The following is a 131,469-nucleotide window of genomic DNA, read 5'->3' on the forward strand; positions in this document are numbered from 1 at the left end:
AAGCCCTGGATATTGATTTCATTTTCATCCTATTAACTGCCTTGCCCTACATGGGTTTGCAACACTCTGTAGGATTCCCCTTGCCCCCACTCTGTGTAGACACAAATTGCCAAGATAAAAAAAGCTTCATTAATCCCATCTACGCTTGAAGCACCCATTTCTTTTTTTTTTTTTTTTTTTTTTTTTTTGCTTTCAAGTGCTCATAAAAGAGGCTCCTTGACAGCTTCCAGACCTGCATCTCTCCAGCAGAGAGAAGATTCATGAACCAACATCAAGAGCTCAGCTACTTTGCAAAGAGAAGGAGGGAAAAAAGCCTCTGCAGAACCCCTGAAGAAATCCAAGTTCTGGGTTCCCTCACATGTGGGGAGCTGGAGGTCTCAGAACAGCAAAACCCCCAAGCTAAGGGCACTTGTTGATCTTTTTTTGTTGCTAAACAGTAGCAATAATTTGTTTTTAAGCCCTGATCCCCAGCAGAGCCTGAGCAGCTCAGGGCTGGGTCACCCTCGGTGGGAGCTGCCTTTGCTGCTCAGAGAAAATCCAAGATTTTTGAGTTTTCCCCCACAGACCCAGAGAGGGGAGAAGCCTCAGGAGGGAGAGAGAAATATCAAATTAGAGAATGAAAACGCGAAGAATGGAAAAGAGGAGAAGATGACAAATCAAACAGAAAACCATTGTTTTCCACGATGCTCAAAACCAAGGACACCAAAAGATTTGGGATTTTACCCTCAGAGGTTTTTGAATCAGCGACCATAAACCTCATGAACTTACACAGATACAGGGGCTGTGACCCAAAGAATTTATAATCAAAATTAAGATTTTTCAACCAGGAAGGAAAACAACAAGAGGGAAGATGTTGTCCAACAAGAGGCATGGGGAGCTATTAAAACATTTGGGGGAGAGAAAAAAAAAAAAAAAAACCCACAACAATTTTTGAGTCTTTATTGTCACTTTTTTGGGGATGTCACAGGAGGGGACTGAAGGAATGAGAATGGTTTAGAAACTCTGGGAAGATGTTCCCTGCAGGAACATGGATTTGTGGGGCTACTCTGTGCAGGGCCAGGAGTTGGACTTTGCTGATCCTTGTGGGTCCCTTCCTCAGGATATTCTGTGATTCTGGCAGAGATTTGGGGAGGGTAAAACCCAGACAGGCTGGTCAGAGCTGCAAAGCACTTCCCAAACCTCCACGTGTTTGAGCTTCCTTTGATTTTGAGCTGAAATCTCAGGAATTTTTAGCACTCAGTGATGAGTAAATATTCCTGTCATCCAAACCTGGGCATTGCCCTGAAATGCAGCTGGAGAAAGAGAAGAGCCTGGCACTTGTTGGTCTCAATACCAGGGGCAACTACTTAGAAAGTCAAAGAAGAATAATCAATAACCTGAAGAGTGAAATTAAGTTTCTCTACCACAAATGTCTGGCTTTAAAGCACAGGGCTGAACTCCAGCCTTCTGGTAAAGCTTGACATTGGGATCTGGGCTGTTTTTTCCACAGCAGAGCTGAGCTGGATCATTTGCCCCGTTCCAGGCACTGCTTTGATGTTTACACTGATTTAGGAATTAGCCTGGAAATCATTTCATGTGCCAAGGGTAGTGGCTGCAGGAGAGGTACCCAAGCTCTGCTTCACAGTCCAGATCCTTCCTTCTCTGTTCTGTTTCAAGCAGTAAAGCTCAATGACATCAAACCAGGCTCTCCTCAGGTCCAGTCCAGCCCTCAGCATCCCAGACATTCCCTGGAGCTGTGGGAGGATCTCAGCCCTGCAGATCCCTACACCAGGCAACACTTACTCCAACTGAATTAGCCAGAAAGGTCTGGAATGGTTAATTGGAATTATTTAGCCATAATGTTTTGCCCTTCTCCTCCTCCTCTGCCTGGTGTGGTGTTCTCTAAATTGAATTCCTTTAACAGAATCCAATATACAGCAAAGCTGTTGGTCCGGAGAAATGCTTCATTTGGGGTGTGGCAGGGGGGGCTCCCACGGACCCCTTTTGTGTCCCCCTCCTCTGCCCAGCACCAGCAGGAGCCAGGAATGGCAGGGGGCGTTTGCTTCAGTCCAGGGCTGCGGGATGAGATGGGATCACTCAGGGAGCACAGCTGGGGGAGGATCAGCACCAGCAGCTCCCTGGGCAGCTGCACCTCCCTTCCCACTGCACATCCAGGAACATCTGAGCTGGCAGAAACATGGAATACCCTGAGCTGGAGGTACCCCAAGGATCGCCCAGCCCAGCCCCTGGCCCTGCCCAGACCCCCCAACAACCCCACCCTGGGCATCCCTGGCAGCGCTGGCCAAACGCTCCTGGAGCTCTGGCAGCCTCGGGGCCGTGCCCATTCCCTGGGGAGCCTGGGCAGTGCCAGCACCCTCTGGGGGAAGAACCTTTCCTGATCTCCAGCTTGTGAGGTTTAATCAACCTACACAGCCTTTGTGTGGCGTTTTTTGTGCACATAATTTGTGAAGAATAATGCAAGCCCTGAAAATACCCGGGGAAAGCTGATTTTGCGTAGGCCAGTGGACCTTGAGCTCCAGACAACACCCAAACCACGGTGGATTTTTCCCTCGGGGCATGTTCCCACTCAAAGGACAAACACAGAGGCAGCAAACAGCCCCTTCCTGCAACAGCAGAGGGTTGGCAAAGAGCAGAGGTGCACTGCCAGCAACAGGGGCTGTCACCTCCCAGGGGTGTGGACACAACCCTCAGTGTGAGGGGCTCCAGATGCTTAAAGGCAAAGCTTTGCACAGAGAAACCCTGAAAACATCGGGCAGAGGCAGAGGATGCTGTTTGAGGAGATGGCTCACCTCTGACTTTTGAGAACATGGCTCACCTCTGACCCCCCTCTCCTGGGGGCCCTGCTCCAGAAGAGCTGAACTGGGGGGGGGGTCTGTGGTGCAGGAGGGTCCAGCACAGCAGCTGGGAGGGCATTGAGCATCCCAGGTCCATCCCAGGTCCATCCCAGGTACGCCCAGGTACACCCAGGTCCATCCCAGGTACATCCAGGTCCACCCAGGTATGCCCAGGTCCATCCAGGTCCATCCCAGGTACATCCAGGTCCATCCACGTCCATCCAGGTCCATCCCAGGCACACCCAGGTACACCCAGGTCCATCCCAGGTACATCCAGGTCCATCCCAGGCACACCCAGGTCCATCCAGGTCCATCCCAGGTACATCCAGGTCCATCCACGTCCATCCAGGTCCATCCCAGGCACACCCAGGTACACCCAGGTCCATCCCAGGTACACCCAGGTACACCCAGGTCCATCCCAGGCACACCCAGGTCCACCCAGGTCCATCCCAGGCACACCCAGGTATATCCAGGTCCATCCCAGGTACACCCAGGTCCATCCCAGGCACACCCAGGTCCATCCAGGTCCATCCCAGGTCCATCCAGGTCCATCCCAGGTACATCCAGGTCCATCCAGGTCCATCCCAGGTACACCCAGGTCCATCCAGGTCCATCCCAGGTCCATCCAGGTCCATCCCAGGCACACCCAGGTACATCCAGGTCCATCCAGGTCCATCCCAGGCACACCCAGGTCCATCCAGGTCCATCCCAGGTCCATCCAGGTCCATCCCAGGCACACCCAGGTACATCCAGGTCCATCTCAGGTCCATCCAGGTCCATCCCAGGCACACCCAGGTCCATCCAGGTCCATCCCAGGTACACCCAGGTACACCCAGGTCCATCCAGGTCCATCCAGGTCCATCCAGGTCCATCCCAGGTACATCCAGGTCCATCCAGGTCCATCCAGGCACACCCAGGTCCATCCCAGGTCCATCCAGGTACACCCAGAGCCCTAAAGCCCAGCCAGCCCTGGGTTTAACAGTCCCTTCACCAGCCCCTCACTGCACAGAGACACAAGGATGGGAAGTTCCCAGCTACTCTGGTCTTTTCCCTCAGTACAACAGCACTTCCATAAAAATATCAACTGAAAATGAATATCTGTTGAAACAGTCGAGGATGTTTTCCAAGGTAGTTTTACAGCAGCAGCTTGGTCCTCTCACAAACTAATATTAAAGCAGGCTTGCTCTTTATCTCCCCCCGTATCTTTCCAAGTTTTTCTCCCAAATCCCTGATTTTCTACGGTCTCCATGTGTAGTGGGGAAGTTCTTCTCTCCCAAGCACATCCAGGACCCAGCACATCGTTAATTGTTAACGATTTGGTGAGGGTTTCCAAGCCAGAAGCCCAAAGCACCACACAACCCAAGGGGAAGCTTATATTTATATTATTTATATTTATATTTATATTTATATTTATATCTATATTTAGATCTATATTTAGACCTATATTTGGATCTATATTTAGATCTATATTTAGATCTATATTTATAATATTGATATTTCTAGAATTAATGTTTATATTATTAAATTTGTAATTTATATTTCTCTAGTGAAACTGAGGCAGAGAGAGATCTCCCAGCTACTGAGATCTGCTGTGTAGAGCGTGACTAGGAGGATACACAGCACTAATTAGAGCTCTCCAAGAACACTTAAAACATCCCAAACCTTCCTGGGGTGAGTGAGGAGCCAGGGAGGGAATTGCTGATCCACCACCGACCCCAGCCAGCCCCGGGGCAGGGCGGGGCACATCCGTGTCTCACAGTGAACAATTTAACACCATTTCTGTGTTTCACCCAAGTGAAAGGCGGGGAGAGCTCAGGCGCAGCCTGCACCAGCACAAAGCTGCCTGAATTCAGTTTTGCCTCCCACTGAAATCCATCATTTTGGCGTTTCCCCCCGGTCCCTGGGCACGCTTGAAATCCCTCAGCTCCTGCTCCTTGCCCAGCCCGGGCGGCTCCAGCGTCCCGCGGGCTCCTGAGCCGTCCTGCTCCCCGCGGGAGCTCCGGGGATTTGCTCCGGGGCAGAAAAGCAAGCAGGAGGGAAGCGCAGGCATCGGGAGAATAAAATGCCACAGAAGTTCCTCAACTTCTTCCAGCTCAAGCCTGTGTCAAAGGGATTTTCACGATCTAAATGAGAATATTCTCCCCATTCCCCTTTTATTCATTTATAAAGTCACTTTGCTAATGGTGCAGGCCGTGTTTGCTGCTCACAAACTCACAAGCAATTTATTCCAGCTATTTTCCCCCAACAGCTGCACAACCAGAGAAAAATTCTCTTCCCAGCAGAGGCAGGAGAAAAGGATATTTGTCTTATTATGTCTGGGTAAAGCTTATCTGCTTATTTGCTGCTCAGAATTGTATTTACAGAGCACAACAAAGGCAAAGCCAAGTGCACTAATTGCTGCTGCTCAGGTAGAATATTTTCTGCTCACCCTGAGCCCTACATCAGTGAGGCTTTATACTTTATCTAGCACAAGTGAGCTCCACAGAAGAGTTTTATTATTCACCCATCACTGCTGTTTCATTGCCTCTGTGTCTTCTGAAAGGAGGGAGAAAAACCTCAATGATTTCTTGCTTTTCAAACCAGGATTGCTGAGGTTTTTTTCCGAGCTTATTGCACATTGCAGACAAATAAATCACCATTTAAATCAGCCTCATTCTGAGCACACAGATGGAGGCTCCTCCAGAGGGGAAGCTCTCCACATCCAGGTGCTTTCCATCCTCCTCACAGTGGGCTCCACATTCCCAGGCTCCCAAGGGATGAGCACAGAGCAAAAAGCAAACCTGCAGAAGGGAAAAATTCCAGCCCCAAAACCGTTTTGTTTTCTATCTGATCAACACCACAAATCCTCATTTTACCTCTGCTCCAGCTTACTTGGTTACAGAGCATCTCCCCAAGCCTTTGTTCACACAGCAGAGCCCAGGTCAGGCCCCAGCCCCCAGCAGTGGGGGGTTATGGCCTGGAAGGGGGGCTGGAAATTGGGTAAATTGGTCTGAAAATAGGATCAGGGGTGGCACTTCCCCTGTCCCCCCTTTCCTTGGGGAAGGAAAAAGCATCCCAAACGCAGAATGCAACATTTGCCATGCCCACAGCTCCCTGCCACCTCTTGGACATTAGCTCATCCCAAAGGCTCTGCTGGGCTCCGAGGAATTTTGTAGCTTTTGCAAACCCCTGTCAGAGGGGCAGGGAGGATCCACATGTGCAGCACTGTCTATTCCTGCAGGGTTGCAGACCTGCAGCCAGCAAAGCTGGCAAATGCATCCCTGTTAAACACCAGCCCTTTCTAATGTAATCTCTTGTCATCCTTGGTAGAGAGCAGAGCTCCAAGTGTTTAAACAAAGCCTGGCTTTGCCCTGCTCCCAGCAGGTCAGCTGGGACACTGTGCAATGGGGAATTTAATCCCAGCTCAACACCAGGCTCTGGTGGCTTTGCTGGCACCCCCAGGGCAGGTCTGGGACCTTGATCCCTCCAGGGCCTCCAGGAGCAAGGAGGGAGAGGAGCTGCTTCACAAACCCCACCTTTGCTGGGTGTGATGTGCTGGGGACCCTCCTCATGCCTGAACTCCCTTCCTTCCACTCCCCCACCCATCCCAGAGGGCTGGAGAGTACTTATGGATTAAAAACTTCCTGGGCACGGGAGCATTTCATGCTGTGGGAGCTGCTGGGTCCCTCTGATGCTGCAGGGAGAGCAGAGGTGCCCCAGGTGCCACGCCCTGGCCGGGTGCTGTCCCCTCTGGGGCACACAGGTACCTCCAGCAAGACCTTGGGTGTGTCCCCAGTGCCACCAGCAAAGAGGGAGCCCCAGCAGATCCTTAACCCAGTCCTGAGGGGCTGAGCCCTCTTTAATGGCTCTCACATTGGTTAAACAGAGATTAAAAGGCAGAGATGAGCAAAAACTCAGGGGTGGGGCTGAGCTTGTCCAGCCTCCTCTTCCCAGGTGAAGCACACTTTTCCCCACAGGCAGCACCCAGCAATATTTGCTTTTTCTGGGCATTCAGGCCATTTCTGGGCCTGAGGAAAGGACAGGGAGGCTGAGCCTGACCTCCCCTGGCACCAGCTCCTGTCTTCTCATCACTGCCATCCCTCCTGCAGCCTTCAACTTGAACCTCAGGCTGGTTCTCTCTCTCACAGCCAGGACGTCGAGGCCCTGCCCTTCCTCCAGTGACAGCAGCAGAGACTTTTCATCCTGCTTGGAGCAGCAGAAAGGAAATTAAAAGGGTGATAAGGGAGCTCCTTCAGCAGACAAGGGAATATTCTGTGCTAGCAGCGAGATAAAGTAATATTTCTTCCAGCTCTGGCAAAGGCTCAGAAATGAGATGTGGGGTGAAATTCCACATTTATAGGGATTTTATAACTCTTACCTGGGCTGCAGGATAACCATCAGCCTCGCTCATATTTCCTCGTCAGAGGAGGTCACAGCAGCACAAAGAGAGGGAAGGAGTCTATAAAGAGAAGCCAGATTAGCTCCAGTATCCAGGATCATTTCATGGCTTTGCTCGCCCAGGTCAGCCCAGGGCGATGGATGCTGCCTTTGGGTGCTTTTCTAACAGCCCCCGTCCACCATGAGCCAGGACAACTCCTCAGCTCGGTGTGCAGAGGGTTTGCAGTGCCCTGTGACCCCACAGAGCTGGATCTGACCCCTCCATGTTCCATCCCGGGGAGCCCTGGAGCAGGAGACCCTCAAAGAGCAGGGGCCAGACCCCGTGTGCTGCCCCCCTGTAGCTCTAGTGGGGTGCAGGGGGCAGGGAGCCGTGCCTGGAGGAGCCTGACCCCAACAAGGCCCCCCAAACCATCAGCTGCCACTCCTGCAGTGAGTGACCCCATCCCTCGGTGCCCCCCGGGCTGTGAGGGTGGGGCAGAACCCCAAAAAAGGGCCCTCACACCCCATCCTGCAGCTCAGTGCAGACCCACGGGGGCCCCACATTGACCTGGGGGTTCCTGACCTTCACTGGGGGGGTTTGGTGGGAGAAGGAAAGGGAGCAGGAATGTCCCAGGGAGAAGGAAAGAGAGCAGGGATGTCCCAGAGAAGGAAAGGAGCAGGGATGTCCCAGAGAGAAGGAAAGGAGCAGGGATATCCCATGGGGAAGGAAGGAGAGTGGCTTCTCCTCCAGCCCTCTGGAACGAGGGGTTTGCCCTGGAACCCTCCCTGCAGCCACAGGGATGAGTGGGGGATGCTGTGGGATGTTCCCCCACAGGCCATCCAGATCCAGCTCCCTGGAATGGCTGCAAGACCATGGGGACATCCCAAAGATGCCAAAATCTCCAGGAAAAAGCCAAGGAGTGATTGAAGGATCTTTGCATCTTCAGCAGAGCTGAGAAGAGGCAGCTCAAAAGGAAAAGCAAAGTCTGGAGCCACGAGCAAAGCGAGTCCTGCTGCCCCAGAGCCTGCAGCAGCTGCTGCCAATGTGATAAAAGGAAAAAAAAAAAAAAAAAAGCCAGCTTGGGCAGCCAGACTGAGCTCAGAGCAATCAGGGCAAAGTATTCATGTTAAATTGATTATTCACATTAAAATTGGTGCATCCTTCAAATGAGGTGTCCCAACAAGCCACTGCCACCAGTTGAGTGTGGTCAGCAGCGTGGCTGAGGTGGCTTTGCCCACATTTCTTGGCTCCTGACCCCTCAAATCCACAGCAGATTTTTTAGGGGGAACCTTTTGGCCTCCCCTGTCCCTGTGGGGCCTGCTGGCATTGCAGAAATGCCTGTTAAAATAAACACCCCCTTGCCAGCTCATCCTTAATGCTGGAGAAGTGCTGGGATACAAACAGTGTTTATTTAATTTTTTGCAATTATTTGCACAGAAAAGCAAAGGAATTCCCCCAGAAGTGCTGGGGGTCACTGGGGCTGTGTGTGACTTCTACCACGTCCCACCCTCGTGTGACCCCAAAACCTTGTGCGCGTCCCACCCTCCACCTCAGGGAAACGCTGACTTTGGGGAAGTCAGGCCCAGAAATCAGATTTCTCTGGGGGTTTTCCACTTCTCCCCTTCAATTAAAGCACATTCTTTTAATGACAATGATTAATTATGCAGTATTGAACTGTATTATTGTAATTAACCCGTGGTTAAAGGGTCTGGAGCTGTGAGGGGACAGGGGTGTCTTTGAGGGCCCTCGGGTGCCTTTGAGGGCCCTCATGTCCCCACAGCTCTGGGGCGGAATTTTTCACAATTCCAGCACCAAAATCCATCATTTCTCACCAACCCAACCCAGCCCAGCCCAGCCCAGCCCACAGCCAGCAGAATTTATTCACCACCTGCCCAGTTTGGGAGGGTGAGGAGGTCCCTCCGTGTCCCCCCATCCCGGCTGGTACCAGGCCGGGCCTTGAGGAGTAATTGAACCCTTCAGGAATAATTTAACCCTTTAGGAATATTTTAACCCTTTAGGACTATTTGAACCCTTTAGGAATATTTTAGCCCTTTAGGCATATTTTAACCCTCTAGGAATAATTTAATCCTTTAGGAATAATTTCACCTTTTAGGAATATTTTAACCTTTTAGGAATAATTTAACCCTTTAGGAATATTTTAACCTTTTAGGAATAATTTAACCCTTTAGGAATATTTTAGTCCTTTAGGATTATTTGAACCCTTTAGGAATATTTTAACCCTTTAGGACTATTTGAACCCTTTAGGAATATTTCTATGGGATTTTGGCCGGCAGTGCCTCAGAGCTGTTCTGTCCCCAGTGCCATGGAGGGCTCTGCTCAGCCACAGCAGCCCCCACCCACCCTGGCACCCCCAAACCCAGCCCCTGGCAGAGCCAACCCCCCCCGAGCTCCATGCTGGGAACATCCCCAGGGATTGCTCCAGGCAGATTCTCCCCCTCACCTCCTTCCTTGCTATTTTTTATTTCATTTTATTTTATTTCCCCACTGGCAAGGGGTGGGGAGACATCCCAGGAGTCCCAAACTTCAGTGCTGCCCATCCAGTGACTGGAATTCAGGCTCCCAAACTTTTAAAACGAAATTTTAAAAACCAACCCCAAACGCCCAGAATAAATGGCAGTCACTCACTCAGGCTACTTTTCTTTGTAGAAATGGGTTTTTTTTGTTGCTTTCTTCATTTTCAAGCCCACCAAGGAGCAGTTCAGCCCCACCCTGAACTATCCCTACCCCAAAGCAGACAAAAAAAGCCAAACTCTTTTTAAAGAACTTTTTTTTTCTTTTTTTTTTATTGATTTCATTGAAAACAGAACAAGAAAATGATCAGAGCCAAAAGGCTGCCCCTTTAAAACTGTCAAAAACATTAACAGAAAAAAAAAATAATAATAAACATGATGGCATTATGAATGTTCTAGAAGAGATGAACAAAAAAAAAAAAAAAAAACTTGTTACTGCACTAATTACAGTATTTAAAGATATATGCAAAAAAAAAAAAAAAAATTAAGATAATGACCTGCCCGGCCACCACACAAAAGGTGATGGCAAATTTATTCACACTACAATACTAACAATTTAAAAAAAGTTTTGTTTTTTTCCTGCATTTTTATACTAAAATCACTTTGTTCTTTTTATACAATTGATAAGTTTATATTCACGTGGTGAGCAAAAATCACACCAGAATCAGCACCGTTTTGTTTTGTGGTTTCTTTTTGTTGTCGTTTTGGTTTTTTTGGTTTTTTTGTGGGTTTTGTTGTTTTTTGTGGGTTTTTTTTTTTAAGCTTTTTTTTTTTTTTCCTCATGTTTTTAATGCTTGTCCCCGATGTTTCAATAATGGTAAAAAATAAATCAGTTTATTGAAACCTCATAGCGTGTGGCTTAAAAATCAATCCAAGGTGCCCAGCGTGGAGCAAAGGGATGGGAATAGACGAGCTGGTGGCATCTGGGATCTTCTCACCGTGACACGTCTGTCCACCCCAGCCAGTCCAGGTCCTCTATAATATATATATCATTCACTTTATCTTTAAAAAAAGGGGGGGGAAACTGGTTTTCTTTAGGAATTAGTGTCTTGTAAAATCCTCTTCAGCCTTCTTTCTCTAAAACCACTCATGGGATGGGGTGAGGGGAATTCCTTCACGGAGGAACCCAACACTGAGACAGGAGCAGGGCGTGGACCACAGCTGGTCTGAATGGAGAAAATCCAGGAGGGAGAGAGCCAGGGATCACAGGGACTGGAAAGATTCTGGGATTCTTCTCATCAGATGAGGAAAAAGCCGTGGGGTTTGGAGAGAATTGAGGGTATTTGTAGGGCCCCACCACAACGTCCTGCGAGATGGGGGAGAATTATTCATTCATATATTAAAAAAAAAAAAAAAAAACAAACAAAAAACCAACCAACCAACCAAAAAACCAACCAAACCAACAAAAAACCAACCAGCACAACCTGCCCCGGGGCTGTGCCAAGCAAACCCAGAGCCAGCTCCCTCCCAGAAAGGAAGTCCCATCAAGTATCCAGAGTTTATTGTGGCTGAACTGGAGGTGAGTGGGCAGGAGGGATCCAGCACACAGCGACGTTCCCAGGACGGGCGGCTCTCCCTGCCTCTGACAACACTCAGCACGTTCAGAGAGGAGGCCAGGACAGCTCGGGTGGCAAAAAAAAATGCAACAGCCACCCCTGCACACACAGCTGTGAAACCCAGCAGCTTTCCAGGAGCAGGGAGGGGAGAACAACATCACGGAGGTGGGATTTGCTTTCACTCCTTCCTCAAGTAACAGTCGGTGGCACAGCCCTAAGTGTCACAAACCCTTGGCTTTCCTTGAGCGGGGGTTTTTCTTTTTTTCTTTTTTTTTTTTTTTTTCCTTTTTTTTTCTTTTTTAAATTTTCCGTGTGGTTTTGTGTCATTTATTTTCTCTCTCTTCTTGCTCTGTAAATGGGAATTGCGACAGTACGTGAATCTCTGGGGATGGGAGGAGTCAGTCTCAGAAGGGGCCGGCGGCGGCGGCGGAGCTGGTGTCGGGGAGCCCGTTCTCCTGCGTGTCCTGGGCCGAGGTGCTCGCCTGCCGCTGGGCCAGCGCCGAGCTCGAGTGTTTGCACTTGGGTGAACCACACTGACAGCTGAAGAACTTGCCTTTGATGTCCCAGAACCTGTCCCCGTAGTCGAAGCTGCAAGAGAGAAACAGGAGGGGTCAGTGAGCGGGGACATCGGTGCTGCCACAGCTAAAGAGAGCCTCGGGATGGTTTGGGTTGGAGCAGCCTCAAAGATTTTCCTATTCCATGGGCAGGGACCCCCTCCATTAGAGCCACACCCAGCCTGGCCTTGGACAGCTCCAGGGATCCAGGGGCAGCCACAGCTTCTCTGGGCACCCTGTGCCTGGACCTCACTGCCCTCATTGTAGAAGACTTCTTCCTTTATCTAATACAATCCATCCCTGCCCTCTGGCAGTGGGAGCCATTCCCTGTGTCCTGTCCCTCCATGCCTTGTCCCCAGTCCCTCTCCAGCTCTCCTGGAGCCCCTTTAGGCTCTGAGCTCTCCCTGGAGCCCTCTCTTCTCCAGGTGAGCACCCCCAGCACTCCCAGCCTGGCCCCAGCCCTGGGAGCAGCTTTGTGGCCTCCTCTGGACTCTCTCCAGCAGCTCCAGGTCCTCCTGATGCTGTCCCCAGGGCTGGGGCAGCTCTGCAGGTGGGGTCTCACCTGAGCACAGGGGCAGGATCCCCCCTGCCCTGCTGCCCACGCTGGGCTCAGCCCAGGGCAGGGGGTTCAGGGCTATGAGTGGACACGGCCAGGTTGATCCCGGAGCTCTGCAAACTCCAGAGGGAGCCCGAGGGACCCTGGGCACAAAGCCCCGGAGGAAAGGGATGGAGTGGCCCAGCTGGGGAGCAGCAGAGCTCTCGGTGTCCCTGGCAGAGGCAGGGTGGCACGTACCCGATCTCTTCTCCAGCCTCTATGTGCCTGGTGCTGAAGAAGGCAATGCGGGGGAAGCGCAGGTCCTGGTGGGACATGAACACCCGCACCGGGATGAGGTTGGGCTCGCACAGGTGGTTGATGAAGCGGCTGATGTTGCCATAGAAACGGGCATCGATGCAGTAAACCTCTCCATCCTGGGGAGAAACGGGGCAGCGCTCGTTAGGGCACGCCGGGCTTGCGGTTTATTGCCTTAAATAAATGAGCAGGCTGCTGGTCTCTGCATCAATACTGCAGAGAGCTCCAGGAACAGCCAGGGCAGAGCACTCGCTGTGGGCTTGAAAGGACTGAAAACACACACACACACACACACTTTTATATGCAATTTCTATTCAACAGTACCCTGACACCAGAGTTTACTGCACAGCACTCTGACCCCACACACCCCAAGAGCTGTTTTTAACACTCTGGCACACCAGTTCTCCCAGTCCAAGCACCAGTTTGGCACAATGGGATTGATGCTCAGTGCAGGCACCTCACAGGGACCAGCCCCTGGATAGGGAAACAGGCATCTGTTCTGTCCTCTGATTGAACATGACAGCTTGGAAAGACAAAGCCAGAGCCTTGAGAAAACACAGGGGTTTTGCAGATAAGAGTGAAAGTGAGAACACAAAAATTCCCTTTCCAGAGAGCAGTAATACTTTGTTTTCCTTGAAAATAAAAGAACCCCCCTCAGGGCTTTTTTATTCCAGCAGAGAATGACTGTGCAAAGCAGAGGCTTTAATTACAGAAGCTAATTTCAGTTGCAAAGAGGCCAAAAGCAAAAGGATCCATTAGTGGTGCTCCAAGTCCCTTTTGGACAAGCACCTCGGATCGTTAATGGATGTGCTGTGCCAGGTCACACTCGGGAGTGCAGGAGCCCAGGAAAACATCCCCAGAACTGGGGGAGGCATCACCCCAATGGGCCGTGAGCACACACGGTGTCACCAGCTCTGATTTCATAAATCAGTGATTTCACTCCCTCAGTTTCATCCACAGAAATGCCACGGTGGGGCAGGATGACAGCACCCACATCCACAGCAGGACCTGGAACACTCCAGGATCACCTCACACGGGGCTGGGAGCGACAATTTAAGAGACAGGGACAACAGAAACCAAAACCCAGACAAGAGAAATGACAACCCAGACAAGAGAAATGACAACCCAACCACTCTCACCACAGCACAAGTCCATTCAAGCCATTCCTCCAAGACACACCAGGACCTCGAGGCCGCCCAGGTTGGGATTCACACCCTTGCAATGCCCCATCACTCTGGAGGACACAGAACCTGCTGCCTCTGCCCTGCCCCTCTCTGCCCAGCCTGATGGGCAGCTTTAACCAGCCCCCAGTGATTTGGTGCCTGCTTTTCTCCAGATGCTCCACCTTGGTCTCCCTTCCTGCTTCCCTGAGGGATTCCCAGGAGCCAGCACAGAGGCTCTCCCTCAGGGCTGCCAGTCAGGGCTAAGCAAGAGGCAGGGCAGGGCCCAGGTGGGCTCTGGCTGATAAACCAGGCTAAAATCCTTTTCAACTTCTAATTCCAGTCTGACCCCCTGTTTGCACACCAGACTCATTATTTATCTTTTCTCAGCTCTTGAAATGTGTGTTGCTTTAAAAAAAAAAAAAAGAGGAAAAAAAATAAAGCAAAGCTTCTTTGTCACAAGCTGATGACAGAAACAAGGCACAGAGTGTTTTACAGCCTTCCTTGGAAGCCTCCCCACTCCTGTGAGTCCCCAGCTCACCTTTTCTCACTTCTCCTTTCCCAGGCAGAGCCTGAAGTCAGGCCCTTGCTGAAAACTTTGAGATTGTACTTTGCAAATCAAAATTTCTGCCCTGAGAGCCCTCAGAGAGCAGAGCAGGGGAACAAACAGCAGAACAAGCCCCTGCCAGGGTACCTGATGGATCCTTTCTGAGTGAACAGGGTTTGTTGGTTTTTTTTTTTTAAATCTTTCAGCTCATCATCACTTCATGAAGAACTCACAGAGCTGCCAATCACACAGGTGCCAGGTTGGGAGTCCCAAAACCTGGACAACTGACCTCAGGATGCTCCAAGGGGTTTGACAGAAGAGCATCTTGCTCAAAAGTGGTGTGGGCAGCACATGTTGGTTCTGCTGCCCTTTTAACCAGCCCTAACTCTCACCTCAACCACCTTTCCACTTAAAGCACAGCATCTGTGCTCTCTGCAGGATTTTGCTGCTCATCAAGATGGAGACAATCATTCTCTGGGCTCTTCTGGGGAGTCAGGACCTGGGGTTTGTCTGGTGGACTCTGCAGACACAGTACCTTGTTGTCCAGGTCGAAGAGGTAGGAGTCCTCCTCACGGACATCGGCCTCGGAGTCAGAGATCAGCTCCCCAACGTACCTGTGGGACAGGGACAGGCAGGAATGTGATCACAGGCTCCAACACCTCTTTCTGGGGAGAGAGAAACACCCCAAACAGCAGCCCAGCCACAATGGGCAGGCACAGCCACAGTGCTGGCCAGCTCCAAGCCACCAAACTGAGCTCTGTTAACTTCCAGCAGTGAAAATTTGGCTCCAAACTCCACCTCTTCAGAGCAACATTTAAATAATATTAAAAATTACATTAATGATATTAAAACTACTTTAATATTAAAAATCTATTTATTTTTTCCTGAGGACTATGTTTCCTTTTGCAAATCTCTCTGTTGGCCAAGATCAACACATGAATCCAAGTCTCCTGAAGTTCCTGGTCAGACTCAGGCTATCCCACAACCACTGCAGTGCTCGTGCTGTTCACACTCCAAAACAAAACATTTGGGTCTGCCCCTCATGTATTTCCCAGGATATTTTGAGCAATTATAGGCTACACAACTTCAAAAGTTTTGGTTTAAAAGTCTTAGGTCTAAGCTAACGTGGCAGGATCCCTGGATCCCTTCTAAATCCCTCCTGAACCAGGATAAATGTGAGCTGTGGTCCCAGATACAGCCACCCTGTTGTAAAACCAGGTGACAGGCAGGTCCTCCAAGGAGAATGAAGCAGGTGCTGCTTGGCCTGGGCTTGCTGAGAAGGACCACACAGCCAGAGAGGTCTGGGTTTGATGCAAACCCCCTTGGTTGCAGGAATCCCCACAGCACTGGTGTTCCCACCTCTGTCTCCCTGTTTCCATTTTAAACAGTTTTGGACTGTCAAGGTTCAACACTTCCTGCCCTGAGCTGCTTTAGTCGAAGGAAGAGACTCAGAGTGGAGGGACTGAGGGAGGGTGTGAGAAAGAAGCAGCAGCACAGCAGCTTGTCAAGCGTCCAAGGCCAGGGTTTGGAGCAATCTGGGATGGTGGAAAGATGGGATTTAAGGTACCTCCCAACCCACCCCAGTCTGTGTTTCTGTGATTTTGGTATGTAAGTGTTCCCAGCCTGCAATGAAACAGGGATTATTTCAAGCAAAGGATTCACCACATGGATAAATATTCTTTGCAGCATCAACAGAACCTCCATGATGGCCAGCAGTTGCTCTCACAGCACTCCTGCAGCCCTCAGGCATATTCCAAGTGTTAAACAACTGCCTCCAATCCCCCAGGGCTCAAGGCAGCATTTAACTCCCAGGCTGGGGAGGAGGAGAGCCAGGAAACATGAACCTGGAGAGGATCCCTGCGCTCTGTGACCAGGGATTTTTGGCTGTACTTCCCAACTGGGAGCCTCCTGTTTGCCCTCACTGCTCCACTACTGGAAATCACCCACTCCATGGAGGCCTAAAGCATAGAAAGGTGGCCAGAGAGGGAGAGAAATTGCTGTGGAAAGGCCCAGCAGGCAGCAGCAGCTGAGAACAGCTGCATAATTCTGCTCAGAGAGGCCCCATGCCCAGGGACAGCCACTGCAGGTTTATAATTCCATGAAATAAAATACCACAATCAAATTAAAAATCGTTGGTTTAATGCTCCTTTAAAGCTTATTCCTGTAACTCATTTCCTTTCCAAGGCTGTTCAAAGATACTAACAGGTCCCTGATTTTCCAGGCCCAAAGTTAGGGAAGGGTGTGCAAGAGGTGCATGTTCCTCCCAAAAACCAGCAGGAGCCCCTTCATTTAAGAACTCCTGTGGTCGAGGCAGTGTCTTTCCCCCCAGCAGGATGTTCAGCACACTGATGGCAAATAACTCCATCCCAGAGCTTCTCAGGGCTGCTCATCACTGCTCAAACAGCCTGGACTCGAGTGAGCTTGGAACACATGATCTTGGAGAGCTTTTCCAACCTTAATGATTCTGTGATCAGAGGGGACATTGTGCAGAAAGCAAGAGCAACGAGCAGTCCCCAGCACAGGTTCCAGTGTTTGCCACAGGATGTGGGAGACAGCAGGCCTGGGGCTTGTCTGCCTGAAGGTGTGGCTGAAACACCTCGCTTGATGCACCTTCCTAAAGTACCACTGGAACAGAAAGCAAATATTCAAAAACCATAAATGGATGCAAAAGGAACAGACCAGATCCTCTGGTTTCTGCATCCCACTAATTCCCAGCCTCTCCAACAAAAGTCAGCAGCAGCTGTGCTGTTTCCAGAAGGAGCAGCTCCACCACCTACCAACCAAGCATGAACAGAACAGATTCAACCCAGCCCACAGCAGCAGCAGCAGCAGCACAGGGTGAGCAACAGCAGCTTCTGAACAGCACCCAATTCTGAGGCCAGGGAGAAACCTGCCCATGAGCACAGCCCTGAGGGGCTGCAGAGCCTGAAGGCTCCATGGGAGCCCTGTGGGACAGGAGGGTGACATTGCCACACCTCCCCTAGATGCCTTGTGAGGGCTGCCCTAGAGCAGAGGCTGAGCAGAGCTGAAGAATAAAGCAGGGATTTATTCAAAGGCCTCCATGGATCCACCTTGGGCAGCACCAGAGCCCAGCCAGGGCTGCACCCAAGAGGAACCAAAATGGTCCCAAAATGCACGAGCGCTCCCGGGGGCTCTCACTGGGATCAGCTCTGCTCCATTTGCACCTTGCAGTTCATTGTCCCATTCCAGCTTTAGCCCAGGCACTCCCATCCTGCTTGTTTTTCTCTCTCCAGCCCACGCTGTTTGTGCTCCTGGGCCTGAGATTTGGATCATTTGTCCTTGGTGCCCAGCTGGAGCAGGAATTGTTTTGTGTCCCTGCTCTGTGCACAGAGCTCACCATCCCCTCATGTGAAGCCCAGACCCACAGACTAAAGCAGCAGAGAATGTGAAAAATTGAAAAGCTAAACCCTGAGGCATCACCCTCGCCAAGCTGCTGCTTCCAGGGCTGTGCAGAAGGGACAGGAGGCAGTTACAGAGTCACAGAATCATCAAGGCTGGGAGAGACCTTCAGGATCACTGAGTCCAGTCATGAACCCAGCACCACCACCATCACCCCAGACCATGTCCCAGCTGCCACATCCAGATGTCTTTTGAATACTTCCAGAGGTGGTGACTCCAACACCTCCCTGGGTGACTCATTCCAACGCCTGACCACTCCTTCAGCAAAAGCCATTTTCACATCTCTGATCTGAAGCTCCCCTGGTGCAACTTGAGGCCATTTTTCCTTGTCCTTTCACTGATTCCCTGGGAGCAGAGCCCGACCCCCCCGGCTGTCCCCTCCTGTCAGGAGCTGTGCAGAGCCACAAAGTCCCCCCTGAGCCTCCTTTGCTCCAGGCTGAGCCCCTTCCCAGCTCCCTCAGCCTCTCCTGGTGCCTGTGAACAGTTACAGGATAAAGGTCACACAAATACAATCATCCTTCCAAAGCAGAGCAATAACCACTGGACTAAGCAACTGCCCACCCAGGGCTCTAATTCAGATGTTTAACACAAAATGCTCTTCCAGAGCAGCTGATCCTGGGATCTGCTGTGTCCTGGCAGCCCCAAGCACTGCCAGCACTGGGGCTGCTTTCCAGAGAGGAGGAAAAGCAGGAAGCAGATCTATGGGATGCTCATAGAGAATCACAGGAAGGACTCACGGAGCCAAGGGCTGGGATTTGGTGAGTGAGAAAATGAGTGTGTGACAGAGGAGGAAATGTGCATGGGCACGATATTAATTAGCTCAGCTGTTTAGTAAGCAGCTCATTTAGCTAATGAAGATAGTACCCAGCAGTGAAGCAGTGCCAGCAGCTCCTGGCAAGGCTGGGGGCAGTCAGGCTGTGGGATCTGCACCCCATCAGCCCCACGTGCTCTGCAATGTCTGTGTTCATCACACCTTCCCTGGGCTGCCCCCTCACTGCCTGCTCCTCCTGTGTGCTGGCATTCCAGCAGGACTTGGTGAAGTCACTGCCTTTTTTCCTTGGGAGCAGTTTAGTCCCAGGCTCTGCTGTTCCTGGGCACTGCACCACGATTCTGGGACCTTTGGTACTGGGACAGCCCTGAGACACCCCCACAGACAGCAGCTTTTGGCTTTATCTCTAAAAAAATATTTTAGCAGCTGGCAGCTCCTGACACAGAAGAAATACTTGGCCAATTCACTGCAGAATTATCTTTTCCTTCATTTTTTCTTTTAAATACTGCAATAATCTTCCTCAATCCCCCACCCAATTCCATAACACATCAATAACTAGTTCTAAAAACCACCAGCACCTATTTCCACAATGGACATGAGTCCAGCCTTATTTACAAGATCCTCAGTCACTGTAGTATTGCAATGAAGGAAACAATTTCCAAACTATTTAGTAAAGTACATATACCACTTGAAAGCCTCAAACTGTGGGGTCTGATGACAGGTTTTTCACTTGACATAAATCTGAACATTTCTGTGCCTAAGTATTTTATTGAGTCAGGGCCAAAACATGTGCTTAACCCCAAGTGCTTCCTTGTTTGGCTGAATCAGACTAGAGCCAGAGCTGTGACACTGGAAAACCTCTGGAGAAGTCAGGATTGAAGCAGAGAAAGTTGCTCCACACTGCCCTGGCCTGCAGTGTCCCATATCTGTGGCAAACACAGGAGTTCAGCACATTTTGCAGCAAAACCCAAAAGTGCTTTTCCCCCACCACTTGTGTTTCAAAGGGGGAAGAGCTGAGCACAGATCCCAACAAAACAGAGGGCAATGGAGAAAGCTCCACACTATGAAAAGAAGGACAGACAGCAGGAATTGGAGTCAGGAAACCTCTGGCTGAGGGCAGGCAGCTGAGCTCAATGCCAGCTTGATTTGCATGAAAACCTCTCCTTGAAGGGGAGCAAACCACGTGTGCCCTGGGGAAGTGCTGGGGTTGCTGGGATGATAGAAACTGCACAACTTACTCCTGGATTTGGGAAGTGCTGGGGTTTTTGGGATGATGGAAGCTGCACAGCTCACTCAGGGCTGGATTTGGGAAGTGCTGGGGTGCTGGGATGGTGAAAGCTGAACACCTTAGTCCTGGATTTGGGAAAGGACGATGGAAGCTGCACAACTCAGTGCTGGATTTGGGAAGTGCTGGGGTTGCTGGGTTGGTGAAAGCTGCACAGCTCACTCAGGGCTGGATTTGGGAAGTGCTGGGGTGCTGGGCTGGTGAAAGCTGCACAACTTACTCGCACACAAAGGTTCCCAGAGGAATGTCCTGCATCGTCCGCACTCCCCAGCCCATCTTTTGTGTCCGGTAAAGCTGCAACCGAGTCCTGGAAAAGGGGAAAAGAGGAAATGAAGCCGTACTGATGGCAGCACTCCATGGAAAGAATGAATTCTCATGGACAGATGAGCAAAAAGCCAGCACCTTCCATCAGCACACACTCCCAGAGGATTTTAATATTCACCCTCCTGTTCTCACCCTGCAGGGATGCTCCACTCCCACAGCTCCCAGCTGTGGGCAGATGCTGGCATGGAAACAGCCCAGGGATAAGGGACAGGTGCCAGTCAGCCCCTTCTGCCTGCCCAGGTGCACACCAAGGAGCTGGGGAAGAGGGGACAGGGCTGGATGCTCTGTGTGATGATGATTTACAGAGGATATCAGGATCCCACCAGCAGCATTTCCTTCCCCTCTACACAGCCCTGGGGGAAGCAGGGAAGGTGGAAGGGGATTTACAGCAGTGGAGTGGTGCTGAGGGGGAAGGCAGGGATCTCCCAGGGACTAAAGAACACCCTGAGCTAAGTGCTCTGACCCCTCTGCCCTCTGCCAAAGCCAGGCCATTCAGCAATTCCATCATATCCAGCTGCCTGAAAGACAAGAAAGAAAAGCTGCAACTTGAGACTTCTTGGTGTAATAGCTGCTCTGTGGAATTTTACTGATGGGGTTTATAGGCAGAGAAACAATCCTGTAAGTCATTCTGCCTCATGCTCAGCCAGAACCTGAGTTAAGTGCAGGATGAACAGTCTCCAGGGCTAGGAAAAGCTTGCTCTATCCCTGAGGGAACCAAAACCCACTCTCAGCAACGCTGTTATTGGAATTAAGTGAAATCTGATGCTCACCTTAACTTCACCCTGTTGCTTTTCCCAGTACTTCTCTTCCCCCCACCCACTCCCTCCTGCACTGTCAGCTCAAACCAAGGGATGTGAATGTTATCCTGTTTGCCCACAGCTTCACCAGGACAATCCATGACCTCAGGGGAGTGATTGCTCTCAGAGAAGCAGGGTCTAACACTGGGTTTGGGGCTTGGGGAAGCTCCCCCAGCTTTTGGCTTGTCCATCAGAGCAGAGCAGAGCCCAGCTCAGATCTGGGCTCTGCTCTAGAGCCGGCACTGGTGGCAGTGGGGTCGTGGCTAAGAGCTGAGCCTGCCAGCTGAGCTGGGCCAGGCTGCCAGCTGGATACGTGTGCTCTGCCAGGCAGAGTTAATTTGGAGCCAATCTGATAAAGGAAGCACTGAAAACGGAGCAGCAGCACCCCTGTGGCAGCTGCACCCCCAAGGCAGGAGCCTTCCCCACTGCTTCCCCAGGGAGTGTGAGCTCTGCCCAGCACCTGACCCTCCTTCCCAGCAGAGCTGCTCTCCCCGGATCATGTTGGGTTCCCAGCCCTTCCCATCTTTCAGAAAAAAAAAACTTCAGCAAGGCAAAAAATGCAAAAGCAACAGCTCTAGCTGTACAGCTCCTGAAGAAACACCCACGGAGGCACCGGAGCTCGGGAGCTTGGCAGGGAAAACCAGAGAGGTAAAGTTCTGAGGAAACACATCAAGTTCCTTCCTTGCTTATTTTTAACAGTGCAAAATGTCATTGCAACTACAAAGCTTGCAAAAAGAGTGCTGTCAGCACTACAAAGAAATTCTAAAAAGTTGGGGTTTTTTTCCAGTGGGATCCCTTTGAACTTAGTGTAGTGGCAAACTCCTCCATAGCAGAGGTCCAAACCAAAACATTGACATTTTTAGCCAGGCACCAAAATCCCAGCAGTCTAACCTGGAGCAGCAAAGCCAACAGGCATTCAGGTATTCAATTCAGTGGGAATCATGCCAAGAACTTGTAAATTTGAAGCAGCCAAGTCTGGGCACGCTGGCCTGTATTTCTAATCTGGAGTACTGGCTTACAAGATCTGAATTCAGACTCTGCAGCTCTGTTGCTGTCACGTCCTTCTCAGCTCTCCCCCTGAGACACACTTGGGCTGTGCATGCAAACCCACAAGCCATTTGTATGTTTTATGGTCAGCTGATGAAAGAACACTGCAGTTCCCACCTGATGGTGCCATGGGCAGGCTGCAGATATTAACTGAGATGTTAATTGAGCTCATCAACCCACTGCTGCTCCATTCCCACTGGCAGCAGGCAGGAACCCACTTCCATCCCACCAGCCCCAGCTTGCATGCTGGGTTTTGTGGGATTATGGGCAAGCTGAGAGCCAGAAGGCTCATGGGTTTGGGGTTGGTCCTGCCCAGAGCAGCTGTGTTTGCCCCTCCTGCTCACCTGAGGCCGTTCTGCACCACCCGGTTCCTGCAGGTTCTCCAGCACGAGCACGCGTGGTTGCACTCGAAGATCAGGGGGGGCTCAGCCATGTTGAACTCAGGCAGGAGTCGGCCATCCTGAAGGAGAGAACCACCCCAGACTGGGTTATTTGTCTGCTCCTGGGATCCCCAAAACCACAGGCAGAAATTCCCCCCAGGGTAAAAACAGGCCAGAGAACCCCAGGTGAAGTCATGCCCCAAGCTCCCCAAACCCAGCACCAGAGCTCAGGTTCTGCAGTGGTTTTGCTCTACCCTGACAGCAGCACAGTCACCACTGTCACCCACAGCTGGCAAACAGACAGAGAATTTAGATTTTTGCTGCCTGCCATCACCCTACACAGCATTTAAAAAAACCCTCCCAGTGCTGTGCAGAAAACTGGTGTGCATCATCATTATTATTGCCATTTGCTGTGCTGGAGGGGAGAGTGGATGCTTAGTCTGCCTCTGGAATAAAGCCTGAACTTGCAGCGTCCAAGGCCAGCACACCCAAATTCTCTGAATCACACTACCTTCCCAAATAACACTCCCAAAAAAAACCCTACAATTCAATTATTTACCAACATACAGGATTAAGGAAGTGATGGATGTAATTTATCATATTTAACAAATTTGGCTTTTAAGGCTTGAGAGGTGTAATCACCTATTAATGTGTAAATAAAATGGCTACAAAGCCAAGAAAGATGCCAACACTCCCCCTGGGAGAAACCAGCAGAGATTCACAGAACTTCTCATCTTTGTAGCACCTGTCCAAAGATGAATCTCAAAACCTCCCTGGAGGGTTGAAGCATTTACCCAAAACAAACCTGACTTCTGCCAATGTGGCAGTGAAAACATCTTTACTCTGCCTTCATCCAGAAGAATCACAATAAATAAAAGCAGATAAAAAAAATTCTCTTTCTACTCCCCTCCCTTTGTTTACATCTTACAGCACTTTCCACATTGCTCTGAAATGGAAGCTGATTTCATGCTTGGATTATTAAATGCTCCCTATCACATGGGTGTAATTAATGGCTCAGTTGGCACGAGAGGAACACAAATAAATAACACAAGAAGAGCTGCCCTGAGCAGGCAGTTTGGATTATCACATGTCTCAGAGCTGAGACTATAACTTCAGGCATTTTAAGTCAAGAAGAAATGAGCTGGAATTACAGAAGCAGGGAATGGTTTGGGGTGGAAGGGGCCTTAAAGCTCAGCTCATCCCAACCCATTCCATGGGCATGGACATCTCCCACTAGAGCAGGGTTGCTCCAAGCCCTGTCCAAGCTGGCTTTGAGTTGTGCAAGGAACTGAATTAGGTAAAATTCAGCTCCCAGGCCCTGGTGTGAGCCAGGAGGGGGCTGTGTGTCCTCACCTTGTCGTACCAGCAGCGCATGCTGAGCTGGCCACACATGCAGTTACTGGAGGAGCAGTCGTCTATACAGACACAATACTGCAAGAGAAGCAAAGGGTTAATTCCACACCACTCACACAACTGAGACTGCAACTGGTGACTGGGGCAGGAAACCACATGTCCTCCTCTTGCTGCAGCTCCTCGGCCAGAGGGATCACCAGCTTCACCAGTCAGTGGCAGTTCTAGTCCGTTGTTTATTTCTGTGTGCAATGAGCACCCAAGGACTCTGCCTTGCAAGGAAGGATCTCATTCTGAGCCAGCCCCACTGCTCAGGGGAGGGTGTTCCCCTGTTGGAACCCTCCCCCATGCCCTGTGAGCTGTTCTCCACACCTGAGGACAAGGAAAGCTCCAAGGAGGGACCAGAGCTGGGAGATGATGCAGCTGTGCTGTCTCAGTCCTCCCCTGCAGCTTCCCACTCCAGCTGGCTGCTTCCCCAGCATCCCCAAGCCAGCACAGCCCTGCCACCAGGCTGCTGCACAACAGGGACTGGCCCAGGGAAGGTCACTTCAGCCACCTCAGAGCTGTGGCCTCACCCTCACCCTGAACCTCCCCATCTCTGCTTTCCCACCCAGCCCTTCCAGGACTGCAGGATCACAGCCTGGCTCGGCCTGGCTGCTGCAGTCCATGGGAAGGCAGCATGAGGAAGGTCTCACAACAAATCCCTGACTCTGCAGCCTCAGGAGAGAGGACGAGGATAAATGGGAGCCACATCAGCCAGCACCAGATGGCCAATGCTACAGCTGAACACAGAGCTCAGCTTAAGCCTCAAAACTGAAGAAAATCAAAATCCCATCTCCTACAACAAGAGCTGGAGGTGAGGCACTCAGCCTTAGCTGGAATCTGATGGCAATATCAGGACTCAACATTCCCATCTGGAATGCCAAATCTGTTCTGAGGAGCAGTGCAGAGCCCAGAACAGGAAGAAAGCACGATCCCTCACCTGTAAATGAGTGATGTTCCTGTCGATGTCCATCGGGGAGGTGACACAGTTCTGGGACACGTATTTGTAATTGCTGGGACAGGGCTCACTGTCCACGGAATTGACACAGGGAATGGGGATCCTCTCGTAACCCCGGGCAATGTCTCTGTCAGGAGAAAGAATTGTCACAGAAGGAAAGCTCCCCCAGACAAGGGGCCATTCAAATGCCATCCTGGGGCAGAATCACTGCCTTGGAGCACTGAGCACTCAAAGCCATTCAGACTAGAACAGAGCTCATGTTTTCCCACCCTGCCTTACAGATGGCTCTTTGTGCTTGTGAGTATTTCCATTTGGAGGATAAATTTGCAAAGCATGGACTGAATCATGGGCTTAGTTCTTGCTAAGCTCACACTGACCTTCATAGCAGTTTAAGAAGGTATACAATTCTTTCTTAAACCAGGCCCCCAGCTTCCCTGTGCAAGGGCTCCATTTCATGACCCACAAGCAAAGCCAGCCCTATTCTCACCTGCTCACCACCTTCTCTATCTGGGCAGGCTTCTCAGAAGATGATTCTTTGAGAGTCTTGTTCATCTGTAGGGCCACCCAGACCTGAGAGTTAAGGCTGGAGCACTGGAGCGGGGTCTCACCCTCCTTGTTCTTTAAAGTGACATCCGAGCCACGGGAAAGAAAGAGACTGCAAAACAGCAAGGAAGGATAAGGATTCCCCAGGAGAAACCAGGCAAGGGGAAAACAAGCTGAATCACATCCTCCAGCCAGCTCTCGAGGGACGAGGAAGAACCTGTAGTAGTAAATAATCACCTGAGTTTTCTTTATTAAGCATGGTTCAGTGAATCCTTCTGACAGAAGCTCTGGGCACCCATGAGAGCTCTGGGCAAACCTTGCCTTGCTTCAGGTACCTTGTTGGTACCAGCCTAAACTTCAGACAGGCTTGAAACTCTCTCTGGCAGGGAAAGATATGGGGTGGGAAGAGTAGGCTGGAAATGGAAGAGCCCTACAGGAAACTGGTGGTGGACTTGGCCCTTGTTTATACTCACCAGCTTTTGGTGAGAACATGATGGCTTTATTCAGAGCAGGGATGAAGCAAAGGAACAAAGGTAACAGGGCACCTTTTTACCATGCTAGTGGTGGGGAAAAAAAAGCTTTAATCAAGGAAGCCTGACACCTTCCTGCTGGGAAGCCCAGGCTGAGCCCCTCAGACTCCAAAATACACCACATTTTCTGAGCAGCTCTGGCAGCAGCTGGTTCTTCATACCCCCCACCCTGGGAGAAAAACAAGCCCTCCATCCCAATCCTGGGCTGTGTGTAAAGACCAAAGGCATTTCAGAGGCTCTCCTGAGCCTGCCAGGCAGCAGCCAGGGGGGCAGGGAGGGGGGAGCAGAGCACTTACACCACACACTCGTAGCGGTTCTCTCGCGCCGCGATGTGCAGGGGCGAGTCCCCGTGGATGTTCACGGCGTGCAGGTCACACTTGGCTGCCAGCAGGATCTCAGCTATGTCAACACAGCCAGAAAAAGCAGCCCAGTGCAAACAAATGTTTTCCTCCTGGAGGGAAAGAAAACAGAGAGGAGATTGTTTAAAACCCTGTGGCTTTGGGGGCTCCTTCCTCAGCTCTGCACCTGCAGCGTTCAGCGTGTGGCTGCCATCCCCACCCTGCTCTGCCTGGGAATGCCAGGCTGGACAGGGAAACCTCAGAGCAGCCAACCAGGGAGCTCTCACTCCCTCCACCTCTGCACACCAAGGATGGGGAGGCTGAACACAAGGCAATCCATCACCTTCCCTACACACACACAGACAGCTCGTCAGTCTCTGAGCCACAAACCAATCTAGATCAATCCAGGAAAGAGGTGACAGACATGAACAAACATGCTGGAAAAGGCTGGACGCTGAGTTTCCCCAGCCCCAACAGCCAGGAAAGCCACTGTGCTTCCCAGGGCTGCAAAATTAAGGAGAAAAAGAGCACAGCACAAAATTAAGGAGAAAAAGAGCACACAGGGTACGTGAAAGTGCCCAAAAGAGAACCAGGAGCCATGGGGTAGCAATCAATCTGACTCCAGGCATCCCTTAAATACTGTATGTACCCATCTCTCACTAGCAGCACTGGAAATAGCTGAACACTCATCTTTCTGATGGAGATATTTTAAGGGATGATCCCGTTTTCTGTTACACTGCAATTTGCAGCACACGTCGATCCCTTCCCCATGACAGGCTCTAAAGACATCGATGACAACAGTGAAATGATAGTAATGATCACCCAGCTATTCCCTTTTTTCTTCTTTTTAAAGCAAAAACAAAGCTGCTGCTGGAGTGTTTGAGCTGTTACCATGTAACTTAAGGTCCTGCTTTAAATAGGGAGCTGTTGCCACACATGAGGGAGAGGGAGACACTTTTCTACCCAGCTCCTGCTTCCCTTTACAGTATCATCTAGCAAAACCCCATACAATCTACAGAAAACATCCATCCTGTGGGTTGCACCCACATGCTGCAGCTCAGACAGGTCACAGACACCTGGACTGGTCTCTGCCTTGCATTGCTCCTGCCTAAAAAGCAGCATCAGCACAATCAAAGCATTTCTCCCAAAGCAGGATGTTTCCCAGCACGAGTGACATTTGTCCTTAACCACATCCACCAGGACACCCCAGCTGCAGGTCCAGGAAAGATGTGTCACACACACAGCTGTTAAGAGCACAGTTTTCTTTCAAGTAAATTGTTGACTGAGTTGATTTGATGTTCATCATTAATGTGTGATCTTGAAGCTGTGACAGATCAGAGTCTGTTTTGTTCAGAGTCAGCAAGCAGATGTAACAGCCCAAAAAAGCCCCCTCTCACCTTGCCTTGTGTTTTTAGGAACAGGACTGGATCCAGACCTGCCTGGGAACTGGCAACCATCTAAGTGTGCTGTGTTTGGCTGGGATAGAGTTAATATTTCTCCCAGTGGCTGGTGTGGGGCTGTGCTGAACACAGCGGTGGGGACACAGAGATGTCACCTGCTGAGCAGGGCTGACACAGAGCCTGCTCTGCTCCTCGTGCTGCCTCACTGGGGAGGAGACTGGGGGACATGGAAAGCTGGGAAGACACAGCAGGACAGGTGACCATGACCAAAGGGATATTCCAGACCACCTGACATCAGTTCAGGATATAAAGTGGGGAAAGAAGGAGGAAGGGGGATGTTTGGAGTGATGGTTTTTGTCTTCCCAGGTCACTGTTCCATGGGTGGGGCCGTGCTCTCCTGCAGGTGCTGAACACCTGCCCAACCAGGGGAAGCAGGGAATGAATTCCCTGTTTTGTTCTGCTTGTGTGCCTTTGGCTTTTCCATTCAACTGTATCTCAACCCACGAGTCTTTTTCTACCTTTTACCCTTCTGATTCTCTCCCCACTGGTGGGGGAGTGAGCAAGGGGCTGTGAGGGGCTTGGTGCCTGGCTGGGGTTAGACCACACAATCACAGAAACACATAGGGGTTTGATTTGGTTTGGTTTGGAAGAGACCTCAAAGCTCATCCAGTGCCACCCCCTGCCAGGGACAGGGACACCTTCCACTATTCCCAGGTTGCTCTAAACCTTGTCCAACCTGGCCCTGGACACTTCCAGGAATGGGGTGAGACTCCTCACTTCAAAATCCTTAAAGACTTCAAGAAAAAAAAAGAGAAACATAGTATAAGGAAAATGGGAGCAGTGCTGATACAATGACTCCCCTGAAGAAGGCTGGGAAAAAAGCAGAGAGTATCTCTTTGTATCTTCTCTATTTCCCTGAAATCCCTGGGAAAGCACCTGGCACAGCCCCACAGGCAGCGCTGGGGGTCCCACGGAGCTCCCAGGGACTCAAGCACTGAGTTCATCCCACTGGAGCAGGATTTAGGGAGGTGAAGGGCAGCTGCAGCCTGAGCTGCCAGCCTGGCCATGCTCTGGACACATCAGAGCTTTGTACCAGTGATGCCCAGGAAAAGCCAGGCTTTGATAGCTGCTGGTAGAGTGCTCAGCCCATCCAGAAACACAAATACGAGCTCATTCCCCTCAGAAGGCACACACGGTGCCCCTAACCCACACCCAGAGTCACTGGCCTGGGACAAACACAGAGCTGGTAAGTCTGGACTGAAGGGGATCTGCCTGGTGCAGTGTCCAGTGGCAGCACAGTGGGATGGGAACCAGGGAGGCTCAGCTGAGTCCAACCTGAGGATTCCACACATTCCTTATAGGCTGTGACAGAGCAGCTGGAGGGACTGCACATCCCACAAGCTGCCAAACTTCTGCTCAGAATGCAGGAAAACCCTCTCACCAGACACTTCTCACTCACACTGTGGCAAGGGACTGAGCCCAAAACCTGTCACTTGGCACGTCTGGGGTATAACAGAGACTGCAGTTTCTGCAGGAGGATCCAGGGGAGCCTTACGTTGTCACGGATGTTGATGTCCGAGCCCTTGGCCAGCAGCAGCTTCACCAGCTCGATGTGCTTGTACTCCGTGGCCCAGATCATCGGTGTCCAGCCACCATCATCCTGGGCAGGGACAGCAGAAAACATCCATCATCCAGGGTGACACACAGCACACACACAGCCTCCTGCTGGCCCCCACACAGCCCTGCCCTCCCCCTGTCTGCCTGCACTGCTGCAGGTCCCTCAGGTGCTGCGGAGCCCAGCGTGGCCGGGAGCAGCACACCTGAGCCTGGAGCTTACTCCAGCTCAGCAGGCTGGCACTGCATCTCCAGCTTGTTCAAGAGCACTGACTGTCCAGAAGGCACAAGGAACACCCAGGGAGTGTAAGAGATCCTACAGAAACCCCCTGAGAAGCCTGGGGGACCTGCCCTTGCCCCAGGTGCTATCTCACCCCACAGCAATGGGCAAACCCCACAGTGACAAGTGCCAGGCTCAGCCCATCCCACACCATGGTCCATGATCCCCCCAGCAGGAAAAGCTCAGAGATACCCTGGAGCAACAGGCTCCACAGCAAATTCAAGGCCAAGGAGAGACTGCAAATCAAGGGGAGCTTCCCTGAGGTCAGTGAGGGATCACCCTCCCTGGCAGACAGGGAATTGTCACCCTGTGGTGATTTGGGGGTGCCCCCCAGCAGCAGGACTGTACCTGAGTGAGCACTGGGCAGACAGCACAGTGCTGAGGGAGTCCCTGACCTGGGCAAGCAGCTCCTGCCCCAGGGAAGGCCTCACCTGGCAGTTGACATCCATCTTCCCGTTGGAGAGCAGGTACTGCACCACGTCGTAGTGCCCCTTCTTGGCTGCCAAGTGCAGACACGTGGAGCCCTCAGCATCCTGCACACAACCACAGAACAAACCCTCAGGGATGCTCAGGAGCAGCAGAGAAGTTCCCAGATGGAGCAGAGAACTCCAAAAGTCTCCATCCCACTGCCAGGAGGGCAGAGAGCAGGAGCCAGAGCCAGCACTAAGCAGAGTTTGGGAGCTTTACACCAAAGAGGTGCCACCCTGCAGAGAAGGAAAGGGCTTTGCAAAGCCTGGGGAAGGTACCAGCCCCATACCTTGGCAGTGATGCCCATCTTCTCCAACAGCCCCTTTCCCACTCCTCTCCATTTGCTGGAGAGCCAAAGGGAAGCAAAAATCCCTTACACAGGCAAAGTTTGCACTTTACATCAGAAAATCACTTTGTCTCAAGTTGAAATGCTCCATTTCTCCAGGGTTTTTACTGGGTTTTGTTAGCCCAAGACCTTATCCCAGCACCTGGCAGCAGGTCCAGGGCTGTGGTGTCTCTATCCAGAGAAACCAGGTCCCCAACCTGCCCACAGCTATCTGCACAGACAGGAGATAAAAAAACAACCCCAAAGGTTGAAAGGAAAAATGCCTCTGGGAGCTGGGAATGCAAGGCCTGGAGGAGATGGGCAGGCTGTGAGTCATGATGGAGAGGAGATGCTCCCACCCTCACACCAAAGATCTCTCTGGCAGCAACCTGACTTTTATCAGACATTTATATCCCAAGAGCTTAGCACAGAGCAAGGCCCAGAGAGCAGGAAATAAGGAGGAGGAAATGAAAGACTGAAAATGAAATGACTCCCTCCAGCTAAATCCCTAGGAGCAACGCTGGAGGTGAGAGCTTTGGGGTGGAGCTGATGAGATGCAGGGTGAGAGAGCAACTCTCTGAGCAAGGAGGGGACATCTCAGGTCAGGGATTGCACCATGAGGGCTCCTTGGGACACAGAAAGAGCTTCTGCACCCCCATATGTGCCTGCTCCAGCTGAATAATTCCACAGCTTTCCCCTTGGATGGGCAAGAACCAAGTGCAGCTCCTCAGCCCTGGGAGAGCAGGCAAATTTTACTGAAAAGTTTCTTCAGGTTTTGAGTGGGGCTTTTCCATGCTGCTAACAGGACCAACAGCTTCACCCTGGGGGCTGGGGAGCCTCCACCCAGCTCCCTGCCCTGCAGTCCCAGGGCTCTGCACACACCTGCCCCAGCTAAGGGCTGGAGCAGCTTCCAAACCAAAGCTGCTGCTTTCAGAGGCCTGAGCTGCTGCAAGAAACTAATTAGCATCATAAACTAGCCTAGACCTCAGATGTGATCTGAGGCTTCTAATTTGCTTTTGCAAGCTCAGAATTTATCTCCTTCCCTTGACCTGCAGAAACACAAACTCCCCTCTTTTCTCTCCCACAAGAATAAATCAGGTGAGAGATGTCTGGGCTGCTCCAGGGTACCTGGGACAGTGGCCAGCAGAAGCCACATGTGCCTGTCCTGTCCTTTCCCCTTCCCAGCTCAGAACCAGCCTCCCAAGGATCCATTTAGGGCCTGGATTGGGCAGCACCTGATACCTTGTGCACTGCTGCCAGTTCCTTCCCAAACCCAGCCAGGAGCAGCACGTTGTGACAATCATGGGGAGGCTTCCTGTGCTCCAAACAGCATCTGATTTATGGCACTAATAAATGATCTGTGTATTTTCCAAGATTGCAAAGCAACCAGAGCATGCTAAAGGCAAAGAGACAGCTGCATTTCATTGTTTTGGCTTAAATTAAGGGGTAGAGTTTAAAGATGGGGTTCAATTTTGCCACTGCAGCATGACTGCAAGAATCCACACATCAGTCCTTTGGAAAGGGAAGCTTCCTCTGTCATTTTTCCTGGCTTGGCAAGCACCTAATTACCAGCCTATTTTAAAACATCACCCTAAAACTCTCATTATTAGAGTCTACAGAGAAGGGAACTCTGAAATCCAGCTCCACTGCAGTGGATTTGTGACATTAAGATCTATGAAATCAAATCCCCATGACATTTGGTGCCACAAACTAGAGGGACAAGTGGCAACACTTGCCCCAAACAGCTCATGGCCAGCAGAAAAACGAGATTATGACAGCTCCAGCCTTCATTCCAGACAAACCAGTTCATTTCTCCTCAGCCCGGGCACCTCCACCCAAAACTTCATGGAAGAAATGTTGGACAGAGGCTTCCTCAGGAGAAAAAAGGAAGGAATAAACTGCTACCTTGGGATCTACTAGTGCTCCAGCCTTGATCAGGTATTTCACAGTTTCCAGGTGGTTGTTTTCTGCTGCTTCCATCAGCGGGGTCCTCTGGTCCTCAGAGCAGGTGTCAATGTTAGCACCAGCCTGTGGGGAGGCCAGGGCAAGGACAAGGACAATTAGCAGAGGAAGGATGTGGGAGTAGAGATTCAATAACCAGATCTTCTCCTGAAATTCAGCCATATTAAGCAGGAGGAAAAAAGAATAAAAAAGAAGAAAGAGAATGAGGAAAGAAGGCAGTGCAAGTCCACCTGCTCTGGAAACAGCACACACTGCCTGCCCCCTCTCCTGCCTTCCCCAGCCAGGAAGGAACTGTAAGGAAGCCAACAGCTGGTATTAAGTAACTCCTGTTATTACCAGATTTTGTACTCCTACTTTCTAGATATTGTTTGTGTAACAATTTGGAAAAGTCAGCCTCCTCCTTTTTCCAGCAGCTTTGTTTTCCCTGGTCTATCATTTAGCCTACAACAACCAGCTCTTCTCAATGTCACAAGCAGTAGGAACAACTTGCTGATGGCAACAGAGGCAGGAGCTGTTAAAAATATCCTGGGGATTGGCTAAATATTCCTGTGGAAGTCAATGGCACCACTTCCACAGAGGTCTCTGAGCATCTGTTCAGTTCTACCCAGAGTGCCTCCAACCAACACCTCACGCCTTTCCAAACCGTGGCTATGTCCGGTTTGGGCTGAGCTCAGGAACCACCCAAAACTTAAACCCAAAACGTCTCAGACACGCAGCTCTTGGCAGGGGAGTGTGTGTGAGGCTCACACCTGTTCACAGCAGCTGACTCAGGTTCACCTGGCACAAGGAGCTGTTTTCAGGTGCCTCCCACTGAATTCCTTTGGTTTGACTCTTCCCCCCAGCCAGAGCTATTTGAACCAGGGCAGAGGAGGCATTTCAAGTGGAACAAGCTGGGGCCATTCCCAGCCAAACACTGGGCTGCTGCAGAAGCCAGACCTCAGGGAGAGACAAGATGAAGCACTTTGGAAACAAACCAACCCTACTGATAATTAAATTGTTTGTGATATCTCACAAGTTTTGCTCCTTTTCCTCATTCCACTGTCTTCACAGGCAGTAATTTCAGTGAGAGCAGCCAGGAAGGTCCATTGCTGCCTTCAAACAGTACCTGAAAGCCTCCAATTCCAGGTGCTGAAATGCACCAGCCCAGCAAGATCATTTCCAAGGGCCAGTCACTGCTGCCTTCTCAGCAGCCCTTTAAGGTTTCCCAATCCCACAGCATAAACAAAACACACTTCCAGACCAGGTACACCAGTACTAAAAAAAAAAAAAAAAAACCAAAAAAAAAAACAAAACAAAACAAAAAAAAACCCACCTAGAACTTTTTAAATACTTCCTTTTCTTCTTCACATTGTTTTGGAGCAGGCTCAACAACATCCCTACAGCATTGACCATCTTCCCTCAGTTAGAATTCAAATCTCAGACAACAAACCAAACTTGCATCTTCCCTTCACTTCTTTCCACGTGTGAGACATTTGTGCTGCAGAGGAAAATCCTGCAGGAGCTCCTCAGGTTTTGACAGAAAGGAAGACAGGGCCTGGCAGCTTCCAGGCTCCAGAGCCTCACTGCCCTCATCACCAAGAGCAACCTGGCTTGGAGATCAAAACCAAGAGCTTGGAGATCTCCTGCAGCCTGGTAGCACATCTGGCAGTGCATCAGGCTGTGCTGGCACATCTGGCAGTGCATCAGGCTGTGCTGGCACATCTGGCAGTGCATCAGGCTGTGCTGGCACATCTGGCAGTGCCCAGCTCTGGCTGTGCTTAGGCACAGATCCCCACCTGCCCCACAGTGCCCTGCATCCAATCTTCCTCTGCTCCTTGTCTGGAGAACAGCCAGCAGGACAATTCCAGTTGTGCCCTCCTGTTACTCTGCCCCACTCCTCCCTCAGCAAACCCTGGGACTGAGGAGATTTTTTACAGGAGGGATTGTCCACTGCTGATTTCCATGTGGGGCATACCAAAGCCCACAGAAAATGGTTTGTACAGAGGGCTGGAAGTGCAGACAGACCTGAATGAGCATGTGGCAGATGTCCACGTGGCCAGACTCAGCAGCAGCATGGAGAGGGGTTCTCTTACTCTGATGCTCCATTTTAAAATTAGGGTCAATTCCATCCACTGCAAAACAGAGCAGAGACGCTTTCAAACAGAGTTCAGAGACTGAAGTGTAACAGGAGAATCATGTCTCAGCCAAAGGCTTTTAAAGGATGGGTTCCCAGCCCATCCTCAGCCCTGCTCACGTCTCACTGCACATTTCACCAGAAAGCTCTCAGGGCAGTCCCCTGCACATTCAATATGCAACAGCCCTCAAACCCAGAGCTTAGAAACACCATGAAATTCAATACCTTTTTAAGGCATTACTATCTCTCCAAAGGCCACATCCCTCAGCTTCACAACTCATCTCAAAACCAACAAACACCACACGAGGATAAAAAGAGAAAAATTGCTGCTTGGTTTAAAGCAACCCAGAAATTGGGAACAACACAGAGTTTGTAGCCCCTGGGCTCTGTCTCACCACTGTTAAATGAAATTAAAATTAGTGATCCTTTTTGCACCTCTGCAAATACAGAGCTGCAACATGGATGGAATTTCTCCACACAGGCTCAGGATCTGGCCAGAGATTCTCACAGCTGTGCAGAGACTGACAGATGATGCTGACAGCCAGACAAAGATGTCTGGGCATGATAACATGTTGTGTATGATGAGGCTGTAGTTAAATATCAATGAATAACATTTCTGTGCTATTGAAAACAGGAACAATGGAGCAAACACTTGCTAGACAAAAAAAAAAAAAAAAAAAAAAAAAAAGAAGGAACTGATAAAGGGCAAGAACAGAGAGCGTCCAAAAAAGTACAGCAAAGTACTGGAGTGAAAAGGAAACATCCTGAGGAAACATTGTGTCCTTCAGAGGGGGAAATTCCTGGGGAATATTGGATGCTAAAAACAAGCTCAGCAGCTCAAAGGTATCTAGTGATAGGCACCTCTGTAGCCCAAAACAAACCCCATGGTTGAAGGCTCTTCCCTTTTGCTTTCTTGCTGATAGGTCTTGGCTTAAACTGAATTCTATTAAATCTATTCCCTCTCCACTGGATGCAAATAGGTACCCCAGGCATGGAGAGGGAATGGGGAAAACCACATGGAGGTCATTGTGAGGACACAACCAGCTGCTCTGGATAAACCACGCTCAGATGCAGACACAAGTGGGGAACAGTGCACTTTTCCCAGAGAGATGAAGCCTTCCCAACGACACATCCCCCACAGGAGCCTCTGCTCCGAGCGCCTCCCCAGGGGCACTGGGAAGATGACGTGGTGCCATGCTGGGAAGTGGCCGCTGGCACTGCCTGGCAGGAGCTGGGAGTGCTGCCAGACAGGCCCTGGCCTGGGCAGGAGGCACCTACCCAGCATCAGCAGGACCTTCTGCAGCTCCCCTTGCCTGGCAGAGAAGTACAGCTGCTTCGGGTGGAACCGCAGCTTCTTGGGCCTGCAGGAGCGGGGAGAGAGCGGAATTAATGCCCAGGGAAGAACGGGAATGTCACCCCTCACTGCCACCCCTGGGCCTGACAAGTTCTGGGCTCATTCCCCAGCGTGGGCAGCAGGGCTGGGGGAGCTCTGCCCCTCTGCCCCTGTGCTCAGCTGAGACCCCACCTGCAGAGCTGCCTCCAAATCCGGGCTCCCCAACACGGGGAGGACGTGGAGCTCTGGAGTGAGTCCAGAGAGGCCACGGAGCTGCTCCCAGGGCTGGAGCCCCTCTGCTCTGGAGCCAGGCTGGGAGAGCTGGGGGTGCTCACCCAGAGGAAGGAAGGCTCCAGGGAGAGCTCAGAGCCCCTTCCAGGGCCTAAAGAGGGTACAACAAAGCAGGAGAGGGACTGGGGACAAGGGATGGAGGGACAGGACACAGGGAATGGCTTCAAACTGAAAGACAGGAAATTTAGGATTAAATATATGAAAGAAATCCCTCCTTGGGAGGGTGGGCAGGCCTGGCACAGGGTGCCCAGAGAAACTGTGGCTGCCCCTGGATCCCTGGAAGTGTCCAAGGCCAGGTTGGACAGGGCTGGGAGCAGCCTGGGACAGTGGGAGGTGTCCCTGCCATGGCAGGACTGGGACTGGATGAGTTTTAAGGTCCCTTCCACCAACCCAAACCTTCTGTGGTTCTCTGATACAGCTCCAGAGTACAGCTCCAGAAAAACAAGTCTCCAGAAGGAGGCTTTAAAACTTCCAGCTCCAGCCTCAGGCAGTCCTGTTCCAGTGAGGGCTGCATCTGTTCAGTGCTGCTCAGCAACAGATTCTGGGTCTCACTACTGTGAACAGGAGCTCCCAGAAGTTACAGCTGCAGCTGAAGAGGCAGTGGAAAACTAAATCCTCCAGAGAAATCAATAAGACATTTAGAGCTGTGACAGTTCTCCCAAATCTGTTGGGGATGACTAATGAGTGAAGTGAAGAAAAAAAGCTCTGAGTCGGACCAAAATCCAGAAAAGCTAAATCTCCTTTTCTCTAGGCTAAGCAACTTGGCTGGGAACTGGAGTGACCCAATGGTCTTTTTCTTACTTTTCAGAGTCCAGGGCAATCAGGGCACTTTCCAGAGTTTCTTTCACTGGTCCCTGGGTCAAGCTAGTAGTAGGCTTTGGAAAAACTGAAGACCCAGGGATGTCAAACCCTTCAGCAGCTGAACTTTCTGGTTTGTCTTCCTCTGACAACCTCGTCCCAGTGCCACTGAAGAGGAAAAATGAGAGACAGCCAAAGCACAACCATTAAAAATACACAACAATGTATCTCTTATGCCAAAAAAGAAAAGCAAATGCATTTTAAACACAGATAAGTGTAACTGAAATCGAAACCCAGACCAATACATTTTACAGCTTTTTCGGTAAGAACTTGCCCAGAAAGGAATTGCACTGCCCTCTGACTACATCTTGATGTACTCCGTGCTACAGGAGACCCAGGCACATGGGGCAAGTCTTAAAGCCACCTAAACAAGGCCATGTGGGATGGGAAGTCAGAGCAGAGCTCAACACAGGGCTGGTTTGATTTGTGTTTTCCTCCTCTCATGGGTGTGAGTCAGGAGCTGCAGGTGGGAATGGCTGTCACTTTGCAAACCTGATAATATCAACTAATTCCACTATTACTCCATTCCTAATAAGAGGAAGGAATGGTTTAACTCCTGAACCCCCCAACCTCCAGAGCCTCTGCCTCAGCTCTGGGGCAGCGAGTGACCCAAGACACCCCTGCAGATTCCTGCAGCTGAGCCAGCCCAGGCAGCACCCAGCTCATCAGGAGGAGCCCAACCATTCAAACCAAAGCCTGCTCTGGCAGGAGGCTTGAGATCCCGCCGTGCTCCCGAGCTCACCTCCCCGTCGTGGTGTCGGCCCTGCCCTCCACAGCCGCGGGTTTCTGCTGCTCGTAGCTCAGGGACACCGTGGAGGTGGTGTCAGCCTTGGCTATTGTCACCTCCTTGGCCTTGGAGGCCTCCTCCCCGCAGTGAGGGCAGTAGCTGGTGTCGTTCACCTGCGAGGCACAGCTCTTGTGGAAGCGGTGGGAGATGCTGCTCTCGGGCTGACACTCCATGAAAGTGCCCTTAAAAAACCACAGAGAAGGAATTCAGCCCCTGCTCGGCTCGTGCCTTGCCCCTTCACATGCTCCATGCCACTCCTCTCACCACCTCTCTCGGCCCTGCTGCGTCCAGTACAGTAAAGCAAGCACTGCCACTTCTTTAGAAGAGAACAAAACCAAGGTAAAGGGGGAAAAACTCACTTGGTTAAGGACTGCAAAGCAAGATTTTGAATTGTGCTTAGGAAACAGAACAAAGAAGTCCCGATTTCCAGCTCTTCCCTCTAACGCTTGAAGTTCTCGCTTGTGTCTCTAGAAGTGCCAGTGCACTGTAAGGACGCCCCCAAAACTGGAAAAGAAACCTTCAGACCTGTGCTGAGCCAGCATTAAAACTACCTGAAACAGCTTACACAAACCATTCAAGAACCTGCATGAATCTGTCATTGATCCCACTATTATGTGGCTCATAATATGTGACTCTTCTGCCTGGACCAGCCTAATTAACCCAAACAAGCTCACTGCTCATGCGACAAACAGGCAATTCCTCTTAAAATTATTTTCCCTTTCTAGCAAAGTCCCTGCAACTGCTGTGCAGGACCCCAGAACTCCCTGCCTGTGGTGTCAGTGCTGCCTGAAGCCCTGCTGTGCTCTGGGTTGGTGATGGTGGCACAGACAAACACTGCAGGTTCACCTCTGTGCACCAGCACACAGCACTGAGAGATGGAAGAGAGTGCAAGGAAAGGCCAGCCAAACCCCCTCTTCTCCTGAATCCAGTCTTCCCAAGCAATCTAATTAACTCTATTTCAGCTTTGCAAATGCCTTGAAGGGTTTTGAGGATTTTATCTTCTAAATGATCTTTGACTCAGCAAGAAAACCCAGGATGGCTCCACTTACTACAATAATGCTTGAGACAACTGCAGCATCTTCCCTTGAGTCATCTTGAAAAATACCAGCATCACACAATTAAGCCTCATCATCACTCCATGAGGCCTCAGTTGGTGCCTTTCAGCTTTATCCACAGGGAAAGCAGGACACTGACCACTAAAGGACTGCACCAAGTCCCTTAAAAGCCTCACTGGCACAGGTGGAAGAAGCAGCAGGAGATCACAGAGTGGTTTGTGTTGGAAGGAACCTTAAATCTCATCTGGTTCCACCCCCCTGCCATGGGCAGGGACACCTTCCACTGTCCCAGGCTGCTCCAAGCCCCATCCAACCTGGCCCTGGGCACTGCCAAGGATCCAGGAGCAGCCACAGCTGCTCTGGGCACCCTGTGCCAGGGCCTGCCCACCCTCAGATGGGAGAATTCCTTCCTAATATTTAATCTTTCTAATATCTAACCTATTTGAGATCTCCAACACTGCCTTGGTCCAGTGCCATCACTCAGGTTCCCCATCCTGAGGGAACACAGAAGTGGGGGCACAGGTTCCTTTACAAACCAAGCTAAGACTTTTTTTGGACGTGATTGATCTGTACACAAAGAAAAACAACAACCCTTGTTCCAAAGAAATTCCAAAGGCAAGACTTCCAGCATGTGAAATCCCTTTGGTAACAAACCCCTTGAGGGTCTCCAGGAAGATAAAGGTGATGATTTCAGCTGCCCTCACACACATTCCTATTGAAAACACCTCCTGATGTGCTGTGGAACGAGGTGGGGCTGATGCCAGGAAGTCAGGACACCCCTTTAGGGACAATCTCCACCTTCAGCTTCCAGCTGTTGCAACAGGTACCCCCTTCCCTAGATTGAGAGCACGAACTTACTGCAGTGCAAAAGTATCCACAGCCAGGGCAACACTGGTGTTTCACCATCCTCCCTCTATGGTCCTCACACAGCACCAAAAGCTGGACTTTGTTAGACGGGCGCATCAGTTCATACTTAACCACACTGTTTGTGCATCGGCCCAGCTGGAACAGGAGAAATTAAAGGAAATGAAATTACTGCAGACCACAACACTCCCTGTGCTTGTGCAGAGGAAGATTTTGCACACTGCCTCGAGGAGCCCTGGCTTTTTCACAGGAATTCAGCTGTGTGCCAGAGAGCATTAGCAGTGCAGCAGGAAGCTGTGAAAGCTGCTCTCAGGAAGGAATGCATCATTTACTAACTAACATGCATGTGCACCCCGAGTCATTTGTTCCTTGCAACAACAACAACAAAGTCATAACTGGAAATAGGCAACAGCCAAGCAGCAGAAGGGGCAGTCCCAGGGGCCTGACTCACACAACACACACTCTCCTCTTGCCAGGAAGAGCGGGTGTCAGTGACCAAGAGAAGGAGACCATACGCACTAAATCTTGTTACTGCTCAAAACTCCCAGTCACAGGAAGATAAAGGGAAAAATAATTGCTCCTCATTGCCAGCGAAGTTATCGTCTGTACCAGTTCCAGCACTGGCCCCTGCCCAGACCACAGGGATGAAGAGCCAGGCTTTCATTAGAGCTCAGCTAAAGTCATGCTTGGAGCAGGTTTTCCCAAGGATTTCACCAATCTGCAGCTCTGGGCTTAAAAATCAGAGGATCACAGAATCATGGAACGGTTTGGGTTGGAAGGGACCTTAAAGCCACCCCTGCCATGGCAGGGACACCTCCCACTGTCCCAGGCTGCTCCCAGCCCTGTCCAGCCTGGCCTTGGGCACTGCCAGGGATCCAGGGGCAGCCACAGCTGCTCTGGGCACCCTGTGCCAGGGCCTGCCCACCCTCCCAGGGAAAAATTTCTTCCCAATCTTCACCTGTCCTCCTTCAGCTTGAAGCCATCCCCCTTTTCCTATCATTCCATGCTTTCTCGTGCTCCACCTTGTCCTTTTACTGGCAGCAGGTTCCAGAATTGGGGTTCCCTGTCCCCAGCCATTGTTCCTTGCTCTGCTGCACCAAGAGGGAGCAGCACCTCTTACAGCCACCATTGTCCCAGCCCAGCTGTCACCTGCCAGCATGACACGACACTCTTTGTGTCTGTTTCAAGCTCCCCTTGATAACAGTCTTGCTTTCCCCAAATACCTGGCAAAGGAGATTTATAAACTAGGAATATCAAGGTGAAATGCTGCTCCAAGGAAGGGTCCCTTGGAGGGAAGGTGGAGAATTTATTGTGCTCATGACAGTCAGTCAGGGATTCAGTGCCACAGACTGTCCCTCTGCTCCAGCCAAGGATTTGCTGCTTTCTCTCAACAAAACTAAACTTTCTCTCTGATTTTTTTTAAATTCCACTCCTGTAGACGCAACACCCCTGTGTGAAAAGAGAATGGATTTTAACCTAGGCCCATCATCCACCCCAGCATCTCCAGCTCAGCTTTCCCAAATTCTAGCTGCAAAGACTTTTGTGGCTGGGACCCCTTGGCCAGACTGATCCCTGTCACCACCCCGAGCCCAGGGGCTGCAGGGTTGGCACAAGGGGACCGTGGCTCTTTTCCTGAGGAGGAATTTTACTGAGGTGAGGAAATTCCATTGACATATGGAAAGCTGCATTACCCATGTGAGGAAGACCCTGCACTGTTATGCCACACTTTATTATTTGTTAGAAACTCTAAAACAAGTTCAACATGATTAATTGCTATTTTCCAACCATTAGAGAGTGCAGCAGGGTGCTCAGAGCTATTTATAACACTCTCCAAGGACATGACAGTCTGGAAAAGCCACTATTCACACATATAATATTCCTGTAACATCTCTGAGTCACTTATCCCATTATCAAAAAGAATCCAACATAAAGCATGGCCTTTGCTGTTCTTCCCTGTGATTTATCCAGGGACAGAACTGTCAATTCACCATAGCCAGGAGCAGGAATTCTTTCACACACCTTGTGTTTGTTTAGAAACCCTGCCCCCCCCCCCCCATGATGAGTCTCCCAGGACATTTTCTCTTTAATGAATCAATTTTGCCATTCTTTGGAAATCCCTCTCTCTACAGGTACCAGCACATACTAAGAGAAGCAGAGCTGGTCTACAAACCTGATTATCCCTTTGTCCCTCCATCCACCCTTCTCCTGGGATCCTAGAGGAGAACTAGGGATATTCTCACTCCTGGGTCTACCACTGGTGAGTGTGAGAGTGCTGTAGTGAGGCTGAAGCTGAAAAGAAACCCAAGTGCCTCCCAGTAAAAGGAGAATCCATCAAGAGCATTCCTGTCCTGCAGTTCTCACTTTCCAGATTTTGGAATGGAGTCACTTCTGCCACTTCCTTCCACACTTCTGGAACCAGCAGAGCCCAAGCAGCCTAGCTGTGACCCAAAGGCATCGAGTGCAATCCCTGTCAGGCAGTCAGACTGGGGCTGCACAGCTGCCAGGACATGGAAGCTTTGGGACAGAAAGAGAGGAGGAGAGAGAAAGGCTGGGGCAGCAGAGGCCATGCCAAGCTCCTGAACTCAACACCTGGCCACAGAAAGGTTTGCAGCAGTTCCTTCGCAGTCAAGGGAAACCAGCTCCAATCCTTGACTGGATTTTCTCTCTCTGATGCAGGTTCCTGTATTTGAGCCCATTGGGCCTGAAGTGTCAATGTTACATCAACCAGATCCAGCCACAGAGGCCAGGACAAGCCCGAGAGAGCCACCCAGAGCCTCTCCCAGTGCAGACACAGCACCTGCTCCCTTCCCAGGGGCCTCACCCCAGTGCTGGGACAGGCACAGAGTGCTGGAGCCCTCAGCTGAGCGAGGGGGACACGGGCCCTGCCATTCCTCACACCAGTGGGTCCCAGTCTAGCAGGCCCAGAGCCTCTGCGTGACCCCACATGTGCTCCTGGCACAGCTTTTCACTCTTTCTGGCTTTGTCCTCAGCAGGAAAGGCTGTGGGGAGCTAAAGGACAGGCTCCTACCTCGTTATCCACGCTCTCCGTGGCCATGCACTGGTTGTTGGCTAACGTGGTGATCTCTCTGCTTTTGGGGGTTTCCATTCGACAGCTACACAGGGGCACTTCCTGCAGACCATCCACTTCCATTGCTTCAGGGCCATTGGAGAGACCTGGGGCACAGAAAAACAGTGAATTAACTCCAGTTCTCTTCCAAGAGAAAGGATTCAGTCCATCAACACCAGCCACGTCCTGTGACATCTTCCCATTCCATGTCCTGAAATGCTCTCCAGGCTTTAGCACCACCCTGTAAAAGAGACTCTTTTACAGCAGCTGGAGTTTGCAAAAACCTCCTGCACTTTTCCAAGTCCAGCCACACTCAGCTGACTGTGATGAAATCAAGAGTGATAAGTTAAGATCAGTTTATTCTGAGAAAACCTCAAAAAGGCAAAGCAATGAAGTGCAGGTTTTTATCAGCCTCTCTCCCTCCCCACAACACTGGGCTCTGGCACCAGGAAATTTGCAGGAAACCACCTAGAGCTGGAAATTTGAATAGGCAATGGAGTGATAAATAGAGATGATCAGGAAAGCACAAACTCCTATTTGCAAAGGCTTATTACACAGATGGGAAAACAAAATTCCTGGGACTGTTTGGTGTCAGCCAACCACGAATTATTTATTTTGGAAAGAGAACAAACCAGGGAAAAGAAAGCAGCAAGATGCTCCAATGTTCTTGCCTTTTCCTCATCTCCTCTCAGATGTTGAACATTTACAAACCTATGGAAAGGTGAATGAGGGCTTTTGAGGGGGGTCACTGAGGGAATATTCCTGTGGTTCCTCTGGATTGATATCAACCACTGGGTTACCCAAGATTGCCAAACACTGGCCTAGTGACAAGAGGATTGATTCCAGTCCTACCCTCCTCTTCCAGGCCTGCACCAAACCATCTCTGCAAAGTTTGCAGCACAGAATCCTTTGGCCTTGGGGCTGCTTCACCCTGAAGCTTTCATCCCAAGCTTTCCCTGCCCACTGCTCTGGGATTGACTCACACTGAGAAGGAAGCTTGCTGCTATTTTTCAAGCTTTTGAATGGGAATGGAGAGTTCTCTTGCTGGGAGGTTTTGCAGATTTAACTTCATCCCTGGGGGAGACTCCTCTTCAGCTGCCCTGGCAATGGCAGCCTTCCCCCAGGGCACCCTGCCCGTGGCTCTGACCCTGCCAGCCGAGCACAAGCCCCTTTCATCCCATCAGGAATTCCTTGAGCCAACAAGCTGCAAAGGGATATTTCAAGACATACAAAGCTAGGGAAAGTCCTCACTGTTTTCATGTAAAATCCTGTCAAGATCTTAAAGGTTTAAGAGTTTTCTCTGGGAGCACAAGTCACAAAGCTCATTCCTCGCCTTCCGAGCTGTCACTTCCCTAATCTGTTTGACATCCAGAGGCTCTGGTGAAAGCATCCCTCATCCCTCCTGACCCTCCCTTGGTGGGGAAGGCTCCCACCCTCTCTTTGATGTGCCTCTATCAAAGGAGCCAGACAAGCTTTGAGGGAGCAGTGGGGCAGATGGGTGGATGCAGCCAAGGGATGCTGGATCTGAGGAGAGTTCAGCACTGGGAGCAGCAGCTGGGGCTCAGCACCCAGGGCCCAGCACCAGCCTCTCCTCTTCCCAGGGCTGAACGAGCCATTCCTGAGGGGGCAGTGGCAGCAATTCTGGGGGGATGCTGAATCAGCATATTTCAGGGAATGGAGGGGAGCTGCTGAGTTGGGACAGGAGGGCTGGGGCAGTACCTTGGACCCTTGGTGAGTGTATTCCTGAGCTAACTGCCTCACTGGAACTGGGATCCCATCTACAGCCTCATTCCATCCCAGCACCCTCCCCATCCTCACCCACATCCCCAGCCTCACCCCCATTCCAAATCCATCCCCATTTCTATCCCAGCCCCATCCCAACACCCATCCCCACTCCAGCCCTCTCCTCCCCCTCATCCCGATCCCTAACCCCCATCCCATCCCGATCCCTAACCCCCATCCCATCCCTAATCCCGATCCCTAACCCCCATCCCATCCCTAATCCCGATCCCTAAACCCCATCCCATCCCTAACCCCCATCCCATCCCTAATCCTGATCCCTAACCCCCATCCCATCCCTAATCCCGATCCCTAAACCCCATCCCATCCCTAACCCCCATCCCATCCCTAATCCCGATCCCTAACCCCCATCCCATCCCTAATCCCGATCCCTAAACCCCATCCCATCCCTAACCCCCATCCCATCCCTAATCCCGATCCCTAAACCCCATCCCATCCCTAACCCCCATCCCATGCCAATCCCGCCCCATTCCCGTTGCTCTGCGCGCGCTGTGGCCGCCAGGGGGCAGCCGGGGCCCCGCACGGCGCCACCCGCCGAACAAAGGGACCCCAAACCCCACACCAAATCCAAACCCGACCCTAAACCTGACCCCAAATCCAAACCCGACCACAAACCTGACCCCAAATCCAAACCCGACCCCAAACACAACCTCGACCTGACCCCTAAACATAGTCCCAACCCCAAACCTGGCCCCACATTCAAATTCAAACCTGACCCCAAATCCAGCCCTGACCCCAAACCCAGACACAAAACCAGCCCTGACCCCAAACCCAGCTCCAATCCCAACCCCAAACCCAACCTCGATCACAACCCAATCCCCTCTCAAACCCATTCCCAACTCCAGCTCCAAGCCCAAAGCTAAACCCAAGCCCAGCCTCAGCACTCACCTCCCGCTGGCGAGGAGAGGATCCCCTTCACCCTGAGGTCCAGGGAATCCAGGGACACCTCCATGTACTCCATGCTGTTCTCCTGGCTGGGGCCCTCCCTGCTGCCCAGCGAGGCTTTATAGGCTTCAGCACCTGCATGGGAACAGGGGATTCACACAGACCCCACAGGAAAAGCCACCCCACAGCTGCGAGGCCGGGCCTCGAGCCCGGGCTGTGCAGGCTCCCTGTGGGAACCACGAGGGCAGAGCACATGGAATGTGCCACCACCTCATCTGGGCATGGCCGGGCACTGGTCTGCTCACACTGAGCTTCCACCTCCACCCAGGCAGGGAACAAGGAAAGGGAATAAATGAGACGAGTTCAGCCTCTGCAAGGGCAGGAGGAAGGGGTGAAGCAGGGCTTGAGCATCCTCCTGCCCCCAGACTGCTGCACAGGGCTCAGGTACACGCTGGCCAGGCAGAGCCAACTGCACCTCAGGAGGAGATGAGACAGGTGACATCCAGCCAAGTGGGAGGGGAAACACAAAAAAGTAAAGTTGTGCCTCAAAGTGAGCAGAGCTGCTGCTGGGAAGAGGTTGTGGGAGAAGGAACTGACAGTGTCTCTGCACTCCCTTGGCTTCACTTTCTTTCCTGCTTTGCTTCTGCCAGTCCAGCTTGGCCAAGAGAGTTTGGTTACCCTTCCAGACCAGCTCCCACCTTTACTGAAGGGGCAGAAAACCAGCCTGCATGTGAAATGCAGAATTAGATATTTGCTGTGACAGGGATCAAGGGTCCCTATGGCACCCTGGGAGGAAGAGGAGCGAGCCAGGTGAATGACAGAGCCCAGGCACAGAGCAGGGGCTGAAAAATGGTCAATTCACTTAGAAGTACCAAAAAGCTGACCTTTTTGCACTGAATTAGCAACCCAGAAGAATAAAAATAAACCCTTTGGTGGCAGTGGATGTATGACACCTCAGCAATGAGGCTGAAGGCACAGCTGCACTATCCACTTCACCTCTCCCACATTGTTACCTTTCCCAAGGAAGAAACATCACATCCAGCCTGCACTCCTGCCTCTCCTCACCTCTTCGCTCACACCAGAGCTCACTGAAACCTTCTTTGGTGCTCAGTGACTCAGGACAAACAAGAGGGACCCCCTGGACAACACCCACACTTGAGATGGGCCCGAGGCAGCTCCTTCCAAACGCTGTAGCTCTTCCACAAGGAGCAAAGCCAAGCTGCACATTCCGTTCAGCTGCACAAGCACCCACACAACAGCAATGGAGCACCATTCCAGGGTGGTTCTTTCTTCTCCTGCATCTAAACATGCTCCTTGAGCTCATGGGACAGGAGTCCACATGGACACTTCACACAGTCCCAGACTGCTTTGGGTGGGATGGGACCTTCAAGCCCATCCCATTCCAACCCCTGCCATGGGCAGGGACACCTTCCACTATCCCAGGTTGCTCCAAGCCCCATCCAGCCTGGCCTTGGGCACTGCCAGGGATCCAGGGGCAGCCACAGCTGCTCTGGGCACCCTGTGCCAGGGCCTGCCCACCTTCAGAGGGAACAATTTCTCCTGTATAGATAACATCAATTTCCTGTCTTCCAGTCTGAAGCCATTCCCCCTTGTCCTGTCACTATCTCCCCATATAAAATTCCTCTTCCTCCTTTTTGTAAGCTACATGGGGCCTTTTTTTGAATACTGTAAAATAAATGGATTGCTGAACAAAATGAAGTTCCTCCAGCATTCCAAGGACAAAGCCACGAGTGCTGCTGTGACAGTGACACCGGCAGCTCCTGCCAGTGAGGGGCAAGTTCACAGCCTGGTTTATCACAGCCCAACCTCAGGGAGGAAGAGTGAGACTGCAGACTTACAGGCCTCAGGTCCTTCCCCCTGCACCTGGGAGGCTGACTGGGGTGGAATTTAGGAACAAAACCCCTTTAATTACCTAGCACACCGCCTTGTTTCTTTTTATTCCTCCGCCTCCTCTTGCGGGTGGGTTTCAGCCATGGACTGTCCGTCTTCCCTTTCCTCTTCAGCAGCTTCTTCTTGACACTGGACTCGGAGCTCTGAAGAACCAGAGAGGCCACGTGCACGTCAGGCATGGTGGCACCAGGGTCCCTTTGTGGAACAGCCCTCACCCAGCTCGAGCTGTGTGAGAAGGACCAGGGCTTTGAAACCAAGGGGTGCTAAGATGCCTTTATAGCACTGAAAAGGAAACTCAGGCACACGTGTGGGTGGATTTCCTGTCAGTTCAGCAGGGCAGGCTGCACTTTCTCTTCCATGGAGGCCCTCACACCACGCTCATGAGCAGCACTGCAAGTGGGCAGGCACGTGCACACTTCCAGCTTCTCCCAAAAAATAATTGTAGAATCACAGAATCACAGAATATCCTGAGCTGTAAGGAACCCACAAAGACCACCAAGTCCAGCTCCTGGTCCTGCACAAACACCCCACCCTGTGCCTCAGAGGGTTGTTCCAACGCTTCTTGAGCTGTGGCAGTTGGGTTTTCAAACTAAAATATTCATGTTTCTCCACAAAAAAACCACTTTGCACTTGAAGGGCCACCTGGCAGGGCTGGAGTGGACCCAGGGGAACTGAACTCTAGAGCAGCAGAGCAGCCCCCTCCCTGAGCACAGGGCAGCACAGACCAATCATGCAGCAAATTCTCAGCCACATGTATGAATCTCAACAGACTTTGGGTTTTGGTTTAAAAAAAATTCAGTTGTCTGGGGTGGGGTTTCAAAGTCAACATCAGAACAGGAATCAGGCACCTCAACCCTGCCAGGGTTTAATGCATCAATCAGAAAAATTCATGTTCAGACTGAAACTCTCAGCTCCTGATGCTTATCCAGCTGTCAGCAAAGCCTTGGAAAAACCTCCTGGTACCACTACCAGCAGCTGGATCAGGCTCCACCTCCACAGGCAGCTGTGCCAGGCTCTGCTGTCCCAGTGAGGGAACACGTGGAGCTGAGTCCTGGCTCTCCAGGGTGTCTGGGCTGCCCCGAAATCCCTGAGTGTGGGCTCAGCACGTGTCTTTACCCATCACTCTGCTCGTGGGAGAGAGGCTTGTGTGTGAGCCAGTCCTGTCTGGGAGCTGAGTGACCCAGCAGAGCTCAAACCTCTGTCCAGGATGTGCAGATCCCACCTGGGAGTTTGGATGTGAGTCCCAGCCCGAGCCTTGGTCTGGGCTAACACAACAGACTGGCCTGAGCCACTCAAAACATAGCCAGGCTGCACACCCCTGCTCCTCCTGGGCTGCTGCAGTGTCACGGGGAGCAAGACCCTAAAGAGCTTCAGGGATTCACTTGATGTGTTTTGTGAGCATGATTCTACCTTCAGCTCAAAACATCGGGAATTTTCTCAAGGTGACTGAAGAGTTGGGTGCCTGAAATGCTGGCTCCTCAACTTGAGAGGCTGTGGAAGGACAGTTTTTAAGGAAAGGGGAAGGAGGCAGACAGAGACATTCAACAAACAATTTAAATTAAAAAATTGTCAGGTTCTCTTCACCAACCGTCTAAAAATAAAAAGTAGAAATCCCCAGCAGCGGCTGAAAGTCTTGACCTGGTGCTGTATGACCAAGGTTCCAGGGAGAGTGTCTGTCTGTCTGTCTGTCTGTCTGAGTGCTGTTTGTCTCTCTGGTAAGAGCTGCTCACCAGGAACAGCGAATTTAGGCTGTGGGCTGGGCCAGTGGATCTGGGAACAACCCCACCCCAGCAGAACTTCGGGTTGGTGAGAAAGCTTTGCTGCCTCCTACCAGGTGCCAACTGAGGAACTCAGGCACCCTTAAACACCTCTGTTAACATTCAAATGATTAAAAGCAGTCAACACCTTGTTGAAAACAACAAAAGCCCATTAGTTAGCATCAGAAAGTAATTAATTGTGCCACGGATCAGGGTTAAGCACCTTGTGGAAAACAATACTCCGTGTGTGGGTGGTTTCAGAGAATGAGTTTTGTCAAGGAGACTTGAAACTGCACCGCTTTGGCTTTGCTCCCTCTCTCTCTTTCTGGCAGCAGTGCAAAGGGGAAAAATTATTATCAACAGGCCACGGGCTGAAAAACACATTTAGCAGCCCAGCTTACCAAGTCAGACTCGTCTCCATCCTCCTCCTCCTCCCCTGATTCCACAGACTCTTGTTCTTCCTCAGACTCACCATCATCGATCTGCAGCCACCATTTGCCCAAGAACAGAATGGGTCAGTCAGGTCGGGTTTCCCAGAAGAGAGCATCCCCCTCCACCCTGGTGATCCCAGCAGAGCACCCCCACCATCCTGTTGTGCCCCACAAACAGCAGAGTACCCCAACCCCAGCCCCAACCTGCACATGCACTGAGCTCAGGGAGTTCCAATCACATCATGGAACACCCAAGGGGATGGTAGAGGGAGAAAAAAAAAAATTGACTCCAGAATAAAGTCTTCCAACTAAATTTCAACTTCTTTGACAATCCCAAACCAGCCTCATGCCTGTACTGTGTATCAAAATTTGGGGGAAAAAAAGCAATTAGATTATTTTAGTGCTTTCCCAAGCAAGATTGGGAAGATGTCTCCTATTGGTTCAGGGAATCCCAGAACTACACATGGTGGGGGTTCTGCAGAGTGGATCCCAGAACTGTGTAAGGCTGGAACAGGGGGAGAGATGGGGAGACCCTCACAGGTACAATGGGAAGCAGGAAATGGTCTCAAAGGGCCTCTCTACCATTGCTGATCCTTCTGTCATCTTGCAGGTGAAAAAACCCTAGAAATTGCTTCAATCCATGCCCCTCCTATCCCTGATACCCCATCCTGCTCCTCAGGCCCTGCTCAGGGCACAGGAATCACCTTCCTGGCGTTGTCTGCGTCGGACGCGCTGTCCTTGGAGGTCCTGTTGTCATCCACAGGGAACATGGCTGCCTGATCTGCTCCATGATCATCTTCCTCTTCCAACTCATCCGAGTCCTCCTCCTCAGAGTCCACATCTATGCTCTCCCCGTTCACGTGGGGGCTGCCATCCCCCAGGTCCTTGTCACTCTGGAAGTCACCCAAGCACACGAGACACAAAGACAACATCAATTCCTGGGACAGAGCAGCTGGATCCATCCCAGATTCTCCTCTCTGCTTGGAGCTCTAAAGCTGGTTCTGTGTCCCTCCAGAGCTCCCGCCATGTGTCACCTCACCCTGCTGGACCTGGGGACCACAAGGAGTCATTCCAGACTCACACGGTTGCATGGGGTGTTAGGGGAGAGCCCCGTTTCAGCATGGAGGGGCAGCTCCACCAGGGATGCAGGAAGGTTTCTAGGGAATGGAAAGGGAAGTTACATCATATTGGGATTTTCGTATCACTCCTTGAAATCCTAGCACTGTTCTCCTTGAATTCTAAGACCAAAACTTCAGGGCACAGGTCGCAGCAAAAGCAGAATTTCATCAGGAGTGAGTCCATGTCTAAACTTTTATAAGTAACCAAGTGTTTTTCTGTACAGCCTCAGGCAGCAACACGAGACCTTGAGGACCAAAACAAAAAGGGGCATGCATGAAATCTCTCCAGTTGCCCAGGATTCACAGGACAGAAGGGGAACATTCATTGGAAAAACTTTGTTTAGGAGCTGGTACCTGAACAGCCCCTCTGGAACAGTCATTCCCAAAGCAGCAAGGCTGCTCTGGGCAGGAAGCAGCTGCCAGAGGGAAGAGGAGACTGAGAAGGGAAGATGTTGATCCCAACAAGCCAGCACATCCCTGCACCTCCACATGGGTTTGGTGTCCAACAAAAGGGACATGTAAGTGACAACAAACACGTGCAGTGGGCTCAGTGCTGCCCTTACCTTGGCACCCACAGAGGAATGAGTTATGCTCTTAAACATCTCTATCATTGTTCTCTGTTTTAACACTTTGGTCTTTTTCTTGGGAACCAGGCTATAGGTTCCCATTCTCCGTTTTTTCTTCCGAGATACTGCAGCAGCTGGAAAAGAGAAGCAGAAGGAACCCAAAGTTTGCTCAGGAATGAAAAGAAGGGATAGAGAGTAGGGGCTGCACTGAAGAGAGACTTTGGACAAAGGCCTGGAGTGACAGGACACAGGGAATGGCTTCCACTGCCAGAAGGCAGTGATGGATGGGATATTGGGAATTAGGAATTGTTCCCTGGCAGGGTGGGCAGGCCCTGGCACAGGGTGCCCAGAGCAGCTGTGGCTGCCCCTGGATCCCTGGCAGTGCCCAAGGCCAGGCTGGACAGGGCTGGGAGCAGCCTGGGACAGTGGGAGGTGTCCCTGCCACGGCAGGGGTGGCACTGGGTGGGCATTATGGTCCCTTCCAATCCAAACCTTCTGTGATTCTATGAAATCACATCTGAGGGCGTGACCCGGGAAAACTTCCCACTCCAACAGATTTATTTACAAGTCAAGCAGAAGATGACACACACGGATGTGCAGACACACAGACAGCCTCCTGCCAGGGCTGCAGAGCTGCCCAAACTCTGAGTGCCCTCTGCACACACCTTCTGCCCCTCCATCAGCACACACAGCATCAAATCCTTAAATTATCCTGCATTTGGCAGTGCTGCTGATGTTGTAGGAGGCTGAATGGAATCCAATTGCTCAAACTGAGACTGCAAAGCCAACAATACTGACTGACAATGGAAGCAATCTGACAATAACTGAAGAACACACAGGGAGAAGACACCTTACATAAAGAGCTGTTTGCCATTTAACCTCATTTCACACCTACTATGGAAATCTGTTTGATGCCTTTCACTCCTGTGATTGGGTCTTAATTTGTTAAGTCTCCCTCTTGGCCTTCTAATCAAAGCAGACACTGCAGCTCCCTGCCTGCTGCTGACTCAGGTGACTGCACAGCAGAAGGATGCTCGGTGCAGGCTCTTTTAGGAACAGCCAGCTTCAGCACCACTGTTATTGTTTGCACTTGCACAGCCTGTTCCTTGGAAGCATTTCTTCATCTTCCATGGTAATGAAATTTCACCAGAATTTATGAAGAGACCGCTAAAAAATTCTGTGAACCCAATTAATTTTATTTAGAAGGTTGTAATTCTTGGTAAGCAGCTGTGGAGATATTCAAAGCCCTACAGAACTGATAGAAACCTCTTAGAACATCCCAGAGGAAAAAGGGATCAATGTGTCTCCTCTAAGAAAAGCTTTAAGTAGAAAAAAGGGAAGGGAGTCCTGGAGGAGTGGCAGAAAGGTACTACCAGACTTCTAATCCTTGTTAACCTCCTCATCTCCCTCTCAGCCCCACACAGGTTTGGGAGGTGGGAGCTGCTCAGGACTCCAACATTCCAGCCCTTCCTGTACCTGTCTGAGACTTGGTGGTGGCCACATAGCTCTGGTTCTGAGGTAGTGACTGGTGAAGGCCCGGGAGAGAGGGCAATGACAACGGCTTCACAAAGTCCAGCATGTTCTCAAACTCCTTCTCCTTGGATTCCTTCTGATCTCTGCTGTCTCTCCCATCTTTGGGGTCTTTACTTGCATGCTGGAAAACAAAAGGCAGTTAAATTGAGTTTTTGCACTGAGTAAGTAATTTTTAAAAATTAGGAAATTAATTCAATTCTTTTCTCTCGACCAAAATGCCTCTCATCTGAAGGCAGGACCACATTCCCAGCAGGAGCACCCAGCCCCTCCTCCAGCACGTCAGGGGGCTTTGCCCAAACACTCCCAGCCTGGCTGAGTGACTCCCCCGGGCTGAAGGCTGTGCAGGTGACAGTGACCTCGCAGAGACAGTGACAAGGAGCAGACCCTGTTTACACACCTCGGGGTGCCTCTGGAGAAGAGGATCCAACTCAACCACAGCACTTATTCCCTGTCACACCAAGCACACTCAGCAACACTCCTGCAGAGCTGTTCTAGAGGAGCAGGCAGCAAAGGAAACGGATTTTCCTTTTGGACAGCATTTGGCACCGCTGAGCCTCAGCAAAGGCTCCCCCTCTAGCCCAGCACACAGCCACCACAGCCAAAGCAGCTCCTTCCTTGACACTGAGGTGCATCTACAGAGAGCTGTCCAAGCTTCCCTTAACCCCCTATTCCCACTCCAGCTGCTGCTATTCCAGGCCCCAGGCAGGCTCCAGGCTCCTACTGCAAACCAAGGGAATTTTGTAGTTGCTCCTGCAGCCCCTCCCAGGCACCACAGCCACTCACAGCTGCTCTGATTTGAGCCTGTACCCGAGACAAAGTCAAATCCTGCACCTCTGCTTATGAAAGAAGGGTTCCTACAGCTCCACAGAGAATCATTTAGGTTGGACAAGACCTTTAAGGTCACCAAGTCCAACCATTAACCCAGCAGTGCCAAGTCCACCACTCAGCCATGTCCCTGAGTGCCATTTCTCAGCTTTTGATGTTACTTCAATGTTTTCCTCCTCTAATTTAGGAAACAATCCCCTTCCTGTGTGTCTAACTCCATTTTATGTATCCTAAAAGCCTCAGACAGAGAGGTCCAGACTGTGTTTGTGTTTCCTTTTCCCATCTGTGTTTATTCTTTAAACAGCCATGGCTTGGTTTGATGGTGCTTTTATTCCTGTGCCTTTTGTGTCAAGTGTGGCAAAGGGAAGAAGCCAAGGTCAGGGCAAGGCCCTTAGTCCAGTTCACTGAAACATTTTCCTGTCACAGCCCAGCAAGGAGGTACCTGGTGAGACAAGGAAACACATGGAGGAACATGAAACAAAGTCTCTGCTTCTTCTTCTCTCCCACAGTGTCAGCAGACACTGGGGTGAAAGCTGCCTCTGCTGTGCCATTTTACACTGGATTTGCCCTCTGATTTATCCCACTGCATCCAGCTGTACAGCAGGCAGGTCTGGCAGAGCTGCTCCAGCAAAACATGAGAACAAGCAGCAGAACACAAGGAAAGACTGGGAGATTTTGGATTGCTCAGCCTGGAAAAGAGAAGGCTCTGGGGAGACCCCATAGTGGCCTTCCAGTACCTGAAGGAGCCACAAGAAAGAGAGAAACTCTTCACAAGGGCACAGAGTGCCAGAACAAGGGGGAATGGCTTCACACTGAAAAAGAGTGGGGTTAGATGGGATATTGGGAATTAGGAATTGTTCCCTGGCAGGGTGGGCAGGCCCTGGCTCAGGGTGCCCAGAGCAGCTGTGGCTGCCCCTGGATCCCTGGCAGTGCCCAAGGCCAGGCTGGATGGGGCTTGGAGTGACCTGGGACAGTGGGAGGTGACCCTGCCCATGGCAGGGGTGGCACTGGATGAGCTTTAAGGTCCTTTCCAGACCAAGCCATTCCATGATTCTAAGGTTTAAGTGCTGCTCTACTTGCAGGAGAACTCTTCTTTACAGGACTCGTGAAGCAACAGCTGAAAAACCCAAACAGAAAGAGGAATGCAGGCAGAAGCCAGGTTGGAATAAAAAGCAGGAAGCAATAAAAGCACTCAGGTTCAGACAGGCAGCCCCAGCCACTGCTCTCCAGCAATGTGACCTTGGGAACAAACAGGGAAGAGGCTGATTCCCCTAATTAGGCTGTGCCACGTGTGTGGTGCTGGCAGAGCCAGGCCCAGCAAAGCCCTAATGATAATCAGAAATGACCCACAGCAAAAGGCCATCAAAGTGCCAATGATTCCTGCATCAAGCCCATAACTTATGGCTCAATTGCCACAGCTTTTCTAAAAGGGCAGCAAGTCTTGGATTAACGATTTCAAAGACGACAAATCCACCACAGCCTTTTGATATGTTGTTCCAATGCTTAATTGCTCTCACTGTCAAATAATTAAATGCATTATGTTTTTGCAACTAAATTAAAACGCCCTGTCTCATCAGAACCTCTCACTCCCAGGAGATACTTATGGAGTATGACCAACTTCTTTTTTTTTTTTCTTTTTAAACTTTCTCTTCAATAATTTTAATAGAATGAGCAAATTAACTGGCCATAGGATCATATTCTGGATCACTCCTGAGTCTGCTCCCAGTTGTTCTACCCCTTAAAAATGCACGTCAGGAGTGCAGGGCACAGTATGCCAAGAATAGTCTCAACAATACTATTTATACCTCTTAAAAGTCCTGAGTTTATAGATCTAAAGGTTAACAGTAACTCTTGGCTACACAATTATTCTGAGAATTCCCAAGTCCCCTGATATATCCAATGCTTTCCAATTCTAACTCAAAGTTAGAAAAATGAGCTTGGGACATGCAGCTCTAACACAAGTGTAAACAAAAGCCGCATTTTGTGTCCTTTAAGTGCAGTTTTTTGTAACTGGTCTCTGATAAAAGGTGCTGTCACTCCCAAACACCAGGAATTCACACTCGGGTCATGCCAGGCTGCATGGAAGAATACAATCCAATTTTTAAATCTAAAAGTATTATGTTATTAGCTTGGGGTTTTTCTCTGCCTCTGTAATTACAACACAGAAATAAATTCAAAATCTTCAACAGGCTGCATGACAACAGCTAAATGTGGCTTTTTCATGGCAATTCTGCTAAAAGTTTTTTTTAAATCAAATTAAGTCTCGTGCAATAAAGATTTACTTGGAGGCATATGCAGCAATGGTAAAAAACAAGAATTCCCAGAAAGGGGTGAAGAGATTTCTCGTGTTTATAAAAATATTACATCTAAGGACTGTAATAAAAAGGATCAGCACAAATTTTTAAGTCGGTTTTCTCACCACCTTTCCTTGTTCTCAGCTACATAAAACAGTCACACCTTTGCTATTCTTATTAAACAGGTTTTGTCCACAGTTTGAGAGAAGTACTGAGAGCAGAATGCCATGCAAAGGAAACTCCAGGATGCAGTTTGAGCTCCCTGTGGTCACATGTTGTGGGCCACTGGAGGCCAAGAAAGGACTGCAAATGAGAGAGCAAAAGAAACTGCAACACCAACATCTTCCTCCTTGCAGCTTCTCATGTGGTATCAGCTCATCCTATGCAAAAGACTGGAAAGTCACAACTTCATGTAGGGAATAGTGAAGAAGGTGGGCACATATTCCAACATTTCTAGCAATGCCTGTGCCTGGAAACAGCAAAAATGGGACCACCACTATGTCCAACGCCACTGTGAGAAATACAGCCAAGAAAGCCGCTTAGATTGGGGTAAGAACATGATATTTGATGTGTTCACAAAAATTAAAACTCAAGTGCTGTCTACATTTTAATGGGATCAACCACATTTCTATTATTGGCACAGAAGTCCCCAACGGCAGCAGGGGGATGTTATTAAAATGGCAAAAGACAAAATATCCTCAGTTGTTTTGGATTTTTCCCTGAAAGCAAAACTACAGAACAAACCAACCTCAGTAATGGACCCTCATGTTGGCTCTATAAACTCCACATGACATTTTTCCCACTGCCCAGCATTTAAAGGGTCTTTCCATCACTAAAACCAGCAAGCTGGGAGAGAAACCAGAGTGTTGGTGGAAGGACACAGGCACAGGTCCTGCCTGGGAGCAGGACCTGAGCAGGACCATCAGCAGGACTCTAAGAGCTCTGCAGAAGGGCTCTCGATGCCTGAAACCACCTCAGGCTTAGATTATAGACTCCCTCAGTTCTCTGCTGCGCAGGACTTTCATCTCCAGCACACAAGGAGCTGCAAACCAGAGCCAACTGGGCAGGAGGAGTGAGCTGAGCAGCACTGCCACAGGGCAGCTGCCAGGGAGCAGCTCTGCCTCTCCATCCATCAGGAACAGGGTCAGGAGATTTGTACCAAGGTGCTGCCTTTGAAGAGTGCAAAGCAGCAGCTCCCAGGGGGATCTGCCTCTAACAACTGGTGAGTGGTGGTTAAGCAAGAAATATCAGTCTGCTATAAAAAATTGATCACAAGCAGATGATAGTGCCTGTAGGAGCTGTAGTGGTGCTGCTCTGCCTTTTCTCTGCTGCTGCAGGATTGTGTTTTTCACTGCTGAACTTCAGGAGCCTGGTCAAGCCTCACCTTGGAGCAACAAACCCGCAAGGCTCTGGTCTTAGTCTAGATCAGACCAGCTGCATGGCTGAGCCACCTTTCATCTGCTGATTAATATGTGCCCAGTAGAGGGGGAATTCCATGGTGACTTGATTACAATTGCATTGATCTGAATGCAGTCACGTATCTACATAAAAACATGATTTAGGCAGCCAGGCAGACTGAGCTGAAGTGTAGATGTGGCCCCAAACCTGCACTCAACGTGTTTCTGAAGCAGAGCACTCAGGGGTGTGGATCTCACCCCTGTCCCCTCCCGCACCAAACTGCCCCAAGGCAAGGCAGTGTCACACATCGGTCAAAACGAAAGAGGGGAGCCCAGGGCAGATGTGCCACCAGGGCTCCTGACGTTAACCAACCCCTCTGCTGGGGCCAGGGCTCTTATTTCTGTGGGCTGTGGTCAGAGCTGGGGCAGCACCTCCAGCCAGCACGGCCGCCTCCAGCAGCAGCACGAGCTGTTAAATATCAGGTTCAATGTACTGCACAAGAGCCTTCACTCTCACTTCCCTCTGCAGCAACCCCTCTGTTTAAGGAGCCCAGAGGCAGCACGGTCACTCCTGAAGGAGACTTCCCATCAGGGAAGACGGGGAAGGGTCTGGAGGGGCCCGTGAGGAGCAGCTGAGGGCACTGGGATTGTTCAGCTGGAGCAGGCTGAGGGCAGAGCTCCCCGGGGGCTGCAGCTCCTCCCGAGGGGCAGCTCCCATCTCTGCTCTGGGACAGGGACAGGAGCCAGGGAACGGCTGGGGCTGGGCCAGGGCAGCTCAGGCTGGAGAGCAGGAAAGGTTCTTCCCCCAGAGGGTGCTGGCACTGCCCAGGCTCCCCAGGGAATGGGCACGGCCCCGAGGCTGCCAGAGCTCCAGGAGCGTTTGGCCAGCGCTGCCAGGGATGCCCAGGGTGGGGTTGTTGGGGGGTCTGGGCAGGGCCAGGGGCTGGGCTGGGTGATCCTGGTGGGTCCCTCCAGCTCAGGATATTCTGTGATTCCATATTTAATTCTGCCCAAGTTCACACACACAGACTTCACTCTTTCAGTCCAGTGGAGCACACCTCTGGAGAGGGTCCTGGATGGACCTTCTAAGTCCTCCCCAAGGACACAATATCCCCATTATAATCACCCCCATTAGGCCCTGCCCCTTTGCTTTAAGTTTCCTGCACATGGGAGGGTCAGAGCTTGCTGAGCAATCCCAGACCCCTGCAATCCCCTGGCTGCCACCTGCATGGCCCCAAGAGATGGTCACAGGGTGTTCTCTAGGCCAGAGGCTCCTGCAGAGCAGCCCCAGCCCAGGCCAGCACAGCAGCACCACAAAGGAGGCAGTTTAAAAGCTCTGGAATCAGGTATTTAATGGCAATGCTGCTTAAGGGAATAGTTTGATGAATATTGATAGAAAGACCAACATAAGCAAAGCATCTCCTGCTCCAAGTTCTTCCTCCCTGCCCACATTGTCTCGCCCAGTTAAAAAGGCACCTGGCATTTTGGGTACACACTGTGAATCAGGCTAAAACACTCATTTAAGGTATTTTTTCACTATTTCCTGACCCAGTCCTCTGCACAGCAGAAAAAAATACCACCAGAGACACACACTCCAAACTCAGCCTTGTGGTCACCAAGGAAAGGAAACACAACTTGGGACTCCATCCATCTGCTCCTCCTGTCTCCAAAGGTAACTCTGGGATGCTCTCACTACCTTTACCATCCTTTATCCCTATGTTTTACTGAAGTTAAGCTCAGCAGCTGCTTCCCAAGCAGGAGGGGCCTTCTCCAAGCACAGCACACACATACAGACATACACTTGCCTTCCAGTCTGCTGCCTGGCCCTGGAAACTTTTGGGTTCTTAACAGGGCTGTAAAATGGATTAGGAGTGAAAGAAAGATTCTTCCAAAAGGGTAGTGCTTGTGTTACTGCTCTGTTCAGAAGGGGAGCAGAAATGATGCTCTCTGTTCAAAAACCACCTTAACATGCGACAACATCAATTAAAATTGTCACCTGTTTCAGATTCAGCTTCGATCCCAATTCAGGAAGCAACTCCTAAACAGAGAAAAAGCTGGTTAAATTGGTGAGAAAAGCCTCTTCTTCCTTTCAGAGACCAATTCACATGTGCAGGAAAAGGTTACCAAGGTCCCCTGACAGCTATTGGATTACAGAAAACAATTTTTTGGCCCCAGTGGGTTTCTGCAGGAGCCAGGGGGAACAAATGTTCACACTTTGCAGGCAGCAAAATATCTTCCTCCCCTCCTCCTCCTGGGCAGAACAGTTCTGCAAGAACAGTTTCACCAAGAAAACAACAATGCCCTAAAAAATATTAGCCAAGCAAACTACTGTGTCCTGTAATATCAGTTCCTGGGTGATTTCCACAATTTATTTCCTGGGACACAGCACCTGATTTCATGGAGGTTTTGAAGGGGAGAAGGTGTGAACGTTGGTAGAAGAAAAGCTCCTGAGCTGAGGAGACTCCTCTACGCAGCTCAACAAAGAAATAATTGGGACAGAAAAATGACAGCTAGCAAGGACTCTGCTGCTCCAAAGAAAATAGCATGTAAATTCCAGAGACAATGGGGAAAAATGAGGTAGTAATTATCAGGAAGGCTGAACACACAGATGTTTTATTGTCTTGTAGAACTGAGATCAAATCTTGGGTTCCCATTCAGCTGCAGAGGCTTGAGCGGAGAACATGGGAACAGCCTCTTCTCACCACCCTTCCTGGGAACGTTGCTTCTCTCCCTATTTTAAGCCCAAGGCAAATGCCCAGAGGAGCTGAGGACAGGCTATGTACTTCCTAGAGCAGCCCAACAAGTGCAGGCTTTGGTTTTTTGAAGCTGCTTTTGTCATGTGAGCAAAGAAGGATCAGCAGCCCCATCTCAGTGAGCTGTGTCCCAGCACTCCCAAACATCACACGCCACTTCCCAGAGACAAACTTGAAGCCCAAGGGGTTGAATATAAATATTCTTCTGATGTATCATAAAATATAAATGAGGGAAGCACTCCCTCCCAGCCTAGCAGTCACCTTTTAGGAGGGAATTGCCTCCTTCCATTGCTCAGCCCCACAGGATCTCTCTCTGATAAATTCCATCAGGGTCTGGGGGTTTGCCTGGCCTAATTCCAGTGCAGAACTGGGGGCTGGAGGCAGCTTGGGCTGCAAAGCCTTCCTTGGGTAAGAGACACCCTGATGGGAGATTGATGGCACCTGGGCTTCCCTGTGCAAGCCAGGAAACACAGCTGGGGTGAGAGCAGAGAATTCAAACACAGCCAGGGCAAGGCAGAGGGGAAATGAGTGGTTAGGGGGGCTGCCTGGAAATCCTGGCAGGCAGGTGTGGCTTCTGCCCCTCTCCCCAGCCTGGTGCCCACAGGTCTGTGATCCTGCTGTGCTCTTTGGACTCCCAGCTGCTTCCGGAGGCACAGGTGGTGCCGCAGCCACAGGACCTTTCCCCATCTGGGGCTGGTGAGGTGCCACACTCTCTTTTCCCTTTTTTCTCTCTCTTTCCCTGCTCCAGACCACAGGGAGTCCCAGCTTTGAGCCCTTCACACCTCACCACTGCTGTGCTGAGATGAGGGGGACATCTGAGGGCCCCTGTGGATCTGCTGGATCACAGCACCAATGCATTGCACCGACCCTGACAAGGCTGCAGCAGCTTCCATGCATTTCTGGGAATGACTCCCATGGCTAAACCTTCCCCTGACCTAAAGGCCAGTGTCCCTCCACCCTCAGACACAGCACAATGAGAGGACCCAGCTCACTGTAGTCATGTAAAGCATCACAGGGATGAAAACCAACTGCTTACAGGGGAGATCTGCCTGTTGCAGGATCTATTCCCTACCTCTGCTGAAGAACCAAAATAACAACCAAACTTGTCCCATGACAAGGAAAGGCCCAATTCTGTCCTCCCCACTATGACATGAATGCACCAAATGACATCTCCTTATGCCTCAAAAAAAAAAAAAGCAGGGCTCTGCTTTATTAAGTGATGGTATAATCCACCCTAAGGATTCTGGAGACAACATTTCCCAATGACATGGAGAGAAAACATTATCTGTTTTAGCCCTGTAATGATTCTTACAGCAATGCAATCAAGCTGCCTCACAGATCAGCTCCTTGACAGCTTCTGAGCTTAGGAGGAGCCTCAAGTTTACATGCTATGCTTAATTTCCTTTGGGTTGACCTTAGGAGAAATCTAATTTGTTTCACAAGCAGCTCTGGATGTCAGCAGAGGCTGATGAGCAATAGAGCCACGAGAGAAAGGCCATTTAGTGTCTCACATAGATCTGTTGGAGGAGGCAATTGATCAATTATATATTTAGAAACACATTGGGGAGGGGAGCTGGTGGTGGCCATGTGACCAGCTATTTTAACATCTCTGTCTGTAGGAAGAGAAAAAAAAAAATAAAATAAATACATATATATATATATATATATATATATATATATATATATATATATATATTTAAAAAAAAAAAAACACCAATCCACTCAGCAGGCAAGCTCTAAACACCACGTGTTGCCATGCAGCCAGGTATCCCTCAGACCCCCAGAGAAAGCCAAGAGCAAGCCCAGCAGCAGCTCTGTGCTGGGCAGGTACATTACCAGGCTGGGGGTGGGTTTAGGCATTGTCTTCCGTGCTCGGTGGACCTTGACTTCAGCGTTAGCAGCAGGGGCTTTTTTAGCATCCGTGTCCTTACTGCCCTCCCCGAGCTTGCTTGGCATCGTGGCTTGGAGCTGGGCAAAGGACCCCACAGTCCTGCCTTTGCCCGCTCCTCCAGGCAGGGTTTTTGCAGCATGGCCAGTGAGAGAAGCAAAGCTGGTAGTCCTTAGAGGCTGCTCCTGTGCCATCTGCTTGGTTAGGATATATCCATTGCTCCCTGTGACAGAAGTCTGTGTGAAGTCATTTGCTTTCAGATGGTTTTGCTTCCCAGGCTCGCTGTCCAAAATGCCATTTTCTGCTATCCTATTTAATTTAGTAGTAGAGTCCTGCTGGCTCACTTTCGTGTTGTCCTGAGTGTTTTTCGCTGGGTTTGGGTGGCCCCCACCCTCGCTGTGCTCACAGGAACCGTTGGTTTCACCGTCTACTGCCATTTTTGGTTCCCCCACTTGCTTTTCTGTAGCGCTTTCATCTGCAGCCATGGCATTAAACCCTGGAGGGAGACGGAGGAAGAGAGGACAAAAGGGTCACAAGTGGTGTTGAAACTCCCAAGGTGTATTCCAAGTACAGCTACTCACAGTGTAAGAGCAACCCTCTCCTCCAGCACGCTGCCTGGTATAAATCCCAGAATATTTAGGGTTGGGAAAGACCTCTAAGATCATCCAACCATGGATCAACCCACCACCACATCAACTAAAGCACAGCACTGAGTGTCAGGTTGTTCCCTCACCCACCTGCCCGGCCCTCCTGGATCCTCACACATTTGGGGTGGGTGGCCCAGGTGACAGCAGTGCACTTACTCCCACTAGTCTCAGCTGCAGATGTGCCATTTATTCCCAACAATGGATTTTTCAAAGTAAATATTATCTCTGGCTTTTCCAATAACTGCATTTATTGCACCATATGTCAACACCTCACCTGGCAAACAAAACTCTGCCCCATCTTGCATCCGGATCCCTGGCAAAGCCCTTCCCAAAGCAGATCTGACATGGAAAAGCTTTGCTGGTAGGGCTGTCCCAGTGAGCTTTTATGGCCCACACACAGCCCAGCAGCCAAATATCCACATCAGGGCTCTGCTGCTACAGGGAACGTCACAAGGAATAACTCCCTGGCTATCCCAGCTCTCCTGGGAACGTTCTTCAGTGGGAATTGGCTCTTTCAGCACAGCAAAGCACAACAAGACCAGGACTCATGGTGTCATTTCAGAGGTAACAGCAGGAGCAAACACAGGACTGAAGTGTGGTAAATGCATTTTTAGACCAAAATAATTCTATTATTCAAATGCAGCAAGGTTTTTGCAGCCTGACAAAGCTCACACACAACAATGCTCATATAAAACATTCCTTTTCCTTCCCTTCCAAACATTTCCCTGCTCCTCCATCAATGACTTTGTCCCATGAAAGATTTCAAATTCAAGCTGAAAAATCCAACTATGAATGTCACGTACTTGCAGAAAAAGTTTCTGACATGACAACCCAGCAGCTCCCCAGGCAACCAGGAGTGATAACAATTCACTGGCACGCTCAGTGCGATGATTACATCAACCTGCTGTTAGGGATTCCTTGGCTTGTTTTCCCTCCAGAGAGCAGACAGTTATGAAAAGCAACACGAGAAGTACAGGGAGAGCTCTGTCAGAGCAGGGGGGAATTGATTCAAACCAGCTCCCATCAAAGCAATTTTCACCTACAGGATCCAAAGAGCCTGAAGTCACACTGGAGGAACAGCCAGACCACTGGGTACCAGCACCTCATTTCACACTGCCCTCGGAGCACAAACAGGCAAGGAGAATAACAATCTGAACAACATCTGAACAACATTCTGAACAACATTCTGAATCACAGAATCAAGGCTGGAAAAACCCCCAAGACCATCAAGTCCAACCTGTGACCAATCCCCACCTCGTCACCCGGCCCAGAGCACTGAGTGCCACCTCCAGATGTTCCTTGGACACCTTCAGGGATGGAGACTCCAAACTTCCCTGAGCAGCTCCTTCCAATGAAGAAATTCCTCCTGATGTCCACCCTGAGCCTCCCCTGAGGCCGTTCCCTCTCCTCCTGTCCCTGTTCCCTGGAGCACAGCCCGACCCCCCCGACTGTCCCCTCCTGTCAGGAGCTGTGCAGAGCCACAACCCCCTGAGCCTCCTTTTCTCCAGGCTGAGCCCCTTCCCAGCTCCCTCAGCTGCCTCTGAGAGACAAATGTCTCTTCTGACCTGGCAGGAACCTGGTGCCAGGCTAACTCATGACGGACCACCAGGACCCTGGGAGGACAAGTCCAGTGTGCCTGGACCAGCTCCAAGCACAGGCAGCTCCCTGCAAAGGCCAGCAGGGAGGAGACCCAGCACCACCCAGCTCACCAAAACAGCTCTTCCCAAAACATACCCAAATTCTCTTTCCATTTCCATTGGGGAAAAAAAAAAAACTCCCTCTTTTTCTACCCTTTTAAAATGCATTTGTTTAGTCCATCTTAATAATGAAATCACAGAATATCCTGAGCTGGAGAAGACCACAAGGATCATCCAGTTCAACTCCTGGCCCTGCCCAGACACCCCAACAACCCCACACTCCTGGAGCTCTGGCAGCCTCAGGGCCGTGCCCATTCCCTGGGGAGCCTGGGCAGTGCCAGCACCCTCTGGGGGAAGAACCTTTCCCTGATATTTAATATCTCCTTCCCACTGCATTGACCTGAAAGATTTGGGTACAATTCCTGCCCAAACAGCACTGGCAGCTCTAGATTCTAAAAGTGATGCATTCCAGTATCTCAAACAATCTTATTTTTCCCTAAACTTCCTGAGTTTTGGTGCCCAACTGAGATTTAAAGATATTTCCAGCAAACTGAAAGCCTTCTTAGGCCTGGTCAGTACACATGAAGCATCCAATCCAACCCCTGGCTGGACACATGGTCAGTGCTGGACTCACAGCAGGCTCTGCCCAGGGGTGTCTCAAAGGCCTCCTGGAGCAACAGTCCCTCTGATGCTCCTGATTTCCAGCTGAAAGCCACAGATGTTGGACACAAAGCATCTCTGCAGATGTATCTGGAAAGTCTCTCCAAACCCTGAGTGGTCACTCTGCCCTGGGGATGAGCTCTGGCCATTTTTCCTGATGAGACACTGCACTAAGAGATCCATTCCTCCTAATTCCAGGCAATCCAGCCTGGGATTGCCTCCCACCTGGGCTCTGCTGGCTCACAGCCTCCAGAGAGAGCTCCAGAAATGCAAAAATTGCTCCCCAGAGCACACAGAGGCACAAACCTCAGCAGCAGGAGCAGTGACTGAGGGCTCTCCAAGCAGGATTCAAAGTTATCACCTCCACCTGCTCCCTCTCACACCACCCAGACCTCCCTGAGTACAGAAAGAGGCACAAGGGTTTGTTTTTGATAGCAAAAACTCTGGGAGAAGATAAAGTGCTCCTTTTTTCACTGTTTTATTTAACTATTTGAAAAGCTGTGGGCAGAGGGAGCCACAACTATGCCTTTATTCTTTCAATTTTCGTTTCTCTTTCTGCATTCAGGGTCTTTAAAAGGCCATTTAAGCAATTATTGCAGCAAAGTCAGTGCCAGGAAAAAAAAAATGCAAAGCAACAAAAAGTAAGCTCTCTAACCACAGCTGGAAGTTTCTAGAGCTCAGCTTTAGGCACCTGGCCTTCAAGATTTGTTGATTTAAACACTGTGTTCTCCCACCAGAGCAGTCAAATAACTTCAGTGGCTGACTATGAGATAAACTGAATAAGCAGAGGGCAAGAATTGCTCCACCTGCCAGGAAAGCAACCAAAACAATGTGAATTAGAGCACCGCCCTAGGGAAAAAGTAACTGCATTACCCCAGAAAGCATCACAGGCTTTATGAAAAATCCATGGAGCTAAAATTAAAATCACACACACACTTATTTCCCTTTTTGTGAAATGCAACCTGACCGTGGAAGTGGCACCAGCCTTCCAAACCTGTGTGAGCAGAGGCTTGAAGAAACAGAGATATGGAACTTCACAGCAGAGGCCAAGGACTGAGCAGGAAGAGAAACCATGTTTCCCTCCAGCCTCCAACAAGCCTGAGACACTGCAAGCAGGATCCTCCCTTTCTTTGGGGTAAAACCCCTCCATTCTCCCATTCCCTCTTCTGGCAGCACTAAAACAACCCCCGTGAACAGTTTGGAATGGCATTGCTCTCTACACACGGAGCTCCTGCACAGCTCTGGGCTCCTGCAAGAGGCACCAGCCCATCATCCCCACTTCAAACACAAACTGAAGTGCTGCCCGTGGAGAATCAGTTCATGCCAAGAGCTGCATCACAATTTGTATGGCAGCTCAAGTGAGCTGGTCGGGTTTTCCCAACCAAGACACCTGATCTGGTACCAGGAAAACAGGAATTGCTATCCCAGGTTCACCAAGGGCACCTGCACAGCACTGCTGAATAGGCACAACTCAACATATTTCACACCCTCGCTGAACTCTGGCCCACAGACAGGGATGGGAACACAAACCAGAGCCAGCAGGAGCCTCCCAATGACAATACTGAATCAAACAGCCCACAGAAGCTCTTCAACAGCTCCAGACACCTAAAGAAACACTTCTTCCCGACGTGACCTTTTCATCCCCCCTCTTTCATTCCCAAAAAAAAAAGCTTCACTGAAAACTTGCTAAAATCCTCATTTCAAATACACCTCGTGGCAGTGAGCTGTCCCCTTGAAAACGCTGTTCAGCAGCTTTTCTGCTCCTGTGCTGCAAGTGCAAGGGAATTATAAAACTAAAGTTTTTATTTCTCTAAAACTTTGTGACTTTACAGCATTCATCCCTTCTAAGTAGGCCAAAACGAGGTTTTCTCCACACTCAGTTTTCTCTCCAACTCGCTCACTGCTCTTTAATCTATAACCATCCTTTCTTTAATTAAAAAGAAATAAAAGGTAGGAGGTTCTAGCCTGCATCCATGAAGTGTAACCTTATTAATTAGAAGCATCCCAGTCTTTTCAAAGTTCCTTTAGGCATCCCCCATGCCAGATGCAGCAGGAAAAGCTTCTCCCGTGGACCCCAGCACTGCCTGAATGCCCTTCTGAGCTTGGATTAATTTAAAACCTGGGTAACGTGCCCAAGAGATTTACTGGTGTATTTGAAGTTGATACCAAGTTGCACAAACTTCAGTAAATACATATTATTTAGGGGCTAGGTACATTTTAGTAACACAAGGAATTTAAGACTCAGGAAGTTGGGCTATTCCACTGTCCCTGTGACTCCATGTGGCAAAGAATATCCACTAATAAATGTAAACCCCTGCTCTGATTTAACAACTCCCTGAGAGAACTGCAGAGCTCCCAGCCCTCCCCAGGCTCAGGCAGAAGGGTCAGGCTCAAGTTTTCATCTCAGAACACCACAGTAGTTCAAAATGCAATTAAGAAAGAAAACAGATGAAAACAGATGAAAGTAGGGGAGAAGCTAAGACAGGGTGAAACCACCTCATCTAATTTTAGGTGTCTAAAAGGCATCTCAGACTCCAGGGGTCCCTAAGCCACTGCTGCCACCAACAGAGAGAACCCAGAGCTCAAAAGCAGCACAGGCTGACTTTAAACATCTTTGGACAAACTCACCCCTGCCTGGAGCATGTCTAACCTGCCTGCTACCATGTCTTAGCAGAAACGAGCTGGATTAATTCAGAATTAGAATGATAGCTTAAAAAAAACCCCTAAATTAGGCAAAATTAAAGCCACCTCTGCTCTCCCAGCCCACACATTGGTTCCTCTTCGCTGTCTTTGCCTGCTGGGGTTTCCAGCCCTTTCAGCAGAGCCAGACCTGGCTCCAGTCCTGCCCTGGAGCTTGCCAGAGCTGGTCCAGCCTGCCAAAACTTATCTGTGGGCAGAGGCTGTCTAACAGATGTGTTAGTGTCCCCACCAGCCATCCTGGGCACAGCCAGAGGGGACACAATCACCTCTGTGGGGACCCACAGAAACTTCTCATCTCAGGGAGGCCAGCTATCAACTCAAAACTCAGTGTTATTTGGACAATGCTCTGAAAAAAATAAAGGCTTAAATGTATTTTTAAAGCTTGGAGTTCACTGCTCAGTGAAACAAAATCAGAAAAATATGCAAATTAGCCCTTGTACTCCAGGCCAAAGTGCAGCCACCAGGTCTGAAGGAAAAGAGGGTAAAAAAGAAAAGAAATAGGAATAAAAATATATTCTGCAACAAATGCACTACTATCTTATCTGGAACTTTTACACATTTTTCTGAGCATCTTGGTACTGAGGATTGGTGGAGGCAAGGCACTCTCTGCCTGTGGGATTTTCCATGCATTTCCAGAGCCCAAGCACAGCTGAGAGGCTTCAGCTGCTGCAAGAGAAACGTTTAATCAAAGACAGGGCTTAAATGAACTTAGCTTAAATGAACCAAGCAAAGACAGAGCTTAAAGGAAAAGCTCAGGATTTGGAAGTACAGACCAAGAAGTGCACACAGCTGTATTTATACACACACACATCTCACAGATGTTCTACCTTAACCATCCTTGAAACACCACAGATCCCACAGCCTTTGATTCAATACCCAACTGTCCTGCTGGATAAAAGTGAGAAAAGCACCTGCTTTTAATCTTTGTGTTACAGCAGCTCCCTCCCCTCTTCCTCCTCTAACTCCAACAAAAAGGAAAACTGCCAAGCAGAGAAGAGCCCAAGCATGAAGTGTTGGGGCTGAAATCACACAGATGAGGGAAGAGGTGGCAGCTGGAGACCCTGAATCCATTGGGAAGGAAATCACCCCCTCCATCAATGAAGGCTGGAAGCAACCTGAACAACCTGACCCAGTGATGGCATCGCTGCCCATGGCACTGGGTTGGAACTGGATCATCTTTAAGGTCCCTTCCAACCCAAACCAGTCTGGGATTCTGGGACTGAAGCCAAAAAGCAGAGCATTTCGAAGCCAAGAAATGCAGACAAATGTGTTTTCAGGCAAAAGCTCCTCTCTGGGGTGAGTTATTCATGGTCTCTTCTTGCCTCCAAGCCCTCGTGAAGACAAACTGGTGTTCAGGTACTTCCAGACTCAGATGTCACTCCTCCCTGGAGCACTGTGACCCTGCACACCAAGATGCAAAACAGGAAAAGTAAACTAGAAAACAGGAAGCATCAACTTCTGCTGTGAGTGCTCAACACTGAGGTTACACAGGTAGGGTTACTGGGATTCAGCACCTGGCCAGTGGCTGGGGATGCTGCTGGGGATTCAGCATCACAGGGACTGGAAGGGACCTCTGGAGACCGCCCAGTCCAAGCCCCTGCCAAGGCAGGGTCACCTGGAACAGGTGACACAGGAACATGTCCAGGTGGGTTTGGGATGTCTCCAGAGAGGGAGACTCCACACCCTCCACGGGCACCTGATCCAGAGCTCTTTTTCCTTCCTCATGTTGAGGTGGAACTTCTTGTGTTTTAGTTTATGGCCATTGCTCCCTGTCCTGTCACTGGCACCACTGAACAGAGTCTGGCACCGTCCTCTGACACCCCTTGGAGATATTTATGTGCACTAATCAGATCCCCTCTGAGATTTCTCTGCTCCAGACTAACCACACCCAGCTCCTGCAGTCTCTCACCAAATGAGAGATGCTCCAGACCCCTCATCACCTTTGTAGCCTCTCCAGCAGCTCCTTGTCTTTCTTGAACCGTGAAGTCCAGAACTGAACCCAGAACTCCAGATGTGGTCGAGTAGAAGGGGAGGATCATCTCCCCTGACCTCCTGGCCACACCAAAATGCCCTCCAGCCTTCCCTTGGCCCCCAGGGCACAGTTTGAACATTAACAGTTAAACTGGCTCAATAGTTTAACAACTCAGAGCAGGTTAACAGCCTCATGAAACTCTTTCATCCCTTTGCCATGGGATGGGGCCGTGGTGTCACAGCCCAGCTGTGTCCAAGGGATGCTCCTGCTCCAGGGCTGCCACAGGCACATCCTTCCTGCAGCAAGGGTCCCAAGGCCAGGGAGTGCTTGGTTCATGGCTGGGTGAACATGTAAAATCCTGAAGCATCCCTTTGTTCTGCCTGGCCTCCTGCTGGCAGCCTCAGCAGGGGATCCCAGTGCCAAGTACCTGAGGAGAGCAGATTAGTCCTTCCCTCCTTTCAAGCTGCCATCCCTGCACCTGGGAATGCAAAGGCTGCAGCTGCTCAGTGGAAAGCAGCACTTCCTGGGCTCACAGCAGCTTCCTACCTGCAATAAGAGGGAGAAAAAGGGGAAAAAAAAGGCCCCTCCAGGAGTTTAAACCCCTGACAGTCTCTCAAAGCAGGCTGAAGTTTATCTGAGAGCAGTGACTGTGCAGGTCTCACCCAGCACTAGGCTCCAGCACTGTGGCTCTTGCAAAGCAGCTGCCTTGGATGAAGGCTCAGAAACACTGGAGCAAATGGAGAATTTCATTCCCAACACCCATTCCTGCTCCTTTGTGCTGCTGCTTTACCGGAACTTTCCACCCCTGGGCTTGGGGAATCAGAAAAGGAGTGGTTTGCCTTGAAAGGTCAAAGGAGACGCAGAGCTGGGAGTGAAGCACATGAGGAGAGCTGAATTCACTTGCAATCCTTGCAAAGAAACCACTTTTTAATAGTTTCTCTCTGAGTCAGACTAAAGACAATATGGCCTAATAAAAGCTTTTTTCCACTTATCTCCCATCCCCCTGCCCCCTTCCCCACCCTGTCAAAGGGAAGTATGAACCTAAGCTCACACCCACATGTAAAACTGAACTGGAGCATTTCCCATGGACCACAAAACAGCCTCATCCACAGCTTTTTTCTATCTGTGTTGAGCAATTTTACACAGACAGGGACACTGAGGTTAGAGAACAACTTCCACAGGCTGGGACTCACACCAAGAACTGGAAATGAAAGTGCTAGAACATGCAAAGAGCTTGTTCCTACAAATACACATTACATTTAGAGCTCAATTATTTCTCTTTATCAGGATGAAGGCAGAAGAGGACAGCCCAGGTGGGAAGCACAGGGCATTTCTGCAACACCTCACTGTTGAGGAACAGAGAACAGAACACCACAACTGCCCACCCAAGGGCTTCCCACCCACCAATAATCCATCTCCAGCTGCTGAGATGTCCCAGATGAAGGCTGAGTACCACCAGGAAAGGTCCACTGCCTCAAAGCAGCACATCAGTGAGGGCCAGGCCGGATGGGGCTTGGAGCACCCTGGTCTATGGAAGGTGTCCCTGCCCATGGCAGGGGGTGGAATGAGATGAGCTTTGAGGTCTCTTCCAGCCCAGCCCAGTCTGTGATTCTGTGATTATGAACAGGGGCAGCTCAGCTACTGCCCCACCAGAGCAGGAACCTTCCCTGCAAGAGATCTTTGTGGAGATCCCCACCAGGATGAAGTTCATCAGTGCTGGAGGCAGGCAGTGTTCACAGGCACCACTGCAGCTGACAGGCCTTGCTTGGGGTCACGCCTCTAAATATCAGCCAAGGCTTCAAGCTACCTGAATTTCCTGTCTTGTCTTGGACTCAGGCAAAGCTCAAGTTTGTACAGAGGTGGAAGTGGTGCAAGGCCATTCAGAGGCAGCAGTGGAGCTATGGGATGTGCCAGCACAATTCCAGCGGGGACCTGACCTGCCCTCATCATCAGCACCTTTCTGAGTCATGGGGGAGTGGAAAGAGGGGAAAACAGAGCAATCCACAGTAAGCTTTTAGCCCAAACAGCACCTTTAGTCAGCCTTTGGATCTGCAGCTTCAAGCCCCTGGAAGTTTAGATGCCAGGTTTAATATTGACAGGTTACCTGCCAGAGGGGTTTTCCCAAAGGGAACATGACCCAGAGCAGGTTCAGTCACACACTGCAGGCCATGGCTCCCACCAAACACATCCTCAGCAGCCCAAACCAACCCAGTCTGTGCCACTGACAAAGATATTCAACAGCACCATCCTCCTCACCAAAGGGAAATGACTGTTCAAGAGAACTTGAAGAGAGGAAGCTGAGACTTCAGGGTGCTTTTCCAGTCCACACATCCCAGCTCCATCCCTGAGGCAGGAAACTGGGCTCGAAGAAACTATTCCATGCCATCCTGCAAGCCTGCTGGAATGATTTCATGTTCATGCAACAGTCAAAAATGTGAATTCTGTGCCAGCACTAAACACTGTTATTAACAGGCTTTTGGGCTGTGAACCAAAGTTCTGGTGGTGATGATCCTCCCAGGATCCCAGCTGGGGAGCCAGGGGCAGCAGGGACAACGTCCCAGCACAGCAGCACACACACACACCACACACTGGGACACTCGTGGTGTGCCTGGGGAGGCAAGGACACGTTCTGAACATTCCAGAATAACAGAGACTCACATTTAAGAGCCTCCTTTCCCTGGGAATAGAGCTGGACAATAGACTCTAGTGGTTGGACTTTCAGCACCTTGTGAAGCCTCAAGACTGTCCCTGCACAGGGAGGGCTCTCAGCTTCCTTCTGACACAGCATTTGCTCCAAGTCAAAATCAGTCAAGAGGCACAGAAATCTCTTCCCACCCTCCTTTTGGATTTTTTACCTCCACAGATTCTTGACACCTTAACATCAACCAAGAGCTACACAAACAAGCTTTATAATCCTGAGCTAAGAAAGGCAAGGCATCAAAGTGAGTTTCCCTCTGAGCAACACAACCTCCCATTAGCACCTCCTGATACCTCAGGCTTTGTCTCTGCTCTGCCCAGACCAGAGATCCCTATGCCTCCACTGCTGGCAGCAGGATTCCTGTGCTCCCAGTTAATACCCAAGCACCTGACACAGAATTCAGAATTTCTCCCTGTTCTGAGCTTTACTTTCTAACTAGAGCAGCTTGACAAAACATTATGCTGGACAGAAAAGAAAGAAAAAGCAATGTTGTACTCACACACAACTGAATTAAGTCCAAAATTTTGCTTCTAGATAAGAGTAGGGATTTCGATGGGGCCAGTTCAGTGCTTTCATAATGCTCTATTATGGAAAGGAGAACAAAAATACACCAAATCCCTGAAGAGCTATGAGAAGTAACTAGTCCAGGAATAATAAAACCATGGAAAGAAAGGAGGGAGTTGGGGGAAAGATAAAGGGTGGTGGGCTTTTTCTCCCTAATCCCACTGACACATTTATTAAGCCTTTAGATTTGTGTGCATGTAACTCACAGACAACCCTGCAGGAAAAGACTTTGTCAATTGAACCTGTGCTGCATCCTGCACAGTAAAGGCTGCAGAACCCACACAGGAGCCACGAGGTGTGGAGTGTCTGTCATTGGGGCTGCTCTGCAGCCATTGGGGCTGCTCTGCAGCAACAGAGAAACCCAGAGCAAAACTGAAAGTCAATATTCCTGGAGGGAGGAAAAGGTCATTGTGGGGAGGGATCAGAGTTCAGCTAAAACCAGTCACACACAGGAAGTGCAAAGTAACTCCTGTGCACTTCACACCAATGCAGAAGTGAAAATTTAGATCTTCTTCAGGGGAGCCGTGAGGGATGGACAGAAAAGCAAATTTGCATCTCCAGTGGAAGAGCCCTGCTGAGAATAAACACAGGAGAAGGGAGCCTGTGCTTGAGGGAGAACACCTGAGCTGCTGGGGGCACTGAGCACATCTCCAAGCCCCCAGTTTTGTCCCCATCATGTGCCCACCACACGAGCCAGCTCTGACCCTCAACCAGGGCAGGTGCTCACCTTCCTCTTTGTTGTTGGTGATGTCTTTCAGCAGCTCAGTCTTCATGCAGCCGTCTTTCCTTGGCTCTCCCTTACTCAGCACTGCTCGCTGTGGTGGGGGAGAAGAAAAAACAGAAATATCAGGGTTGAGCTCAGTGCTCAGACACACGGTGCATTCAAAAGAAGAGACAATCATGGACACATCCTGTTTACAGCACAGCCAAACCTCCCTCTGCAAAATAAAGGCTGCCAGGAAGCTGCCACCAAGGCACAGGTCACAGATAAAACACGGCAAGGCTGGCCCAGGCTGACAGCCCAAGGAGCACAGGGGCTCCACGCTGTGCCCGGGGCTGCCACCTCCCAGCTCGGGGTTGGATGCAGCCAGACAGATTTTCCCAGTGCAACGTGCCTGGGAATCCAGCTGAGTCCATCTTGCGTGAAAGGCATCTCGAGGAGGTGACTCTGACTCCCCCAAAACTTTTTAGCCTTTGGGTGGGGGAGGCAGATCTATCAGACTTCTCACTACGACCTCATTTATCAACATTTCCAGCCCATGTGGTTTTGGTGGCTTGGTTGGGTTTTTTTGCAGCTCATTCAAATGAACATCCAAAAATGCAAACCATCAGTTAGCTACAGCTACCTCCTCATTCATAACATCCATGTTTATTAAAGTTAATGAGCTCTATTTTTAATTCTATAGAAAGCAATTTTTCTTCTTCTCCCTCTTTAAAAAAAAAATGTAAAAAGAGAACACCTGCTCATCTCCTGTGCCTTTCACACGCCTGGCACCACGTTGTTAGCTCAGGTTTGCAGCCTTAATACCTTCTCATTCTCTATTTTGAAGTAGCAAGACCAAACAGAAAAAAAAAAAAAAAAAAACAAAAAAAACCCCAAAAAACCTATTACCAAAATAAACCAGAAGGAAAATGGTATTAAAAAAAAAAAAGAACTAGAAGGGGTCTTTGCCACAGCTGTGTTTAAGAAGAGAAGTGGGGTGGAGGCAGGGATGGGGAGTGCCCTGCAGAGCTGGAAGTCGGTGCCGGGTTCAGCGCGCGCTGCCGGCACCACGGCACAAGAATAAGCCCAGGTCAAGCCAACTGTTGTAGGCCAGCACAGGGAGCAGATGGTGCCTGCAGCCATGCAAATCACGGGGTTTAAAGCTCACTGGGTGATAAAGAAAGAAAAACAACCTGCCCACCTCCCTTAGAGCAAGTGAGGGGGATGAGACTCGCACGGAGCCCGGTGTGGCAGCTCCCAACCCTTCCCAGCAGCTCGCCCATGCCTGTGTGGGATTGTCCAGAGCTGGCAGGGGAGATGGGCTTTGGTGCTGCTGCTGCTGTCACCAGCCACCCTGCCAAGCTGGTGAACTCAGTGCAATGCCCTGTGCTGGCAGATGCTGCAGAGCAGCCCACAGCCCCATGCAGGGCTCATCCAGCCCCAAATCCCTGCAGGATCGCCCTGTCCTGCATCCAAATCCACCATGGCAGAGACACACACCAAGGGAAGGAGGGGGACAGATTCCTAGGAAAGCCTCCACCACCTGCCAGGCCCAGAGCTAAGGGCACTTCAAGGATGGCTCTTGCAGCACAGGACAGAGGCTGTGGGTGGCTGCGTGTCCCTGCCTGTCCCCAACCTGCCCCGAGCACAATCAGACACAAACCCAGCCACATCACAGTGCTCTCAGCACCAGCAACTTGTGCTCCAAGCACAGCACCTTCAGATCTCCAGTCACAGACCAAAAAGCTGCTGTGAGCATTCAAAAGCTCAGCTCAGCCCAGCCTGACACAGAACCTACCTTCAGGAGACACTAGCCAACAACTTCCATTGAGAAATGATCATAAAACACAGCCCAAACTCTGAACATAGAGCAGCTGTTTTATTTATTTATTTGCTGAGCCAGTAATTCATATCCTTGCTGCAAACACGAGCTTGTAAACCCTACCTCTCTTCTAGTCAGACCTCTTGTAAACTGGGAATAACCTCAGTTTTTCTCATGGATTATCCTGCTGCAAGACTTGAGCAAAGAGAGCTCAGGGTGCTCGAGGGCACCCCTGGCTCCCAGCACAGCCGGGGCACCCAGGTCCTGGCCACAGGCACCAGCAGCAAATAAAGAGCCTCAGTCAGTCTAACAGGGACCAGGTTGTTTTCCCAACCTTTGTTGCAACAAGGAGAGGTCTTGATATTCCTGCTACTCCACTGACTCATACAAGAAGCCCCAGGATTTCCAGGGGCCATTCTTCGCCATCTGAGTGTGAGTTTTTCTGTGTTTTCTAAGCAGTACCCTCGCTCCACACATTGCCCACGCTCTCCCTTCCACAGAGGCGTTGCTGCTGCTCGCCCATGAAGAAAAGCCACTGCAGGAGCCCTGGAGTCAATGAGACCTTGACCACCCTCCCTGCTTGCTGCAGTCACCAGCAGCTCAGAGCTGCCTGCCCAGTTCTCAAAGCAGAATTCCCAACTCCAAGAGAAGAAACCATCACTTTTGTCCTCTGAGAGTACGAAAGCTGGGTGCCAAGGCAAGGCTGGCTGAGGTGGCATCTCCCAGGCTCTCCTGCTTCCTACCTCAGAGACAAACCCCTCACTAGCAGAGGCAACAACGTTACAACTTCCCAACAAAAACTCGGCATCAAGGTAGAGAATAAAAGAATAATTAAAAATAAAACAAAAAGCCAACTGTGAATTTTGAAGCATTTTGATTAGAAGGAAGCTACAGGAAATCCCTGCAAAGCTCTCGAAGCCTCATCCCCCCAGGCCAGCGCTCTCCCATCCTTGCTCCATCAGCACCCAGCACTGAGGGGCACCCATGGGGCACCCAGCACCATTCATTCCCACCCAGTTCCACCCAGCTAACTTAGCACCAACTTCACCGCAAGTGTCAATACCTCCAGCTTTTGTGTGCGTGTGTGTGCGTGTGTGTGTTGGGTTTTTTTGCCCTCCCCTCCCTTAAATCCAGAGCAAACTTCCCTTTCTGCTCACCCTCCCCATGCCCCATCCGTCCGCTCCCGATTGGCAGGGAAATCCTATACCCACCCTCCCCGCCGAGAAATGTCTGCTCTTGCAGCAGTCCCAACAAAGCCAACTGCCAAGCACACGCTGCTTCACAATAAAAGTCTCACTCGCTCCATTTTTTTTCCTCCTTTCCTCCTCTCCCGCAGCCGTCTGCCTCCATTCCCTCGCCCACCCCAGACTGATTATTAACCATCCGTGGCTGGAGAACCTCCATAAAGAGCACACAACCAGCCACGAAGCATTCTTGCCCCCCCACGCCAACCCTTAATTTTTAGGTTTCAAAGGCTAGAAAAAATTAGTGCATCTGAAGAAAGACTGATTGGGTCTTTGAAAGGGCTTTAAGAGCCATGAGGAGCCAAGCAGAGGAGCTACCGCTGGTTTAGTTTTTTCCTCTCTGCCTCTGCTTACAAGAAAACAAGCTTCCTCTCCTCCATGAGGTCTTTGGAGGGGATGGAAGACAGGTCAGACCGGCCAAGGAAAGGCTCTGCAGCATTTCCAAACAGATGATGACTACAAACTACAGTGGTGCCTTTAAAACAAACAAACAAACAAACAAACAAACAAAACCTAAAAGCAAAAAAAAAAGCCCATTAAAAAAAAAAAAAAAAAGGGGTGAAAGAAGGAGGAGAAAAAGAACAAAGCTGGGAAACACAGAAAGAGCTTTCGCAGCCTCCTCTCCTTGGTATTTTCATCAGCCATCCGGGTGCCCTTCGCAAAGGTCCAAACAGGTTTTATAGGCAAAGACAACACATGCACAGCAAAACTCCAACATATTGCAGCTTACCGAGCCCAAGGGACCAGAGTTACATCATGAGCCCGAGCTCTCTGCTCTCCCGGCAGCCCGGGAAGGAGCGCAGGCTGAGGTGCCAAGATGTCTACCTTCACCAGGGTCTTTTTTTTTTTTTTTATGTCTTAAAAATCAACGGTCTGAGGCTCGCAGCAGCGTTACTGTGAGCAGAGCCGTGCACACACAGCAGGTCCATCGGGAAGAGGGCTGGGAGCAGGAGACCACTCAAAGTGCCTGTTCCCATCCGGGGCAGCGGATGCACCAACACCTCTGTGGGATGGACAGCACTGATCCTGCCGGGATCCAGCCTCCAGCTGGTCACCAACCCCTCCGAGGTGACACCAGACCCCAATCAGGACACAGCCCCAGGGAAAGCTCCCACCAGCCAGGAAAATGAGGGCTGCACAATGCCGGAGCAAGGCAGAGGCAAATCTCTCAACAAATGATGCAACCTCAGCAGCAGCAGATTCTTATTCACTCATTTTTTCCCTCCTTCTCCTAAAAAAAAATATAAATTGAAATAACACAACCCAAAACAGCCTGCTCATAATAACCTTGGCCTTGAAGAGAAGACAAACATTTTGTAGTTAATTATATAGGAAGTAATGATTAAGAGAATGTTTGTAGAAAGAGAGTGGTTCTTTTGTAGGCACGGGGAGGCTGCTCATTTCAGATCTCAGCACTGTGCTTGGGCAAGGCCTGGGCTCAAGGCTCATGGGGACGCTGACCACGGGCCTGTCATTAGAAACAGAAGCATTTGATCTGGAGAAGGAAGGAAACACAGCCACCAGCATACCTGGCCTACAAAGCAGTCACCAGCCTCAAAGCTCCCTTTTTCCAGGCTAAGGCCACTTCCTTATAAGCCTCATGCAATCATGTGAACATGGAATTTTATCTGCAGCTCACAACAAGCACTGCCCTCAGCCTGAAGTTTGCTCCCAAATCAAATTCTTTGCAATTCTTTTGTCTCCTGAAATCCTTTCATCCAGACTATTCTCCATAGAAAAGAAACACTTCCTTCTCAACCCCCATGTCCTCTCTCCTACTCCAGCTGCACACGTCGACTCCCCAAGAAGGGGGGAAGCACAGAAAGAGATGCAAGTCCCTGCATGCAACAGCTGGGAACACGGAGACACGTGCATGAAACACAACAGGACTTAAAGTGACTTCTCCCAAGACAAGGCATTCCACGACAGCGTGCAGGCTTAAGGCAAGGGGGGTCTGCAGAGCCCGTGCCCTCTTGGAAAGGGGAGATCGATTTACACTTCCTCACTGCTTCCAGGCCCATCTAGCTGCATCCCAGTAGAGTTAAAGCCAGTGCAACTTGTGTGTGCAGGCAAATGTAAATCCAGAGCAGACAAAGGCGTCCCCTCCTTCCACAAGCTGAGGGTAGCAAGGAGTCCAGCTGCTGCCTGCCTTCTCCTAGCCCCCGGGAGGGGAAGGGGGGGGTTGAAAACCCTAAAATGGAGACCAAGATTCATCACTATCTCTAGCAAAAGCAAACCAGCCATTTCAGAAACACCCAGTCCCCAAGAGCTGGCCGAGCCAGGACAAAACCAGAGCACCAAGAGGAGCCTGGAGCAAGTAGGTTCCAGCAGTCCAGGGCAGGGGAGCTGGGAGGCAGCTCACCCCCATCAACAGGGCTCAGGTACCTCTTCAGCCTCCGTCCTCCTCTTCCTCCCACCCCAAAGCACCGCAGCCAGCAGAACGAGTCCCTATACCCCTGCCCATCCCCATGGTGCCCAGCCAAAGGGCACATGGGGCAGCAGAGGAGGGAAAGCCCCTCGTGGGTTCCTGTGGGACCACGAGGACCTGGCTGAGCTGCCCACACCACCTCCACCTGGGTCACCTCCGGCCATCGAGCGGCCAAGCAGCGAGACAGCGGTGCCTGTGAGCCGGGAAAGCGGATGGGGAGAAGGGGGGAAAAAAAAGACAAAATAATAATGAAAATAATCATAATCATAAAACTTGCACCCTCGGGCCTGTCCCTCTAATAACTACAGCAAAACCTCACCAAGGCCTTACTCTGCTGGAGGGCGAGAAAGCGACACAGCGCTGCCCAGCACCCGAAGTCCTGGAGGTGGGAGATCCTCACACCCTCTCCTCCATGGCCTACGGGCTTCGTCCCCGGCGTGGGGCCTGGTTTTTCTGCTCTGTCATTAAGAGTGGAGCCTGGTCTTTTCCTTCAATCCCAAGAATTGCACGGAATTAGATCATCTTTCTGGCTCGCCTCCCCCTACAGGCAGCTCCCGAGCATGCTCAGCGCGGCCGCGCTGCCATTTCATAACCGCATTGTTTACGGACACACGGACCTGCCATCTTTTGACAGGGACACAGGGCCCGTGTCCCTGCCCAGAGCCCCGGCCCCCGCCACAAACACCCCCTTGGGGGCAGGCAAACGGCGAAAGCATGGAAAAGTAGAAGCCTGGGGGGTGATGGGGATGGGTTTGTTGTTTTTTCTGATGGTTTTTGTTTCTTTTTTCTCCTTCTTTGCTCCTTGATTTAGGTGAAAATCCACCTGCTTTGGAGGGAGAGGTTAACCCCTGTGGGGGCTGTAGGGAGGAGGAACTCGCAGGGCTCGATGCAAAATGCCAGCCATGATTTTTAGCTTCTTCGAATCACAACTGTGCTTCGATGACACCTAAAAATATAATCCCCAGCCCAGTCTGCCATCCTCTGCTGAGCCTTCCTCTGTGAGAGAAGGGGTTGGAAATACGGTATTTCCCTTAAATAAACAAGTTGGCTTAGTCCCAGCACATACAGTTTTCTCCTTTAAATGCAAACCAGAGTATTTTTGCAGGCACACAGGAAAACGAGGAGAGGAGGAGGGGAAATGTTCTTCATTTAACACCAAGAACTCCATGAAAAGCCTTGTAAGGTTGCTCAGAGCCCCACTCCATTCCAGCCCTCTCCCTGTCTCTGCTGATCATACTTCACAGGTGAAAGCAGCTCTGACTTATGACAGAGAGAAAATGCCAGAAGAGCTGGAGGTTTCCTCATCCTTGGAACAAGGACAAGTTGTGAAAAGCTTCCTTTGCAAGAGCCACTGTGCTGCTCAGGCACAGTATGGCAGTGCTGCAGGGAGGACGCTTGCACATCAGACCTTCTTAACCCCCACTGCCCCAACCCTTCTCACCTCCTTCCCCCTCCTGATGGGGACTGAAGGAAAAACATAAATAAATCACCTGGTTTGGAGGATGCAAGTTGTTGTGTTGGAGTCCAGGATATTTTTTTAAAAGCTTGCTCAACATTTTCTCCCCTTCTGTATTTTCCTTTTCTTTTTCCTAATGGATGCTTTCCAATTAGCTTGTACAGTTCGAGAGCTTCACTCCTGCTGCTTTCCTGACTACTGTAAATCCTGGCAGGCTGCCATCCTCCTCTGCCCCCCTCCAGGACCAACACCACCCTACAGCAATGCCAGACACGTATCCACCACCCAAGAGACCAAGGAGCTCACAGGGGCACAAGAGGGACAAATCCCACTGGCAACATGAGAGGCCATAAGGGTCTGCAAAGAGGGGTTGGTGTCAGAACTCTGAATTTGGAGGAGACAGAAAAAATAACTGGCTGAAAATGGAAGTTGAGAATTATAAACTCAGGGATTTGTTTCCAAATCACTGACATTCCATGTCACTGCAGGAACATATGGTCCTCCAAGGCTTGCAAGCAGGGAGCACACGCCATCAGTGCCCCGAGCTTTTGGGCTGACCCCAACACACGGTCACTCTCCCGCTGCGGCCATTCCTCGACCACTCTCAGCTCCAGGAGCGCGAAGACAAGAAGAAAAAACTTCAGGGAAAAGCAGCAAAAGGAAAACAAAGAGGAGCAGCAGGAACCAAGCCAGCCCTCCGCTAAACCAGCTGGCCAGGAGAGTGAAGCTCCTTAAAACTCCTCGTTTACCTGAATAAAACAACTCACTGCCATTGCATGAGGTGCACACAACACTCTTTCCTTAGGAAATGGCATCACATGGGAGAGCTCCCAGGAGCCAGGTCATGGAGCTGCCTCTGCCCCCTGCCCAGGGCTGGTCTCACAGAGGCTGAGCTGCAGGAATATGCCCCAAGTGTGCCACAGAGCCTGCTTCCACCCAAACATGTTCTGAGACGAGGGCAAGAGCTCGTGCTGGCACCGCACAGTCAGTTAAATACATGAAACAGAACAAAACCGAGACCCAAAGGCCCCACTTTGGGCTCTTAACCCTTGCTGAGAAGCAGTGCCAAGCCCAGACCTCGGCAGCTCTCTTCCCTCCAAAGTAGGTCAGGCTTTTCTGCGTCTCTGCAGACGCTTCCCAAGGGCCCCGGCCGGCAGGGACAGAGCGTTGGGCGCTTTCAGCCGGTGCCACACCGGTGTCACCACCACACAGGAGCACACCTCCCACACCTCAGCGGGTTTTTGGTTGTCTCCTCAGCCTTCATCAAGCCCAGAGCCCATTTTCTCCCTGGGTGGAGCTGCTCAGGCAGCAGTCAAGGCCTCAGCTCTTCACTGTTAAAGAGAAATCTCAGCTCTCTCCTCTTGACTTCTGATGCCTTTTCCTTTTCTTCTGGATGATGAACAACGAGCACATTTATAGTCCAGTGGAGACACGATAGATATTTAGATCAGGTATCACAGATTGTCCTGTGTAAGCTCTCTGATCTTTTAAATGCCATCTTCACATCTTGCTCCTTGATTGAAAATTCAATGTTGTGTCTGCATTGCAGATTCGAGGGTCTCCCTGGAGCACGGCAAGCTCAGGCCAGTGTTCTGCAGGGCTGTCCGTGCCTTCCAGGGGCCTGGGACCTTCTGTGTCCATCCCAAATCTCACCGAAGTCTGTGGCAGCCAACAGAGTTCTTGCATGTAACACAAATCACAGAGAGAAAAAAAAAATTCCCAGGGGCAGAACCAGGGGGCTGAGTTTTAAAATATGTTGCAGGCATAGACCTCCTGCCATGAAATCAACCACGGATGTTTCCTTTTAATCAGATGTTTCCTTGGATTGCTACTATTAAAAAAAAAAATTAAAAAAAAAAGAAGAGAGAGGGGAGGAAATCACCCCAAAATAAAAAGGATTTCTTCTTCCTGGTAAAATACTGTTGGCTCTGGCCTCCACCCCAGCGAGCCATAGGCAGAGGCTGTCAAAAGAGACCCAGTGAGGAGGTGCCATGTGGCCACAGGCCCTCTCCTCCCCTTCAGAAGTTCAGTCTTCAAGCAGCTCAGGCACCCCAGGCTTTGTGCCTTTTTCTTCTAAGAGTAACAAGCAGGGAGGGCTCCTTGGAGAATTTTCCAGAAACTTCACACTTAAAAAGCACAAACAAATCCTAAAAACACCAAGAAAAAAAAATAACCCCAAAACCAAACCGACCCCAAGCAAGCTTCCCCACCCCAGGAGACAAACGAAAGGCACGAGGAAACAAAGCCCGAGGCTCGCCGGCGGCGCTGCCGGGCGCCGAGGCCCCTCGGAGCCCATGGAACAGCCATGCCAGCAGGATGGGCCATGCCAGCAGGATGGGCCATGCCAGCCCGCCCGCACGGGGCAGCCGCGCGCAGGAATATCCAAACAAATGAACAAACAACCCCGGCCATGCTTCCCCGGCCTCTGCTCCTCCTCTCCTCTCCAAGGCTTCTCCTTCCCCAGCAGGACGCAGCCTGCCCTGCCAGGGCCTCGCCAGGCACGGGAGGTGGACGGACCCTGCGGTACCTGCGGGCAGCTGTTGTCTTCTTCTGGTGAAGACTCCAAGAGTTGCATATTCCAGATCCTCATGAGCAGTGATTCAGTTTCTGCTCATGTGATAAAGCTCCCTCTACAGAGTGAGCATGCCCAGAAGAGCCCATTTCACTGCTCCCTCCACTGCAGCCATTTCACAGAGAACCTGCCGGCTCCAGGGCGTCCATTGGAGCGCGATTATCCCGGGCATCCCGGGGACGCACCGGTAATGCAGATCATCTGTCAACTTTCTGACAGGGCGCCAGGCCTCAAAACTGATCACTCGCCTGAAAAAAAGAGAAAGCTTTTTAAACCAGAGTGCTGTCTCGTGGCCTTCAAGAGTAGCACTTGCCCGTGGGACAAGGAGAGGCAGGAGGGACAGGGAGGGATGTGAGTGGCTTGGGGATGTCCCCGGGCTGATTTTGTTGTGCTTAACGAAGTCCCCGACCTCTGAGAGCTGGGATGAAGGCACATGGGTTAAACTGATGCAGTGAGCAGTGTCCAAGACAGCGTCTTCGAGATCTGAACTGCTGATCTGAAGGGGAGATCATTTTCACTTTGGGGATTAATAACCTGACCTGGTACAACTGGCTTTGAAAGGGTATCACAAACACAGTCATGGAAAAGGAGGGGGGGAATGAAATGAAGGGACATCCTCATGGATCCATCCTCATCCTCACCCTAATGAAGAGATAGTTCACTACGAGGCACAGGAGCTCTAAGCTCAGCCTATGTCAAACCCTACAATACTGCTGGCCCCAGCCAGCAAGATAACAGAAGAAATTTTAGCTTCAAAATAAAAGTAGTTTGTCCCTGTTCCACTTCACAATTAAGCATAAACTCTTGGCAACCTTCATATCTGCTCAGGCTCCCAGTAAAAGTGCCAGAGCAGCTCGCAGGAACATCTGTAAGCAGAGCTCGGCTGGAAGGGATTCAAGGAAGACTGGCATTTATTGGAGGCAGGAGCAGGAGGCTGCTGGAGCCGGGTGTCAGGCTGGAGAACCTCCCCCCGAGCAGGGGGAGGGCGGCCAGCAACCTCGGGGAAGAGGCCAGAAGGAAGAGGAAACTCCGACATGGCCCCGTGGCACCACCCGCGTGCTCTTGGCCAAAGGAAAAACAGCTTTCCAAAAGAGGAGAGCACCGGAGAGCATCCTCCTTAAGAGAGAGTTCTCTTTAAGAGTAGAAACTACAGTGAGGATGAGTGGAGTGTAATGTGTGACAGTGAGCTGGGAGGGCAGGGAGCAGCCTCCACTCCAGGGAGGAACAAGCCATCCAAATCCGCAGGGAGGTTTGGAGGAGCCTGGGGATGATGTCTGCCCTGCCCCAGCACCAGGCGAGTCCAGGCCTCAGCACAGCACAACAGCCATGGCCGGCTCTGCCAGGCTGGAAACATCCACAAGCCACGTTTCCTCCAGTCCCAGCAGCTCTTTCACCACCGTGGCCAGGCACGTTTGCAGAGCTGCAATAATTAAAGCAGCAAAGAGCTGCTACAGATCTCCCTCGGCTATGAGGATGTTGTTTTCCTCTCCACACTCTGGAGAAGTTTCACTACTAAACAGTTAAAACACACAAGGCTAAATCGAGATGATTGAAATTCACAGGCAAGGAGTATTTGAGGTGACAGTATAAAGAAAGGATCACTCTTTCACCCACCGGGTTTTCATCTGATGTGAATCTTAAGTTTTAATATACACAAAATGAGATTTTCCTGGCCTTTCTCTCAGTCACTGAGAGGTGTAGAGGTAACTTATTTAAAGACAAATTCAAAAATCCTCAAACAAAAGCAACAAACCCCAGCTATGCAGACAGAAGTTGCATTATCCACCGCATCAAAAGATTACTGTACTTCAAACCAAAGATGGCTTTAAAACAGTTGATGTGCTGCCCTTCCTTGCAGCATGAAATTACCACGCTTTCATTAAAAGCCCAGAAATAGAAACGAAGATATTAACAAAGACGGTGTCAATGATCCACCACAGTCAACATTCCCTTTCTCAGATAAAATAACGCCAGAGAACGGCGGCACAGCCGCAGCCTCCCCACTGCATCTCCACACCAGACATGTTTTCACTGCTGAGGTTAAATATACACTGAGAGCAGATGCTACCAGAGACACTTTTTACATCTCATGGCCATCCTTGAAAGCACTAAACACTGTTTAGAAACAAAAAGGAGAAAGCAGAGCTCATCAAGGCACTGCAGATGCTTCAACAACCAACTTGAGTAAAGCGATCGATCGGCGCCGTAGCAGCATCTCTGCCACGGGGGATGCCTGGGTGTCACTCAGTGAAACCTTACATTTCTGTCATCCAAAAGGAGCAAGAAGCTTCCAGGGCACAGCCATTGGCAGTGGGAGAGGTGTCTCCTGCCCAGGACCCCCTTGGCAGGGTTCAGGTGCTGCACACCAGCAGTCACAGTCCTCTTTCCAGGCTGGCTGTGGAAGAGGTTTTGCTGATGATGGAGGATGAGAACAGGCCTGTGCCCCGAGATGCTGTGCCCTTTATTTAACACAAGTGCCCTCCAGCAGCCTTCCCACCACAGCTGACACCCCCCTTTCCAAACATTCCTGCCAGGGCCCACAGATTAGAGGGTATTTTCACTCTGCGGCTTTCCAGCCTCCCTTCTCTGACTGAAGGCTCAAACACCCCTTTCAGAAATCCCACATTTTCAGGAGGAAGGGAACAGCACAAACACCTTCCTTCACAAAGGACACCAGGTTCCTCAGGGCTCTTGCTTAATGACACCATTAAGTCCAGCATTTTCACAGCTCCCTTGCAGGGGAAGCCCAAGTGGGAGGCAAAGAGAGGTTTTTCTTTTTATAGGAAGAACAAGATTTAGCTCTGCAAAATACAGAGGGTTTTCCTTATTTCCTTTCTTCCATCAGGCTCCTCTTCTTGCAGACTCTCCAGCTGATCAAATCTGATGCTCCCTTTCAGCCTCCTCGGAAGCAATCCCAAAAGCTGAAGGGACTTTGGATATGAGATGAGCATTTCTGCTGGAATCCTGATTGTTTCTGCACTGCTATAAACCATTGTCCAGCTCCACCACAAGCTTTCAAACATTCCTTCTGCTCTTCAACTGTTATATACAACATTTCTTAATCAGAATGTCCCAGGACATACTGGGTATCCCCAGCACCCTCCAATGTCCACCTCCAGGCTCAGGTAACAGCTTTGAAAGAACAGGCAGTCATTAATGCATCTTTTGGAATCATAGCTTTCCCCATCTTTCAAAACCTGGCTTCATGTCCCTAAAGCTTCCAAGCCATTTCCCTTCCTCCCCCCTTTTCCCCAGCAGAGTTGAAAACTGGTTTTACTTAATAGGAAACCAGAAATGTTCCCTGGGATGCTGCATTGAGTAAATCATACATGCTAAAAAGGAAAAAAAAAAAGGAGAAGAATAAAGATCCTCTTGGCCAGCAATTGAGATGTGAGCTCTCTGGGAGATGATGCTATGTTTTGATAAGAATATGCGTTGAATATTTCATTTACAGGGCAATCCTGGAACTTTATTTAGCAGCATATTGGCCAGACAGCTGTAATTTAGAACATACTGTATTCCTAACCATTCCCAATTATAAATTCCTTCAGCTTTAACTTACAGTAACCACAGCTCCTTCTATTTTGGAGCTCTAAATCCACCATTTCTCCCCTTCATTCAGCTTTGGCATATCAAGAGCTCCTACAGTACAAACACAGCCTTGCTGGAGAAGGGTCCTAAATCCAGCATTCTCTACCCACAGCACAGCGAGCAGGCTCATGCTTCCAGCACACTCACTGCTCCACAGACCAATGTTTTATTGGTTTATTTGGGGACAGTGGCCCCATTTGTCAGTGCAAAGCCATCCTGCAGTGCCCTGTCGGCAGCAGGCTGGGAAAATGGCTGTGCACATTCCATCCTCCTCCTGCTGCAACAAGCGCTGGAGATCCTGCCAACAAGCCTCACATGTTCAGCATGGCCCTGTTCTTTGACCTCACACCTATTTTTTTTAAGGATTAAGGCACTGACATGAAAATAAGCAAGCTCTTCACTGGAGGAGAATCAGTGCTCCACGAAGCCTTTGTGTCTCTCCCCAGATCATGAGCTCCTGTGGAACAGCGCCTGTTGACGGCTCTCCCAGCCATCCTGCTGACTTTATCAAATTTCTGCAAGGAACAGAAGGAGCAGATGAACTCTGTAAAAACAAAGCTCCTGCCTCCATGCAAATATCCCTGGTAAAGAGGAGCAGAGAAATAGAGCGAGCATGATGTGTGTACGGAATTGGCTCCACAAACGCTGCTTCTCAGCAACTGCCATAAGGTGGCAGTGGGTCTTTAAGGCTACCTTACACCTTCCCACAGCACAATAGGAACCAGCACACCAGTGGGTTTCCAGCAGCTGAAACTGATTAACTCAAATTTCCTCATCAAGGGAACCAGGCCCTCCATGAAAACTTGGGGCTGAGATCACCTCCACTGCCAGAGTCACACAAGGAGGAAAAGCCAGGGGGGTGAATTCTGCAAAGCCATAAAGGCAGCCCCCATCTGAGCCAAAGAAAATCAACCCCTTTTCCCTCTCACTGTACAATCACAATGCTGTTTGTTTTACAGAAACGCTTCTCTTTGTGCATTCATCCAGCCATAAACAAGCCAGTGACCATTAAAGAGTAGGAGAAGTTCTGCCTGGCCAGCAAGCTGGGCTCCAGCAGGATTTTATGCAGGGAACATAAAATCCAGCCCAGTAAGCAAGCTGTCACCAGCTCAGCACTGGGCTGATGTAGCAAAAGAGGCCCAGAAAGCACTGAGGAAGAGTTGGGTTCACAAGAAAGATGGAATCAGGCAATAAACAGGCAAATTACTTTAGGTAATGAAGTGACTCATCATGCAGAATGCACATCACCTGGGACACAGCAATAAAATCAAATCCATGCCAGTCACCCCCTGAACTGTGCTGTGAAAAGTGGCCAGAGATGCCCTGAAGGAAGAGCTGATCTTACAGCACACAGATATTTCTGCTCAGAAAGTCAAACCCAATAACTCTGTACCACCCAAGGATTCCCAGTGCTGACAGAGCAAACCCCTCGCCTTACCTGTACCTACAGCCAGGCCAGAACACGGGTGGGTGTCCCCATGTGTGAGGGGACAGGTCAGAGAGAGCTGACGTCCTCCTGCTCCACACCAACCCAGAGCTCCCCTACACCTCACTAACACAAACACCCAGAGCCAATGTAAATGTTTTATTGGCACCTCACCACGCAGCGTGCTTGTACAACAACTGGAGTCAATCGGCTCATGCAGCACATACCTGCTGGTGCTTACACATTCCTTGTGAAAAGCTGGCAACTACAGGTGAAATCCAAGAGCCCAACCGAGCACAACTCGCACTGCCTTCCCCTAAACCCACTCACCAACACATTAAACCCCAGCAAGAAGCACAGAAAAATCTCTCAGCCAAAGGAACAAACGTGCATATTCCCTCCTCTCCATGCCACTTTGGAGGACCTGATGTGGCAAGGTTTGTTTGCCATCACTGGAATGCAAAATAAGTCTGAAAGAGGGGAGTTTGAGTTTAACGTTCTTCCACCCTCCCACAATCCCAGAGGATCTGGGTTTAAACGGCCCAGAGCAGGTCTGAGCCCTGCGAGGCTCCCCATTAATAACAATTAGCGCCCGAGCCCACGATGAGACGCAATCACGTGCCTGCCAATATGAAGGCTCAGCCCTGGCTGCAGCCCCTGCCTGCTGTCACCTCATGTCACCACCCTGACATTGCACAGGTCCCTTCTCCACGCAGGCCCGCCAGCCAGCAAAGGTCAGTATTCCAAACCCCTCCCCGCGGATCCGCAGGAAGCGTTTGAAGCCATCTCGTGTCAGTGGTTTAACTACGCTGCTTTTGAATCAATTCCAACAGTTTGCACTCCATCCGGTCTCCTGGCTGCCCCAGCCCAGGGGCACGGCAAGGAACCGATGGATTTGCCCTACCTCCATCCCGGCTGCGGGTCCCTCCAGGTCCTGACTCCAGGCCTATCCCTCCTCCAGCCACAAATCCATCTCACTCCATGGGTGCAGCCTCCACCCCGGAGCATGCTCAGTGCGGGCTGATCTTCAGCCATTTCAGAGCTTTAATGAAATGTAAGCATAAGGAAGTGTCATTAGCACAAAAAAAAAAAAAAAAAAAAAAAAAGGAAAAAAAAAAAAAAAAGGTGCAGGATTCATCCCGATCCGGCCAACCTTCCTGTTCCCATCCTCTTGTCAAGGAGGCAAAGCTCTCACTGCAGGGATCACAGGCATTTTTAGGCAGCAAGCATCTCGTTTTAGAACAAAAGCAAGGAAAATCCTGTCTCATGCAAGCCTTGTGCAAAAGGAACATTTCCCAGTGACATTCAAACCAGCCAATTTGTCACTCTGGGCCTTCCACAAATTACAATATTTTCATGAAATACCATTAATATTATTTTTTCCCTCAACAGGCTTCAAGCAAGGCTTTTAGCTGGCAATGCAAATAGTGCTTCCCAGCCACCTTAAAGCTAAACCTACCCCAGCCTACCCTGAACTCCTTGAAGGTTATTTTAACTCCATTTGCAAGGAAGTTAAACAGCAGGATGAAAGAGAAGGAAAGAGACTGCAGTGTAACATACTTCATGCTACACTTTCCTAAGGACCTGAATTTTAAGAGAGGTTTGTTTTTCACTGAAATTCCTCCATCATTGCCTTGTCCCCTCAATGCAGTAGGAATGTTTCAATAAAGAATTAATAGAGCATTTTTTTTTAAATCCTTCCCAGGTTTTCAAACAACAAAACATGAAAGACACACATTGTTGGAGCACACTTGGGGAATAAAGCCCTGCACACTCTGAATGATGTGCACGTGGAGCTTGACTATTCCTTAAAAATTTTTATTTCCCCACATATCTTTTGCATGTCCCCTACAGATCCTTTCCAGCTCACTGAACTATCCCAGAAAGCAAAGACAGTTGGCGCAAAAGTAAAGCTTTGCCAGGGCAAAAATTGGTTATTCAATCCCAACGAAGTTGGAACATATATATCCTGTTCCTCTTGTTGGGCCCAGGCCAAAACCAACTCTGGATGCTGAAATCCGTGAATTGTGTGTGCTCTGCCGAGCGACGTTCGCTTCCCGTGGAACACGAGCACTGTCTGCTCCAGAGCTGGAGGAAAATTCAAAAATAAAACAAGTGACTTTATCAACACAGCGTTTCAGGAAACACCAGAGTGGCAGCTGAACACCAAACCAGCTTTTTTCCCCAACAAAACTTCCAAGGGAATCGCAACAACGCTACAGCCGTTCTGTACAACGCCACAAGCCAAGTTCAAGCCAAGATTTTCATCAGACCCCAGCACATCAGTGCCAGATGCACTACACAAACAACTCACGATGTTGTTCCCTCATCCCTTCTCTGATAAATTCAGCCCAGTCCTCAACACCAAGCCACAGCTTTTTAGCAAATTCTTTGGGCCCTCGGGAGTGCCAGGCAGCCTGGCACGCCAAGCACAGGCAAACTGCTTTTTACTAAAGTATTTTTAGAGCAAAAACATTTGGTAAAGTGACCCAGGATAAACCACACTACTTCAGTGTGCTGAGCTCTGCTCAGACCTCCCCTCCTGCTGAAGGATGTCACCAAAGGCCATTTGGCCCCAGGCTGTGCCTTCCCAGGGACCTCCATCTGGGCCCTCTGTTCCAAGCACAAGATCAATTCCCTCCATGCCACACTGGGCAATCCCAGATACCGCCCAGTGCCTTCATTAAGCACAGATTGATAAACCCTGCCAACAAATTCTATTCCCATCCTCTGCCTTGCCTGGAAATTGAAGGTAGTTTAAAAATAATATTCAGACCATAAAATCCCAAGGCATGTCTGCTGAATCGAGCGGTGTTTGCATCTCGCACAGCTCAAGCATGTCAAATTTGTTTCCTTGGAAACAAAGACCAATTTGCAAGCATTGCTTTCTTCCCTTTTTTTATTTTATGTAACGAAGACATCCATACCTGCAGCTCTTGCTGATACAAAGGAATTAAAGCAGATTCATCTACCAACAGGGTTCATAAGAGAATTATTAATGTATTTCACTAATGAACCATTGGTTTGCTGCACTAAGGGAAAACCAGAGTACATCACTATTTAAAAATCCCGTTTTCCCTCAATGGATGCACACTCGAGGCACAGCATTTATATTGTTTCCTTGGGGACAGGTAGAAAAAAATCACAGAGTGATTTCCTTACCCTGGGCTAGGGACGGTGGGTCCAGTGGAGGAGCAATCTAAGAGGGAAATCCTGTCCTGCTCCTGCCACACCACTCCAAAGGACACACAGCTCAAACACACCTGCCTCCAACACAGGCTGAAGAGGCAACACAAGCTTCATAAAAAACAAAAGTGATAACATCTTGTAGATATGTTTGGCTGTTTTAAGCCCAACTTTTCCCCAAGACACACCATAGGGAACTTGGGAAGCCAGACCTTCTGTGCAGCCATAACTCTTCTCCCAGATCCACTCCCACCTCCCAGGGAAGGCAGTAAATCCTAAAGCAATGACACACAACCTCTCTGTGAGGGCATGAAACAGGAGGGAGGGCAAAAGTGTCAGAGCTGGGTTATCCACAGGCTCATTTACAAAGGGAGTCAGAGCCCCCAGCCTCTAGAGCCTCTGTCAGGAGCTCAGCACCTCTCACAAATTCTTCAGATACAGCAAAAAACGGACACGTGAGAACAGCAAATAAAATTATGGCTCCTCAAACATGCCCTCCCCGAGGCCTGCTCAGCACAGAGGTCATTCCCAGCACTCCTGGGCTGAGGCTGGGTTACAATTTCTACCTGAGAAAGTGATCTTCACATCCAAGGGAACAGAGCTCCAAACTTCTCCTGTTCCTGTTAGGATCACTGTGTAGAAAAAGCCACTGGAGCTACACAAACAGGAGGTGACAGGAACAAGAAAACCCTCCTTCCTCCACACAAGGGACAAAGCCTCACCATTCCCTGTCCCTGGAGAATCCCAGAGTTGTTGTGAAGCCAATGGCCAGCACTAAATCTGATATAACTGTGGATGCTTCACACTTCAGGCCTTGGACTCCAACATTCCAGGTATTCCAAAGGGGTTCCAAGCTTGGCAAGGCCACTTTCCTGACAGAGCAGCCTTGCTCTCCTCTTTAACATGCCCACGGTAGGACTAACCACCTGGAGGGCAATTAGTAAACAAAAAGCACCCATAAAAACCCCAAACCCTGCTATGTCCCGCAGAACTCTCACAGGGTCTCACCCTCGAGCTTGAAAATTAATTTTTTTTTCAGTACATTCACTTGGAGAGTACTCAGCACCACCAGCTCAAGGTTCCAATCTTGCTGCTGTCAAGGAATCCTGGAAACAAATCCCCCAGACAATGTGCACCCTTTCCCAAGCACTGTAATTGCTAAATTTTATTCCAACCAATGCCATAGTCTGAAGGAGTTTTGGAGACTGTTGAATGACTTCTGGGGAAAGACCAAGAAAAGTCATCTAGTTCTTCCTGATCAAAACCAGAGCAAATACTGAAAAAACATCTAAACATCACCAGGTAAAAAAAGAACCTGATAGATACATGGTGATTTGCTCAGAGACATTGTAACAATAAATAGCACTTTATAAAGCACTTTATAATTAAAGATGGGAAGAGTAGGCAATATTAATGTATCCACTTTTGCAGATGGGAAAATCAAGGTTTGGAGACTTAACTGCCAAAAATTTCTGGAGCAGCCCTTCACAAATGTATGGAGCAGAGGAACAGGGTACAGGAGAACTCGACGTGAAGTCATGCTCAGCTGCTGATTTACTGAGTCACCTCAACTGAACAAGCTGGGCCAGCAAGGAATGTGTTTGGACAGCCCATAGGAGCTGAGTCAAATTTAAATTCCACTGAAGTCTGAGCAACTCAAGCTCCCTTCAATAAAATCTTCCATTATTTAAAAGCAACCAGAAAACCCCAAACCACATAATGTACGTAACAAACACATCAGTATTTTCTCCCTCTGTCTGATATTCCCTTAACCAACATGTTTTTGAAGGGGAGGGGAAATATTTATGGAGAACAGTGACCATGGAATCACTAAGGAGCTCTTTATGCCCATTGCCAAGTTTGAAAGTGGGTGGATGCCATGTGGGTGAATCTGTGACACCAGGACACAGGCCAGACTCATAAAAGGAGTCAGACACATTGGAATCAACCAACAGGAGCAATAAATTCTGAGAAGTTCCTTAGAAATGTTTTATCAGATAACTGGGCTGCAAGTCAAAGCCCCTGGGGCAAGGGCATGAGCTCCATTATGAGGTTTTGATGCAGATGCATGAAACACCTGGCAAAGGCTTGGGTGAAAAGATGGGATCAAACAAAAGGAAATGTGGAAATAGAGGGAGATGACACCACTTCCTATCAAATTTAACTATTGCAGGTGTGGGAGGGACAATGAGCTGATGGATGCTGAGAGCCCCAGGTGTGTCTGGAGACCTCTGAACTCAGGTTTGAATTTGGGGCGACATTCATGGGATTTATTTTAATATCCAAGGTATTAAACCATCCTATTTGCTTGAGCTCCCAGAGCCACAACAGTCCAGCCTTGCTGTATTCTGGAGAACAGAGACAAGTCTTAGCTCAAGGCTAAGACTGACGAGCTCATTGTGATGCTTCCCCACAGGAAAGCTCTGTAGAATAAAAAAATCAATTTTAAATCAAGAGTCACACCCTGATGTTGGGTGGCCAGTTCAGGTAAAGTTTTTTCAAATCTATTTTTAGAATCACAGAATATCCTGAGTTGAAGGGACCCACAAGGATCATCAATCCCACCCCTGGCCCTGCCCAGACCCCCCAACAACCCCACCCTGGGCATCCCTGGCAGCGCTGGCCAAACGCTCCTGGAGCTCTGGCAGCCTCGGGGCCGTGCCCATTCCCTGGGGAGCCTGGGCAGTGCCAGCACCCTCTGGGGGAAGAACCTTTCCTGCTCTCCAGCCTGAACCCCTCCTGACACAACTCCACACCATTCTTCTAGAAGAACATCTTCTCCCCATGTACAGACATTACAGCAAGAGGCAAATGGTCAGTACACTTTAAAATTAGGCAGTGGTTTCACAACAAAAATTAAACCACTATTTCAAAAATAACTTCTCTCCAATTCTCCCCCCTTCCCACCCCCTCTATAAAACCCATTCATTGGCTTCACAAGGAGGCACAGAGCTTCATTCTGTTAACATTTTAAACTGAAGGACTACAGTGAAACACTAGGAAGAAAAAAACCAAACCACAAATGCTGCAGTAACAAGCAGCCCTCAGAGCCGTGAACCAGAGATTGGGAAAGATGAACTTTGCAGAACGTCTGCCCAGCAGCCCCTCTCCTCCTCTGCCCACTCTTGGCCACAGGAACCAGAATCTGTTTGGGAAGCAAAGCAAGGGAAGGTAGGATTCTACCAGGGAGAAGTTCTGCACACTGAGAAAAAGACCATTTGCACTATTTTTGTTATACAAGAAACAGAAAAGGGCTGTACAGGGCCCAGACTCTCTCTCCCAGTGCTGATCTGCTGAATTCAAATGTGCATCAGAAGTATGATGGGCCTTTGGAAGTTTCTCCTCCACTCTCATACAGCCTCACCCCAGAGGTAAAACAAGAAGAAGTTATTGGTTCTGGTTCAGTGATAATAAATAAAATAAAATAAAATAAAATAAAATAAAATAAAATAAAATAAAATAAAATAAAATAAAATAAAATAAAATAAAATAAAATAAAATAAAATAAAATAAAATAAAATAAAATAAAATAAAATAGCAATAAGGATAAAAAACTAATCCTGAGTATTTCTCTTCTGCAACAGGAAGCCAAACACCAGCCTTGATCACTCCTGAGCTCCAGTTAAACAAACTCAAGGACTGCTGGAGTCAGCTTCCCTTCTTCCAGCAGTTTTGTAAGCCATTCCCTTGGTAGCTGAAAGCTCGGGAGTTTCACAAGAAACTTTTCAGCAGCTGGATCACGACCTCAAAGCCAGGCCCAGAGCAGCGCACCGAGGCAGCTTCCATAATGACTCTGCTGCACTTGGGCAATGGAGCTGCAGCAGTGTTTTCATGCAAAAGGCAAGAAAAACCAGCTGGGGGGAAGAACACGGCCCTCCAACAAAGATCTCCAGGATTCCCTGCCCATGAGCAGCTGAGGATACAGAGGCAGGCCCCAGGAGCAGAGGGGGGATCTTCATGGGATCAGCACAGCACATTCCCTACACCCACAGCCTGCAGGATGAGCCTTCTCCAGGCTCCGAGTGGAGCCCAGAGCTGCTGCATCACCTGGCAAACATCCCCCAGCTTTTAGTGCCTCCCTGGTGTGTTCAGCTCTCAGCACAGATCCCATGGGAGCTGTGGTTCTGGACTGGGAGCCACAGGCACGGACAGGGCTTGTTCAGGACACTCCAGAACATGGGAAAGCTTCGGAATAGAAGTGCCCTCATTTAGGCTGAGTGATACAGTGTGTCAAAGCAAAAAACCCTGAGGAAGGCAAATCCTTCATGATCTTTTCCCTGGATGTGCACCCTGCTCTGTTCTCCCACCCACAAGGCATTGGCAGCCCCGAGGGGACAGAGAGGGACCTTCCAGCCAGCCTTGGACAGCTGTCCTTCCCCTCCCTCCTGGGTCAGGTCTGTCAGCAGGCACCTGAGATAAACACAAATGCTTCTAAGCCTTGAGCACAATATTCCCATCCTAGCAGCAGAATTGCTCTGTGGCAATTTTCTCTCCTTTAGGGAAGGAGGAGGAAAAGCCCCACTCAGATCACGATAACAGCATCAGGCAGGTGGATATAAAGGGAATATCAGATACTGCCACCACCAATGCACTATCTCTGATATTCCCCTTTCCTGACATGTGGAAAACCTGACATATGTACAGGTCAATATTCTGTGACCTGCCTGGAGCACCAATATTTTTTTTTCCTAAGTCCTTTTTAGAAGGAACAGAGTTAAGGATCAACTCTAAAGCAGCCCAAAGTGCCTGTCATTTCAAACTGCATCTCTCCACACAGAAAAAAGCATTGCAGAAGGTCCTGTAAAGCCCTGCATATCCCTCTCTGAATTTAAACATGGCCCATTCCCAAGGTATGGGATAAATCATAAGTGGGATATCATAAATCAAAGTTTGGAGGCTGCATCCACTGCAATGCACAAGCAAAAAACCCACAAGTACACACAAATCTTCCTGCAACAGCATCATCTGTACACACCAGCCTAAATAACTGCCAGGTGTTTATACAGCAGTATTAACTCTGCAGGGAGGGAAGGAACCCACTCCAGTGATTCAAGGGATTCCTATCCATTTGTTTTTCCCAGGTTCTTACACTTCATTTCAATCCCAGCAATGCTGCCTTGCACTCAGCAGTTGACTTCACCTTCGGTCTGTCTGCTTGGGAAGAAGGAAGGTTGTTGCCATCATTTGGTTTTAAAGAGCTACTTCCCCGTGGATCCAGCTGTGCTGATTTGTACAGCTGCATTGCAATAAGATTGCAACAATCCCTCCACAATTAAGGTCAACTCAGCCTGTATCTCATTGAAAAATCCATCAAATATTTTGTCATGTATTTTTCTTGAGGTGAAAGCCCAAATTCTGTGGGAAGAACCAAACTCCACCGAGCTCGAGCCTTCCAGACTTACCATGACACAAAAATCTACCCATGCACAATTCATTTCTTTCTTGCCACATAATTGACAATTAAATGGAGGCTCTGTCTTCACTGCAAAAGCCACGTCTGTGCTGAAAGGGCTACCTGAAAATGGGTTACATGAAGGTTGAAATGATATTACCTTGATTTGCTAGGAAGGATCAAATTGGAAATTAACTTAAATTGGCTCTCAAGGTCAAAATATCCTTTGTTTTGTCTGCACTGGCTGCAGTGCTGGAATAGCCACCTGTACACAACGCTTTTGGCACTGGGGACAGTGCAAGACTGTGACAAAACCATAAAACAAGTGTGGGACACCAGCTTACACAGGTTCTTCATCCAGGCAGTTGTGCTCCATTTCCTCTCCCTTCAACCACTCTCAGGGTTTGTGGGAGACCTTCAAACCCAGGTTTCTCAGCCTGGTAGAGCCCTGTCCTCTCCAGCCTCTCTGAGATGCTCCCCGTGGAAAAAGGAAGGGTCAGTCCTTCCCACCCATCCACATTCAGGGCTCAGGGAACTTCCTTGGATCACTTTATAGTCCTTGGCCTGGAGGACAATTAAAGGAAATCTCCTGCAGCCGCTGCAGACACAACCAGCAGCATTTGCCTCCCAGCCCTTTGCCATCCCCACCTGTTTCCCACCTTCCCACCTCCATCCCCAAGTGCCTCCCCTGAACAGTTTTTGGGTAAGTTTTTCCTGTTTGCAGTTGTTCACCTGCACAGCTGCCCAGTCCCTCAGAGTTCAAAGTTTCCTCTTGTGTTTCAAAACTCTTTCCCATATTTTTAACTCCTGTATTTTCTCGCACTTCTGTTTCTAATTTATTTTCTCCATCTCACTTCTTTCTCTCTAATTCTTTCATACTCTCCTGCTGGGGCAGGTTTAAAAACAAGGACCCTGCTGCTGCTTACCTTGAGGTACAGGCAGCAACAAGGCTTAAATGCCTTAATTTCAGACTTAAGATTTTTCTACAAGCTTGGCCTAACTTGTCCTGCCCAGCTAATGATGCTTCTCTATTAAGCACATACTGCATCATGTCAGGAAATGCAGTTTTGAAGCAGTTGCCCCTATCCCACATGGAGAATGAACTGTTAAACAAGTATTACTGCAGCAAAACCAGGAACCCAACTTAAAGACAAAGAGAAAGATCCCTTTGCAGCAAATAATAAAAATAAAGCTGGTGGGTAAAACGGGGTGACACTGACACCTCCCCTTGCTCCCCACAGTGCCCCAGCTGCCCCCCTTTAAAAAAAACAGGTTTTACTGCTTCATCAAACCTCCCAAAGTTCAGAGACTCATTAAGGTCAGAAAAGTCCTCTAAGACCACCAAGTCCCAACATTCCCCCAGCCCTGTCAAGGCCACCACTACCCCACATCCCCAAGTTTTTGGGAACACATGGTTTTGAACACTTCCAGGGCAGCCTGTTCCAATGCTTGGCAACCCTGAAGAAGCACTTCCATGAGGAAATTCCTGCTGATGTAAACCCTGAGTCCCCCCTGAGGCCGTTCCCTCTCCTCCTGTCCTTGTTCCCTGGAGCACAGCCCGACCCCCCGGCTGTCCCCTCCTGTCAGGAGCTGTGCAGAGCCACAAGGTCCCCCCTGAGCCTCCTTTTCTCCAGGCTGAGCCCCTTCCCAGCTCCCTCAGCCTCTCCTGGGGCTCCATCACCTTCCCCAGCTCCATTCCCTTCACTGGACAGTGGGACCCTCCAAAGGTGCATTCCAGAGCCACAAAACCCAGCCCAAACTGGGATTGCTGCTGATTCCCTCCCCACTCTGGAGTCCTGCCTGCCCTCCCCAGTGCTCCCATTTGCTTTTGCAGAAGACATTTTCAGCAATGACCCCATTCCACTGTGCCTCCTACTTTCACTTGTTTTCTTCCATCATGAATCATTAACCATCCCCATTTATCATCAGATAGTTTTATATATATGTATATATATATAGCTTGACTTTTATATATATATATATATATATATATATATATATATAAAAATATAACTTTGCATATGCTTGAAATTAAGAGAATAAAGAAAATTGCACTGAACTTCAGGGTTTGGAGAAGTTTTTTTTAAAAAACAAAGTTGCAAAACTATCCCATAGAAAAGTATGAACTTTATACTAAAAAGGGAAAGTCAAACCTGGTTGAATTTTGAGCCTACCAACCTCCTACCCTTTTGATGTCTGACTACAAAGAGGTGTGAATGCTATCAAACCACACGCAGGTACAGGCAGAACCATCCTGCTCTGGGCTCCTTTCGATGCAGCACAAGCTGCCATGCAATTCAAAAAGCCCCAAAACCAAAGACTTTAGAAAACCTGCCCATATACCCCATTCCCCTCATTTTTAACTTGAAATCAGGGTTACAAAGCACCAGTGTAGAATTGTTTTGGCAATGTGTCAGATTTCAAATCAAACAGCCCCTCCTACCCCATTAGAAACCCTCCCACAGGGATATTTTCTAGATCCCATGTATTATGAACGTGTCCCAGGGCACAGGCAGAGTTTCATGGCTCTCTGTGCCACCCACTCCCACATTCCCAACTGCAAATTCCCTCCTTGGCACGGCTGCATTAAAGCAGGACCTGCCTTACCATGGGGCAATTAACAACCTGGGGGGAAATAAATAGGAAATAAATGCTCAGCAAGCCAAAGTGTCCTTGCAATCCATGGCCTTCCCTCCTGCCACAGCACTTTTAGACACAGAGGCTCCATCCTGCCAGAGCCACCAGCACAGGGATAAACTAAGCAGGAGCCAGGCACGTTCAGAGCTGTTTTGTCCCAGGAAATCTTCAGGAAACCCCAACAGAGCAAAGCAGCAGTAGGAAAAACCTCTTAGGGCAAGTCTGGGGTGACAAATCCCTGTGGCCAGGCTGGGTTTTTACATTCCCTACAAGAATTCTGGAGGCCTACAGAGGTGTATCCATAAGCTCCACAGCTTGGAAGGGGGTGAGGAGGATGCTCAAAGGGAGCAGCATCCTACTGGCACAACACAAATCCATCCCCATCCCATGGTGGGATGGAAGAGCCAGGATGCTCACAGGGGCAAGGAAGCACCTTGAGAAGAGCAGGGACAGTTTTTAAGCACTCCCGATTGTTCCTTGGAATAAAATATTTTTAAAAATTGCTCATCGAGCGATTCAAATGTGCAAACATTTTGCTTGGTGTTCCGACTGCCACATTTAATATCTCAAACAACATCCAGGCCAATATTGTTGCTTAATTTAACATAACTGGATCCTGAATGCATTTCTAACAGATTAAACCACAGAAATATCCACATGTTTTAATGAGGATTTGGCACTACTCGGAGCCAAACACATTTTAGCAATATTTTTGGACTACAAATTCTTTCATAAGAAAAGAAAGCCCACTGGTAATGGAGCTGCATTCCCTGCATTTCAAGCCTCTTTGGATTTATGTAAATTGAAAAACTGAAATATTTAGTGCTGTTATAATTCAAGCAACATCTGGACAATTTTCTTTGCCTCGTAAAAGATTTCAGTCAGCTTTGCAGAGGCTCAGGCCATGTTGCTCAGCAGAATGGCTCCTTTTGCATTTGCATGCTTCACTTCCATTCTGCAGTTTCTATGCCAACAAGCATTTGTAACTCTTTAAAAAGCACATTTGGAACTGGGGGGAGATGGAAGATTGGAAATGTGATAAAGATTTGTTTGTTTTGGGGGGTTTTGTTGACAGTGTTTCCCTAAACCTAAATAATCTTTTTTTTTTTTCTTTTCTATTTTTGAGCCCTGGAAACCTCAAAAAGGCTCAATAACCATCACTGCAGCCATGGCAACTCTTCCACCTGCTTCAAAATGCAGCAGTGACTTGGTAAGAGGAGTTTGTTCAGTCAATTTGATGTATAAAATATATATATAGATGTATATTATAAATGTATATTAAATGTACATATAAATATCTATTCTCTCTCTCTAAAGAAAGACTCAATAGCAAACACCACAAATTTAGGTGTCCATCTCCTACTGCAGCATCCAGGACCTGTGTGAGTTTCCAAATCCCAAGGAAAAGTAAACAGAGAGACATAACTATGACTGAACTGTCACTCAAAATCCAGCAGTTTGATTTTTAACCAGATTTTTGGAAGTAACTCCTCCCCTTCCTCCCCACCCCCAGTCCCAGACCTCCCAGATGGCTCAAAGTTTATATTTAAAGCTCATGCTCAGGGCTGTGACATTACAGGTGCAAGGAGATAAAGTAAACCACAACCATGAAGAGGCACAATACAGCACTCAGAGCAAACAACAGTGATGATCTTACAAAACTTGGAGAAAAAACTGTATTTTTTAATACAGACGCAGCCTGTGAATTCCTCTTCTCCTGAAGTTCCCCACAGGGCCAGGATGGAGCTGCCACCCTAGGATACCAACAAAGGCGCCCCCAAAAAAAAGAACAAACCCAGTCAGAGCAGGCCAATGCATGGACAGTGGGAAGAAGTTGTTCCCACCCAAAGGCAGGACTAGGAGGGGGTTTCCTGAGGGAGCTGCACGAGCAGGGAGCACCCTCCAACACCTGTTCCTCAGCATTTTTATTATTTAGTGACAGGACAAGAGGGAATTGCCTCAAACTGAAAAGAGCAGGGTTAGATGGGATATTGGGAAGGAATTGTTCCCTGGCAGGGTGGGCAGGCCCTGGCACTGGGTGCCCAGAGCAGCTGTGGCTGCCCCTGGATCCCTGGCAGTGCCCAAGGCCAGGCTGGACAGGGCTGGGAGCAGCCTGGGACAGTGGGAGGTGTCCCTGCCATGGCAGGGGTGGCACTGGATGAGCTTTAAGGTCCCTTCCAACCCAAACCAGTCAGGGATTCTGTGATTTCCTTGTCCATGAGCTGCAGAGGATGGAAAGCAGAACCCACAGTGATGATCCTGCCAGTGCTGAACATTCATTTAGAGGCTCCTGGTTAACGATGGGGATCTATCAGCCCCTTCAATGCCCCTCCTGTGCAGATGTGACACTGCCCTGATGTGCTGGGAGGGGACAGGATGATGGAAATGCTGTGCAATAATCAATCCTAACCACAGGACCAAGAGAAAAATCACACCATCATTAAGTCTGGGAAACACCTCCAAGTTCATCAAGTCCAAGCACCCCCAAGTTCACCACTAAACCGTGTCCCCAAGTGCCACATCCACATGGTTTTTGAACACTTACAGGGATGGTGACTCTACCACTGCCCTGGGCAGCCCCTTACAATGCCCAAATATGATCAACTTCTCTGCCTCCAGCTAGCCAGGACACACAGAAGGGCAGCCTGGGTGCCCTTGGCCAAAGCAGAATGTTTTAACATTAACCAGCTCCTCCCCTCCCTGCACAGCCACAGACAGTGCAGCACATCAGACCTCATTTCAGCACCAGTCCAGGTTTTATTTTTGCAAGAAAGGATTAAGATGAGATCCAGAAAAGGTAAAAACCCACTCAGGGAGGAGCAAGAGACAAAAGGACAAGATTATGAGTACCGTGGTGGGACTAGAAAGAAGTTATTAACTTTCAAAAGCTGCTTTGTCTGCCGGGAGCAGTAACAGCCCAAACACAGCTCCTGCTGCTCAGAGCCATCCAAGAGCAGGAGCAAAGGCTGCATCTGTGAGACTCCTGCCATTTGAAAGAGGCCCGCAGGCCACTGCCTGGCACATGGCATGCCTGCAGCACAAGGAAGGGCTCTTGCAAAAACAAAGCCATGAACGTTCACTTTTCCAGTCCTGGCCGTGCCGTAGGAAGGGGCAGCTCCTCCTCTGGCTCAGCTCCGGCCTCTGGTGTTTCCTGCCATGATTTCACAACCTTTGCCATTTCAAAAGTCCTTCTGGCAGCCACAGCAGCGAGCATGGAGCTATTTTACAGGAGAGCGTGACTGATCCCTCCAGGCTCCCCTCCCCACGTCGTGCACAGGGAGCTGCCACTGCCCACGGATCAGGGCCCCAACTGCTGTAAATTGGAGCATTTTCACCTCCCTCAATGAACTGTATGGGTGTGTACTAGCTGGAAATACAGCTCCATCTGGGATTGAAGAGACTGAGCCTCAAATACTGAAATCAACAGCAGCTTTTGACAGACAGGACTGGCCACACGGGTGTTCTCCGTCTGGGATAACGTCTTCCATGCCATGCACGAGCCAAAGGCACCAACAACAAGAAAAAACAATCCCTATCAGCTACAGAATTAACAAATCTGGGCAGGTTTCTGCTGCAGCCCACTCCTACACCTTCCCAAGACTTCTGAAAAGGGAGAGGAGAGAGATCTCACCTATTAAGTGGAGGGAGAGTGATTTGAAATCAGTGTTTGGCAAAATCAAAGTCTGTGGGGACTCGTGTTAATGAATTCCCCTGCCAGGTTTGTGATGTTTAAAGGAAAAAAAAAAAAGATTGCTGCATGCAGGGCAGAGCAGGTGAGACCTGGGGAGGTTGTTCACACATCTGGTTTTATATTCCCTAGGGTCCCCCTAAGCAGGAGAGGCTCCCTCCCTGCCCTGTGCTCAGGGACACTCAAGTGATAAGCCACAGTGGTCTCCCGGAGCTGGGTGGTGTTGAGATGCCCCTGCTGTTCTCCTGCTTGGGATGGCAGCTCAAAACTGGCTGGAAATGCAGCAGATGATCTCATGTGCTCCTCAGCTAATGCCAATACCCTGGGGCCACGGGTCCTTCCTGCCCAGCGGGTCCCTTATGAGATTAGGCACGGCCAAGCACGACAATTCACTATTAGCTGGACTAAGTGCTACAGAGAGATCATGAAAATGAATTAACTCCTGCCCTTCTCTCTTCCGTGATGGATTACACTCTGCTCCTCCAGAGCAATTTCACATAAGGGGAGAGGGAAACCTAGGAGAGACAGGAGGAATTCATTCCCATGTGGTTTCTCATGTGGACACACGACACTGGAACTGCCTCGTGCCTGTGGCCACGCTGCCAGACGAGCAAGGAGCCAGGGCCACATCCAGGTGTGGGTGGTGGCAGCAGCTTCTCCCTGGATACAGAGATGAGCTCCACCTCCACTGTCCCTGGGCTGGGAGCCCCACCTGGACGTGCTTGTGGGGACATGAATGGCTGGGCAACAAACCCTGTTCACTGCACAAGGCTCTGGGGTTAGCACACGGGGGTTTCTCCTCACCCACCCTCAGGGTAAACCCCACTGGAAGCACAACCATCCCCAGCTCCAGGTTTTTACCTATTTCCCAAAGCTGGCTGGGATAAAACAGGAAAGCAGAGTAGAGGGGAGATCCAGCACTGCCCTGATGCTGACCTGGAGCTGGAGCTCTGTCAGTGCTCCCACACCACCTTCCCCAGAGCAGCTCTGGATGAAAAATAAATGTGTTGGGTGATAAAACACAGAACTCCCTTCCCCACCCAACGCACCCACCAAGGCACTCATTTAGCTCTGAGATTCATCACTGAATATTGTATCACTTTGGAGCCTTTTAAGGAAGCATTCCAGCATTTTCCCACATTAATCAGGTAACTTTTTTTTTAGCCAGACAGAATTAAAAATAACCAAGATCCAGGTAGGTGTCAGTGAAAAGCTCCAGCAGGGAAAATCTTGTCCCACCACACCTGTAAGGAAGGAAGTCCTTGCCCATCTCCAGGCACTGTCCCTGCAGACAAACACAACCAAGCCCAGTGACAATTCTCCCCATTAATGCTGGATAATTTTAAGGTCTCAGCTACAGGCAGCCCATCTTCCCAGCAAAATCCTACCTAAGACTTGCACTATCTACCACAGCAGGCTTGACCCCGTTTTCATATGCAGAAGCAAAAAAAAAAAAAACAAAAACCACCCTCCTAATCCTACAGAACCCAGAGCAAATAACACTCTGGGACTGTGTGATACCACCCTACTAAATACAAACATATTCCTACAGTAGCTCAGTGATTTTAAGCATTCACCATCTTTTCATTTCAGTCTTAAGCACTTTGCCTGGCAACTGTCTGAAGGGCAAACCATTATAGAAATAGGAAGACAATTAATTTTCCTTTATTCTGGAAGAGAGGATTATTGGAATAAATAAAAGAATCAGCTTAAACAAGAGCACAATTCACAACTTCTGAAAAACAGAGGACAGGTTTCTTTCATTTTCCTTTCCAGAGAAATGATTTCCTGGGGTGGCAGTTGCAAGGGAAGTGCAGAAGTTTTGGAGTTAACTTTGGACTGCTGACTCACAAATCACTGCCTCTATGCCTTCCGCAGGAGGAAGGCTGGCATTTCACTCTTAGAGCCACTTTATATATTTATTTAATATAGCAAATCAGAACAGCCCCCCAAAAAGATACAGAGGCCACTTCCCAATCTCATTTGGACCAGAGGCAAATCTGAAGCAGTCACTACTGGACACCAGCCTTTGGCAGCATCACAGTTAATATGGCTAAATGGTGACATACATGTACACCTACATACATGAATTAAGTTAAAGGTATTTCACTCCCAAGCCCCAGCGGGAGAAGGGAACAAATGGAAGAGGAGAGCCTTCAAGTTCATATTAGCAAGAGATGAAATTATTTACTGAAAAAAATTTGGGCTATCTTGGTAAGAACTGTAGACTTCTTTTTGCAGGACTCCTCTAATAAGCAGAATGAGTTATAAAAATAGGATGGAAACTGTGGTTCAAGGTTGCTACAACCTCAAAAAGAAACAGAGATAATAGATGGAGGCACAGATTCCCAGGAACACTAAGGACTGTAGAAGTACTGAGAAATCAAATTGATGATCTGGAAAATAACACAAGATTAAGAATGATCAGGTTAGTGAGGGCTCCTGAAGGAGCAGAAGCAGAAGAAGGCAGACTTTCAGTTTCCAGTGGATTATGAGGAGGTGGGGATGAATAATCCCCACAGTCCAGGGGGTGTGGGTGAGCCACGTCCCCACGCAGGACAGTTCTCCAGTGCTCCAATCCCTAAGGGAAGGATCTCCTGCATCCAGGAGCCCATGTGTGAGCCCAGCTCGCAAATCTGAGCCTGGTTCCAGGACCCAGCAGTGTCTCCTCCAGCAGGAATGGCTCAAACTCTCTCTGTCCTTCCTCCAGTCACAAACTCCGGGTGCCCTGGCACAGCCACATCCCAGCAGCTGAAGGAAGAGCTCCTGCACATCCCAGCAGCCTGTGCTTCCCACAGGGAACAGCCATTTCCCATTTCCTCTGTTTCTCCTCCAGCTGCAGAGCACTGTGGCAGCAAGTAGGTCACGGACTAGACAGCGCCTGAAGAATCACCTGCAGTTCATTTTCTCTCTCTTTTTCTGCCTTCTTGGGTTTTTAGGAGCCACCAAATCACTTCACCACCACCTTCAAACCCCATCCATCCATCCATCCATCCATCCATCCATCCATCCCTACAGCCCTGTCTCCTGCCTTTCCGCTCTCTCCCAGCTGTTTAACTCCACTTCTCCCCTGCAGGTCCTTAAAGCAGGATTTTTCTTCCATCTTCCCCTTCCCATAACCATATTTTTTCCCAGCATGAGGTACCCCTTGCACTGCTTCTCTCACCCTCAGAACCCTGGATGTCCTCTGTGCTGGTCGATGCATTAAAGCCCATCCACCATGGGAACAGAGTTACTCTATAATTCCACATCTGGGTTAAAAATCACAGCTCCTTCCCCTGTGTCTGTAACTTCACTCACTAATCCTCAGGGAAAAGGGGGGTAAGGAGTCCCCTTTGCCAGCTGGTGCTTTCAGGCTTCCTCAGGTCTTCTCTCCATGCAGGGCTCCATCAGCTCCAAGGAGCACAGGATGCCCCAAGACCCTTCCCTGCTTCACTCAGGAGCCTTTGGGCAGGGAACAGCACTGCCAAAGGACACAAAACAAGGATGCAGCCACAAGGACTGAGCCAGGGTGCTAAGGAAGCCAAAATTCAGCCATAAATTTGATTTCAAAATGGCCAGGAAGGCAAGAGAGCAGGAGGTAAAACTCCTCTGAAGGTGGAGAAATGCTGTGCGTGACAGCAAACCCTCCCACACAGTGTCACCACAGAGAGGATTCACCACAGCAAATAATTACAAGGCTCCTGTCATAATATCTGCTCTTAAAGGCATTGCCAGTTGAGTCCAGGTTGGCTGAAGCAGTTGGAAGAGAGAGAAGCAAAGCTACCAGGCTTTGAAGTGGTCACCATTAGATTATTAAAGACTGGAACCTGCATGCTGTGTTTGTCCAGCAGAGTTACCTTCTCCTCCCTGGGATTGCCAAGGTTGCATGAGGGTTTTTTAGATACACCTGAAGGATTCAGTTCCATCTTGTTCTTTCTGGTTTGAATACAGTTCTGGGCTGATATGATACCAAAAAAGTGGGCAAGTCCCAAATTCAGGTCTCAGTTCCTCCATTGAACAAAGCTCTGCTGGTGGAGAAAGGGACAAAACTGGCCACACAGGCAGAATTTTTCACACAAATCTGAAGACAGGAATGTGCAAATTCAATCAATGACCTTGGGCCCTGTGCTGGTAAAGCAGCCCCCACACACCTCGGCCTGAAAATGCATTTATGTTATACCCTGATCACATATTTTTACAGTTTCCCTTAACTTTCTGGCTTTCAACTTTGCTTCTCCAAAAAACTATTTCCCAGTTCTTCCACCAAACGTGCTTTTAAATAGAATTTGACCATTTTTCTCTGAACTAAAACCCCTTGTCATGGTGACAGATACATCACTGGCATCAGTTAAAAATGTGAAAGAGAAAACACTCATCCACCACTGAGAAAGAAGCAGCACTACCGAAGCCTGACACAACCATGGTCCTCCACGACATGAGTCTTTGTTCTCACAATCATCTCCAAAACAATATTCTGACAACATCCTTCCCTATATAGATTTATATTGCTATATCTCTATCATTTCCCTCACACCCATCAAAATGAAGTTATAATTAAGCCATCATCAATAGAAATTACAATGATTTTGAAACAGCAAGAAACAATCTATTTGCATTTGGTAGCTAATTATTCCCCCTACGCACACAGCCACCAATGTTCCCTAAAACCATCCACAGAACAGACAGTCTGTGCTAGCCAGAGCTTCTGGAAAGGAGGGGAAAAGGAGGGACTAAGCAAAAAAACCTCAACGTTGGGGTGGCAAAATTTTCTTCAAATCCGCAGCATCTCCAGCTCAGCTAAGTCTGTAATAGAACTGCCCTTCTGAACTCATCCAGCAGTGTTAGAATCCACCTGGGTATCACATGGAAGCTGACAGCAACCTCAGGACGAACCTAGTGGGAGCCACTGACATTTGCTAAATTATTGAATTATTATTCCCTTCTTCACACCACTCCAAGGAAACATGAAGCCATTTTCCAATAAAAGCCGCTGGACATAAATTTCACACCAGGAGTGCTCCCAGAGCCAGGCAACCCCAGGATTTGCAGTTGCACCCGTGATTATCCCCTCCTCAAGGAGGAAGGGTGTGCCCTTGCTCAGTCCTGGGAGATGCCCAGGGGTGGCCTCCAGCCCCTCCAGCTCCCACTCATTCCAGTCAGGGACAGAACAGAACAATGCCCTGCCCCACCCCCGCCCCCACGCCAGGCAAGTTTTGCTGACAGATCACCTCCATTTCCTCACCATCCCCAGGGATTACAGCGATGTTTGTGAGAGGTGAAGACACGAGCTGTGGTCTGACTCGAGCAGCTCCAGCAGCCTGACAAAAATCAAGCCACCCAGGCATTTCTGCTTGATGTCCTGGGAGCCCCAGGTTGGCCCTCCATGGCTTGTGCTGCGTTCAGAGGAAGCTGATAAAAGCTCCAGGGATGGTAAATCACATCCTCCTTCACCCACGCTTCTGGAGGCGAGTAGAGAAAACACTCTTCGCTCATTAGGAACCATCCGAGGTTTCCCTTCCTCTGGGATGCCCCCACAAAGCAGGGATTGGGGAGGAAGGGGCTCAGTTTCACCTTGACACAATCCCTGTGCCTGCAACACTTACCTGGCCAAGGCATCCCTCCTCAACACGCCGGGAATCATCAGCCTTCAAAGCAAAGCCAAAATAGCTCAAGGATTGTTTTCCTTCCCCCATCTGACACGGGATTGCAGCTCCTCAGGCATGGGGAGGAGGGGGAGCAAAATAATAGTAATAATCAAAAGCAAAAGACTAGTCTTCTGTAGGCAAAGCTAATCCTGTCACACATTTTCTTCCCAACAGAAGCATGATAGATCGAGTCCCACTGGGTTCTGCTCACAACTAAAGAGGACGAGGTGTTTTCAGCTCCCTTCTGCCAACACAGCTCAACGAGCAGCAAGGCCTCACCTCCTCTAATCATTTAACTCAACACGAAGCCACCCTGGTGCTCTACCCCAGCTCTAGAAAGCCAGCCCGAGCCTCAGCATGGCCTTGCACGGAAATAGGATTACTTTGGCCTGGAGGAAAAAAAGAAACCACAACATGAAGGTCACCCATAAAATCATTACACAGCTCCCTCTTCCCTGGCTCATAGAGAAAAAACCTGTCTCAAACCCTCAACCTGAAAGGAGAAACACAAAAAGATATGTACATTAATGCCATATACCTCCATCAATTTTTTTCCTCGTGTCTTTAGAGCAGTTGTTTACTGCAGCCAACTGCAGAGAAATTACAGTAGCTTAACTCTCCAACTCCCTCTAAAGGATTAATCTTCCAGTGAGCATGCTCACGCGGGAGCTTTTTCAGCACTTGCATCCATTTCATGAGTGAGGGCTGCTGCACACATGAGGAAATGCCATTTCAGGGCTCCAGGCAGAGCCAGCAGCCCCCAAACCAAGGGCTAAAGCCTTTCCCGGGGCTCCACAAAGGATCTCTGCCCAAGCCTCCAGCTCCAAGGAGGTTGAAAGATTTCACGTCCATGGCCCCTTTCAGGAAGGAGGGGGGCGGTGGTTTCCCTGCGACACTCGTTTGAAATGTCTGACCTTGGCTTTTCTCTACAGCCTGGTGGACAGTTCATCCACTGAATCTGGAGTCAAAAATAGCTTCTTCTCGCTGGCACATTTTTCCTTTTGCATCACTTGTTGGCTCATCTTTGCTTTTCAGAAAAAATCAGGAAGATAATTTGGGGTGCAGGGAGGGGGAGGGGAGACATTCAAATAAAAAGGAATAGCTTTAAAAATCTAGTTCTCAACTCTGCATCACAGTTGGTAACAGATCCTGAGACACATTTAACTCCACAGATTAAGGACCCATGCAAATGAGGATTTGCTGGTAGACTACAAATCCAGTATCTAAACAAGGCTGTTCAAGTAATCTTGTCCATTCTCTCCTAGACCACTGTAGATTAAACTGTTCTATTTGAGATATTTCTCCCTCATCTCAAATGATGACCCTCAATTCAAAGCCTTCCTGGTGAAAATAAAGCTCCAACATTAAGGACAAATACACTGCAGAAATAGTTTCTTCCATTTTCATCTTCTCATATTCCAGGGTTCTGCCCTTCCCCTTCCCATTTATCTATTTTATGTCCTGTTGCTTAATTGCTCTTTGTAGCTGAAAGAGATCCAAGCCTCCCCCTCCCCCCAAAGGCTCTTATTTCAAGTTTTAAACCCAGCTTGAGTCTAGGACATGCAGAAACCAGACTGCAACCCCTGAGTCCAGGGAGAATCACAACCTCTGAGCCCAAGGAGAAAAAACCCAGAGGGGGCTGCAGCCCAAGGTCTGAGATCACTTCCCAGATCCAGCGCCAGGCTTTACCACAGCCATTACAACCACCTAAACATGTATTTATTTTTTGAAAAATCTTGAATGTCTTTGATGCCATGAAGCCCCTTTAATGTTTTAAGCCCTACAAGTGAATCCACAAAAAGGCAGGATACCAGGAGAGTGTTAAAGAAGGGCTATGGCTGCGTTTGACAATGCACGCTCACCATAGCGACCGTCCCCGCAAGAAAGGATCAAACCTATGGTGACACTGGATATTTTGCTCTGTTGCCACCTAAATAGAATCACCCCCAGAAAGGGAATCTCTGTTACCATGCATTAAAATAGAGGCTTTTTTTTATTTATAAAGCATCCAAACTGGTTGGTTTGGATGTGTCAGAGCGCAGGCTGCTCAGCCACCCCTCCCTGCTCCGTCCTTCGGGGACTTAATGACTGATGGCTGCACTTCATCCTCCCCTCGCCTCCCACGGATCTCAGGTGCTGCTGAGCCTGCCCCAGCTCCTCCAGGGAAGGTCTGGAGCCAGGTGGGATCTGACCCTGTAAAGCCCAGCAAAGAAAACCCCGGACTTTGGAGAAGGCAGATGTGAAAAAACCTCGACGGAGGAAGATCATGTCCCACACTTCCTCCTCCACGGCAGGATTACACCCACACGTGAAGGTGGGATAGCAGCTATGGAGTTATCCTGACCTGTCATTCCTAATTTGGAAACCAGTCATACTCCCTGAGAGTTTAGACTTTGAAGATTGACTACTATTGATTCTTCTGCAAGCAAACAGCCCAAGCTGGCAATCAGTCAATAATAAGCAATTACTCGACAACCTCTTATCTGCAGATGCCAGCCCAGACAGCTCGATTTGTGGAGGCAGCAGGTCAATAAATCAAAGCTGTTCTCAAATTTTAAAATATCATCATTTAAAAACCCACCCAGCCTTCAAACTGGCTGGAAGAGCAGCCAGATCAGGGGGATTTTTGCAGAACAGTGTGGTGGCTATCACTAATTTACAGCACGGGAGATAGAAGGTGATATGCTGAAATCCACCCCTGACACTCCTCAGCTCTCAGGAGTAACATGAGTGGCAGCTGGATGAAGATGATGAGAGAGAGAGGAGGAAGCAAAACCCTTCTGCTTTGAACAATGACTTGTAGGTGAAAAGCAGCCTTCCCAAAACACTCCCCAATCCCTGGGACACACCTTGCTGCTCACCAGGAGCCTCCAACCCCAACAAAAACATGTTTAACACTTCCAAGACAGCAAATTAACGGCACCTCTCTTATCCCCCTGCTGTGACCTCCGTACCCTGGGTGTACAATTAATCATTTCATCCCATGAAATGCACTTCCTCACTTTTTCATGGCGTAAACATGATACAAGCACAGGAGCCAAAGGCTCCTCTTGAGCATTTCAGTGTGACCCAGAGGCAACGCTTTAAACCCAGCAGTGCCAACAGTGCAACAAAGAAAACCAGCTGAAAACTCAGGGAGGCATTTTATGCTCTCAGTGCAGACTCCCTTTACAGGATCATTTATATGAAAAGAGATAAAAATTGCCCATTTAATTTGCAGAAGACTGAGCATGCAGCTGGAATGCCAGCCCAGTGCAATGGCATTATCTATCATCCATCTATCTATCTATCTATCTATCTATCTATCCATCCATCCATCCATCTATCCATCCATCTATCTCTATCTATCTATCACTGCAAGGGCAAACACAACCTTCCATCTAGTTCTGGAGACTCTAGAAACTTCCCTGTTTGTCCATGGGTTCTTGCACAAGTCATGGAAACAGCCCAAAAGTACCAAAAGAACAGCAACACTTCAATAATCCTGCTCGTGCTGCTGGAGGTGCCTGCAGGATGCTCTGTCCTCCACATCAGGAATACACCAGAGGCACAGGAGGATGTAACCAAGACACCCAAAAGCTGCCCAAGCCCCTTGGAGCCTGTGAAGCTTTCAGTGCTACAGAAATGTCCCAGATTCATCATGTTTGGGGCAGCTCCACCACCACACCACAGTGACACCATCTAGGCTGGCTGCCAGGGGCCCAAAAAGTGCAAAGTACCCAAGAGAGGAAAATGAATGACTTGGGAATGTCCTACCATTGGTCCCAGGAAGGGAAGTGTTTGTATAATGATGACCAAATCTTGCAGACTGTGTATCTGCAGTCATACCAGCTTGAAAAAATAAGATTTTGAGCCTAGTATCTAAATAAAAAGGGGTGACCCACTGGAAACAAGATCAATCCCATAGCTGGTACTCACTCTTCACACTCCACTTGCCACAAAATTCAAGTATCTGAGGATACATTCTAAATATCCTCAGTCTTCAACCCTTTTCAGTGGTCTGGGAGGGGAGGTTGGGTGAAAGGCAGCAGATAATGGATTATTTCAACTGTACTTGGCAGTGGGGACAGACTTCTTGAGGAGCCTACTGAGGTTTTCACTTCCATCTACACACAGTGCACTCGGGTCCTTGCAGCAGTGGCTGGGCCAGCAGGAAGCTGTGGGAAGCTGTGCCCAAAATCTAAAAAAGATTTCTTCTCTTCTTACCCACAGAGCACCTACAGGTGGCTTTGACACTGCGAGCCTTGTCTGCAGCACGGTGGCAAAGCATGGGAGAGCACTCAGGAGGAAAAAAAAAGGTGTTAATGCATCTTCCTGTATCACTCTCACCATATATAGAGAAGCTACAAAATGCCAGAGCAGCTGACAGGATCCCACAAACCACACTACAGAGCACCAGTGGCTCCTGAGTTTTGCAGGAAACCTACCAGAAAGATTTTCACACAATTCCTGCAGTTTTCTGATACAAAATCTGGACCCTTTTCCTTCCCCCTCCAGATGTGCAGATGGCCAGCAGGTCAGTGGATCCACGCTGTAAGGACAGTCCAGTGGCAGCCCAGCTCTGGGAGGTGCTTGCAAAGTTGCTGGGGTTGCTGGGCATGGAAAACATTATTTATTTGCCCAGAAAGGAGCTGCCTGCCATGGGCCTGGCTCCCACAGCCCCACTTAAACCAGTGCTGACCTATCCCACACAAGGAAAATAATACAGCAACTTTACAAACCACAGCTGTGGCAGGAACACAAAACTATTTCTCACCTTTTATGACAAAAGCAATGCCAGTTGCAAGACAATAAGATATCACAACCTGCCATTCATCCTCCCATCTCAAGGCACAGCCATTCCATACAAAAGCTGGAGATCACCTGTCGTGCTCTGCTTCCTTCTTTCAAATGCAGCATTGTGTTAGCACCAGGATCCCGCTGCTTTGGGGCTGGAAGTGTTGCTAGAGCAACAAAAATGCTGGAAAGTAGAGCAGAGAACAAAAGGACTCCACAGCCCCACCGAGGATGTGATCAAGGGGACAGTAACAATGTAAAACGGGACCAAGGGACCTCCCTTAGAGCAGGGAACTGCCATCTCCCATCCTCTGCTGGGCAGAATAATTTAGCAAGTAGATCATCCCAGTAAGAAATTCCAGCAGCTCAGCCCCATGTCTGCTTCTTATCAGGAGCCCCATGACTGACCACAGCTCTGCTCCTCTCCATGATCCATCCTTTCATGCCCAGCACAAGGCTGCCTTTCACAGCTGACTTTGTAGGAATTAGGGACATGTTTTTCTGTAAAGGCAGAGTAAATCCCTGCTTGCATGTCCAGCAGGTTGTCCTTGCAGCAGGAGACGTGGTCAGACTTTCTCTCACTGGACAAATCCAAATTAGGTGACATTCCAGAAGTTCAGAGACAACGGGATCCCACTGCACCTTGCAGGGCTTAGCAGAGGGGCCCTTGCTGTAAGGAACATGGATGCTTTAGGAAATAATCCTCAAAGCAGACTGATTCAGGGACTCCCTTTGTCCCTTCTGGCATGTTCAGCACGGGGACACTGCACCCAAGATGTGTGGAGAGTGTCCTAGTTGGAACTGTCACCCCTGGAGCTGGGCAGGACAGACAGCAAACACCAGGCTGCTGTGTGATGGCAACCCACTGCCCAAATCCATCCTTGGAGGGTTATGTTTGCAGCATCAGGCTGTCTGCAGCCCAATCCTAATCCTGCAGAACTCTGCAAGAGCTCAGAAGATCCTTCACACACACTTGGGTTCCTTTGCACTACACTGGTCATAAGGATCTGGCTAAATCTGATTTGTAGCTCATGATAAAAAAAACACAGTTTAAAGGTAACCTTTGTTATGTAACAAAAACTGTCCCTCTGTGCCTGGTCTTCCTGTCACCTGCACCTGTGGCTTTAACCCTGGCTCTGCCAACAGCTTCCAGAAGGCTCTGAGAGGAAAGGGAGCCCCTTGCAGGAGTCACATTTGCTACATGGGATTACAAACCACTCAGACAAACTAAGCAGAAGTCTTGGAGGTGTCTGGCTTGAAGTACAAAAGGAAAAAAAATAATTTTTTTTCAAAGCTTAAGCAAATCCTTCATCAGTGAAGCTGATGAAGACACAAAAATCCTCAGGGTGGATTATGAAAATGAGCAAAGGCAGGACCAGCTCCAGGGAAGTGAGGCTCAAAGCCTGGCTCAGAGCTGGCCTCACCTCCTTGTGACCACCTGCACAGGTTACAGACCAAGCAGCAGAGAGGATGAACAGTATTTATCCCCCCCTGTGGATTAAAATTCAGAGGTGCAGAAGTCACACGAATTGTAGGACCCCAGCAGCAGAGCCTGCCTGGCCCTGGAACACAGGGCCAAGGTTGCTCAGGGAAACTCCACACCTGAGGAAAACTGAAGGGTTTGCTGCAACTTGATCCAAGGCCCAGCTCTCCATGGCTGTGACTGTGACCTTCCAAACCAGCCCAGTATCAATGCTCAGATGTCTCCTTGTGCCTGCTCACAGCTCTGGGAGAACCTCTGTCCCCTCTGAGCTCTGCTCAGCAATGCACCTTGCCCATGGCACGCAGAGCAGAGCACTGGGATGTGCTCCAGCCTCACCTCAAGTGGCATCTCCAGTCCAGCTTCTCAATTCCAAAATAGCTTCTTCCCCATTTGACACATTAAAACAAAAACCACAGAAAAATACAAAAATTCAAACAGACAGAATGACAAATGCTGGAACTGTATCATGTAAAAAAATGAGTAAATTAATCCAAGGACCTGAAGACTGGTCCATCCACAATTTTGGCATCTTTTTAGCCATTCCTGATAAAGGCACCTCTATATTTGACAGTTCTGTTGAGACAGAAATGCTCTCCTGCCTGAATGTCCTCATACCAACACATCTGTGCCCCAAAACTTCCCACAAGGAGCTTCAGCCTGGGTATCAACATCATACAAACACAATCTTCATTAATAGTCACTGCTTTCAACATGCAAAGGAACTGCCATGACCATCCTGGCAATTATTTCTACAAATCCAATGGATAAAACCTGTAACAGAGGGGAAAACACATCACATCTGCTTCTTCCTGCTCTGCTGAGGAGCCCAGGAGCCCATCCAGAAAGATCTTTATGCCATGGAAGCAGCTCACTTCACTCAGGAAGGTTAATTTTGCCAGCAAAAACTGCAGCCACGTTCAAGCCATGCAAGACACCCATGCAGCGTTCCGAGGCAGCATTCCTGGATGGAGGCATGGCTCACACTGCCCACACAGCCAGGGCCTGGGCCTGCAGCCTGTTCCCAGTGTCTGTGCCACTGTGCCACCACAAACAGCTCTCCCTGCACTGCTGAATGCTCTGGAATCGTATTACTGCCATAATTAGTAATTACTGCTCTGATGCATTAATGTTTGCAAGTCCCAAACCCACCTGTATGGCCTTGTTGGTAATTCCAGAGCAGAGCCCTCAGCAGCACTGCCCTGCTCCTCTTCCTCCTGCTTTAGGTCTGCCCTGGACCATGGGCTATTCCCCCATGGAATTGTGTTCATACAAGCAACCCATGCCACAGGCAGATCCCTCATCACACCCCTAGAGGCTGTCAGGGCAAGGAAAGGGGTTTTAATCTGATTTTGGGCACCATATCCCTGGAGAAGCTGCTGCTGTCACATCAGCAGCTCAGAGGATGCACTAGAAAAGATAGAGATGTTAACTGCTCCTCCCAGAAGCTGCCCAGCCCGGCAGGCAGTGAGGTGATACAGCCTCTGTGGGGAGGGAAACATGTGCCAGTGCCACAGCACAGCCAGGGAGCTCAGGGGAGGAGACACAGCACCCAGATATTGGCAGTGGTTACAGCTCTGAAACTCAGCTTGGGAAAACTCACTGCTCAACCCACATGGAGATTAACAATCATTTTGATTCGAGTATTCCCACAGAAAGAAATGGGCCTGATGAGCCACTGTGGTCCTTCCAGCCTGCTTGATCCAGTGATCCTGTGGTTACCCGTTCTCCTGGGAATTCCCTTGCAGAGGTGGCCTGTGTGTCTCAGTTCCCAGGCAGCAAGGGAAGAACAATCTGTTGGGACACCCAGGAGCAGGGAATGTCTGGCAGAGGCAGCAAACCTTCTCTTTCCTCCTGCCTTTCCTCCCTGGGTGATGTGACACACAGGGATATTTCCAGTTAGCACAACCTCCACTGGCCAAACCTTCACACAGTTCTGACAACGCAGTGAGAAAACAATCCTGGCTGATTTGCCTTCCGTGCAATTTAACTTCTAGTACTGAATATAACTCGCTCCTTCCCACTCCTGTGCCCAGAGCCAAACAAAGCCGATCTGCTGGAGAGGGAGGTTTAAGTAGGATTTAAGATCTGCCTTGAACTCCTGGTGGCAGCCCACGATGGAGTGGATCCTACCCAGGCTGAGCAACCACATCATTTTGTCACATGTGGAATAAAAGAAAGCATTAAGAATTTGTACCAAAACATTCAGGGCTTTTTCTCATTAAAAAAAAAAAAATTAAAAAGTAAAACAACTGAACCGACCAAGAGAGCAGAGTTTTTCTCAGGGTTTCTGCAAGGCCAGATGCAGCCTGTGGCTGGGAGGATCCTGCACTGTGACACAGCAGGGCAGGGGATGCTGGTGGGGGGATCCAGCCCTTGGGATCCCCTCCCTGCTTTCCTGCACTCCTCTGCCCTCTGAAACCAGGCCTGAACCTCCAGCTGCAGCTGCTGTGCTCTTGCAAGACAACGTAAAAAATCCAAACACAACAGAACAGAAAAGAAAGGTCACTGAGGTGACTCTTTCAATTTTGCTTTAGAAAAGTCCTTGACAGGTTGTCAAAGTGGATTTGTTTATTAAAAGTGTATTTTTCCTAGCAAGGAGCACAGAATGTCTGTACAATAAATGTCATAATTGCCCAGGTTTGTTAATAATTGCACTGGCTGGAACAGGATGCATTAGCCTAATTTAAGAACAAAATAAGAACATATGAAAGATCACAGGTCCCATTTTCAAGGTGAATCCAAGGCTGCTATCACAAGTCCAAAGATGAGGAGCTGGACCTTCAGAGTCCCACTGGCTTTGATCACAAATAGTTCATACTTTACAAAGTGCTTCTAGAAGTTTTCTATTCCCTTCATCGGGCCTGGCCATGATGTCAAGGAATAAAGCCAAAAACCAAAGCATAAAATAGTGACCGTTATGTAACTTGCCATCTCTTACCTAACAAAGATAATCTCTACATTTAAAAATTAACATTCAGCAGTTCTTCAACAATTCCAGTTAAAGGCTTCCAAGTCAAGTCAAGCCTTTGAACTCTGGGAAAAAATTACCTCTGTTTTACAGCTGGGAAAAGCACCACAGGCAGCAAAACCTCAACCAGCCTTGCCTGGACACTTCTTTAACTTCTTTTGTTTAAGCTGCTGCCTGCCCCATTGCCTGGGTACACTGCAGGGAGGCTGCTCTCACTGCAGCTGATGGCAAATCCCTCCCCGACTTCGGTAGGTTTGGATCAGATCCCAAAACTCTTTTTAATATAATACTCCAGTCTGGGTAATCTTCTGTCTTATGGAGGGTCAATGCTGCAAACTCTGCTAGCACTTAAGTCCTATTGTCTGTCTGCACTGATTCTGCACAGGCAGCATTTCCTCAGCCCTCTGCTCAGACAGCACCACACTCTCCAGCCCCAGACATGAAGCCAGGCAGGTGCTAAGAGAGAAAAAAGAAAGCCAAAACCATAGATTTACCTTTCCTCAACACTCAACCACACAGTCCAAGCCTCATTTCACACATGGTTCCATGCTTCAGGAACCCTTTGCAAGCTCTGAGCTTGCAAAGCACCCTCCACACTTACAGGGCAATAAAAATTAGCTTAATTAATAATACATCGGCAAGGAAATGTTAACGAGCACCCAGCAGGGGGGCAGGGGCTGTTGTCTAATCTCCTTGTGCGGACTGCTTGCTTTGGCAGGGATCAGCAACTGCATCAGCATCACCAAGGGGCAGGGAGGGCTCTGAGTCACCGGGACAAACATTCACATCTCTCTTTAGAGCAGACACTGTTGCATCAGGAGTTACTCTTGGCAGCCCCAGCCAACTTCCACTCGTGGAGTTTTGGTCATTTAAAGAAGAGTTTCAGCTATCCCTGGGCATGGAGAGTATAAATACACACAGACACGGGGCCTCCTCCTCCTGCAGCTCTCTGGCCACGTCTGCAAATTCTGCAGCTCTGCCCACGCCGGCCTCGAGCTGCTGGGTCACGAGTGGGGGGAACCAGATCAAACCTCCCTGTTCTTGGGAGCTCACTGGGAATATCCAAGCCATTTCCTTAGGGCTTGCCCACCCTAAAGAGGCACAGGGTGCTGAGGCTCATCCCAGGGCAGACAATGGAAATCCCCCCCTCCCAGCTGGTTCACCTCCCTGTCACATCAGGCAGCTTGGACACCCCACAAGTGCCAGCCCGGGGTTCCCAGCCCCAAGGCAGCCCTGGGGCTCATCCCCTGCAGGGCTGTGCAGCGTGGGGAGGAGGATTCCTGCAGCCAATGGAGCAGCCGCTGCTCCTGCCTTTCATGGGAAGCGTGGCTGGGAACAAAGGCCCGGTGAAGAAAGGCAAGTTGGCTGGTGAAACTTGCCAGCACTGGCCAAGGCCCAGACCTGACAGATGAGCCTCATTCCTCATCACCTCCTGCCCTTCTCCTCCTCTTGCACAGCCCTGGGATCACACCGGGTCAGAACCTGAACCTGAGCCACACGCTGGCTGGGGATGGGGATGGGATGGGATGGGGATAAGGATGGGGACAATCTGTGTGTCCCATGTCACTGACACAGCCTCAAGCCCCAATTCCAGCCCACACACGAGCCACAATCCCAGCAGCAACAGCCACACAACGTGCACGTCCTCCCTGCACAAAGCACCAGCATCTGCAGGAGGAGGGAAAATTTGGGGCTGCTGTCAGCCAGGGGCAGGAGATAAATGATGTCTATAAAGCAGCCTCTGTGAGGGCAGTCTGGAAGGCTGAGAAAACATCAAACCAATAAGGTTTTAATAAAAGCCATAAATGATTAATACCAACGTGCTCTTATCAAAGGCAAACTCCTAGAAACACAAGAACATAACCAGATCACCAGCACAAAGGGCACATTCTACAGGGAAGGAAACAACAAAACTCACAGTAAAAACCCAGAAAAAGTGCAAGATAGGCATGGAGTTCACTGTGTGTGGCAGAAATATTTTTAAAATCTTGCAATAAACCATGAGAAATACAACTTGCAGCTCCTAGAAAGCAGAGTGGAAATAAAAGACAGAATATGATCCCCCCTCGCTGGCCTTTCCCAACGCTGCACGCCGGCAGCTCCTGGCACTGTGAATTCCCAAATTCAAAGCAGACAGAGCTGCAGTTTGTCTGCTCACTGGTGGCATTGCCCTGGTGCAGGGGGAGGTCGACTAAAGGACAGGCAGGACCTTCACCTGACCCCTCCACACATGCTCCCCGAGCTACAGGAGCTGGCACTGCAGCAAGAGGAAATATCCCAGCTCATCCGAGGGCCATCTTTAAAGGAACAGCCCTTGTTTGTCCTCAGAGTGTGGCAAAAAGGATTAAATATTCCAGATGTCATCTCCAGGCCCGACAGGACACCTTACAAACAACCACCTTTGCATATTAAGAAGGCGTTAAAGCACCAATCTGAATCTAGCCTAGCAAAACTAAAGAACACTATTCCTAATCCAAAGAACAAAAGGATTTCTAATCTATGGGATTCACAGACCCTTAACATTTAAAACACAGAGCCATTACAAACAAGTTTGCAATTAAAAGCATGTCTTGGTTACCAGTTCAGCAGTGGTGCTTTTTGGTGTTGATTTAAGCCATCAAATATTAATAATACTCTTCAATTAATAAAATATTCAGACTCATGTTTTAGATTCTCATAATCTGGAGGTTAATGTGCAAACTGGCAGGATCCTACATGGAACCACACAAACCAGCTCCCAGCCCATTGTTAATGCTTTCATCTCCCAAACACAAATATTCTCTACTTTACACCTCCAAACCCACACTTGACAGGCTGTAAATTTGCTGCCAACCCCAGTGGACATAAGAAATGCACCAAAACAGTAAGATCATTTCCCAGGTCCCAAAAATACGAGTGACTTCAACATCCATCTCCTATTTAGTGCAGGTCCCAGTGACCTCCACGGTGGAGGTGCTGCCCAAATCAGATCCCAAATCCATCCTCCTCACAAGGCAGGAGGAGCCAAGAGGAGTCTCCAGCACCTTCCATGAGTCCCTTCCATGTGCCTAAAGCAAAACTCACACACAGGGAATGAACTTCAGTCAAAGCAGCCTGAAAACATGCCTTGGGTGACACCCCAGGAGCTGAGATAATCAAGAGAGGACAAATTAAACTACAGGGAAGACAAAATAAAATATAGAGGGCTTTTCCACCCAGCTGCTCCCACCTGGGCTGAGCTAATCCAGCATCAAACCTGGAGTCAGTCTGGCAATTGGGCAAGGCTTTGGAATCACAGATTTGGGATATTTGCATTCACTGGATGCTGAGGAACACCACGTTTCAGTACCTCCCTCCCAATTCTGCAACAGGCATGCTTTCAATTCCCAAATCAGCAGCTGGATGAAGCATGTAATTTTGAAACCCATTAATCCTTTCTAAGTCTTCTACCATGTGCATGTTTAATTTCCCACTCCTTGAAACAATATTATGATTTTTGAGAGAAGCAGAGCTTCTGAATGCTCTGGGTCAGCAGTATGAAACATCCCCAATTCCCACTGAAGTTGGATAAAGCACTGGGGTAATTTGCCTTCTGGCTTTGAGCCTGTGGGAAAAATTACCTATTAAAACTTCCTCTGAAACTGCAAGGATTGGAAATGTGCAACTGGAGAGGAAGAAGGTAGCTCAGATTCTCAAGAAACCTGGAGCTGATGCTTAAAAATGAAAAGGAGGGAAATATGTATTTCATTGCTCTCAGAGCTGTACTCAAATGCACCTGCAGGTCACGGCCAAGAGCCTGGGGAGATCAGGGCTCCCTTTTGCAAGACAACATGCTCAAATCCTTCTGTCCACATCTGCACCTGAGCTCCAAATTAATTAAAAGCCTGGAGCAGCACTCTGAAGAACTTTTACCATAACGAAGGCCCCAGCCCAGCCTGTAGCAGCTCGGACACCTGGACTGCCATTCCCTCTCCACGGAGGTGCCCTCATGCCCTGCTCCCTTCTCTAGGGATGGCTCAGCCCATCAGGTTCATCCTGGCTGCCCCCAGAAGCAATAAACACCTCATTGCTCTTCTTTTCACCACCGAGGGCAGCAGGAGCAGGCAGGGCTGCTGCAGCATCCCAGGGCTCCTGGACTGGCTCTCCCCACACCACAGGGAATGGACCTGCACTGTCTTTGGGCTCCTCTGATCCCCACTCAGCTCAGCTCCCTGGTCCTGCTGCTGCTGTAAATGCTGTACTGAGCTCACAGCACCTTCTGGAGCAAGTTCTGGCCCAGCTGACCCGAGGATATATAATCACTGTCATTATTTTTATCCCTGTTCGCAAAATTTCACATTTCCCTGGAACGCTCAGTCACTTACCTGGCTTTATTTTGGGTTTATCCATGTCAGCCTGGTTATCTTGCTCCATATTTACTTCCTCCCCAGCTGCACCACCTGCAAATTTCCTCCCTGTCCATGTGCTGGCTCTGCAGGATGATCAGCCTTATGCAAACAGAAGTGGACCTGAATTTTCTGCTCTGCCACTCAGCATCTCCCTGTCCTGAACTGACACTGCCTCAGAGAGCTCTCCTGCCAGAAGGAGACGCTGCAAAGGATGGATTTAATATTGAATAGTCCATCCCCACCCCCAAGGCAGCCCCTGGCACACACAGACAGCTCAGGTGGGCTCACCTGGCTCAGGATTTGCCTGTGCCATCAGTCAGGCAGCAGCTTTGAACCATCCCAAATGGAAACCCAGGCTGAGACAGAAGCAAATGGCAAAACAATGGTGGGGATTGTGCTGGGCATTAAGGAAACAGGAATCCTCCTGGAGCAACATTTCCTACTCGAAAAGAGGATGTGCTGGATGTACTCGATACTTTGCTATGCTGCAAAGTTTTATTTAAAAGCAGGAAAGCTTTGAAGAGCTTTTCTATTTCAGACACAGCAATACCACACTGATCATTCTTCCAAACATGGTTTATTCTGGGTTTATGAACTTCCCAGAGCTAGGAGGGCCATACCAAGCTCTTCATTCCCTGTTGGATTCACTTTACCACTTCAACCAGACTCCAGCCATCAGCAATGGGATGTACCTGCCCACACAGCCCCACATCAAGGGAGCACAGACTCACAGGACTGCTCCCTGCTCCACCTGATCCACACACAGCTGGCCGAGCTCTGTGGTGACCTTTGGCTTCCACAACAGTCAGGAAGAGAGAACTCTCCAGCAAAATGTGTCTTGAAGCACCCAAACGGACTCCTTGAACCTCTCACAGTCCTGCACAAAAATACAATCCCCTCTCACCTCCTCCTTCTCTGGGATGCAGCGGCCCAAACCAGCACTTTGCCAGGGAAAAGCAAGAGGGGAAGTGTGGGAAATGGATTTACAGAAAATTTCAGCATTTCTCATCTTAAGGTTTGCATAGAGATGCATACTATGTGAGCCTTATATCAGGTTTTGAGAATTTGCTATAAATCCATTTCCCACAGGGAAGAGCACTTCTGGGGTGGAGAGGGGAAGGGACAGAGCACAAAAGGCCAGTCAAGCTGATAAAGAGCAAGGCCTCAGACTGGCACTCTGATCATCCAGTACCAGCTGCCCTGGTGCACATTTGGAAATGGGATACCCAGGGCTCCAGCACTGGCTCAGGGATGCTCGTGCCCTCCTCACTCAGCTGCTCCCAGGGAAGGGATCCAGCCCCAGAGACTCCAAGGGGCTCCCTCCATGGAGGAGCTGCTTCTCCTCCTCGTTGCTGTTGGGGTTTTGCTGGTAATTGCAACTCTCCCAGGGCTTCTGCTGACACAGCAGTGGGAGAGCAATTCCTTTGTATTCGTGGACAGAGAACTAAGTGGGCAAAACTCCTCAAACAGAGACCAAGGCTTTGAAAAGCAAAAAATAAGCCACCTTGGTCTGGGATCACCTCTAAACTAATAAAGCTGCATCCACAGCAAGGACTTTTATTACAATTTCAGCAAGAAGGAATGAAAAATCATTCTCTCCTGCCAGCATAATTATATTGGAAGAGTTTATTTAAAGTATAACCCAGGCCTTTGATTCTGCCTCAACTGACAAAATGTTCTTCAGATGCTCTCTTCAGTCACATTGGCTCAGTCACATCAGCATAGCACAGCTGAAGGGCACTTCTAAGGCTTTCTTAAAGCTTCACAAGTCGTATTTGCTCATTCTGGTATTATTTAAAGTTTCTCTAGATGGAAGAAAAGGATGATCTCCCCACAGGCCTTTTCCAGCCCACAACATGTAAGAATTCATGGAAAACATAAAAGTTAGCACCCATTTGATACAGGGTAAGACTTTGCCAAGGCCAGGGTTCTGTGTAATTATAATCTTGTTAACAAAGTAACCTCCCTACTTCAGAAACGTTCTAAAACCTCCTTATGAGAATAGAGGGGGGAAACCCTTCTTTCTCTGTCCAAAGACACGGCTAAAATGCATTAACCTGGTGCCCCAGGAGAAATGTAACACAAGTGAAACACAGGTGTGTTGTGTGTGTTCAGTGTGGTGTGAACACACCTCAGAGCCCTCGGGATCCCCGGGGAAGCAGCTGCCCTGCAGGACACAGCTCCGAGGAGGAGTGGTGGGGTTTAAAACACACCAGGTCTTCCTGAGATAAGTGACTGAAATGGGATGTGAGTTAAAAACCACAGAGGCCTCTCCTGGCTGGCAGGAGGGAATGAGGGAGGGCAGGCCTGAAAGCAGAGCTGGATGGTGCGACGCCTGGCAGACACAGAGTGGGAATCTGCAGCTCTTCCCTCCCTGCTCGCTGCTCCCAGCTCCTGGCTGCTCCTGGGATCCCTCCTGCACGCAGCACCTGCTGCAGGAGCCTCTCTCCAGGCAGAGCCGGGGAAATGCTGTCCCTTGATGCCGTGGGGAGGTGACTGAGCTGGCAGGGGGCTCAGGGAACTCCCAGCGCCGGCTGGAGGGGATGAGAGCCGGGATCAAAGCCAGGGAGAAGCCTCAGCATCACTGCTGAGCTGAGAACTGCTCAGCCCCAGTGTGGGGAGCTGCTGGGTGCTGAGTCCATCCCAGATCCAGCCCCAGCCAGGAATTCTGCCTGCTCTGCCAGCTCGTCGCTTTAGAGATCAAAGCTGCACCTCCAGACGAGAGATTTTACAGATCCGAACAGACAGAAGGGGAAAAAAAAAAGATGAAAAATGCAGCGTGACTTCTAAGGGAACCACTTCACTCAAAGCCACACACGCACCTCGCTTCCTGCACCAGCCTCCCCAGGTCACCACGGCTTGAACTTTCAACTTGCATCAAACAAGTATTTTGGGAAACATACAAACACAAGGGCAGCTCTCCATCAAACTGATGCAAACTGGAGGAGCAGCACTAAATCTGATGAGCATGCACCATCATACATGCTAGCTGAGTGAGGCTCAATTCCTCAAATCTCAATTCCTTAAATCTCAATTCCTTAAAGTGCACTAGGTCTGAAGCACCTAACCACTCCAAACTGGACTGGATACAAGATATCTACCAATGAAATCCAACAGCAAAATCAGATTTTTCTGCAGCCTCGTGGTTACTGCACCTAAGGACTGCAGCACAGCCATTCACCAACACAGAGATCACCTGGGACAGGTAACAGAAGACAACAACTGAAGTTCACAGGCTTTAGCAAGAATTTGGTGTTTACAGAGATCCTCCCTCCCCCATCAACACTAAGATCTGGCAAGAAGCTGTTCTAGACTGGGAGTTTTTGTCTGGAGTTCAGTATCTGCCAGCAGAGTTGGTTGGGCACTCCCTGCAGACACAGACATCACCTTCCCAACCTGCCCACTCCCAACGATCTCCTCCCAAAAACACACCTCTGCACCTCTCTTAACCAAGTGAAACAATTCAATCTTGCACTTGGCAGAACACGGTGGATGTGGGATGTTTTTCCTTGCTCTCCCACACCAGCACTGGGGAAGCAAAGAGCTTCTCCTCCAGTCCCCACATTCCAGCCTGACTTACACCAACTTCCTCCCCTCTGGCCTCAGAGGGGTATAAGCAAGATCTGGCCTCAGACAGAACTGAGTTCATGGGGGAGGGGAGGAATTAAACTCCAAGTGAGTCACTGTTCCCTCCCCATAATCCACAGCAACATCTGGGGATACTCTGCCTGACTCGGAGAGCAGTGGCTCTTAATGCTCTGCTCACAGGGCAGACCCAGCCAGGGCCCCTGGGAGATGCTTCCCAAAATAAAACCTGTGTGTCTGCAGGGTTAGGACTGACCTGTGCATTAGGAGTTGATGAGATATGAGCCAACTCCTGCCCCAGTTACAGCCATGCCATTCTCCTGGAAGCAAAACTGGACCATGGAGTCACAGAGGCACTCAAGGGCTGATTCCTCTGTCACAGGGAAAAATTAACACTCGTCCTCTGCAAAAGCACCAGGGAAAGGCAGCAGGATCAGGCCAATTGGGATGGAACAGAAAACATAAAGGAAGCCTTAGACAATCTCCCTGCAACAATGATGGGAATCCTGCCTGAGGAATAAATCCAAGCTGTCTGCAGCACTTCCAAAGCTCTGCTGGTGTCACCTGCATGGCTGTGCCAAACCTCACCCCACTTGGGGCAGACGTTCCGGGCCAGAGCACAGCCCTGTCAACAAGGGAGAGAGAGAGCTGGGAAAGGCAGCAGCCAGCCTGGCACACCTGGGTGGGCCCAGATCAGTGACCACACCTGGCTGTGGGCACAAGCTCCAGTGGGTCTGTACACGAGTGTGCACCTGGGTCAGCCTGTCTGCGATGCACAGCTGGATCACAGTCTGTGTACAGTGCACACCTGTATGACAGTCTGACAACAATGCACACCTGTACTACAGCCTGCACATATGTGCACACCTGTATTGCTGCCTATGCACAACTGTACACCTCTATTACTCTGCGTACAGTGCACACCTGTATGACAGCCTGTGCACAAATGTACACCTGTGTTATAGCCTGTGCACAGTGCACACCTGTCTGACAGCCTCTGTACAGCTGCACACCTGTATGACAGCCTGTGCACAATGCACACCTGTATGACAGCCTGTGTACAAATGTACAGCTGTGTGACAGCCTGTGCACAATGCACACCTGTATGACAGCCTGTGTACAAATGTACACCTGTATGACAGCCTGTGCACAATGCACACCTGTCTGACAGCCTCTGTACAGCTGCACACCTGTATGACAGCCTGTGCACAATGCACACCTGTATGACAGCCTGTGCACAATGCACACCTGTATGACACCCTGAGAATGATGCACACCTGGATCACAGTCTGTGTACAGTGCACATCTCTGTTACAGTCTGTACAAATGTTCACCTGTGTTATAACCTGTGCACAATGCACACCTGTCTGACAGTCTCTGTACAACTGCACACCTGTATGACAATGTCTGTACAACAGTACACCTGTATGACAGTCCATACACGAGTGCACACCTGTATTAGTCTGTGCACGACGCACACCTGTATGACAGCCTCTGTACAACTGCACACCTGTGTCACAGCCCGTGTACGATGCACACCTGTGTCATTACCTGGCGGCTCTCTCTGTGCACGAAGGCTCAGCAGCCAGCCCAGCTGCTCTCCAGTGTTCACCTGAGGGCACAGACTGGTGACAAGTTCATATTCTCTGCACAGCCGGGGCAGGAGGTTGGGCCGGCACACGGAGCGGTGCTGCAGCCCCGCGTGCCCCCGCATCCCCGGGCACGGTCACAGCCCCGCTGCTGTCACCCCGCGGTTCTCCCGGGGGATGTGGGGCCGGTGTCCCCCCGAGCCCGGCGGGTGTGACAGGGGCTCTGCGGGCACCGCCACTCCCGGGCCGCTCCGGCTGGCGCAGGGATGCGGTGCCTGCTCCTGGATCCCTGCAAGCGTCCCGGCTCAGGCTGGACGGGGCTTGGAGCAGCCGGGGATAGCGGGAGGTGTCCCTGCCCCACGGCAGGGCTGGGACGGGATCTCCCGGCCCCTTCCAACCCAAACCGTTCCGTGACTGATTGTACATGCCCGGTGCGGCAGGGCAGCCCCGGCCGCGCTCGGGAGAGCCCGTGCGGGTCGGCGCGGCTCAGGGGAGGCACGGCAGCGCTGCTGCGTCCCCGGAGGAGCGCACCGGCAGCGCCGGGAGCGCAACCTCCCGAGCCGGGCTCCCCCGGGACGCGCAGCCCCGGCTCCCCCGTGCGGCTCCTCCCGCCCGCCGGCCCCGGACCCTGCATGGCTCCCGCCCGCCGCCGCCCCGGACCCTGCATGGCTCATAGCACCGGCCCGCCCGCCGCCGCCGCCGCCGCGCCCGGCCGGGCCCCGGACTCTGGATGGAGCCGCGCCAGCGCCGCCCCGCCGCATGCGGCGGCCCCGGAACGTGGATGGCGGCCCCGCCGCTCCCCCCTCCCGCCTCCGCCACACGCACTCGCTCCCACTGGGGGGAGCCCCGGAATCTGTATGGCACATACCACTGACTCACCGCGGAGGGGTGTAACTTATACAGAGTCCCGGGCCCCCCTACACACAATGGCAGCAGCTCCCACATTCTTCCCCTCAGAGGAGTTGGACTGAACCATGGGGCGGCGGGGGCACGGCCCCCCTCCCGGCCTCCGACAGAACCCGCCTGGCCCTGGGCGATACCACTCCACGCTCCCCCATCTTCCTTCCCCCCGCCCGGGCAGATGGACGCCGCCGCTCTCACTCACCTCGGCATCCACTGTGGCCATGGCCGGAGCCCCGGAGCGCAGCCCCGCCCCCCCGGCGGCTCCTCGCGCCTTGGCTCCGCCCCTTGCCCCTCATTCTTCTCAATGGAGACTCTCGGCCGGGCACGGCGCATGCGCGCGGCAGCATGGCGGCCCCCAGGGGCCCCGCTGTCCGTACGGCGTCATGGCGGCGCCCATCGGGAGGTGCCGTACAGGCGGAGCGGGGACGGGGCTGAGGGGACGCGGGGACAGCGCTGGGGTGGGGACGGACCCCACAGACCGCGGCTCCTCACTGATCCTGCCAAGAGCCCCGGGTCCCCCGCACACCCCGAGGCTGCGCGGGAAGAGCAGCCGCTGTTCCCAGCTGAACGCATCCTGAGCGTCCCAAACTTTCAGCAACACAGCTTGCCCAAAAACCTACATAAAATAAAATCCCTGCAAAAATCCCAGAAAGCGTCAAAAAGTCCCTCTGTCTTTCCTGCCAAAAGGTTAACCATGGAAAACCGCCTCCTTTTTTAGCTTCTCCCATTTCGGGGTCATTTCAGCCCAATTTGTGCAAGGTTTTTGGTGTCTGTGTCACCTAAAGACAGGGATGGGGCAGAGGGGGCAGCTCGCCCTGGCTCTGCCCCACGGAGGGGTCCCTTCAGCCTCTTCACTCTCCCACAACAGCTGCAACCCGCCCAAACCCCACAGGGCCCCTCCCAGTGCCCAGGCCCTAAACCCATGATTGTAAAACAATTATCCCTTTTACAGCTCTCCAGTAAAGCAGAAAATAGCACAAGGGGGGAGATAAACACCTGCAAGAGTTCCTTGGCCCCACAGCTGTGTTGGAAGTCACACCTGCCCCAGGTGTGCCTCAGACACCCTGAGGAAGTCACACCTGCCCCAGGGAGACCCAGGGATGGACAGGTACTGCTGCACCAGCCTCCTGGACAGGACAGTTCATGTTTCTCGGCGGGAAGCAGGAGCCTTTGAGTGCTCGGAAGTCAATTTACACATTTATCATCTGCTCTCTGGAGGGACAGACCCCATCCTTTGGTCCTCAGGCCGCCCTCCTGCAGCCCCAGCTGACACCTCGCTCCTCTGAGTGGACAAATGGACACTTCTGTTCCAGCTGCTCCCGAGGGACAGCTCCCATCTCTGCTCTGGGACAGGGACAGGAGCCAGGGAACGGCTGGGGCTGGGCCAGGGCAGCTCAGGCTGGAGAGCAGGAAAGGTTCTTCCCCCAGAGGGTGCTGGCACTGCCCAGGCTCCCCAGGGAATGGGCACGGCCCCGAGGCTGCCAGAGCTCCAGGAGCGTTTGGCCAGCGCTGCCAGGGATGCCCAGGGTGGGGTTGTTGGGGGGTCTGGGCAGGGCCGGGGGCTGGGCTGGGTCATCCTTGGGGTTCCTTCCCCCTGAGGGTTCCTACGGTGTTTTACAGGGAATCTCTCGCCCTGCAGCGCTCCGGGCGGGGGCAGCGGCCATGGGCAGCCCTGGCCGGGTGCTGGGGCACAGCCGGGGTTATCCCGCTCCCATCCCACACCTGCAGCCCCGGACACTCCTGGCACAGCTGTGCCAGCTCCGGGGCTGTCGCTGTCTCGATGCACTGACTGACCCGGGGGGGGTTTGCGCTGCCCCCGCTGCCCCCAAGCACCGCGGTGACCCGGGCGTGGGACAGGCTGCGACAGCAGAGCGCCGCAGCTCCGCCGTACATCCCCAGCGGGGCCCTCCCGGGCTGTGTGTCCCCCCGGTCACCCCGAGTGTCCCCCCGGTCACCCCGGGCCGGTCCCCACCGGGACAGCCGGACCCTGCAGACCCCGCGGGTGCCGGGGAGCGGAGGCACTCGGGGGTGTGTGAGGGCCCCCGAGAGGCTCCCAAAGCCGCTCGGAGCCTCGGGCGAGCCCCCAGGACACCGCGAGCAGCCCCGGGGCCGCTCCGGGCGCTGCCGGCCCGGGAGGGGAAGGAGGCGGCGGCCTCGGAGCGCGGCCCGACAGCGGCGGCAGCGCCCGCCCGGCAGCGCCGCGGTCAAAATAAGAGTCCCCGGGCCTGGGGACCCGCCCCCCGCCCGCTCCATCCCCTCCGAGCAGCCTCTCCTTCAGTTTGGCTGCAACAGCTCATTAATTAAATAATTATTTAATTAATTAACCAACCCCCCGGAGAACCCCCTGCGCACCGGCAGGGCCGTGGCAGCGTCACCGCGGAGCCCCCGGCGCGGCCCCTCCGGTGCCTCCCGCTCGGTGGGGACACGGAGGGGCCCCGGGGGTCCCATCGCTGCCGGGGGATGAGCTGAGGAGGAGGAGGAGGGTGGTGGCGGGGTGGGTGCCCTTCCCCTGGATCCCCCCGGGATGGGGCGACTGCTCCCCGCACAAAGATCCACCTCTGGGAGCTTCTGCTCCAGCAAGGGCCTGGGGCAGCCTGGACATTGCCCCACCCGCACTGGGGATGCCCAGCATCGCCCCATCTCGTACTGGGGATGCCCCACGTGGGATACTGGGAATTGCCTGCCTTCATCCTTGCTCCTGCAAACCAGACCTGGCACGCCGGGGTGTCACCGCGACAGGGATAAGGGCGGGGGCTGAGGGAAGGGCTCTGGTGGCTCCTCTCCAGCATTTGCTGCAGCTCTGTCTTTCCCAGATGGACACAGGGACGTAGCGGCCACTGGGACAAACCTCCCAAGCCATCAGGGAGGGGAGAGGCTCCCAAAAGAAGCCGAAATAACCAGGATCACATAGAGGTTTTGCATCGCATCACCACCGGCCATGGCTCTTGTCCACATCTCAAACCCATCCTGAGCGAAGGGCAGCGGGGCGAGGCCGGGCTGTGCTGTGCCAGTGCTCCCTGTTTTCCTGGAGCAGCTGCTGGGAGCCGGGCCAGGGGCTGGGGGCTCGGCTCGGGGCAGCCGGAGCCGCCTCGCAGCCGCACCGAGCTCCAGGCGGGCGGACATCGCCCTCTCCCGCCCGAGCCGGGCGAGCGGAGCCGCAGCTCCACATCCTGGGATTCCGGCCAGCAGGAAGAGCACAACCCCAGCGCCCCGGCGCTTCCTCCGGCCGCAGCCGCCTCCTCCCAGCGGCACCTGCCCACGGAGCTGTGGCGGGGGAGGATTTTAGGCTGGAGAGCAGGAAAGGTTCTTCCCCCAGAGGGTGCTGGCACTGCCCAGGCTCCCCAGGGAATGGGCACGGCCCCGAGGCTGCCAGAGCTCCAGGAGCGTTTGGCCAGCGCTGC

The 131,469-nt window shown here is 50.3% G+C and overlaps 1 protein-coding gene across 8 annotated transcripts; it reads right to left on the reverse strand.

Annotated features, from left to right (window-relative positions):
• Positions 1-9,987: 9,987 nt before the first annotated feature.
• EHMT1 (euchromatic histone lysine methyltransferase 1) lies at positions 9,988-108,945 on the reverse strand. 8 transcript variants are annotated; one of them, XM_053962354.1, is made up of 28 exons: positions 108,936-108,945; positions 73,353-73,440; positions 61,696-62,243; positions 59,103-59,144; positions 52,534-52,711; positions 51,055-51,191; positions 50,078-50,266; positions 49,344-49,424; positions 47,208-47,328; positions 45,278-45,409; positions 42,551-42,696; positions 39,517-39,660; positions 37,559-37,785; positions 36,760-36,924; positions 35,613-35,695; positions 34,226-34,332; positions 32,165-32,287; positions 29,898-29,999; positions 29,128-29,232; positions 26,131-26,285; positions 25,249-25,416; positions 24,744-24,888; positions 23,765-23,842; positions 22,376-22,491; positions 20,084-20,170; positions 14,925-15,003; positions 12,626-12,801; positions 9,988-11,866 (listed from the first exon to the last, which is right to left on the reverse strand). In XM_053962354.1, the coding sequence occupies exons 1-28, from the start codon at positions 108,939-108,941 to the stop codon at positions 11,683-11,685; spliced, it is 3,912 nt and encodes a 1,303-aa protein (XP_053818329.1). In that variant the 5' UTR covers positions 108,942-108,945; the 3' UTR covers positions 9,988-11,682. The 8 variants fall into 8 exon arrangements, with proteins under 8 accessions (XP_053818329.1, XP_053818330.1, XP_053818327.1 ...); XM_053962355.1 differs by lacking the exon at positions 108,936-108,945 and adding an exon at positions 88,772-88,845; XM_053962352.1 differs by lacking the exon at positions 108,936-108,945 and adding an exon at positions 82,806-82,876.
• Positions 108,946-131,469: the final 22,524 nt, after the last annotated feature.

The sequence above is a fragment of the Vidua chalybeata genome, chromosome 21, assembly GCF_026979565.1.
Source record: "Vidua chalybeata isolate OUT-0048 chromosome 21, bVidCha1 merged haplotype, whole genome shotgun sequence".
Taxonomy (NCBI): domain Eukaryota; kingdom Metazoa; phylum Chordata; class Aves; order Passeriformes; family Viduidae; genus Vidua; species Vidua chalybeata.

What these genes read in the sequence shown, in the direction of transcription:
- EHMT1 (XM_053962352.1), bottom strand. Translation starts at nt 82,868, where the DNA reads ATGAGGATCTGGAATATGCAACTCTTGGAGTCTTCACCAGAAGAAGAC. An exon ending in CCTCTCCTCGCCAGCGGGAG is followed by an intron (nt 42,697 to 45,277) that starts GTGAGTGCTGAG and finishes TCTGTGCCCCAG; the next exon opens with GTCTCTCCAATGGCCCTGAA. An exon ending in CGGAGAGCGTGGATAACGAG is followed by an intron (nt 39,661 to 42,550) that starts GTAGGAGCCTGT and finishes CTCCTGTTCCAG; the next exon opens with CTGGGCCGATGCACAAACAG.